Genomic DNA, 125,544 nt, shown 5'->3' on the forward strand with positions numbered 1-125,544 from the left:
CCAATTCCCAGGTCCCGTGGTGAGTCAAGTTGAGGACACTGAGGGAGGACTAGGGTACCGTGGACCACAATCAGAGGAGACCGCAGAGAAGCCCATCTCTGTTATCAGTCCAGGGTGACCCTGGGGTAGAATGAGTGAAACAGGCATGGTCTAACTTCCTGACATCCGGGTCTTGGAGAGACTGGGGCCCTGGGGCCCTGGTACAAGGGGCCGGGGCTTCAGTTGGGGAGAGGGGAGAATCCAAGATCCTGACTGGAGGCAAAGTGAGGTGCATGAAGGAAGACTGAGGGGTCCCTGCGTGAGGACTGATGGAACCTCACAGATCCCCGCCCCTGTAGTTGGCCCTGGGAGCCCTTGGGGTGAGAAGCACACACTAAGTCTGTCTGACTTCCTGACATGCGGTTATCAGAGAGACTGGAGACTTGGTGTGAGGAGCCGGGCCTCAGGTAGGGAGAGGACAGAGCCCAGGTCCTACCGGGAGTCAAGGTGAGGACACTGAGGGAGGAGGGGAGCCCGACCCCAGAACAGAGGGCACCCTGGTAGTCCCCGGGTGGGATGATCATGTGCAGAATTTCCTGACATCCGGGTCTCAGAGAGCCTGGGGACCTGGTGAAAGTAGTGGGGTTTCAACATGGCAGACGGGACAATCGTGGGTCCTGACTAGAGCTTAGGTTCCATGCGAGGAAGGACTGAGGCTGTTAGACCCCAAGGCAGGGAGGGATCCTTGCTCTTGCGGGGTAGGTGGGGTGGTGCTTGGAGGGCCCAGAGCGAGGTGAGCAGTTTATTATTAATTCGGGGCATTAAGGTGAGGTGTTCTGGTAGAGGGTGGAGGCTTCAGGTCTGCAGAGGCTGGATTCCCTGAACCCCGAGGGGGTACCGAGCAGACGCCTGCCCCTCTGTTCAGTGCTGGGAGGCCAGGTAGGATGTGAGGAGAGGTGAGGATGGAGCATCTCCCCGGCCTAGGACACGCCGGAGGCCCTAGGCAGGTGCGGCCACATAGGGGGCCCCTCAGCACTTTCTGTCCAGACTTGGCTCTTGTTCTGAGTTTCCCTGCAGGCACCCACAGGGGGAAAGTCCAGGCCATTCCAGTGGAAAAGTGAGCACTACACATTAGCCCCATTGGGACTACCCACCCCAGATCTGGGGGGACCTCACAGAGTCAGCCCCTCCTATCAGCACAGAAAGCCTAGGTCTGTGCCACAGTCTACCCTGAGGTGCCCCCTCCATTTGTCTCACAGGGGCTCCAGGAACGAGGAGGCAAAGTTGGAGGTCTGAGTCTGTGTCCTGACATCACAGGAGTGCCAGGAGTCAAGGTGAGGTGGGTGTCCTGAGTGTGCACAGGGGCTCCCCATCCCAGAACAGAGGGGACCTCAAAAGGCCCTAATCTCCCCACCTTGTCAGCCCCAGAACCTCGGGCTGTACTGGCTGCACCCTGAGCCAGAATTTCTCTTCCTCACTTGACAGGGGACTGACCACTGACGAGGAGCTCCCCTGTAACACGCAAGAGCAGCCCTCAAGGAAGACCAGTAAGTGGCCTCAGTCATAGCCACCCGTGGCACATTTCAAAACTGAGACCATTTACACTCTCTCTCTTTCCCAGGTCAGGGGTCTCCATTTTCCCCCTGCCACACCCCTAGTGGGCACAAGACCCCAGTCATCATGGTCCCAACGAATGAGCTCTGCACTTCTGAGGAAGACCTTCAGGGCCAAATCCAGGCCCAGGGCCCAGTGGAGGTGCAGCTCCTGGGGGCTGAGGCAGAGGATGCCTCAACCCCTCTGGCCTCCTTCCCTCCAGTCTCATCTTCCTCTGCAGCCGTGGTTGCGGAGATCTTGTTCAAGCAGGCTCTGTATGTGATGACGACTGAATTACTGGAATTCCTGCTCCTGAAGTATCGCACCAAGGAGCCAGTTTTCCAAGCTGAAATGCTGAATACGGTCCTCAGGGATAACCAGGCCAACTTCCCAGTGGTCTTTCGTAAAGCTACACAGTGCCTGCAGCTGGTCTTTGGCCTAGATGTGAAAGAGGTGGACCACAGAGAGCACATCTATGTCATGGTCCCCACCCTGGGCCTCACCCTCAATGAGATGCAGAGGGATGGGCAGAGCATGCCCAAGGCTGGCCTCCTACTGACGGCCCTGAGCAAGATTGTCCTAGCAGGGGGCCGGATCCGTGAGGAGAAGATCTGGGGAGTACTCAGCAGGATGGGGATATTTGCTGGGATAGAGCACTGCATCTATGGGGAGCCCAAGGAGCTGCTGACCCAAGTGTGGGTGCAGGCGGGGTACCTGCAGTACCGTCAGGTGCCTTACAGCCACCCTGCTCGTTACGAGTTCCTGTGGGGTCCCCGGGCCTATGCAGAGACCAGCAAGCAGCAAGTCAAGGACTATCTGCGCAGGGTCAATAGAAGGGGTCCCAGGTTCTTCCCACCCTAGTTTGCAGTCATGTGAGGGAGGAGGAAGAGGGGCCCTGAGCCAGAGCAGCAGCCAGGCTTCTTTCAGGCCCACATCCAGCAGCTTGTCCTGGGGATAGGAAGGGAGGCTGATCCTTCCCTCTGTGTTTGAAGAGGGAGCATTCAGCCTTCTCAGTCGTGACGGCCTGGGCCAGTTTGGGGCACTGGTGTGTAGCATCTTTGACTTCCTGTTCTCTACAATGCCATGGAGACTCACTTCTGTTTCCTTTAGAAAATTTTCAAATGTTATTGCTTTTAATAGGAGGCTTAATGAGCTTCAGTGTCTTAACTATGTCAGTAGCGTTGATCACAGTGTGTTTGTGCTTACCCAGTTCAAGAACAAGAGTTTTGCTGTTTTGTAAAAGTGATTGCAAACACTTTCACTTTATTTTGTGACCCTGAACAAGATTACATGAACTTGGAATATAACTACTTTGGAAATATGATATTACTTAGTAAGAATTAAGAAATAAAATGTATTTGAGGTGAGTTCCTCTATACTTCTTGTCTGTCATTTTATACAGCTAAACTATCTTTGTTCAATTGGATTTTTTCAAGTTATTATTTAAGAAAATACAAAAAGCCTGATCTGACTTAATAAGTGCCCCACTCTGGCTCATTTATTCCACAGACCTTCATGGAGCCTGTGCTCTGTGGAAGGCCCTGTGTTAGCAGTGGGAACACTAGGAGAAGCAGGACTCCCCAACACCTCGAGTGATGATCTAAGAGCTCCAGTCACATGAGGAAGGTGGAGAGACATCCCCTAGTTCCACAGAACAGGGCAACCAGGGGCAGGGTCCAGGAGGAGCACTTGAGTGTCAGTGCCTGAGCCAGGGTGGTTTGGGGCTTTGGGAAGCGGGATTCATTCTGTGGGAGGTGATTGTGATGAGGGTGGGTGGTGGCAGCATCCAGAGTTATACACAGTGTCTTATGAGTGAGAAGAATATCTGAAATGGGACATACACATTAGAAGATCCTCTTCTGTCCTAGATAAATTTCCTGGGGCTGGAAGGGAAGTTACACTACGGTCAGGAACAGTTAGACACCTGTTTATGCTGCTTGATCAAGGTACACCAAAATTTTTCAAAATGGGGAGGGGTGAGTCGACTTTGGTTTGCTGCACAATCTACTCAGTCTTGGAGAATATAATTGAAGACATCTTGTTAAGCACCCCCAAACTTTTGGTAGGATTTTAATGTAGTGTCTTCTTTGAAACTGGTGGTTGTGCACTTAATCTAAAGGATCAGCTTATCCAGGTGGTCAGGCCCTAAAGCCGTAGATGAGGAGGGGTTATGGAAACCACAGTGGCAAAATATGTACTGAACTTGAATTCACACACATCAGAATTCTCCTTGGAGGTGAAAAGTGCTGCTTTGTACATATGCTAGCTAGATTTTATAAAGAAAACTCCCGCTGTCCTTGTCCTCTCATTGCCGCTTGTCTGATACCTGCTCCTCATAAAGCTCATGGCTGTCGGGGAGCCTAAGGGCACCTGTGCAGGTACTTAGCCAAGTTCCATCGTGTGGAGGCAGCCGGGACTCCCGGTGGGGCAGACTGTGTCTGGCATCAAGGGGCAGGGGCACATCCTCAGCCCGCTGAGACTGTGGGCGGGCATCACTGCAGAGGGAAGGGCAGAAAGAGAACTGGAGGGAGCCAGGACGACCCCTCTCTGACATTCCCAAGAGCCTTAGAAACTAAATCAGATCTTGCATTTGGAAGTGCCGGCACAGAGGGATGACTAGAAACAGTTGGAGATTCAAGGCACCTTTGGCTTTCTCAAAAACTCCTCAATGCACGACGGGAATTGTCTTCATCACAAGCTATACCTACCTGCTGCTGTCTGTTGAGCACCGAATACACTGCAGAGCAGGGGAGAGACTCCAGGTCCTTGTTCACATCTCTTCTCCCTCTGCTTCCTGGAAGGTGTCTGCACGGAACATGGGATCCTAGGTAAACCTCCAACAGTTTGGGAATAAATGCATGATCAATTCACCAGTTCAAATACAAAGACAGAAAAAAAACTTTTCATACAAATAGCAATAGCACGTTGTTTGGGGGAAAAGCATCCCAATTGTGCTGATATCTGGGGTGCTGTGGGAAAGATATTCTGGATGAAAGTGGTGCCACATCCATGGGGCTGAGGTCCCAAGAAGCAGGAAAGGCTCCTGCCTGCCTGACTGATGGAAGCTCTGTCCAGGTGCCATCCATTCAGGGCCAAGGTGAGGACCTGGGCTCTTCCCAGTGGCACTGATCTCGTGAGTCAGCAGTGAGTGGTTCTGTGAAGCGGCATCTTAATTCCCTGCCCAGGAATTGAACCTGGGTAGCCTGGATGACAGTGAGGAATTCTAGCCAGGAGACTAGCAAGGGCTAGAGGCTGCAAGCATGCATTTATCACAGAGGCAGAAACTATAAATGCAGATACAAAATTTATCATTAGAAACATAGCACAAGTGGGAGATCACATAAAGAAATAGTTTAGTTGAGACAGAAGCAAGGCACTCCTGGAGAGAAAGAGTGTGGATGTCACACCTGGTGAGCAGGAGCACAGTCAAGAGGCAGTAAAGTCATTTATATAAGGCAGTCCTTCTGGAATATTGTCTTCCTTCAGGCCAATTATCTGGTTTCTTTTTCCACATGTGACCTAACCTGGGACACTCCCCTGTGTTCATACACACACCCCTCAGCCAAGATGGATCTCAAAGTGAAGGTTTCTGTGAGGAGCAAGACTCACTATGGTCTGGTATTATCCCTTGACTTTGGCCATACAAGGAGCCTTTTTTCACATGTCTGATGTCTCCCTTGTCCCAAAAGATGGGGGAGTAGAGATCCTTTTATCCTTACTCAAACAGGGTTTTATCCCTCTGTCCTTGCCATGACTGTTACCTTTAGGTATTTATAAGAGACAAACACTGGCTATTTACGCTGTCTCTATTGTTTTATTCATTTCAGAGAGCAAACAGGAGGCTGATTGTAAATGCCTCAACTGTACCCAAACTGTCCCTTGTCACAGGGAATACTAGCGTTTGTTAAGTATCCAGCCTGAAGCCCACTTCTTTGGGCCCCATGAAATGCAAACAGGAGGCCAGTTGAAAATGTCTAACTTGGAGTCCATTCATCCATACTCCTCTCCCTTACTGTGTGATGCACAAATACTTTCATCATAATAGTAGTGGTAAATGCCTACTAATTCTGTTCGTATATTTGCTGGGACAAGAAGATGATCTGACTTGCCAAAATAACCATTAGGGCACAGAAGCCTTGAGATATAGCTTTGTGATTGAGTCCAATACAAATACTTGGAAGTCATACTCCTTGAACTTCGGACAGGGCACAGGGATCCCCCCTGCCCATGACTTCAACCTCCAAAGGCTAAGTCTCTGTGTCTAACTTGCATTTCATTCTGTTGTTCACTTCTGGTGCCATTTCAGAAGACAATGGTCATAGTAATTTTCAGAAGGCAGACATCAAAAGGTAAGACCCTGCAGAGATCAACCTAATCAAGGTGAGGGCGTCAGGGTGCTGTATCCTCCCCACATTGATCCCATGAGTCGTCTCTCACAAAGAGCTGTCCCTCGGGAGGCAGCTCCTTCAGTGGAGGGTAATTCCTGAGAAGACTTTTGGTCTGAGTCCTCATCCACCAACACCGGTGGCCCTAGGCAAATGAGTGGGCTAGTGACAAAGAGGAGATCTGGGTGGCACCACAGCATCCACTATAATCCACCCCTCCCAACACTGACATACACTCCCTTCATCTGGAGAGTTCACCTCATCTGAGGACAGCTCCTTGAGGATTCTGGTTGGTCTCCTATCCTCCTAAAGAAGCTCAGAGAGAAAGACTGGACAAATGCTGGGCCCTCACAGTTGCAGCAGCTGCTGCACCACAACTGATGGTCACTCTCTCTTGCCTGAGATCCCTTCTAAATCCCCTGTTCTCTCAGCCAGGACCTCAGCCATTTCCAGTGGCTTTCCTGGTGAGGTAATAGACTTTGTTCCTCAGGGTTCTAAAGCTCTGGGCCCTATGCCCTTCTCTTGGACTTGTCAATTCACCACTGAAATAGGGCAGGAATACAAGACACATCACCTGGCTGTTAGAGATGTTTTCTTGCTGTTCTCCCTGTGCCAGGGTGGCCCACACACTCCTTAGGATCAAGGTCATCTCTGCCTGCCGGGATGGGGACAGTTCTCTGTGTGTGCTGGTCCCTAGCAGGAGGAGCCCAAAGTGCCCAGATGGGAACCATGGCTCATGGGTCAGTAGGACTGTTATCGTGTCTCCTGGGAGAAACTTCTGGCTTTGGGAATAGCCTGTCGTGTGTCACCACAGGCAAGAGGGTAACCAGTAGCCACATGAGGCTGGGTAGTGTGAACTCAAATGGGCTTAGTGTGTCCCAGGGCCTGGCCTTCTACCTTAACATAATGTGAAGTCAAAGGTAAATAGCTGCTGCTGCTAAGTCGCTTCAGTCGTGTCCGACTCTGTGCAATCCCATAGACGGCAGCCCACCAAGACTCCGCCGTCCCTGGGATTCTCCAGGTAAGAACACTGGAGTGGGTTGCCATTTCCTTCTCCAATGCATGAAAGTGAAAAGTGAAAGTGAAGTCACTCAGTTGTGTCCAACTCTTAGCGACCCCATGGACTGCAGCCTACCAGGCTCCTCCATCCACGGGATTTTCCAGGCAAGAGTACTGGAGTGGGGTGCCATTGCCTTCTCTGATGTAAATAGCTAGATGTGGCTAATGTGGACAGCCCTGTATGGAACTACAGAACTTACTCTTAAGAACTGGAAGCACAACTTCCCTTGTGGGTCACTGGGAGTGGTGGCAGGTGGGGTCATGAGTCCCTGGGAGTGGTCGTACGGGGAGTCAAAGATCTCTGGGAGTGGTTGTAGGTGCGGTCATAAGTTAGTGAAAGTGGTGATCAGTGGTGTCACTGTACCCTCTGGTTCAAGGACCATGCCTAACCTCGTGGGGAACTAAGGATGACAGATGTGGAGCATGTCCGGTCCCTAGAGGGTGACACCCGGGTGCCACGGGCTCTCATATCCCAGTGTGCTTTGTAGAGGCCATCCCACTGTTCCAGAAGACCAGCAGCTTCTGGATGGTGGGGGCTGAGATAGTGACTTTGGATCCCATGGCCACTTGCCCTCTGAGCCCCCAGTGTGCTGTTAGAGGATCTCTTGGTCTTGGAAGGTTTTGTGAAATACCCTGTGTCAGTCAGTTCTGTTTTCTATGAGCCCTCAAATAGTGGTGCCAGACAAGGTGCTGCAAGCAGGAAAGCAAAACCCACATCTAGAATGTGTACCTATCGATTTCAGTAAAGATGAACCTCTCCTCCTTCAAGGATGGAAGTGAGATGTTGTGATCAACTCACCATTAGTGGCTCAATGATCTTCTGGAAGGACGGTGCCACAGAGGGGTCAGCATGACTCTCTGTCCATGGTAGGGCAAACACCTGGTAGGTGCCATAGCTCATCTGGCCTGCTGGTGGCACCTGTGCTTCTGAGCCCAGATGCAGCATCATCCTTGGCCCCATGGCTCCTCCATGCATGAGAGCACTATGCAGCCCTCAGGGACCACTGACAGAGGCTGGGTGCTCTCAATTCTTCAGGCATTGGGTCTTTATCGATATTTCTTGCCTCTTGTATGCTGCATGCTTTTGTGAGTAGTAAGAGGCAATGCAAATATCTTCCCTTTTGGTATCCCTTCCTATAGGTTCGTTGATGTACCCCTTCTCCAAACCTACATGTGGCAATCTACCAAAATTTCTCATTCTAAGTACCTGACCGGCTGTCCAATCCATTTTCCATCATCTTTAAGCCCACATCTATTCTTGGCTTGGGCCACTTCCTTTATCCATATATAGTGGATCCCTAGAGGCACCATCTGAAGTTGCATCCACTGGGAGGGGATTTCTGCTCACCACTGTCTCTATGGCCATGTGTGGTGGAGGTGGTATTGCAGCAGGAGTTCATTTCCACCCGCAGCTGCAATTCAGCCAACCCACCCCTCGTCTACACTCAGCATTTCTACACCCCCAGCAGCTGGTCTGGAAAGAACTTCCTGGTCCATTAATCTCCAGGAATAAACTGCAGCAGAGGTGCTTGTGACACATTTGCAGGTCATATTGGGATTTATCTCACCTTCTTGTAATCTATGGCCCTGCTTGGGTGTGATCTCCTCAGAGACGCCACTTCTGTTTTGTGGTGGATTACTGTTGCAGTCCCCTCCCTCTGTGGGTCTGACAGAACCTAGCTCATGAGGACCACTGACTGCATACTGTATGCCGAGGAGGTGGCCACATGTTCCAGCAAAGATAACAAACCTGGCAAAGCAGTTGCTATCAGGGGAGTGGTGGGCCACAGTCCTCCTTGGGAGCCTATAGGTTTGAGTAGGGTCCAGACCACTGAGGAGGTATGGTGAGGACCACCTCCCTGCATCCTTTTGGTGTTAAGGGTGTCATTCATGTTCCTTATCTCCCAAACCAGAGGGAATCTTGGTTTGTATTTACTCTCATGGTCAAGGTGCAGGGAGTGCACTTGATTTTCCCTGCTCTGATAGCTTCTATACTAATGGCCTTGCCCAATGGGCCTTGTGCCCATCATCAAGCCCATCTGTTCTAATCACACATCTGGAGGTGGCAGGCAGGAGCTCTCTGGGTCAGATCTAGGCCAAAACTCCATATGTTCCTAGTGCACACATGCTCCCACTCCACTGGGGACATTGATGGAGTGAAGGCCTGAGTATCACTGTCCACAGCATCCCATTTCTAGATGTCCTTACAATGTTTGCGTCTTTCCTCTCTCGCCCGCTATCAGTCACCAAGGTAAACGATGAGGGTCTCTTTGTGGGACAGACAGGGAATGATGGCTGCATACATCTGTCAGGGTGTTGCAGAGTCTTTACTCATAAGGATCCCTCCTGCCCTTTGGTCAATGGATTATGTGTCTGACAATTGACTCAGGTCTGGGAACTGGGAAGACATCATGACTCTTTTGGAGCACTCTCCTGCATCCTCCTGCTCACTCATCTTTGTTGTCTATCAGACAGTAAGGAATCTGCCTGCAATGCAGGAGACCTGGGTTTGATCCCTCGGTGGGGAAGATCCTCTGGAGAAGGGAATGGCAACCCACTCCAGTATTCTTGCCTGGAGAATTCCATGGGCAGAGGAGCATGGCGGGCTTCAGTTCATGGGGTCACAAAGGGTCAGACACGACTGAGCTATGAACATTTTCACTCATACTAACTAAGTCACAGATTTGTGGATGGCTCATCTCTCTTGACCCTAAGAACACTGTGTCCTGTTAGCAAGTTCTATACCTCTCTGCAGATCAGAGCCTCTGGCTGCCACATCAGTTTTGCTGCTTTTACAATAATAGAGATCACATTCCTTTTGATATTTAAGTGCCACCTGCTGAATTGAAGGGGATGTGATAAAAAGCTTCCAGGTTTTTTTTTTTTTTTTGGAATTACAAGAAGCAGTGTCTCTGGAGTTGACACCTGCACATGAATAATGCCAGAATTTTCTGCCCACAGGGGTTGCTGTGGGCACTGTCCTCCTATGGCTTTCCAGGGTCTGACAAACCTAATGTCACTCGGGCACTAGTTGTGAACACACAGGAGGCAGCTTGGGAATTTCAACCAATCAACCCTGTCGTGACATTAAGAGGATGGCGACTCCTTATTAGGGAAGGGTGAGAGCAACTGGTGAAATTTAACTTTTACTCTTTACACTATTCCGAAGGAAACAGGAAAACTGGTATTACTGAGAGACAATGTGAACTTGCATAGCAAAAATTCTAGCGAACCCACCAAAAATAAATAAATAAATAAAACATATAAGAACCAGTTAATGAGTTCAGCCAGTACGCAGGATATGAGATCAATGTTTTAAAAAAAACAATTACATTTCTGTATAGGAGCAACGAATTGTCCCACAGTGAAATCAAGAGAACACTTCCATTCATCATAGCATCCAAAGGAAGGAAATACTTCAGAAGAAGACTAATAGACAAACAAAAGATGTGTGTGACTTCCACACTGAAAAGTATAAAACTTTGCTGAGTGGAGTTTACAAACATCTATAAGAGAGAGGGTCTCTCTGTTCATGAGTCAGGATGTACGATGCTGTCAGACAGTGGTTCCCGCCAGTGTGATGTGTGGATTCTCTTCAGTCCCTCTCCAAATGCCCAGAGACTTTTGTGTAAAAATGGAGAAGCTGATTCAAAAATCACTATGCAAAAGACCCAGAATAGATGCAAAATGTGGTGGGGGGTCGGGGGACGATGGACGACTTACTTGCCCTTCGTGATTTCAAAACCCAGCGTTATGATAGAGGCATCACGACAATACAGTTGTGTTGTAATTGTAGATGTAGAGCTCAATGGGACAGAATTGAGAGTTCATAAATAAGCTCATGTATTTATGGTTCATGGATTATTTTTCAAGGTGCTAAATCCACATGGAAAGGATAAATCCAGTTTTCAACAAATGGGGAATCCACCTGCAAAAAATGTGAGTTTACACCACTTCCTCAGAACATACACAAAAACTAATTCATCTGAGATAATGTTCATGACTTTACCTTTAGACGATATTTTCCCAAATAGAACACTAAAGCCCAATGCGTGAAAGGAAAAAAAAATCAATACAGTGTAATTAACCAAAAATTAAAACTGTTTTCACATATCTTTGCAATGGAATTCTGGTTAGGAATAAAAATAAAAGAATGACAAATTTTTGGTATAGCATGGATCAAGGAAATAAGTCATGTGACTCCTTTTCTATGCAGTTTCCAGGAAAGGCAAATCAGTAGAGATGGGAAGAAGAGCAATGACTGCATGGGAGTGGGCTGGGAAAGGAGCAGTTAAATTAAAAAAAAAAACAAAACTAGGAATGTTCAGGCCTTCTCACTGTTCTCTTTACATTCTTTCTTCTCAGGAAAGGGGGAAAAAAACAACAACTCATTCTTCTTGCTTTCATTTTCACTGCAACACTACCACCCAGCCTCATCACAATCATCTCCCACAGAAGGAACCCAGCTTCCCAAAGCCCCAAACCAACCTACCTCAGGCACTGAGTGCTCCTTCTGAAGCCCCACCACCTCACATTGTGCTGCCTTGTTGTGTGGGACTAGGGGACATCTTTTCACTTTCCTCATGTGATTGCAGCTCCTAGACCATCACTCTAGGTGTGGGGGTGTTCTGCTTCTCCTACTGTCCCCACTGCTAACACGGCCTTCCACAGAGCAGAGGCTCCATGAGACTCTGGGTGAGAACAAACCACTGAGCAAGGTACTTAATGACTCAGAGCGATTTTACCCTAATTTCTTTAATAACTAATGCAAATCCAACTAAACATAGATATTTTAGTTTTATAGATTAACAGATGACAAAAGGTTTTAGAATTAACTTTTATTTTTTATTCTCTATTTCCTTTTATTTATTCCCTATGCCCAGTGGTTTTGGGGAGCTTAGTTCCCCAACCATGGATTGAACCTGGGACCCAGCAGTGAAAGTGCTGAGTCCTAACCACTGCACTGTCAGAGAATTCCCAATTTCTCTATTTCTTGACTCCATCAATTTTATTGTTCTTTCCCGTTTCCAAGAAAATTCCTATTCCAATGAAATGTTAGCTTCTTCAGGGTCACAAAATAAAATAGGAGAGTTCCCAGGCTGTTTCACAAAAGAGCAAAACTCCTATCCTTAAACTAGGTAAGTATCATAAGTATCAATACATGTGTGATCATTGTCATTCACAAAGTTAGATATTGAAGTTTATTTAGCCTTCAGCTGAAAAAAAAAGCAACATATGAAAAATTCCTAAAGAAAACAGAGATGAATCTCCATGTCACTGTGGAAAGAAGCAATCCAAAGATGCCACGCATTGTGTACCCCAACTGGCCCATGCCCTCACTACTGAGAGGGCTGACTGCTCCCTCTTCAATCACAGAGGGAAGGATCAGCCTCCCTTCCTGCCCCCAGGACATGCTATTGGATGTGGGACTGGAAAGAGCCTGGCTGCTGCTCTGGCTCAGGGCCCCTCTTCCTCCTCCCTCTCAGCCTCTGCAGATGGGAGTGGGAAGGACCTGGAAGCCCCTTGATTGCTTTTGTGCAGATGGGAGTGGGAAGGACCTGGAAGCCCCTTGACTGCTTTTGAACAGATGCTCCAGGATGTGCCACTCGCTGATCTACGCATAGGCCTGGGGACCCCACAGGAACTTGTAGCAAGCAGGGTCACTGTGGGGCACCTACTGATATTCCAGGTACCCCTCCTGAACCCACTTGGGTCAGCACTCCCTGGGCTCCCCATAGATGTAGTGCTCCCTCCCAGCGTATACACCCTTGTTTTTCAGGGTTTCCCAGATCTCTTCCTCATGGGCACAGTGGCCCTCCAGGAGGATCATGCCTAGAACCACCACCAGGAGGCCGGCCTTGGGCACGCTGTGACCATAGCTCACTAGCATGTAGGTGTGCTTCGTGTGGTCCACCTCCCTGACATCCATGCTGAAAACCAGCTGCAGGCACTCTGGGGCTTGGCAGAAGGCCTCAGGGAAGTGGTGCCCCTCCTCTCTGAGGACTGTGTTCAGGATTTCATCCTTCGTGGTTGGCTCCTTGGTGTGATACTTGAGGAGCAGGAAGTGTACCAGCTCCACCACCAGCAGATGCAGTGGGTCTAGGTGCGTGGACTTGGCACCTTCTTGGTCCCACTGGGTGCTCTCGGCCCCTCCTAGTCTTGACTGCTGGAGGCCTCATCTTTGGATTGGCTCCATGGAGTGGCAGCCATGGCAGGGGGGAGAAAGGCACCTTGAGGGCTTGAGGTGGTGGGGGGATGGGTGCTTCAGCATTAGCCAGCTCCAGCTCCTCCAGGGTGCCGAGGAACAGGACAGAGGAGGAGGGGGAAACGTATGCAACCTCCTCCTCCTCCTCCTCCTCCTCCTCCACCTCCACTTCCTCCTCCTCCTCCCCCTGAATGAACTGTGCCTCCACTGGGCTGTCAGCCTCCCTTGGGTCCTGAAGGTTGGCCTCACTCTCCTCATGGAGCTCGCTCATCCCAGGCATGATGACTGGGATCAAACCACAGACAGAAGTGAGGCAGGGGGACAGATGGGGACCACGGGCCTGCGGGAGAGAGGGGGTTTGAGCTGCTTTGGCTGAGAAACCCACCCTGGTTGGTCTGACACAGGCCATTGACAGGTCTCCTCTTGAGGGGTGTTCTTGGGCCTCACAGGGACGCTCCTCCTGGGCAGGCTGTCTTCTGCTAACCCAAAGGAGGGCGTGAGGTGGCTCCCAAGGGCGCAGTCAGCACATCCCGAGATTCCAGGGCTGATGCACTAGGGGGAATTGGGCCTTGTGGGGTCCTGTCTGTTCTGGGATGGGGAGCCCCTGATGCACACTCAGGGAACCCACCTCACCTAGACTCCTGGCACTGCCTGGACCTCCTTTGCTCCGCAACCTGCAGACACAAGCTTCAGACCTGTGCTTTCATCTCTGGGTTCCTGGAGCCTCTGTGAGAGGAAACAAGGGGGCACCTTGGCTTGTAGACTGTGGCATGGCGCTGGGCCCCTCAGTGCTGACAGGAGGACTGGGCTGTACTCGGCGAGGTTCCCCCTGTCCTGAGGTGAGTGGTCCCCCCTGTGCTCACAAAGGGCCCTCCACTTCCTCCTGGCAGGGTCTGGGCCCTCCTGACTGTTGTCCAGAGGCAAAATTCTCAAGACACATTCCCTGTACTGAAAGGGAGAAAGAGAGGGGCCTTGAATACTGGTCATGCCTGCCCAAGGGCTAACAGGGCTCACAAGGGTTGACCAAACTCTATGGAGTCCTTCTCTGCTGGGATGATGGGCAGTCAGCTCAGTCTCCACCTTGACACCCTGGAAGGCCTAGGGCAGTGCCCTCTGTTGACTGTGACCCATCTCCTTAAGCAATGGCCTTAACATTCATGACAACGGAAGTGAGAGCACCAATGCACCCACCTCTTCTGGGCCACCCCAGGGTGACCAAAGGGGCAAGGCAGGCTGGGCTCCAAGTACTGTGTGTGAGGAGGGGTCTCCCCAGTGCTCCCCCGACCTCTGCGAGGGCCTGAGGTCAGACCCTCAGAGGAAGGCCCCCTGGCCTTGACCAACCATCTAGCTGAGGAGGTGGACCTCAGGGCTCTGATGGTTTCTAGGGCTGGCAGGAGGGATCTCTGTGGCCCCTTCTTTGTGGTGAGAGTTGGGGTTCCCCACTCCTCCACAGGGTCCTCACCTTGACTCCTGGTGACTCTGTGACTCCTTCTGCTACTGAGCAGACATGCTCCCCAGATGGCCGCCCTGGCGCAGTCCTCCCCCTCTGGGTCCGCCTCCACAGCAGGCACTCCTCTACCCCCACCATGCAGGGTCCCCGCTGTCATGGGGGAGGCTGCCTCCTCAGTCTGTCCTCAGGACCTTCGCTCTGATTGCCATGCAGCCTGATCTGACCCATGCTGACCGAATCCCCCCAAAGCCTTAGGCCTCCAGAGCCCCCCACCCCCCACCACTGAGCTCCCCCCAAAGCACCCTGACAGGAAGAGTGCATCACCCTGGTCTCCATGCTGGGCTCTCGTGGCGGTACAGTGGACCACCCTGCAGGTGGGTTCCCTTCTTTCTGAGCAGGGGACCCAGCAGTCCACCCAAATGACAGCCTCAGGCCTTTCCTGCCCAGACTTACCCTGGGGCCCCTCGAACTCAGCCCTATCCCCGCGAACCCTGAGGTGCTGCAGTTGGAAGGGGGATGTTTCCTAGGGACCTTCCTAGGTGACCTCCTCCGGGTCCTCCTTCGCTGTCTGATGGAGCCCGGGCCCCTCCCTCTGCCCACCTGCAGCCTCCTGACCCCCTGACCCAGACCTTCAGCTGGTCTAAATGGAGAGGCTGCCCTCGGGGGGCAGCACCTGGAGCCACACGCGCAGGCTCCAGGGTGACAGCAGAGATGGAGAGGGGGACGCTGGGTTCTGGGGTCCAGGGCCCGACTCACCCTCAGGGTCTCCACCTAACGTCCCTGCAGGTCCTGGGTGGCCCGTGTTCATGCAGATAGCCCAATCCTCACACCAGGACCCCAGCCTCTCTAAGACCCAGATGCAGAAGTTGGGACATACAACATTTGCTCCTCTCACCTGTGGGTCTCCCAGGCCTGGGGGCAGGGGCGGGCTTGTTGGGGTCGCCTCTGTTCTGGGACCTGGGGCCCCCTAAATCCTCCCTCAGCGTCTTCACTTTCACTTTTGGTCCCATGTAATCCTCCCCTCTGCCCACCTGAGTGCCCACCCCTATCCCAGGCTCCCAGTCTCTCTGGGACCCAGATGAGGAAGTCAGCACAGGCTGCTTATCTCACCCTGAGGCCTCCCACAGCTGAGGGCAGGGCCAGTTTCTCTGGGACACTCCACCCTCACCCACATTCTGGAGTCCAGGGTCCCCTCAGTGCACCCTCAGGGTCCTCACTTTCTCTCCCAGTAGTTCCTAGGCTTCTCATCTGCCCACCTGAGCCCCCACTCCCACCCCCATTGCACCAAGTCCCAGTCTGGCTGAGACCTAATGCGAATGTCAGGACACCCTGCCACGTGCTCATCCGCCTGGGGCCTCCCAGGCCTGACAGCAAGAGTGGACTTCTCTGGACACCCAACTTTCCTACTGCCCCACTTTTCAGGGCTCCAAGAGCCCTACACTCCTCCCTCTGCTCCTCATGTTGGCTCCCTTCAGGACCTGGGCTCCTCCCTCTGCCCACTTGAATTTTCTGCCCTGAGACCCAGGCCCTCCCCCTCCGGTCCCCATTCCAACAAGCCCACTCGGGGTCTCCTAGGGAGGACGCAGATCCTGTGGGGCTCTTAGTCCTCTCTCAGGCTCCTCCCCTGACCCCGCATAGGGCCAGCTTCCTCTCTGTCGGACTGGACCCTCCTCCCAGACCCAGGCCCGCACTTTCTCAGACCTCTGAGGCAGACAGAAGTCGGGTGACATCACATTGGGATCCATGGCTTAGGGACTCCCAGGGCTGAGCTGGGAGTGGAGCTGGATTCTCTGGACCCCCTGAGAAGATGCCCCCTCCCCAGAACCCACTCCTGAGGGTCCTCACTTGGGAGTCCTTGAGGAAATGCTGCTGCAATGGACTCCCTCCGGGTCAGGTCTGCGCCTCTGTCCAGCTGCACCCTGAGCACAGAGTGACTCTGCATCCCAGACTGGAAGCTGGGTGGGGGGGCGCAGCACCCCTGACTGCGGAGGAGGGTCCCAGAGGAAGCACACCTTCCAGTGTTGCCTCTCTGCCCGCAGCCAGACTTAGTTTGTTCTAAGATTCCTTCTCTGTATGGAAGAGGTTGAGCAGCAGGGTCTGGAGAGGTCTTTTGAATCAAGTTTTCTAACTTTTCATAGTTCAGAGCACTGATTTTCACTCTCTTGAGCCGCATTCAGAGTCAGAAATATATTTCACATCTTGCCAAATTTCAGGAAAGAACACTCACTCTTATGCAGCCTGGTTCACTCTGATGCTCAATGCTATTCTCTTATTTCTAGTCCAATCTTCATCTGCTATTTAAAGCGTACATTTCGGAAAGGCCAGTCCTCACCCTAAGGTGAGGTGATTTCAAGTGGTCATTAGCACAGACACTGCAGCCCTACTGGCTCAATCATCCCATTCTTTGTGCTGCCCTGATCTTACCCTGTGGCTTCTGGCATCTGTGGCCTGAGACACTGTCTCCCAATTTACACAATGAAACATGGGCGGAAGCTTAAACTTTCCTGTTACCCATCCTGTCACCTGCTTCTATGCAGGCTACAGCTATATAGATATAAATACAATTTATTTCTTTCACTCTCCCTTCTTAGTTTCTCAGGATTTCCTTTGGGAGCAGAAGACAGAAGCTCAAGATTGACTGTCCTTTTGGTAGATAAGTTTATAGCACTAATCCTGTAAATCTAGAAAAAAAATAAAAAGGAGAATTGGTATTGTTACAGAATTCTGTTTCCCATCATTGGATCTGCTCTACTGCTCTATTTATTTGGGAACACTTGAATTTGAGTCTACCAGTAAGCTTGTGTAATGCCTCCATAAAGATCTTGTCTACATATTTGTTAGGATTCTTTTTAGATAAATTTTGCAATTTTTTGCAGTTTTAAAATGAGACATTTTCTATTATATATTCTACATAGCTCTTGCTCTTGCAGGGCAAAGCACTTGATTTGGCTGTGGTAATATTCCATCCCCTATTTTTCTGAAGTCTCTTATTCATTTGACTATTCCAAGGGCTCATTCCTTTGAATTTACTGGATAGATGATCACATTGTAATATGAAACATTAATTTTTCAGTATGCATTTATATTGCAAAATATAAAGATATTATATTTATATAGCTCTGGTTTTCTGTTTCAGGGCAGCTTCAAAAATTAGATGGGATAGATAGCATACTTCTAGGACTTGTCCCTAGCAAGAATGCTTCTAACATTGCACTTTGCTGTATGTTTATATGTGTGTAAACATGTATACATATACATGATTTATGCATGCTGCATGTTTATATATGTGTGTGCACACACATATATGTGTATATACAGTTATGTTTTTATAGTTATTTTAAGTTGCTGATGTATTAAATTCAAATGCATTTTAACAACACTGCATTGTACTCTCTGCCCCATGTTTAATGGGTTGGACATCATAGGTCCTTTTGCTTTGTCTATCCCTCATCTACTTTTTGTGGATATAGATGATTTTCCTTTTATCATTTGTCCTTCCTCCATGCTTATATGTTGTTGATACTTTTGAACTCTCCTTCAAATCTGAACAATAGGCTTTCTGGGTAGAACACTTTTGAATGTCGTTTTTTTTTTTTTTTTTCCTTTCAGCATTTTAAAAGCAAGTTGCCCCTCCCTGTGGCCTGAGCATGTCTGCTAAGAAGTCAGTTGATAGCCTAATTGAATTTCTCTTGTAGGAAACTTACTGCATTTCTCTTGCTGCTGTAGTATTCCTTCTCTATCTTTTATTTTGGACATTTTAATTACAATGTATGTTGAGGTGATCCTCTGGCAGTTGATCCTGCTTGGAACTCTAGGTGCTTCCTGAAATTGGAGGTCTGTTTCCTTTCCCAGGATAGGTAACTTCTCGGGTATTTCATCTCCCGTTATATTATCCAACCATTCTCTCTCTCTCTTCTCTTTCTGGGACCTGCATAATGCAAAGGTGAGAGTGTGTGATGTTGTCTCAGAGGTCTCTTAAACTGTCCTCATTTTTAAAGTTTCTTTTTATCTATTCAGCTTGAGTGATTTCCACTACTCACTCTTCAAGTTTTCTGACCTGTTCCTCAGTATCATCTAATATACTCTTGATACTTATTAGTGTACCTTTAATTTCAGCTCTGGCATTCTTCAGCTCTGTTTGGTTCTTTGTTTTGTTTTCTCTTTCGTTAAACTTCTCAGTTCAGTTCAGTTCAGTCGATCAGTCATGTCCAACTATTTGCAGCCCCATGGACTGCAGCATGCCGGGCCTCCCAGTCCCTCACAAACTTCTGGGACATACTCAAACTCATGTCCATCGAGTCAGTGATGCCATCCAACCATCTCATCCTCTGAAGTCCCCTTCTTCTCCCACCTTCAACCTTTCCCAGCATCAGGGTCTTTTCCAGTGAGTCAGTTCTTTGATTTAGGTGGCCAAAGTTTTGGAATTTGAGCTTCAGCATCAGTCCTTCCAATGAATATTCAGGACAGATTTCTTTTAGGATAGACTGGTAGGATCTCCTTGTAGTCCAAGGGACTCTCAAGAGTCTTCTCCAACACCACAGTTCAAAAGCATCAATTCTTTGGCACTCAGCTTTCTTTATAGTCCAGCTCTCATATCCATACGTACTGCTGGAAGAACCTTGGCTTTGACTAGATCTTTGTTGGCAAAGTAATGTCTCTGCTTTGTACTATCCTGTCTGGGTTGATCATAGCTTTCCTTCCAAGGAGCAAGTGTCTTTTAATTTCATGGCTGCAGTCACAATCTGCAGTGATTTTGGAGCCCAGAAGAATACATCTGTCACTGTTTCCATCGTTTCCCCATGTATTTGCCATAAAGTGATGGGACCGGATGCCATGATCTTAATTTCTTGAATGTTGAGTTTTAAGCCAACATTTTCACGCTCCTCTTTCACCTATATCAAGAGGCTCTTTAGTTTTTCTTCACTTTCTGCCATAAGGGTGGTGGCATCTGCAAATCTGAGGTTATTGATATTTTTCCTGGCAATCTTGATTCAGGCTCGTGCTTCATCCAGTCCAGCATTTCTCATGATGTTCTCTGCATATAAATTAAATAAGCAGGCTGACAATATATAGCCTTAATGTACTCCTTTTCTGATTTGGAACCAGTCTGTGGTTCCATGTCCAGTTCTAACTGTTGCTTCTTGACCTGCATACAGATTTCTCAGGAGGCAGGCCAGATGGTCTGGCATTCCCATCTCTTGAAGAATTTTTCCACAGTTTTTTGTGACCCACATAGTCAAAGGCTTTAGTGTCATCAAAAAAGCAGAAGTAGATGTTTCTCTGGAATTCTCCTGCTTTGTCAATGAAGCAACAGATGTTGGCAATTTGATCTTTGGTTCTCTGCCTTTTCTAAATCCAGATTGAACATCTGGAAGTTCACGGTTCACATACTGTTGGAGCCTGGCTTGGAGAATTTTGAGCATTACTTTGCCAGCATGTGAGGTGAGTGCAATTGTGGTGTAGTTTGGACATTCTTTGGCATTGCCTTTCTTTGGGATTGGAATGAAAACTGACGTTTTCCAGTCTTGTGGCCACTTCTGAGTTTTCCAAATTTGCTGGCATATTGAGTGCAGCACTTTCACAGCACCATCTTTTAGGATTTGAAATAGCTCAACTGGAATTCCATCACCTCCACTAGCTTTGTTCATAGTGATGCTTTCTAAGGCCCACTTGACTTTGCATTCCAGGATGTCTGGCTCTAGGCGAGTGATCACACCATCCTGCTTATCTGGGTCTTGAAGGTCTTTTTTGTATAGTTCTTCTGTGTATTCCTGCCACCTCTTCTTAATCTCTTCTGCTTCCGTTAGGTCCATTCTGTTTCTGTCCTTTGTTGTGCCCATCTTTGCATGAAATGTTCCCTTGGTATCTCTAATTTTCTTGAAGTAATCTTTAGTCTTTCCCATTCTATTGTTTTCCTCTATTTCTTGGCGTTGATCGCTGAGGAAGGTTTTCTTATCCCTCCTTGCTATCCTCTGGAACTCTGCATTCAAATGGGCATATCTTTTCTTTCCTCCTTTGCCTTTCGCTTCTTTTCTCAGCTATTTGTAAGGCCTCCTCAGACAACCATTTTGCCTTTTTGCATTTCTTTTTCTTGGGGATGATCTTGATCACTGCTTCCTTTCACAAACCTCCATCCATAGTTCTTCAGGCACTCTGTCTATCAGAGCTAATCCCTTGAATCTATTTGACACTGCCACTGTATAATCACAAGGGATTTGATTTAGGTCATACCTGAATGGTCTGGAGGTTTTCCCTATTTTGATTTTGTAACTTCACACTATGTACATCTACTCTTCTCTCAAAATCTTTCAGCATCTTTATGATCATTACCTTGAACTCTATATTTGGTAAATTGTTTTCTCCATTTCACTTAGTTTTTCTCCTGGGGTTTGATCTCATTCCTTCAATTGGAACATATTTTTCTGTTCCCTCATTTTTCCTAATTGGCTCTTTTTATTTCTATATCTTTGGCAGGTTGGTTTTATTTCTTGATCTTGGAGTGATGGAAGGAGACAATCTATGTATCCCAGAAGTCCCCTGTCCTCTTGTCACCAGAGGTATATGTTCTAGTGTTGCCACCATGGGAACTGCATGGTTGCCTCTCTTGAGGCAGGCTGACTGGTGTGGGCAGCCTGGTAGGCATGGCTGACCCCTGGGCTGCTTGGTTGCCCGGCCTGCTGTTGTGTGGGGCTCATTCCTGACACAGCTGGTTTCAGGGTCCAGGGTGTCCTGAATCAAGTCTCCTCCTTCTTGTCTGGAAATCCAGCTCCTATGGGGTCCCGGGTCTGCTGCTGGCCTGCTAGTGGGTGGGCTTGGACCTGACATGGCAAGCTGTAGGGCTATAGTGGACCTGGAGCTGCTTCCTTTTCACTGTTGGCTGCAGCCCAATCCTGGCGACCCTGGCTACAGAGCATGTGATCCTGGAATGGGTGCCAGCCATCTGGTAGGCAGAGATGGTCCCAGGGTTTCTGACTGCCAGCCTTGGGTTTGCTGAAGTTGGTGGCAGCCCACTGGTGGATGGGGCAGGGCTTGGACCTCTGGCTGCAGAGCTGAGGGTCCCCGGGCTTGTGCGGGCACACTGGTGGGTGGAGCACCATCCTGGGCACCCTGGTGTCAGGGCCAGATCCTGTGTAGGTGGGGGACTCTGAGGGTCCTAATGCAAATGGCCTGTTGGTGGGTGGGGCTGTGGCCATGCTCACCTATCTGCTTAGTCTGAATCTTCCCAGTACTGATGCCAACAAGCTGCCTCGTGGGGCTGAGATGTCTTGCTAATAAGTAAGAGGGAGGACTTCAAAATGGCACTTGCCAGCACCCATGTCCTTTGGAAGAACGAGTGCCCTCAAGTGGCTTCCACCAGTAGCTCTGCCCCAGGATGAGCTCCATTTCCTACTGCTTCTCCAGGAGCTCTCAGAGATGAGCAGGTGGGTCTCACGCAGGCTCTTTCAAATTACTGCATCCACATAGAGTCTTGGAGTGCATGAGGTTTTCTGTATGTACTTGAAGAGTGGAGTCTCTAAGTGTTAAAGCTGTCTGGCTCTCTTAAGAGTAAGACCCACTTCCCTTCAAACCCAAATGTTTTGTGGGCACACCGTCCCAGTGCATGACCTACAGGCTAGGTGCCCAACCTGGGGCTCGGACCCCTCACTTCCTGGGAAGAACATCTGCAGTGGTGATTATTGTACCATTTGTGCATTGCCCACCCAGGGTACGGCTCTTGACTATACCATGAGTCTGCCCAGCTTACCCATCCTGATGTGGTTGCCTTTCTGTACTATATATATATATAAATGTGTGTGTGTATATAAATATATAATCCTATACATATTAAATTATATATATATTTCATATATAAAATTATATTACTTTCATCACAGACTACTGCTGAATCCTCAGTGTCATACTGTTCCTCAAGAAGACCATTGAGCTTCTAATGGATCACAATTTCTCACTTCCATCCTTGAAGGAGGAGAGGTCTATTTTTGCTGAAATTGATAGGTACACATTCTAGATGTGGGTTTCGCTTTCCTGCTTGCAGCACCTTGTCTGATGCCACTATTTGAGGTTTCACAGAATGCAGAACTGAGTGACACAGAATATTTCACAAAACCATCCAGGACCAAGAGACCCTCTAATAGGACGCCGGAGGCTCAGAGGGCAAGTGGCCATGGGATCCAAAGTCACTATCTCAGCCACCACCATCCAGAAGCTGCTGGTCTTCTAGAGCAGGGAAACAGCCTCTACAAAGCACATGTGGGGTGCACACTGGGATATGAGAGCCCGTCATGCTGGGGTGTCACCCTACAGGGACCAGACATGCTCCACATCTGCCATCCTTAGTGCCTCCACGAGGTAAGATACATGGTCCTTGAACTAGAGAGTAGAGTGACCCCACTGATCACCACTCCCACTGACCCATGACCCCACCTACAACCACTCCCAGTGACCCATAGGGAACTTCTACTTCCGGTCTCCCAAGAGTAGGTTCTAAAATTCCACAGCAGGGTTGTCCACATTAGCCACATCTAGCTATTTACCTTTGACTTCACATTATGTTAAGGTAGAAGGCCAGGCCCTGGGACACACTAAGCCCATTTCAGTTCACAATACCCAGGCTCATGTGGCTACTGGTTACCCTCTTGCCAGTGGTGACACACGACAGGCTGCTCCCAAAGCCAGAAGATTCCCCCTTCTGGGGGATAACAGTAGGACGATAACAGTCCTACTGACCCATGAGCCATGGTTCCCATCTGGGCACTTTGGGCTCCTCCTGCTAGCGGACCAGCACACACAAAGAACTGTTCCCATCCTGGCAGACAGAGCTGACCTTGATCCTAAGGAGTGTGCGGGTTACTCTGGCACAGGGGGAACAGTGAGAAAACATCTCTAACAGCCAGGTGATGTGTCTTGGGTTCCTGCTCCATTTTATTGGTGAGTTGACAAGTCCAAGAGCAAGGGCCTGAGAAGGGCATCAGGCCCAGGGCTTCAGAACCCTGAGGGCCAAAGTCTGTATTACCTCACCAGGAAAGCCCCTGGAAATGGCCAAGTTCTTGGCTGAGAGTACAGGGGATTTAGAACGGAGCTTGGGCAAGACAGAGTGACCATCATTCATGGTGCAGCAGCTGCTGCAACTGTGAGGGCCCAGCATTTGTCCAGTCTTTCTCTCTGAGCTTCTTTAGGAGAAGAGGAGACCAACCAGAATCCTCAAGGAGCTGTCCTCAGATGAGGCGAACTCTCCAGATGAAGGGAGTGTATGTCAGTGTTGGGAGGGGTGGATTATAGTGGATGCTGTGGTGCCACCCAGATCTCCTCTTTGTCACTAACCCACTCATTTGCCCAGGGCCACTGGTGTTGGTGGATGAGGACTCAGACCAAAAGTCTTCTCAGGAATTACCCTCCACTGAAGGGGCTGCCTCCCTGGGGGCAGCTCTTTGTGAGAGACTACTCACAGGATCAATGTGGAAATGATACAGTGGCCTGACGCCCTCACCTTGATTAGGTTGATCTCTGCAGGGTCTTCCCTTTTGAAGTCTGCCTTCTGAAAATTACTATGACCATTGTCCTCTGAAATGGCACCAGAAGTGAACAACAGAACAAAATGCAAGTTAGACACAGAGACTTAGCCTTTGGATGTTGAAGTCATGGGCAGGGGGGATCCCTGTGCCCTGTCCAAAGTTCAAGGAGTATGACTTCCGAGTATTTGTGTTGGACTCAATCACAAAGCTATATCTCAAGTCTTCTGTGCCCTGATGGTTATTTTGGCAAGTCAGATCACTTTCTTGACCCAGTGAATAAACGGAACAGAACTAGTAAGCATTTACCACTGCTATTATGATTAGAATATTTGTGTATCACACAGTAATGCAGAGGAGTATGAACAAGCACTACACTCTGTATTTCAATGCCAGGGTTCCCTTACCGCTCCAGTGAGGAAATGCCCATGACCCACACGTGGATGAACAACACGGTGTGATGAAGCCAGCTATTTGCAATCCTCATTTGAGACTGGGGATGATGGGGTCTGGGGAGCAGGCTGGTGACTGCACCTGTCATCTGCTACAGCCTTTCATCTGCTCCAACTGCCTGTTTGTGGACACTGAGTTCCTCTCTGGCTCTGTGGGTGGCTGACACACCATCCTGACAACCCTCTTCTGGCTAAACCTCAGAAAGGACAGCTTTCTACCACCCAGCCTCGCTGATCATTTTCATCAAAGATTGGGAATTAAGGAATTATTTTAATAGTTATTCATAATCATAACCTTTTGTCATTATTCACGTCGCACAGGGCTGTTATTTACTAGCTGTCATGACACTCACCAAAAGTGACCTCAACTGTCCATTTTTCTGAATCACAACAATTGTGACAGAGGACTATTATCTGGGGACCTTCATGTACGACTTGTAGGGGAATGCCAACACTGCACCCATCTTGGGCTGGGAGGTTGTCTGGACAGGGACAGGAAGAGTAGAGCCCCGAGATGCAGAGAGTGAGGCCAGGTTGGAGACAGTAGGGGCAAGGGGTCCACAGTAGGGGTGATGGGAGCTCTGGGCTGGAAGCCAGGGACAGGGTGCCACCATCCTACAGGTCCACTTGGGCTGCTGCCTCGAACACACTGTCAGGAGGACCGAAAAGCTCTGAGACAGTGGAAGGGTGCTGCTCTGAGAGCTAAAGTGATCAGGTGGCAGGAAGGAATTCCTGGACTTTGCTTCCTGAAGGGTGGCCTCTTGTATGAAGTCCACCACCCCTGCTCACATCGGGGGAGGTGCAGAGTGTGACATTTCATGAAAAAGGAACAAATACACAGGACTCCAGCTCCACCTGGTGTGCAAACAGAGTGGTTTGTTTCATGACTCTGCTGGTGCAAGAAGGAAACCGAGATTCCGGAGGCTGCTTCAGTATAAATGGCCTTCATAGTCTTGTGTACCCCCAGCTTCTTTTTCACCATCCCCAGAGTCTCTTGAGCCAGTTCCCCATCTACGTGTCTCCTCTTCTCCTGGCCTGGCCCTGCCATGTGGGGAAGGGAAGGGGAGAGAAGAATGGATCCCAGAAGGAGGGCAAAGGGCTAGGACTGTGTGGTCCTCATGTGGTTCTGGCTTGAAGCTTAGCTCCAGACTCTTAGGCTGTATCCTGATAGCTTATGGTGAACGATGTTGGATTTGTGATCTCCAAAGATTTAGCTTCGGGACCAGGGACCAGGTTTGATCACTCAAGAGCTTTTGTGTAGTGGAGTTTTCTTAAAGTAAGAAAAGGGACAGAGAAAGCTTCTGACATAGACATCAGAAGGGGGACGGAGAGTCCGCCATTGCTGGTGTTAGCAAGGGAGTTATATACTTTTTAATAATTGGTTATTACAGTTAATCAAAAGAATGTCTCAAGGTTGTAAAAATTTTACCAGACCCACTCCCATAATATACATTGTAAAATATCAGGATTAGTCAGAAAGTTTTCTGGAAGGAGAAGCTGTCCTCAAGCAGGCTACACTATTGCTATATAATCCCTAGTACAGAGTTTAAGCTGAGTTGTTTGTTATGTAATCATCAGTTTGAGGCTTAAAGGAAAAAAACATTTTATGTGACTAAGACTAAGAAATGTAGAGGGGAAAAAATTGGCCTTTCCTCCTCCTTGAGAATTCCAGACCCCATCTCCTCCTTGAGAACCCCAAACCCCTTTCTCCTCCTCAGGGAACCTGGACTTGTTATCAACCTGCCTAGGAATTGACTCTCTCAATCCCTGCCCCTTGCTCCCAGGGCTCTCCACCATCCTCAGTCCCTCTGGCTGTACCACCCCCAGGATACCATCTGCAGTGCCCAGAATCCAAAATTCTCTTTCTTCTTCCACCCTGTCTACATCACTACTGTCCTAGAGGGCTCTAGGACGACAGTAGTCCTTGAAAAAACATCCACCTTCTGACTGTGCCACTGGGAGGATCCCAGGTCCTCACCCTTGGCCCTGAATGGATGGTGCCTGGACAGAGTTTCCATCAGTCAGTCAGGCAGGAGCCTTTCCTGCTTCTGGGGAGCTCAGTCCCATGGTTATGGCACCACCTGCCTCCAAAATACATTTCCACCCCACCCCAGGCAAAGTGCAAATGGTATGCTTTTTCCCCAAACAACGTGCTATTGTTATTTAGATAAAACCTTTGTCTGTATTTAAAACACTGAATTTGCTGTCATTCAGTCACATCCCATTCGTTGCCATCCTATGGACTGCAGCACGCCAGGCTTCCCAGTCCTTCACTTTCTCCCGGAATTTGCCCAAATTCATGTCCACTGAGTCTATGATGCCATTCAACCATCCCTTCCTTTGTCACCCTTCTTCTCCTGCCCTTAATCTTTCCCAGCATGAGGGTCTTTTCCAGTGAGTCAGCTCTTCACATCATGTGGACAACATATTGGAGCTGCAGCTTCAGCATCAGTCCTTCCAATGAATTAATTACATTGAATTAATCACATCTCTATTTCCAAATTGTGGTAGGATTTCATAAAGGCCCCATGTTTCCTGCAGGCAGCTTCCAGGAAGCAGAGGGAGAAGAGATGTGAACAAGGACCTGGAGTCTCTCCCCTGCCCTGCAGTGTACTCGGTGCTCGACAGACAGCAGCTGGTTGGTATAGGTTGTGATGAAGACAATTCCCGTTGTGTGTTGAGGAGTTTCTGAGAAAGCCCAACGTGCGTTGATTCTTCAACTGTTTCTAGTCGCCACTATGTATCATCAGCACTTTCAAATGCAAGATCTGATTTAGCTTCCAAGGCTCTTGTGAATGGCAGGGAGGGGTCCCCCCAGCTCCCTCCAGTGCTCTTTCTGCCCTTCCCTCTGCAGTGATGCCCGGCCACAATCTCAGCGGGCTGAGGATGTGCCCCTGCCTCCTGATGCCAGGACACAGTCTCCCCCTGGGAGTCCCCAGGAGTTCTGGCTGCCTCCACACGATAGAACTTGCCTGAGCAACTGCACAGGTGCCCTTAGGCTCCCCGACAGTCATGAGCTTCATGAGGGGCAGGTATCAGACAAGCAAGAGTGGGAGGACAAGGACAGTGGGAGTTTTCTTTATAAAATTAAGACAGGATATGCACCTCCTTTCACCTCCAAGGATGATTCTGAGGTGTATGAATTCAAGTTCAGTGCAGGTTTTGCCACTGTGGTTTCCATGACCCCTCCTTATCTATGGCTTTATGGTCTGACCACCTAGAAAAGCTGATCCATCAGTTGAAGTGCCCAGCCTCCAGTTGCAAAGATGGTACTCCATTAAAACCAGACAAAAGTTTAAGGGTGCTTATTAAGACTTTTTCAACTATATTCCCCAAGACTGAGTAGATTGTGCAGCAAATAAAAGTCCACTCACCCCTCCCCATTTTGAAAGTTTTGGTGTACTTAGATCAGGCAGCATAAGCAAGTGTCTAACTGTTTTTGACCAAAGTGTCCCTTCCTTTCCTGCCCCAGGAAATTTATCTAGGACAGAAGAGGATCTTCTAATGTGTATGCCCCATTTCAGATATTCTTCTCACTCATAAGACACTGTGTATAATTCTGGCTGCTGTCACCACCCACCCTCATTACAATCACTTTCCACAGAAGGAACCCAGCTTCCCAAAGCCCCAAACCACCCTGGCTCAGGCACCGACATTCAAGTGCTCTTTGGAGACCCAACACGCCCCCCCCTCCATTTTGCCTTTTCCTGTAGGACTAGGGGACATCTCTCCACCTTCCTCATGTGACTGCAGCTCTTAGATCATCACTCTAGGTGTGGGGGTGTCCTGCTTATCCTAGTGTCCCCACTGCTAACACAGGGCCTTCCACAGAGCAGAGGCTCCATGAAGTAATAAATGTGGAATAAATGAGCCAGTGAGCAGGGAACTTATTAAGTTGGATCAGATTTTTTTTTTTTTACTTTCTTAAATAATAACCCCAAAAGTCCAACTGAATGGGGATAGCTTAACTGTATAAAATGACAGACGAGAAATATAAGAAGCAAGAACTCACCTCAGTTACATTTTAAGTCGTAATTCCTCCCCCAGTGATATTACTGTTAAGTATTTTCACATTTCCAAAATAGTTCTATTCCAATTCCATTTCATCTTTTTCAGGGTCGCAAAACAAAATGGAAGAGTTCCCAATCACTTTAAAACAAGAGCAAAACTCTTGTTCTTGAACTGTGTAAGCACACACACACTGTGATCAGCATCATTCACAAAGCTAAGACACTGAAGTTTATTTAGCCTTCTATTAAAACATCCAAAGTTTGAAAAATTCCTAAAGAAAAGAGAGATGAATCTGCATGTCATCATAGAGAAGAGGAACACAAAGATGCTTCACACTGGTTCCCCCAACTGGCCTGGGCCCTCACTTCTGAGAAGGCCGACTGCTTCCTCTTCAATCACAGAGGGAAGGATCACCTGGCTGCTGCTCTGGCTCAGGCCCCCTCATCCTCCTCCCCCTCAGCCTCTGCAGACAGGAGTCAGAAGGCCCTCAAAGCCTTTTGTTTGACCCTGAGCAGAAATGCCCTGACTTGCCACTTGCTGGTTTCCACATAGGCCCGAGGACCCCACAGGAACTCGAAGTGAGCTGGGTCATTGTCAGGCACCTGCTGGCATTCCAGGTACCCCTCCCCACCGACATTGGGTCAGCAGCTTCCTGGACTCCCCAAAGATGCAGTGCTCACTCCAGACATCCCCCCCTCCCCATCCTGCTAAGTGCTCCCCAGACCTCCTCCTCGGGGTCAGGTCCCCTGCTAGAAGGATCAGGCTCAAGTCCATCACCAGGAGGCCAGCCTTGGGCATGCCCTGCCCATCCCTCTGCATCTCATTGAGGGTGAGGCCCAGGGTGGGGACTAGGAAGTAGATGTGCTCCCTGGGGTCTACCTCTTTCACATACACCCAAAAGACCAGCGGCAGGCACTGTGTGGCTTTACGTAAGACCACCGGGAAGTGGGCCTGGTTATCCCTGAGGACCATATTCAGCATTTTGGCCTGGGAGATTGGCTCTTTGATGCCATCTTTGAGCAGCAGAAACCCCATTAGGTTAGCTGTCATCACATTCAGAGCCTCCTTGAGCAAGGACTCTGCATGGGTGACAGCAGAGGAAGAGGACACTGGGCAGGAGGAGGCCAGAGGGGTTGAGGCCTCCTCTGCCTCAGCCCCCATGCACCATGCCTCCCCTGGGCCCTGGGCCTGGTTTTGGCCCTGAAGGTCTTCCTTGGGCTTGCTGAGTTCACTCATCTCAACCATGAGCATGATGATGGATTGAACTGTAGACAGGAGTGATGCAGGGGGACAGATGGGGACCACGGGCCTGGTGGAGGGGCGGGTGGTAAATGGTCAGTTGAGAGACATGCCCTGGCCTGCTCTGACTCAGGCCACTTACAGATCCCCTCCTGAGGGCTGCTCTTGGGCCTCACAAGGGCGCTCCTCCTTGGTCGACTTTCCCCTGTCAAGTGAGGAAGTGAGATGGTGCCCAAGGGTGCAGCCAGGATAGCCAGTATTTCATGGGATGAAGGGGGAAGTGATCTGTGGCATGTTGGGTCCGATGTATTCTGGGATGGGGAGCCCTTGGTGCATGCTAAGGGTGCCCGCCTCACCTTGACTCCTCACACTGCCTGGACCTTGTACTCTGTGACCTCAGGACACATTCTCAGACCTAGGTCTTCATCTCTAGGTTCCTAGAGTCCTTGTGAGAGGTAAGAAAGGCTCATATCCAGTGTCAACTGTAGTAGGGCCCTAGGCCTTCTGTGCTGGAAGGTGGGGTGAACTCTGTGAGGTCCCCCCAGTTCTGGGGTGTGTGGTCTTCTTGGGCCTCACTTGTAGTGCTCACTTTTCCCCTGGCAATTCAGGAAGAGATGGCAAAAATACACAGAAGAACTGTACAAAAAAGATCTTAATGACCTGGATATCAACAGTGGTGGAGTCACTCACTTAGAGCCAGACATCCTAGAGTGTCTGTGCAGAGGAACCAGAGATCAAAGTGCTAACATTCGTTCGAGCATAAAGAAAGTAAGGGATTTTCAGAGGGACATCTACCTCTGTTGCATCGACTACTCTAAAGCCATTGACTGTGTGAAGTGAAAGTCACCCAGTCATGTCCCATGCTTTGCGAACCCATGGACTATAGAGTCCATGGAATTCTCCAGGTCAGAATACTGGAGTGGGTAGCTTTTCCCTTCTTCAGGGGATCTTCCCAACCCAGGAATCGAACTGGGGTCTCCTGCATCTGCAGGCAGATTCTTTAACAGCTGAGCTACCAGGGAATCCCATATGTGTAAATAATAACAAACTGTGGAAAATCCTTAAGGAGATAGGAATCTCAGACCATCTTACCTGTCTCCTGAGAAACCTGTATGCATGTCAAGAAGTAACAATTAGAACCTTATAATGAACAACTGACTGATTCAAAATTGAGAAATGAGTACCACAAGGCTGTATATGTTCACCCTGTTCATTTACCGTATATGCAGAGAATCATCATATGACATTCCAGGCTGGATGAGTTACAGGCTGGATTCAGGATTACCAGGAGAAATACCAACAACCTCAGTTTTGCAGATGATACCACTCTAATGGCAGAAAGTGAAGAGGAACTAAAGAGCCTCTTGAGGAAGGTGAAAGAGGACAGTGAAAAAGCAGGCTCAAAATTCAAAATTCAAAAAAAACTAACAAACAAACAAACTAATATCATAGCAACCGGTCCCATCACTTCAAGCAATAAAGGTGAAAAGGTAGAAGCATGACAAATTTCCTCTTCTTGAACTCTAAAAGCACTGGGATGGTGACTGCAGCCATGAAATTAGAAGGCGACTGCTTCTTGGAAGGAAAGTTATGACAAACCTAGACAGTGTATTAAAAAGCAAAGGCATCAATTTGCTGAAAATGGCCCATATAATCAAAGCTATGGCCTTTCCAGTAGTCAGGTATAGGTGTGAGTGTTGGACCATAAAGAAGACAGAGTGCCAAGGAATTGATGCCTTAAAACTGAGGGGATGGAGAAGATTCTTGAGAGTGTCTTGGACTGCAAGGAGATCAAACCAGTCAATCCTAAAAGCAATCAACTCTAAATACTCATTGGAAAGACTGACGCTGAAGCTGAAGCTCCAATAATTTGGCCACCTGATGCCAAGAGCTGACTCATTGGAAAAGACCTTGATGCTGGGAAAGATTGAAGGTGGAAGGAGAAGAGGGCAACAGAGGATGAGATGGTTGGATGGCATCATTAAGTCAATGGACATGCACTTGGGCAAACTCCAGGAGATGCTGAGGGACAGGGAGGCTGGGCGTGCTGCAGCCCACAGGGTCACAAAGAGTCAAACTTGTCCTGGTGATGAAACAACAACAGCAGCAACAAGTTTTCTTAAGATGTTGAAATGCCTTTGAAATCTTCCATTGTCATTTGGCTAAGTGAATAACTATTGTTTAAATCAACCAGTCAGGTCTATGGGGCATCCAAGATAGCTGCTTGGCTTTTCCTAGCCCCCTGACAAACCTCATTTTTATTTGATGGTATAAAGCCTTCTCTGATTTTGAGGTTAGTGCCCTCCCAATGAAGAAAAAAAGGTTTGTTTCACTAGATATTAAATTCTAGCTTTGCTAATCAAGGTCTGTGTTTATCAAGGCTCACTTCCCAGTTAGTTCCTTGCTGTTGTGTTACATTGCTAAAAAGTTAAATTGAGCTATTGCTAGTTTTAAAAATCAATCCAAGTATTGGGTTTGTGTCAGTTATCTGTGTCTAGCACTTCTGGGTTACTTTGGTGGGTTTCCCCTCTCCAAGGATTTAATTGTTGACTCTTGGGAAATCTATCTCAAATGAAAAACAAATATAGTCATGTTCAGGCCACTATTGATATTATGAGATAAGATCCCCTCACCTTATCAGTTAATAATGCCAGCTCTGACCTTGGCCATAAATATGAATTTTCCTCTATTACTCAGGGTCAATCAGAGCAACAAACAAAATTTCAACCAAGGAATAAAACCTCTCACAACTATGGGATGGATTTATGTAGTTAACATCAGGCTATGGTAATTCAAACTCTCTTCTATGCTGGGAACTAAATCATGCTAAGGATAATCAGTCTAGCAACACTAGAAAAGAGGCTGGGTGCCTTATGGACAATGCCAATATATAGTTTCCCTAAGAAATAAGGATTGGTACAGAACAGTCTAAGTCAGATGACTTAGGTATATACTGGGCTACAACTAATGGAAGTTCTTGACTTAAGTTCATACTTATGACCTTACTATTGAAAATTGAAAGTGTTAGTTGCTCAGTCATGTCTGGCTCTTTCCGTCCCCATGGACTATAGCCCACCAGGCTCCTTTGTCCGTGGAATTCTCCAGGCAAGAATACTGGAGTGGGTAGCCATTCCCTTCTCCAGGGGATCTTCCCAACCCAGGGATTGAACCCAGGCCTCATGCATTGCAGGCAGATTCTTCACCATCTGAGCCACAAGAGAGGCCCATGACCTTACTATTACTGTTAGCTACATTGTTTTTCTGTATTGACAGTTTAAAAAATTGTTGTCCCTTACATTACCAAATGTGTGACTGAACCAGTGATAAAATGATAGTATACGTTTTCACATGAAATCAATGATTGCAAAGGTGTAACTCTAGATATGGGGTGAAAAAACAAAAGGGAATATTATTGTGGACCAAGAGGCTAGTAAGTACAGGTTGTCCAGTGAATTTTAAATACTGTTTTGTACTGTTTCAAATTTTGGATACTGTTTTGAACTGTGCCTAATTCAGTAACAACACACTGAGTGGTATGTTAACAAAATTTTCACAAGACCTGGGAATGAGCATTCCTAGCACCACGGGGCAAAATGGTCATGTAATGCCCCCAAACCATGGTCAGATTCATGACCCTGAAGGGATTCTTGCCATCTATCTTCAAAACCCCCTGAAAGGAATTCAGTGTGGAAATTAGGAATGAGGCACTCTATGCTCTGGAAAAACTGGCAGAAGAGCCCTTCAGATAGTTAGACACCTTCAGGAGGAGATTTTTATGAGCCCTGATTCTTGCATCTACTCATACCTAGAGAAATACTAACATCATTGATGGTGACAGTCACTTAGGCTATTAAGGGAAAATTATAACCAAAGTCAAAATAGAGTTACTGTTGTTCAGTGGCTCAGTCGTCTGACTCTTTGTGACCCCCATGGACTGCAGCATGTCAGGCTTCCCTGTCCTTCATGCTCTCCTGGAGTTGGCTCAAACTCATGTCCATTGAGTTGATGATGCCATCCAACCATCTCATCCCTTTGCCCCCATTTTCCTCCTGCCTTCAGTCTTTCCAAGCATCAAGGTCTTTTCCAATGAGCAGGCTCTTTGAATCAGGTGGCCAAAGTATCAGCTTCAGCATCAGTTTTTCTAATGAATATTCAGGGTTGATTTCCTTTAGGATTGACTGGTTTGATTTCATTGCAACCAGGGAACTCTCAAGAATCTTCTCCAGCACCACAGTTCAAAAGCATCAATTCATCGGTGCTCAGCCTTCTTTATGGTCCAACTCTCATAGCTGCAGACTTCCGTGGTGGCTCAGATGGTGAAGCGTCTGCCTACAACACCAGAGACACAGGTTCGATCCCTGAGTTGGGAAGATCCCCTGGAGGAGGAAATGGCAACCCACTCCAGTACTCTTGCCTGGGAAATGCCATGGACAGAGGAGCCTGGCGGGCTACAGTCCATAGGAAAGCAAAGAGTTGGACATGGCTGAGTGACGTCACTTCACTTCACTTCTAGAATCTGTACATGATGACTGGGAAAACCATATCTTTGACTAGAAGGACCTTTGTCAGGAAACTGATATCTCTCCTTTTTAATATGCTGCCTAAATTTGTCATAGCTTTCTTTCAAGGAGCAAGCGTCTTTTAATTTCATGGCTGCAGTCACGGTCCACAGTGATTTTGGAGTCCAAGAAAACAAAGTCTGTCACTGCTTACATTGTTTCCCCATCTATTTGCCATGAAGTGATGGGACTGGATGCCATGATCTTAGTTTTTTGTTTTTTTTTTTATTAGTTGGAGGCTAATTACTTTAAAATAGTAGTGGTTTTTGCCATACATTGACATGAATCAGCCATGTATTTACATGTATCCCCCATCCCGATCCCCCCTCCCACCTCTCCACCCGACCCCTTTGGGTCTTCCCAGTGCACCAGCCCCGAGCACTTGTCTCATGCATCCCACCTAGGCTGGTGATCTATTTCACCCTTGATAATATACATGTTTTGATGCTGTTCTCTCACAACATCCCACCCTCACCTTCTCCCACAGAGTCCAAAAGTCTGATCTGTACATCCGTGTCTCTTTTTCCGTTTTGCATATAGGGTTATCATTACCATCTTTCTAAATTCCATATATATGTGTTAGTATACTGTAATGGTCTTTATCTTTCTGGCTTACTTCACTCTGTATAATGGGCTCTAGTTTCATCCATCTCATTAGAACTGATTCAAATGAATTCATTTTAATGGCTGAGTAGTATTCCATGGTGTATATGTACCACAGCTTCTTTATCCATTCGTCTGCTGATGGGCATCTAGGTTGCTTCCATGTCCTGGCTATTATAAACAGTGCTGCGATGAACATTGGGGTGCACGTGTCTCTTTCAGATCTAGTTTCCTTGGTGTGTATGCCCAGACGTGGGATTGCTGGGTCATATGGCAGTTCTATTTCCAGTTTTTTAAGAAATCTCCACACTGCTTTCCATAGTGGCTGTACTAGTTTGCATTCCCACCAACAGTGTAAAAGAGTTCCCTTTTCTCCACACCCCCTCCAGTATTTATTGCTTGTAGATGTTCGGATAGCAGCCATTTTGACTGGCGTGTAATGGTACCTCATTGTGGGTTTGATTTGCATTTCTCTGATAATGAGTGATGTTGAGCATCTTTTCAAGTGTTTGTTAGCTCTCTGTATGTCTTCTTTGGAGAAAGGTCTGTTTAGTTCTTTGGCCCATCTTTTGATTGGGTCATTTAGTTTTCTGGAATTGAGCTGCAGGAGTTGCTTGTATATTTTTGAGCTTAATCCTTTGTCTGTTTCTTCATTTGCTATTATTTTCTCCCAATCTGAACTATAAACACTGATGAAAGAAATCAAAGAGGACACAAACAGATGGAGAAATATACCGTGTTTGTGGATTGGAAGAATCAATATTGTCAAAATGACTATACTACCCAATGCAATCTATAGATTCAATGCAATCCCTATCAAGCTACCAATGGTATTTTTCACAGAACTAGAACAAATAATTTCACAGTTTGTATGGAAATACATAAAACCTCGAATAGCCAAAGTAATCTTGAGAAAGAAGAATGGAACTGGAGGAATCAACCTGCCTGACTTCAGACTATACTACAAAGCCACAGTCATCAAGAGAGTATGGTACTGGCACAAAGACAGAAATATAGATCAATGGAACAGAATAGAAAGCCCAGAGATAAATCCACGAACCTATGGACACCTTATCTTCAACAAAGGGGGCAAGAATATACAATGGAAAAAAGACAACCTCATTAACAAGGGGTGCTGGGATAACTGGTCAACCACTTGTAAAACAATGAAACTAGAACACTTTCTAACATCATACACAAGAATAAACTCAAATTGGATTAAAGATCTAAATGTAAGGCCAGAAACTATAAAACCCCTAGAGGAGAACATAGGCAAAACACTCTCTGACATAAATCACAGCAGGATCCTCTGTCATTTTCATATCTGAGGTTATTGATATTTCGCCCAGCAATCTTGATTCCAGCCTGAGTTTTAACCAGCCCAGCACTTTGTGTGATGTACTCTGCATATTTTAAACAAGCAGGGTGACAATATACAGCCTTGATGTACTCCTTTCCCAATTTGGAACCAGTTCATTGTTCCACGTCTGGTTTTAACTGTTGCTTTTTGATCTGCATAAAGGTTTCCCAAGAGGCAAGTTTGGTGGTCTGGTATTCTCATCTCTTTCAGAATTTTCCACAGTTCGTTGTGATCCACACAGTCAAAGGCTTTAGTGTAGTCAATGAAACAGAAGTAGATGTTTTTCGGGAACTCCCTTGCTTTTTCTAGGCCCCAACAGAGGTTGGCAATTTGATCTCTGGTTCCTCTGCCTTTTCTAAATCCAGCTTGTACATCTGGAAGTTCTCAGTTCACATACTGTTGAAGCTGAGGTTGGACAATTTTGGGCATGATCTTGCTAGCATATGAAATGAGTGCAATTGTGTGGCTGTTTGAATATTCTTTAGCATTGCCCTTCTATGGGAGTGGAATGAAAACTGACCTTTTCCAGTCTGGTGGCCACTGCTGAGTTTTCCCAACTTGCTGGCATATTGAGTGCAACACTTTCATGGCACCATCTATTAGGATTTGAAATAGTTCTGCTGGAATTCCATCACCTCCACTAGCTTTGTTCATAGTAAAGCTTCCTAAGGCCCACTTAACCTCACACCCCAGAACATCTGACTCTAGGTGAGTGAGCACACCATCATGGTTATCTGGGTCATAAAGACCTTTTTTGTACAGTTCTTTTGTGTATTCTTGCCACCTCTTCTTAATCTCTTCTGCTTCTGTTAGGTCCATACATTTTCTGTCCTTTATTGTGCCCATCTTTGCATGAATTGTTCCCTTGGTATCTCTAATTTTCTTGAAGAGATCTCTAGTCTTTCCCATTCTATTGCTTTCCTCTATTTCTTTGCACTGTTCCCTTAAGAAAGTCTTCTTATTTCTCCTTGCTCTTCTTTGGAATTCTGCATCCAGATGGGTATATCTTTCCTTTTCTCCTTTGCCTTTCTCGTCTCTTCTTTTCTCAGCTATTTGTAAGGACTCCTCAGATACCTGTTTGCCTTCTTGCGTTTATTTCTCTTGGGGGTGGTTTTGGTCACTGTCTCCTGTACAGTGTTGCAAATCTCTGATGGTAGTTCTTCAGGCAATCTGTCTATCAGATCTAATCCCTTGAGTCTATTTGTCACTTCCACTGTATATTCATTAGGGATTAGATTTGGGTCATACTTGAATGGTCTAGTGGTTTTCCCTACTTTCTTCAACTTAAGTCTGAATTTTGCAATAAGGAGTTCATGATCTCAGCCACAGTCAGCTCCCGGTCTTGTTTTTGCTGACTGTATAGAGCTTCTCCATCTTTGGCTGGAAAGAATGTAATCAATCTGATTTTAGTATTGACCATCTGGTGATGTCCATGTGCAGAGTCATGTCTTGTTTTGTTGGAACAGGGTGTTTGCTATGACCCATGCATTCTCTTGGCAAAACTGTGTTAGCCTTTTCCTTGCTTTATTTTAGATTCCAAGGCCAAACTTCCCTGTTACTCCAGGTATCTCTTGACTTCCTACTTTTGCATTCCAATCCCCTATGATGAAAAGGGCATTTTTTTTTTTTTTTGGTGTTAGTTCTAAAATTCCCTGGTGGCTTAGAGGGTAAAGCTCCTGCCTACAAAGCAGGAGACCCAGGTTCAATCCCTGGGTCGGGAAGATCTCCTGGAGAAGGAAATGGCAACCCACTCCAGTATTCTTGCCTGGAAAATCCCATGGATGGAAGAGCCTGGTAGGCTACAGTCCATGGGGTCGCAAAGAGTCGGACACGACTGAGCGACTTCACTTTCACTTTTAATTTTTCTAGAAGGTCTTGGAGGTCTCCATAGAACTGTTCAGCTTCGGCTTCTTTGGCATCAGTGGCTGGGGCACCGACTTGGATTACTGTGATAGCAAATGGTTTGCCTTGGAAATGAACCAAGATCATTAAGTCACTTTTGAGACTGCACCCAAGTACTGCATTTCAGACTCTAATGGCACCTATAAAGGCTGCTCCACTTCTTCTAAGAGATACTTGCCCACTTTAATAGATATCGTGGTCATCTGAACTAAGGTCGCCCATTCCCATCCACTTTAATTCACTGATACATAAAATGTTGATGTTCACTCTAGACATCTCCTGTTTGACCACTTCCAATTTACCTTGATTCATGGACCTAACATTCCAGGTTCCTATACAATAGTATTCCTATACAATAATATTACAGCATCAAACTTTACTTTCACCACCAGACATAGCCACACTGCCTGGTGTTTCTGCTTTGGCTCAGCCTCTTCATTCTTTCTGGAGCTATTTCTCCACTCTTTTCCAGAAGCATATTGGGCACCTACCAACCTGGGAAGTTCATCTTTCAGTGTCATACCTTTTTGCCTTTTCATACTGTTCATGGGGTTCTCAGGGCATGAATGCTGAAGTGATTTTCCATTCCCTTCTCCACTGGACCACATTTTGTCAGAACTCTCCACCATGACTCATTCATCTTGGGTGACACTACATGGCATGGCTCGTGCTTTCATTAAGTCACACAAAGCTGTGATCCATGTGATCAATTAGCTTAGTTTTGCATGATTGTGGTTTTCATTCTATCTGCCCTCTGATGGATGAGGATAAGAGGCATGTGCAAGCTTCCTGGTGGATGGGACTGGCCATGGGGAAAACTGGGTCTTGCTCTGGTGGGCAAGGACATGCTCAGTAAATCTTTAATCCAATTTTTTGCTGATGAGTGGGGCTGTGTTCCTGCCCTGTATTTTGACCTGGGACCGAATTATGATTGGGATAATGGCAACCTCCTTCAAGAGGACTTGTGCCAGCATGCTGTGCCTCCCAGGACTCTGCTGTAAGTGGCCCTAACCCCACAGCATGTTATTGTTGACCCAGGCTTCCACTGGAGATTCCCGAACACTCACAGGCAAGTCTGGCTCAGTCTCTTGTGGGACCACTGCTCCTTTCTCCTGGGTCCTGGTGCACACAAGGTTTTGATTCTGCCCTCTGAGAGTCTCTGTTTCCCCAGTCCTGTGGAAGTTCTGTAATCAGATCTCACTGATCTTCAAAGTCAGGTTCCCTGGAGATTCTCAATACCTTTGTCAGATTCCCAAGTTGGGAAGTCTATTGTGGGGCTTAGAGCTTTCTCAGGAGTGCCAGAACTTCTTCGAGGTAATTGCTCTCCAGTTTGTGGATCGCCCACCTGGCAGCCCTATAGTGGGGTTAATGGCAACCTCCTCCAAGAGGACTTCTGGTACAAACAAAATAAAGCAGCTATGGAAATACCTAGGTGATGCTATGGTGTGATTTCAGACAAGTCCTTGTTTTGTTAAGAACGTGAGTTTTCTGAGCTGTGCCAGACTCAAAATGCCATCAGCCATTCAGCAGCAATCATATTTTTAAAGGTCTTTTGTTGTAACTGTTGTATGTTTAGACAATGAAATTTCTCTGGACCATATGTTGGGGAAAAAAAAAAACATGTGTAGTGACCAATAACCACATGAAAGGTTAAAGTCTACTTAGATAAACCTAGATAATTAAATGAAGCTGAAGCTCCAATACTTTGGTCACCTGATGCAAAGAGCCAACTCAGTAGAAAAGCCCCTGAAGTTGGGAAAGATTAAAGGCAGGAGGAGAAGGGGATGACTGTAAAGTACAGTTCGGGCGAGGCAAAAAATGAAAGACGACCTCAACAGAAGTAGGTTACCTTTATTCAGGCAAGGAGGGACGACCGTCGGCCTAATGACCAGGCTGAGCACGGAGAGGGATCAGGGAGCCTTCATACTTATAGGGAGGTTTGTGGAAACGATAAGAGAAACGTTAATCAGGCAGGATATTTTGAGTATTCTTTTGTTGAGATGACATTTGTGGTTGGGCAGGGGGTGATAAGTCTTCTGGGCAGGTGTAGGGGGTGGAAGGTTTCTGGACAGGGGTTGATAAGTCCCAGATAGATGCAACCGGCCTGGAGCATCAGGGTGGAACTAAAGTTCTGTTTTGTTTTCTCCGAAGTTAAATGATTCAGCAAGGGGCCTTTGAGACTGTTGTGTTCTTTTCTAGGCCCAAAAGACTCCAATGACAGAGAATGAGATGGTTGGATGGCATCACCAACTCAATGGACATGAGTTTGAGCAAACTTTAGGAGATAGTGAAGGACACGGAAATCTGGTATGCTGCAGTTCATAGGATCAGAAGGAGCTGGACATGGCTGAACAACAACAGACAACGAGCCAGGCTACCTGGCTACAAGTGTTAAATCTAAATTAGGATTCAGGCTTAATTTCAGGCTTAGCTTTTTCTATCTTGTCTGTTAATGTCCAGGTTGCCATTCCTCCAACTACTTCTGAGTCCAAATAGCTCCATTCCTTTGAACAGGATGACCCAAACACTGACCCTACCTGGACCAGAACCAAAATTGTCATCAAATATAACTTGGTTCTTACTCTTTCATTGACCCCCATTTACAATAACTCTTTAACTGATCTATGGCCTCTGTTTTTCTTTAAAAAAAAAAAATCTGCTAAGTTTTGTCTCCTCCAGATGACAACATACTTACATCAAGAAAATGATTATGTGGAGCGAAAACCCATGCGCCCCAGAGAGATTACAGCCACTCCTTTGAACAGATCATGTGGGAATAACCAGAAAAGTCACCTTAGGGCCCCTTTATAAAACAAGGCAAGAGCTCCATGACCCCAACTAGGTAGCATCTACGAGTCCTGTGTCAGCACTAAAGGAGTTATGGAAGACTGACAATCTACCCCTCAGAACCCCAATAAAGATTTGTGAGGTTCATCTCTCAAGGAAAATTTGAAGTAGGAGATAGATGGGCCCCTGGGCTGAACAGCTGGTGATTGTGGAGGAAAACTGAACTTCGTTCCTCAGCCAGACAGGAATGACAATGACAATGATTTCCCTCATCCATCAATAAGGAGGAGATAAACTGACAGGCAGGGATTTGTTGCAATGAAACAACATTGTTCCTGAGAACAAAGAAGATAAAGAGAACAGTGAGCAGGCCTGAACATTCCTCGTTTCTTTTTACTTTAACTGCTCTGAACTCTGCATGTCTGTAACTGTTTGCTTTTCTGCCCCCTAATTCTACAGGAGCTACACTTCTCACCTATTTTTCTTCGATTCTATGCTAAATACACCTTGTATCTGGTGATTACCCTTACAACACCCTTCCCCTTGTTGTTACATATCAGAAAGTAGGCCACTGAGTCACTGAACTGCCAGGCTCAATGGATGGGTTACTGAGCCAGTCTATGACTGACTTTGAAGCAATGCAAGAGAAAGGAATCAAAATCCTAACACCCTCTTCCTCATCACTGACTCCTGACTGGGGCCCTCAGATTATATCAGCCCCTAGATTCCTCATAGACAGGGGGCTCTTTCTGAGGCATGAGACTACTTTGTTCCCCTCTCTGCTGGCTGAGAATTAAAGCCACCTTTCTACTGTCTGCCCACTCTATCTTTGTATTTTTTGTTTACCTTCGGTGGGCAGAGAAGGCCAAGAGTTTGGCCAGCAACATGATGGAACTTGCCTGAACACCTGCACAGGTGCCCTTGGGCTCACTAATGGCCGTGACCTTCATGAGGGGCAGGTATCAGACAAGAGACAGTGGGAGGACAAGGAGAGTGGGAGACTTCTTCATAAAATCTGGCTAAGATATGCACAATGCACCACCCTTCACCTTCAAGGAGGATTCTGAGCTGTGTGAATTCAGATTCAGAGCAATTTTTATGGCCTTGGGGTCTCACCACCTAGGAGAGCCACTCCATCAGTTTAAGAGTCCAACTGCCAGTTTCAAAAAAGTTCCCCATTAAAATCCTACAGGAAGACTGAGAGTGGTTGAAGAGGAAAAGTTAAATTTTTACATGACCTCCTTCTCCTTCTGCCTAGGTAACTCAGCTTGGCCCTTGCAAAGTCTAGATCACGTAGGTCACATAGTCTCAGAAAGTGGGGACATGCAACACTAGGAAGTGGAGTTTATTTCACTCACCTTTGTCCTGCTCTTTGCGATCGCCCAGCCCCTGCAAACCTGGTTAATCATGCCTGTCCAGGTCAGGCATCCCCATCACTGTTCCCGGCCATGCAAAACCCCTTAGTTTAAACCAGCCTATTAACAGCTAGTGTTGCCCACTACAGTCTGTCTATAAAAACTCTGTAATCCCTTTGTTTGGGGCTCAGAGCTTGGAGTGTTAAATCCTCTGGGCCTGCTGGCATAATAAACCTGAGTTCTCCTACTCTCTGAGCTTGGTGCTTGGTTTCTCGAGTACTGGTTTCTGTAACATTTCTGGAGGCTCCAGTGAGATTCCAACCATGCTGGCCCCTTGAGCCACCAGAAGGTTGGCTCGGCTGTGCTGGAGCAAAGGAATCCCAAGATGATAGAGGAGGCATGCCACCTGACAGTATTCCGGGTTCTCCTTTGGAGAGGTGTTCCGACTCTCCAGACGGCCGAGCCCCAACTGAACTCATTGGAGGGACAGACCAACTCACCAGGAATGATCACAGGATAAGATAAGGCCCTGGGGCCGGTCCCCAAGCAGGAACCTACCCCAATGGCTAGAAGAGGAGACCAATCACCTCCTTGGGCTCCCAGGAAGGGATCATCAGATAGGGAGACCTGGGGACTTGGGAGGAAGGGAAGCATTGTGGTAGCCTCTGAATGATTGTGAGTGTGTGATTGCTGATTGAAAAGAAACTTGAAAGAAACTTCTGGAAACTACAAAACCAATTCTTTTTGCATGTGCAATTAAAAACAACTAGCTTGTTAAAAGACCTGCCCAGGGAAAAGCTTGAAGTTAACCCTTTCCATGTCCTTGAAATATACAGTCAGCTTTGCCTGAGACCTCAACCTTGGGCAAATTAGAACTTCAAACGGAAGGGAAAAAAAAGGGGGGGTGTCCAAGAGATATTTTAAATCTCAAACAGAAAACTCTAAGATCTCTCTCAGTCTGTCTGTCTGGATTTATGTATGTCTCAGTGTATGTCTTTTTTCTGATAATATTGTTGAAGTTGTAAATGAGCTCTAATTTAATTGCCCTGGAGAAAAATAAGTGTTTAAAAACCAAAGAATTCTAAATACAAAAAAAAAAAAAAGAAAAGAAAAAATCGAAAAAAATTTCAGATTCATGTGAACTGTGAAATATTCCATATTAAATATCTAGTATCAATGTTTGTTTGCTAATCTAATAAGAAAGTAGGATGTGTGTTTTAAATAAAGAAGATATAAAAAATAAAATTACATTTTTATAAAGGGAAAAGAAAGTAGGTCTGACTTGCAGGTGGCTATTACAGAAAGTGATTAAAAGGTTTGTGGAAGGTGGACCCTGTAAAAATATTTTGTGCATGGTTAGGACTAAGTTTAAAATAAATTTAATTGAGGTTTACCTAAATGAGTTTAAAGTAAGCTGGTGCAAAGACTTAAATTTGGGCTTTCTCTCTGTTAAGAAGACATACTTTCTTCAGATGTTGAACTGCTTTTAATAACAGATTTAAGTTCCTTTCCCTCTTAATTGATCTGTTCTATATTAACCTTTGAAATCTTTTGTTAACTTTGGCTAAGTAAATAATTATTATTTCACAGTAAGTTACATGATCCTGCCTGACTATGATAAACCTTTAGATATTTATCGGCAAAACTTCCTAAATAACTTGACTTTTAGCTAACTTTGAGATGCTTCAGAGGGTCCCTGAGACACCCCAAAGAGTTATTAAGCTACCTGGGTTCACTGGACATGTTAAATTACATGGGAAGTACTGTTAAAGGGGTGAAAAAATTCTTTACAGGTTGTACTGTATGGCTGATATTACTAATATAGATATATTAAAATTATGTGAAATTCATATAGATCTGATATGCCCTGATAAAATATGGTCAATTATAATTCTAGTTATCATATTAAAGTGTTATGAACAGGTTTCTTTGTCAATTGCAATAGAATCAGATTTTAAACATGCCTTCTATGATTTTACTCTCATGCCTTTAGATGAATACAGCTAGTTCAAGATTTATGGAAAATACTTTCTAAGATTAAACAGATAAACACATTTTGTTATTAACAGTAAGCTGGTATCAGACTGTAATTTGATCTTCTCTCTGTTTAGAGAACAAAGTTTTCTTAAAATGCAGCTCTCAAAAACAGACTATAAATTTCTTTGCCTTTAAGTGATTTTCATTGGTTTTTAAAATGTTTTTGTTACTTTGGTAACATAAATAAACATTATTTAAGATTATGGTACATGTAGAAAAAGCTTATTCTGCTTCAACAAAAAATAACCCTTTAAGGTTAGACTTTTACTATCTTGATGTCCTGAAAACATGGTGACAGTCTGCTCTTACATCAGGAAATTAAAAATAAACAACAGCTAAACATCAAAGATCCAGGGCTATGGGAAATCCAAGATAGCCCCTTAGCTTTTCCCGGCTCCTGATAGACCTCATTTTTATTTGATGGGTTAAAGCCTTACCTGCATACAGTGTTAATGTCCTCACAGTGAGTTCACCAAAAAGAAAGAAGAAAGAAAAGAAAAAAATCATGTTTCATTAAATATTAAGTTCTAGTTTTGTTAATTAAGGTCTGTGCTACTAAGACTCGCTTCTGAGAGTTCCTTGTTATGTTATATTGGTAAAAGGTTTAATTAAATTATTAAAAAAGACATTCTTAAGATTGTTTCTAAAGCTTACCTCAGCAACCAGTCTTTGGGTAAAGGTCAGATGCTCCATGATGTATAACCAGGAGATTAACACTTGGCTATAATCATTTAACTGAGACAGGTGACCTGGGGTATACCGGGCTATACCCAATGAAAGTTCTTGACTTAAATTCTTGCTTGTGACCTTACTAATAATTGCTAGCTGTATTATTTTCTATGTAGCTTCTTTCAGAAGATTATTTCTTATGTTACCAAATGTGTCACAGAGCCTGTGATAAAATGATGATGTGCAGTTCCATATGAGATCAATAATTGTAATAATTTAATTTTAATTATGGGAAGAAACAACAAGAGGGAACATTCTTCTGGACCAAGAGGCTAGTAAGACATGTATGTTCAGAGACTTTTGCTACTTACAAGGCCTGGTCTAGTGACAACACATTGAGTGGGCTGTCAATGGAATCTTTGTTAGACCTGGGAATGAGCCTTCCCAGCACCGTGGGACACAATGACCATGAAATGCCCCCCAAGCATGGTCAAATATGACTATGAAGTCAAATATGACTATAACAAACTTAAGAGTGTATTTTTTTAATAATTTAATTAAAGCTTTTAGCAATATAACATAACAAGGAACTATCTCAGAAGTGAGTCTTAGTAGCACAAACCTTAATTAACAAAACTAGAACTTAATATTTAATGAAACATGATTTTGTTCTTTTTTTTTTTTTTTTTTGGGAGAAATCATTTTGAGGGCATTAACACTGTACGCAGGTAAGCCTTTAACCCATCAAATAAAAATGACTATCACCTGGAAGTTGGCCCTTGCCAGCTGCCTCTACAAAGATTAAATCATGACCACTATAAGATGCTGATCTTCAACACTCCCTTCAAAGACGTTAAGGGTGGAGACAAAAAAATAAGGCACTCTGAGCTCTGGGAAAAACCCAGAGAAACAGGCCTTCAGATAGTCAGATGTTTTCAGGCAAACATTTTTATGAGTCCAAATTCTTGCATCTTCTCACACCTAGAGAAACACTAATGTCATGAACCAATGTCTGGACCTGGTTCTCCTAGTTGTGCCTTGGCAGCTTTTCTACTTCTATTAATCTTTGGGCCACATATCTTTAACTTTCTTGTTAAGTTTGCTTCTCCAAGTAGAAGTACGACAAGAATATTCCCCGGCCAATGCCCAGACAACATTAGAACAAGCTGCCTTAGTCTGTGGACTCACATCGCCCTCTGTAAATGCATCCCGAGGACCCAGGCTATTCCCTTTGAGATCTTATACGGGAGATCACCCCCAGTGATTAAAAAGCTCAAGGGAGACCACCAACTAGCTGACCTGGAGGTGTAGGCCCTGGGAAATTCTTCCACCATATCACCCAAAAACCCTGAGAAAGGACACCCATTCCACTGGGCAACTGGGTTCATCCCTATCAGCCAGGAGATGAGGTATGGGTTAAAGACTGGAAAAAGGAACCACTTCAGCCAGTTTGGACAGGCCCTCACACGGTCATCCTGCCAACCCCTACTACTGTTAAAGTTATAGGTTTCATTCCTTGGATCCACCACACCAGAGTCAAGAAAGCAGCGGCTTCCTATAATGAGGACACCTGGAAAGCAATTCAGGACCCCAAAAACATCCTCAAGGTCTGTTTACAAAAACAACGACCCTCACCTATGAAGGATGCTGAGACTTGCTCCAGCCACACTCCGGCAGCTGGCTTGTCAACACACGACAGAAGCTTGAGGATCTGGCTATCAAAATATCAGTGGATTTTCATTGTCAAGCCTGAACTCTATCCCTGATTGCTATTATTTCTGTGCTCTTCACAACAGGACTAGTTTCAGTCACACCCCAGGACTGGTGTTTGGGTCAGAAGCTGCAGTTAACTGTCTTGTTATCTCACTGTAATGGGAAACCTCATTCTTATTAGAAGTCTCTTATGATCAATTCTCCCTACTAACTAAACTGCTCCACAGTATAACTGACCTCCCTTCACGATAGGCTCAGCTGTTAGAGCCGTGACAACCCAAAGATGGGGAGAAACCCTTTTGCTAGTCTTCAGTTACCTGTTATGTGCAGGCTGCTTTGCAGCCTTTTGGTGTCCCTTGCTGTAACAGATGGTAATGCCCCCATCAAGGCCTTTTCTTTGTTTGTGGGACAGATGCTTACTTATGTCTACCTGTCAATTAGATGGGTATCTGCACCTTAGCTTTCCTCACTCCCCAGATGAATATTGTCCCTAACAACCAGACTCTCACCATACCTCTGGCAGCACATACATAGTCAAAAAGAGCCATCCAGTTTATACCCCTGCTAGCTGGTCTGGGAATCATGGCTGGGATAAGTATGGGGATAGGAAGAATTGCTTCATCAACCACCTTTCACCATACACTATCCAAAGACTTCACAGATGACGTTGAGAGAGTGGCCAAATCTTTAGTGACCTTACCGGACCAACTAGACTCCCTGGCTGGGGTGGTTTTGCAAAATAGGAGAGGTCTAGACCTACTGACAGCTGAAAAGGTAGGACTCTGCCTCTTCTTGAATGAAGAATGCTACTTTTATATAAACCAGTCAGAAATAGTCAGGAACATGGCCCAACAGCTAAGGGAACAAATCATAAAAGGAGAGAAAAGCTAGCTAATTCCTGGGGTAATTGGAGCAATATCTGGAGTTGGCCATCATGGCTTCTCCCTTTAACAGGTCCTCACTTCATGCTCTTTGCAGCGCTCTTGTTTGGCCCGTGTATTCTCAATGCTATTACCCAGTTCATAACCTCTCGGATTGAATCCACAAAGTTACAAATGGTAATGGTTCAATACAGCCCCATAAACCATGGGGAGCTCTGAATGTCCTACCAAAAACATGGGATGATGCTTTCTACAACGAGGGATAGAAGCATCAAGAAGGGGGAATGAAGAGGAAAAGTTAAATTTTTACAGCACCTCCTTCTCCTTCTGCCTCTGTAACTCAGCTTGCCCCTTGCAAAGTCTAGATCACATAGGTCCCATAGCGGCAGAAAGTGAAGACTTGCAATGCTAGGAACTGCAGTTTATCTCACTCACCCTTGTCCTGCTCTTTGCAATCGCCCAGCCCCTGCAAACCTGCTTAATCATGTCTGTCCAGGTCAGGCATCCCCCTCCCCATCTTGACCACTCTTCCCATGCATGAGAAACCCCTTTGTTTAAACCAGCCTATTAGCATCCTGTGTTGCCCACTACAGTCTGTCTCTAAAAACTCTGCAGTCCCTTTGTTCGAGGCTCAGAGCTTGGAGTGTTAACTCCTCTGGGTCCGCTGGCGTAATAAACATGACTTCTCCAACTGTCCACGTGTCACGCTAGGTTTCCCGAGTACTGGTTTCTACAACATTGTAACTAAATATCTTCAGCTATAAAACCTGAGACTGAGAAGATTGTGTGCCAACGCAAATTCACTCATGTCTCATTTGGAAACTTTTGAGAGTATTTACACTCAGGCAGAAAAACCAGGCGTCTACTTGATCCTGATCAAAGTGCACTTTGTCTTTTGGACCCAGGAGATTCATCTCCAAATGAAGAGGAACTTCTGCTTCTTCTTCTTTTTTTTTTCATTTATTTTTATTAGTTGGAGGCTAATTACTTTACAATATTGTCGTGGGTTTTGTCATACATTGACATGTATCAGCCATGGATTTACATGTATTCCCCATCCCGATCCCCCCTCCCACCTCCCTCTCTACCCACTCCCTCTGGGTCTTCTGAGTGCACCAGGCCCGAGCACTTTTCTCATGCATCCAACCTGGGCTGGTGATCTGTTTCACCATAGATAATATACATGTTTCGATGCTGTTCTCTTGAAACATCCCACCCTCGCCTTCTCCCACAGAGTCCAAAAGTCTGTTCTGTACATCTGTGTTTCTTTTTTTGTTTTGCGTATAGGGTTATCATTACCATCTTTCTAATTTCCATATATATGTGTTAGTATACTGTAATGTTCTTTATCTTTCTGGCTTACTTCCCTCTGTATAATTGGCTCCAGTTTCATCCATCTCATTAGAACTGATTCAAATGAATTCTTCTTAATGGCTGAGTAATATTCCATGGTGTAAATGTACCACAGCTTCCTTATCCATTCGTCTGCTGATGGGCATCTAGGTTGCTTCCATGCCCTGGCTATATAAACCGTGCTGCAATGAACATTGGGGTGCATGTGTCTCTTTTAGATCTGGTTTCCTCGGTGTGTATGCCCAGGAATGGGATTGCTAGGTCATGGCAGTTCTATTTCCAGTTTTTTAAGGAATCGCCACACTGTTCTCCATAGCGGCTGTACTAGTTTGCATTCCCACCAACAGTGTAAGAGGGTTCCCTTTTCTCCACACCCTCTCCAGCATTTATTGCTTGTAGACTTTTGGATAGCAGCCATCCTGACTGGTGTGTAATGGTACCTCATTGTGGTTTTGATTTGCATTTCTCTGATAATGAGTGATGTTGAGCATCTTTTCTTGTGTTTGTTAGCCATCTGTATGTCTTCTTTGGAGAAATGTCTGTTTAGTTCTTTGGCCCATTTTTTGATTGGGTCATTTATTTTTCTGGAATTGAGCTGCAGGAGTTGCTTGTATATTTTTGAGATGAATCCTTTGTTGTTTCATTTGCTATTATTTTCTCCCAATCTGAGGGCTGTCTTTTCACCTTGCTTATTGTTTCCTTTGTAGTGCAAAAGCTTTTAAGTTTCATTAGGTCCCATTTGTTCATTTTTGCTTTTATTTCCAATATTCTGGGAGGTGGGTCATAGAGGATCCTGCTGTGATTTATGTCGGAGAGTGTTTTGCCTATGTTCTCCTCTAGGAGTTTTATAGTTTCTGGTCTTACATTTAGATCTTTAATCCATTTTGAGTTTATTTTTGTGTATGGTGTTAGAAAGTGTTCTAGTTTCATTCTTTTACAAGTGGTTGACCAGTTTTCCCAGCACCACTTGTTAAAGAGGTTGTCTTTTTTCCATTGTATATACTTGCCTCCTTTGTCGAAGGTCAGATGTCCATAGGTTCATGGATTTATCTCAAACTCTTCCAGAAAATTGCAGAAGAAGGTAAACTTCCAAACTCATTCTATGAGGCCACCATCACTCTAATTCCAAAACCAGACAAAGATGCCACAAAAAAGAAAACTACAGGCCAATATCACTGATGAACATAGATGCAAAAATCCTTAACAAAATTCTAGCAAACAGAATCCAACAACATATTCAAAAAATCATACAACATGACCAAGTGGGCTTTAACCCAGGAATGCAAGGATTCTTTAATATCCACAAATCAATCAATGTAATGCACCACATTAACAAATTGAAAGATAAAAACCATATGATCATCTCAATAGATGCAGAGAAAGCCTTTGACAAAATTCAACACCCATTTATGATTAAAACTCTCCAGAAAGCAGGAATAGAAGAAACATACCTCAACATAATAAATGCTATATATGAAGAGGAACTTCTAATGTATATGTCCTATTTCAAATTTTCTTCTCACCCATAAGACATCGTAGAGAGGTCCGGTTGCTGCCACCACCCAGTCTCATCACGATCACCTCCCACAGAAGGAACCCAGCTTCCCAAAGCCCCAAACCACCCTGGCTCAGGCACCGACACTCGGGGGCTCCTCCTGGAACCCCACCGCCCCGCCACATGTAGCCTTGTTCTGTGGGACCAGGGGACGTCTCTCCACCTTCCTCATGTGACTGCAGCTCTGAGATCCTCACTCCAGGTGTGGGGGTACCCTGCTTTTCCCACTGCTAACACGGCCTGTCACAGAAATCAGGCTCCGTGAAGTTCTGTGGAATAAATGAAGCAGGGAGCAGGGCCTTATTTAGTCAGATTAGTTTTCTCCTACTTTCTTAAATAATAACCTGGGAAAATTCAAATAAACTGAGATAGCTTAACAGTATAAAGTGACAGACAAAAAGTATAAGAAGCAAGACTTTGCTATAATCACATTTTATTTTCTAATTCTTTCACCAAGTACATTACTGCTAAGTAAGTTCACATTTCCAAAATAGTTATAATTCCATTCTCATGTTACCATGTTCAAGGTCACAAAATAAATGGCAGAGTTCCCAAACTCTTTTAAAAACCAGCAAGTTCTTAAACTGGGCAAGCACAAATACACGTGTGATCAATGTCATTCACAAAGTTAGATACTGAAGTTTATTAAGCCTTACGCTGAAATACACATTTGAAAAATTCTTAAAGAAAACAGAGATCAATCTGCATGTCATCACAGAGAGCAGGAACCTAAAAATGCTATACCTGGTTCACGAAGTTGCCCAGGCCATCACTCCTCTTCAATCACAGAGTGACGGATCTGCCTGGCTGCTGCTCTGGCTCAGGGTCCCCCTACCTCCTCCCTCACATCCTCTGCAGAAGGGAGTGGGAAGGACCTAAAAGCCCTTTGGCTGACCCTGAGCAGATACTCCGTGAATTTCTCCTTGCTGGTCTCCGCAAAGGCCCGGGGACCCCACAGGAACTCGTAGCGAGCAGGGGCGCTATCAGGCACCTGCCGATACTCCAGGTACCCCTCCTGCACCCACACTTGGGTCAGCAGCTCCCTGGGCTCCCCAAAAATGGAGTGCTCCCTCCCAACGTACAGCCCCATCTTGGTGAGTGCTCCCCAGATCTCCTCCTCAGGGCCGCGATCCCTATTCTGGAGGATCAGGCTGAGGACCACCACCAGGAGGCCAGCCTTGGGCAGGCCCTGCCCACCTCTCTGCATTGCATCACAGGTGAGGCCCAGGCAGGGAACCATGATGTAGACGTGCTTCCTGGGGTCTACCTCCTTCACATCCACGCCAAAGACCAGCAGAACGCACTCAACTGCTTGGCAGAAGACCACCGGGTAGTGCTCCTGGTTATCCCTGAGGATTGCATTCAGCAATTCGGCATCGGAGGTTGGCTGCTTGGTTTGATACTTGTGGAGCAGGAACTTCACCATGTTAGCCACCATTTTATTCAGACCTTCCTGGGGCAAGGCCTCCTCAGCAGCAGACGAGGATACTGGTGGGGAGGAGGCTGAGGGGGGTGCAGCCTCCCCCCGCTCAGCGCCCAAGAGCTGTGCCTCCTCTGGGCCCTGTGCCTCGCCTGGGTCCTGAAGGTCTTCCTTGGGCTTGCTCAGCTCACTCATCTCGACCACAAGCACGATGCCTGGGATCAAACCACAGACAGGAGTGAGGCAGGGGACATTGTGGACCATGGGCCTCAGCTAAGAAATACACCCTGGGTGGTCGACACAGGCCACTAACAGGTCTTCTCTTGAGAGGTGCTCTCAGCCTCACAGGGGCCCGCCTCCTGGTTGGTCTGACCCCTGGCTACCCTAAGGAGGAGGACAGTGGCTCCCCTGCGTGTAGCCAGCACAGCCAGAGGTTCTTGGGCTGACACAGTGGGGGGATTAGGGCCTTGTGGGGATCCCTCTGTTTTGGGATGGGAAACCCCTGGTGCTCATTCAGGGCACCCTCCTCACCTTGACTCCTGGTACTGCCTGGACCTCCTCTGCTCTCAGACCTCTGCCTTTGCCTCCTGGTTCCTGGAGCCCCTGTGAAAAAAATGGAGCGGGCCCCTCGGGGGTAGATTCTGCACAGCCCTGGACTCTGAGGTCCCCCCCACTTGCTGTGGGGGAAGTGGTCCCCTTGTCGCTCCTTTGTAGTGCCCACCTTTCCCCCGCCACGGCTTGGACCATGCCCTTTGGGGGCCTGCAGAGTAACTCGGAACAAGACCTGAGTCTGAAGAGAAAGCGCTAAGGGGCCCCACATATGGTCGCACCTGCCTAGGGCCTCCCGCGGGTCCTACATAGGCTGGGGAGATGCTCGGTCCTCACCTCACATCCAGCCTAGACTCCCAGCACTGACCACAAGAGTGGGTTCGGCTCTGTCCATGGAGTCCACCTTCTGTGGATCTGAAGCCTCCACCATCCGCCTGAACACCTTATCTCCCGAGGCCCCTAAGCCAGAGGTCGACAAACTGCTCATCCTGTTCAACCCGCTCTGGGACCTCTAAGACCCCATCAAAGGCAAGGATCCCTCTCTGTGTTGGGGTCTAACTGCCTCAGTCCTTCCCCGGCTGGAGCCTAGATGCCAGGCAGGACCTGGAATTGGCCCGTCCTCCATTTTGAGGCCCCGCCGCCCTCACTCAGTCCCCAGTCTCTCTGAGACCTGATGTTAGGAAATGCAGCACAAGGTCGTCCTGCCTGGGGAATACCAGGGTCCCCTCTGTTCTGGGGTCCGGCTCCCCTTACTCCTCCCTCAGGGTCCTCACCGACTCCCGGTAGGACTGGGGCTCTGTCCTCCCCCAGTTTGAGGCCCGGCTCCTCACACCAGGTCCCCCGTCTCGCTGAGACCCGGATGTCAGAAAGTCAGGACAGGTGTAGTGTGCTTTTCTCACCCCAGGGTCTCCCAGGGCTGATGACAGGGGCTGGGAACTGTGGGGTTCCATCAGTCCTCCCTGGGGGTCCCCTCAATCTTCCCTCAGGGCCTTACCTTGTCTTCGGGTAGAACTTCAGATTCTCTCCTCTCCCCACCTGAGGCCCCGCCCCTTATACCAGGTTCCCAGTCTCTCTGAGACCCGGATGTCAGGAAGTCAGACCATGCCTGTGGTTCTCATCCTACCTCAGGGTCGCCAAGGACCGACAACAGAGACAGCTTTCTTTGAGGCCAAGGGTCCCTTAGTCCCCCCTCAGGGACCTCAACTTCTTACCCCACAAGACCTGGAATTCTCCTCTCTGCCCACCTGAGGCCCCACCGCCTATAGCAGATCCCAGTCTCTCTGAGACCTGGTTGTCAGGAAATGCGGCATGTGCTCATTCCACCCTATGTGCTCCCTGAGTCCACTCTGTGATGGGGTCCAGGATCCCCTCAGTCCTTCCTCAGGGTCCTCACTCAGACTTCTTCAGAACCTAAGATCTTCCGCTTCTCCTTCTAAGGCCCGCTCCTTATATTAGGTACCCAACCTGTCAGAGACAGGGATGCCGAAGTTAGGGACATGCTGCCAAGTGCTCATGCCACCATAAGGGATGCCTAGGGATGACAGCAGGGGTGGGATCCATGGGGTCCTTGTGTCCTCCTCAGGGTCCTTGTGTCCTCCTCAGGGTCCTCATCTTGAGCTCTGCAAGGTACAGGATGTCCCTGAGTTGACCCAAGCCTGGACCCTCACACCAAAGCCCTCATTGCCCTGAGACCACAGCTTCCAGAGCTGCTGGTCTCCTGGAGCAGCGGAATGGCTTCTATGAAGCACATGTGAGGTGCACACTGGGATATGAGAGCCCGTGGTGCTGGGGTTTCACCCTCCAGGGACTGCACAAACTCCACATCTGTCATCATTAGTTCCCCCACCAAGTAAGATACATGGCCCTGGAACCAGAGGGTACAGTGACCCCACCTACCACCACTCCCAGTGACCCACAGGGGAAGTTGTGCTTCTGGTCCCCCGTGTAGGTTCTGCAGTTCCTCAGCGGGGCTATCTAGCCGTTAGCCACTTCTAGCTATTTACATTTGACTTCACATTATGTTAAGGCAGAAGGCCAGGCCCTGGGACACACTAAGTACATTGGAGTTCACACTACCCAGCCTCATGTGGCTACTGGTCACTCTATTAATGGTGGTGACAGGACATGCTCTTCCCAAAGGAAGATGGTTCCCCCAGGAGATAACATAACAGTCCTACTGACCTTTGAGCCATGATTCCCACCTGGTACTTGGCGCTCCTCTCTGCAGAGGTTCAGGCACCAGTTTCCCATCCACATGTCTCCTTTTCTCCTGACCCAGCCCTGCCATGTGATGAAGGGAAAGGGAGAGAAGGATGGACCCCAGAAGGAGGGCAGAGGGAGAAGACTGTGTGGTCTTCATGTGATTCTGGCTTGAAGCTCGGCTCCAGACTCCTAGGCTGCATCCCTGCCCCTTGCTCCCAGGGCTCTCCACCCTCCTCAGTCCCTCTGGCTGTACCACCCCCAGGATACCATCTGCAGTACCCAGAATCCAAAATGCTCCTTCCTCTTCCACCCTGTCTGCATCACAACTGTCCTGGAGGGCTCTAGGAGGAGAGTAGTTCCCCTAAAAACACCTACCTTCTGACTGTGCCACTGGGAAGAGCCCAGGTCCTCACCCTTGATCCTGAATGGACAGCACCTGGACAGATCTTCCATCAGTCAGGCAGGCAGGAGCATATCCTGCTTCTTGGGAGCTCAGGTCCATGGATGTGGCACCACCTGCATCCAAAATACCTTTCCATCCCACCCCAGGCATCAAGACACATGGGATGCTTTTTCCCTAAAGGACATGCTATTGTTATTTAGATGAACTGTTTTTTTTCTTTGTATTAAAATCGGTGAATTAATCTTGTATTTATTTCCAACTTGTTGTAGGTTTACATAAGGATCCCCTGTTCCCTGCAGGCAGCTTCCAGGAAGCACATGGAGAAGAGATGTGAACAAGGACCTGGAATCTCTCCCCTGACCTGCAGTGTACTCGGTGCTGGTGCTCAACAGACAGCAGGCGGTAGCTAAAGCTTGTGATGAAGACAATTCCCTTTACGTGTTGAGGAGTTTCTGAGGAAGCCAAAGATGCCTTGAATCTTCAACTGTTTCTAGTCACTACTCTCTACTGGCACTTTCTATCTTTTTTTTTTTTTTCTACTGGCACTTTCCAATGCAAGATCTAATTTAGTTTCCAAGGCTCTTGGGAATGTCAGGGAGGGGGTCCCCCTCCCCCCACTCCCTCCAGTTCTCTTTCTGCCCTACCCTCTGCAGCGATGCCCGGCCACAGTCTCAGCAGAGTGAATATGTGGCCCTACCTCCTAATGCCAGGGAGTGTAGCCTGGGAGACTCGGCTGCCTCCACAGGATAGAACATGTCTGAGCACATGCACAGGTGCCTGTAGGCTCCCCAAAAGCCATGACCTTCATGAGGGGCAGGTATCAGACAAGTGACAGTGGGAGAAAAAGGGCAGTGGGAGTTTTCTTTACAAAATCCAGCAAGGATAAACACAATGCACCACTCTTCACCTTCAAGAAGGATTCTGCTGCTGCTGCTGCTGCTAAGTCGCTTCAGTCATGTCCGACTCTGTGCGACCCCATAGACAGCAGCCCACCAGGCTCCCCTGTCCCTGGGATTTTCCAGGCAAGAACACTGGAGTGAGTTTCCATTTCCTTCTACAATGCATGAAAGTGAAGCTGCTCAGTCCTATCTGACTCTCCGAGACCCCATGAACTGTAGCCTACTAGGCTCCTCCATCCATGGGATTTTCCATGGAAGAGTACTAGAGTGGGGTGCCATTGCCTTCTCTAGGAGGATTCTGAGGTGTGTGAGTTCAAATTCAGTGCAGTTTTTATTGTTGTAGCCACGCATTCTGGGAAACAAACTCCCTCAGTAGGACAATGCAGATAGTGGAGTGCAGCTTATTACACCAGTGGGCCCAAGACAGAGTCTCCTCTTAGCCAGGGACCCTGACCAGTTTTTGTGAAAACCTTATATACCCTAAGTGTATAAGGTTCCTTGAAACTAGTATGAACAAAGGAAAAAGAAAGATCCAAACAAAGTTAACCCGTGATCATATGCCTTAGGCCCAGGTAGTTAACAGTGGACAATTATCAATAAGCCTGTGGTCATACCCCAGTAAACATAATAGAATGTATGATTCTATTTTGTTACACAGATAATTAAGGTATTCTTTTAGGGGATGGAGAGCCCTGAGACTCTTCCTTCCGGGGTCCTGGTTTTCCAGTTGCTATGTCGTCTCCACAGATACTGGGCCTATAGCTCAAAGTCCACAGTCCGGCCCAAGATGGAGTCCTACTTTCAAGATAGAGCCTGTTCTGATTCCTCCTTCACTATGGCTTTGGGGTCTGACCACCTAGGAAAGCTGACCCATCAGTTGAAGTGCCCAATTGCCAGTTTCAAAGAAGAACCCCATTAAAATCTTACCAGAAGACTGAGGGTGGTAATTGAAATGTCTTCAGCTATACTCCCTGATACTGAGTAGACTGTGTGCCAAACCAAATTCACTCATTTCCCATTTGGAAACTTTCAAGTGTATTTAGACTCAGGCAGAAAACCCAGGTGTCTACCTGTTCTGACCAAATTGCACTTTGTTTTTGAGACCCAGGAGATTTATTGGAGAGAAGATGAACTTCTAACATGCATGCCTGATTCCAGACTTTCCTCTCACTCATAAGACACTGTCTACAGTCTGGTTGTTGACACCACTCAGGTTCATTACCATCATCTCCCACAGAAGGAGCCCAGCTTCCCAAAGCCTCAAACTGCCCTGGCTCAGGCGCCAACACTCGAGTGCTCCTCCTGGATCCCCACCGCTGTGCCCCATATTGCCTGTTCTGTGGGACAATGTTATGTCTCTCCACCTTCCTCCTGTGACTGTGGCTCCTAGAACATAGCTCTAGGTGTGGGGGTGTCCTGCTTCTCCTAGTGTCCCCACTGCTAAAACAGGGCCTTCCACAGAGCAGAGGCTCCACGAAATTCTGTGGAATAAATGAGACAGTGAGAAGGGTTCTTATTAATCTCATCAATTTTCTCCTACTTTCTTAAATAATAACCTGGCAAAATCCAAGTAAACAGATGTGGTGGATTAGCTGTAGAAAAGGACAATCAAATCCTATAAGAAGCGAGAATTCACTAAAATCGTTTTTTATTTTCCAATTCTTCCACCAACTATATACTGCTAAGTAAGTTCACATATCAAAATAATTGTAATTCCAATTCCATGCGATCTTGCTCAGGGTCACAAAATAAAATGCAAAAGTTTCCAATCTCTTTTACAAAACAGCAAAACTCTGGTGCTTTAACTGATTAAGTACAAATACATGTGTGATCAGTGTCATTCACAAAGTTAGATACTGAAGTTTATTAAGGCTTAAGCTGAAAAAACACATTTGAAAAATTCCTAAAAAAAAAAAAAAACAGAGATGAATTTCCATGTCATCACAGAGAAAAGGAACACAAAGATGCTACACCCCGGGTTCCCCCAAGTGGCCCAGGCCATCACTACTGAGAAGGCTGACTGCTCCCTCTTCAATCACAGAGGGGAGGATCAGCTTGGCTGCTTCTCTGGGTCAGGGCTCCTCTTCCTCCTCCCTCACAGCCTCTGCAGATGGGGGTGGGAAGGCCCTGGAAAACCACTGGTTGACTCTCCGCAGGTACTCCATGACTTCCTACTTGCTGGTCTCCGGACAGGCCTGGGGACCCCACAGAAACTCGAAGCGAGCAGGGTCTTTGTCAGACACCTGCCGGTACTCCAGGTACCCCTCCTGCACCCACACTTGGGTCAGCAGCTCCCTGGGCTCCCCTAAGACACAGTGCTGTCTCCTGACAAACATCCCCATTTGCTGAGTGCTCCACAGACATCCTCCTTAGTGGCGCAGTCTCCATTCCACATGATCAGGCTGAGGACCAGCACCAGGAGGCCTGCCTTGGGCATGCTCTGCCCACTGCTCAGCATCGCATCGCAGGTGAGGCCCAGGGTGGGGACCATGATGTAGATGTGCTCCCTGGGGTCCACCTCCTTCACCACCACACCACAGACCAGCTGCAGGCACTCCGAGGCTTGGCTGAAGACTGCTGAGAAGTGCTCCTGGTTATCCCTGAGGACCTTCTTCAGCATTTCTGCCTGGGAGGTCAGCTCCTTGGCCTGATACTTGAAGAGTAGGAACTTCATCAGGTTAGCCACCATCCCATTCAAAGCTTCCTGGGGCAAGGCCTCTGCAAGGGCGGAGCAGGAGTCTTGGGGGGAGAAGGCCGAGGCGGATGCAGCCTCCCCTGCCTCAGCCCCAAAGAGCTGCGCCTCCTCTGGGCCCTGGGCCTCGCCTGGGTCCTGAAGGTCTTCCTCGGGCTTGCTCAGTTCAGTCATCCTGACCACGAGTGCAATGCCTGGGATCAAACCACAGCCAGGAGTGAGGCAGGGGAACAGATGGGGACCACGCATCTGGGGGAGAAAGTGGGTGTCAGCAGCCTCAGCTGAGCAATGCACCCTGGGAGTTCTGACACAGGCCACTTACAGGTCTCCCCTTGAGGTGTGCTCTCAGACCTCACAGGGGAATGCCTCTGGGGCGGGCAGTCCCCTGGCTACCTGAAGGAGGAAGTAGGGTGGCTCCCCAGGGTGCAGTCAGCACAGTCCGAGATTTCCAGGGCTAACAAGGTGTGGGAATTAGGCCCTTGTGGGGTCCCCTCTGTTCTGGGATGGGGAGCCCCTGGTGCACACTCAGGCAACCCTCCTCACCTTGACTCCTAGCACTGCCTAAACCTCCTCTGCTCTCTGACTGATCACCATCCTTTCTTCTCAAGCGAATTCCACATCTGTACCAACCAAGTTTGGGGGTGTGCAAGGCTTTCTCTAACACAAGCAGGATGAGAAGATGCCAAGAAAGCTCTTGGAGCCACACCTTCTACCTCTGTGTGTCAGCCACACTGAGACGCAGGGGGATTCAAGTCACAGCAGCACTTAGACTTCTCTTTGGATTTGCTCTGGAAGTTTTTCAGACACAAGACATTCTCTGGTTGTCACTGAATTTTTCAAGTATGGGTTTGATTCTCTTTCCTCACAGAGCTGGTCTGGCCCAAAGCCTTGGGTGGGAGGGAGAAGCTGCTCTCTGGCTTCTGGGCAGGTCTCCTCTAACATCCCAGAACACAGGCACTGGGACCCTCTGGGTGGAATCTCGGTTGAAAGAGTGGGACAATAAGGCCTGTTTGGGGAGGTCACGTACTCATTCTTTTCCCCTCTCAAGATATTTTCCCAACCCTTCCCAGGATGCTCAGTGGAAAGCACTTCCAAAAAATTCTCAAAGTTCACCACCAACTTGTCAATAAGGCCATTGGGTGAAGAACATGGTTTTAGAATCCTGTCTTCTTCTCTGTTCACAGAGTTGTCAAACTTCTTCAGATTTAGCTTTCCCTGGGAAAGTGAGAGAGACACGCCCCCCAATGGTCATTTGGGGGCCACACATGATGTAGCCAAAAGCTACTGGGCTTGGGACACCCAAAGCCCACCTCTGCACTAGTCTGCCACATCCCTCTCAGAGACCAGAAGTGGGGCCCTTCCATGCGACCTTGGCAAGAGTGGCCCATTTCCTGAGAAGAACACACTATATTCAAATAATTTCTTCTTCTAGGGAGCCCAAAGCTATTTTTCATATAATCATGGGCTCACAAAATTCCAGTGGAAATGGAAGCATCAAATTAAAACTCTTACAGATGGAAAAATCACAGTCATAAGGACAAATGACTTTCCCAACATCACCAGAAAAATCAAAGATGGCTTCCTGGCAGGGGCAGGGTCTGACATCTTTGCATTTCCAGAGCCTAGTTCAATGCCTGGCATATATTGAGTGATTAATAAGTGGGTACTGCAGATAATTCAAAAAACATTTTAGACATCAAACAATACTTCCTATGAATTAATTTACTCTGTTAATAACTTTTGATCAGTAGGAAATTAAATAGGATAATACATGAATGATGAGAGAAGAAAATAGAAATAACAAGAATTTAATTAAATAAATAATAAAATAATTTTAATGCCCACATTAAAAAAGTCTTCTGAGTTGAAATGAGGGCTGATACTAAAAATTCCTGCATCAAGGGATACTGAAAATAGTCCTTCAATAATAAGGATTTAAAGGTTATACTTGATATATTACTCAGCCGTTAAAAAGAATTCATTTGAATCAGTTCTAATGAGATGGATGAAGCTGGAGCCCATTATACAGAGTGAAGTAAGCCAGAAAGATAAAGATCATTACAGCATACTAACACATATATATGGAATTTAGAAAGATGGTAATGATAACTCTATATGCAAAACAGAAAAAGAGACACAGATGTACAGAACAGACTTTTGGACTCTGTGGGAGAAGGCAAGGGTGGGATGTTTCGAGAGAACAGCATGTATATTATCTATAGGGAAACAGATCACCAGCCCAGGTGGGATGCATGAGACAAGTGCTCGGCCCTGGTGCACTGGGAAGTCCCAGAGGAATAGGGTGGAGAGGTAGGTGGGAGGAGGGATCGGGATGGGGAATACATGTAAATCCATGGCTGATTCATGTCAGTGTATGACAAAGCCCACTGCAATGTTGTGAAGTAATTAGCCTCCAACTAACAAAAATAAATGAAAAATAAATAAAAAAAAATAAAATAAAGTAACTGAAAAAAAAAAAAAAGGTTATACTTGATTGGGCTTATTTCTACTTAACCAGGAAATTAAACATTAAAAATTTCAGAACAGTTTTCACTTTCAAAATGTATGTGAAAGGACACTTTCTATTATGAATAACTCAGGAGAATACCCATTGCCAACTTCTCCAACCTGAGAAAAACAATTTGATGCAGCCTGCCCTAGCCTTCGGACAGAAATGCACATAAGCAGTCCCCAGGTGGTCTCTGGATTAATTTGCTCTTGGCTGCTGTTTCAATGGCCTCCAACCTTATAGCTGGGCTCTCCTGCTTTCTAATTGGACAGTCGGGTCCTTAAAGGTAAGGCCAGTGTCTTTCTTCTGTGGCATCCCTTATAGGACCAGTTCTATGCCCAGCAAACAACCAGGTTCTATGAGCCTGGTGAAGCACTTTCCTCTTGTCCAAAGATTGAGGTCAAAGTTGTTCCAGGAAGGCTGATTCCACTTGTCGTGCCAGCCATTCCCTGGGATGTTTAAACCTCGAGTTCCCCTTATGTGAACCCTATGTAAATCTCAGCCCAGGACTGCTCCCCACCTGCATCATCCTGTCCACCTCCCATAACCAGCCTGCTCACAGTCTCCTTAATAGAAACAGGAGTGTTTACCTTGAAATCATCCCCACAACACATGGCTATACTGCTTTCAGCAGGGCTGGGAACATCAGTCCAACATAGGTGCTTCAGTTTGCTAATAAGAGAGAAGATTTTAAAACAGGAAGTAAGAAGCATTTTCCTTGTACTGCATGGCCAAGCCAAAAGAATGCTAACCCGCCTTCCAGTGGAGGAGACGCAAACCCAGGTTCAAGTTGGGGAGATCCCCTGGGGAAGGAAATGGCAGCCCACTCCAATATTCTTGCCTGGAAACTTCCATGGACAGAGGAGTCTGGTGGGCTACAGTCCATGGGTCACAAAGAATCAGACACGACTGAGCATGCAAACACACATGGGGAATTGTACGGCTCCCTATTGAATAATGGCAAACTCACAGCCTCCTGATGGAAACTGAGAAAGCAAAGTACTTTGTGGGGAGGCGGGGGGGCGGGGGTTGAAACTGCAAGTCATTTGTGCAACGTAATGGAGGGAGTCCTTTCTCCAGAAAGCTACTCTTTCCCACTCTCCTGCCACTGCATCTCCACCCCCTGGTCCTGGTGCCGGAAATCACACTATCACAGAGCCATTTGTTTTAGATTTATTCCCCAGGAAAGGTAACACTCTAAGTCTTATAAGATACTCATATTTTAGAGCAGTGATTCTCAAAGTGTGGTTCCCAACCAGCATCATCATCACCACCTGGAAGCTTTTAGATATGCAAAATTTACAAGAATTTGTGCTGAAGATTCAGTTACAATCCATGGGAACTGAGGTTGACTTAGTTTGACCATAACTAAGCACAGCTTGGGCTTCCCAGGTGGTGTCAGTGGTAAAGAACCCACCTGCCAATGCAGGAGACATTAGAGACATGGGTTCAATTCCTGGGCTGGGAAGATCCCCTGGAGGTGGGCATGGCAACCCACTCCAGTATTCTTGCCTGGAGAATTCCACAGACAGAGGAGTCTGGCAGGCTATGGTCCCTAGTTATGGACTCTAGGGTTGCAAACAGTCAGACACGACTGAAGTGACTTAGCATACATGCACACACAAGTGCAGCTTGGCAGAGAAGACTCACAACTGTGCAGTTCTGGAGAGAGAGGTCTACCAGGGAGGGAGCCCGTGACCCTCAGGGTAGAATGAGGCTCCCTGGGGAGAGAAAGGACAAGACCCTGAAAACAGGCTTCCTCCCCTACAGTGGCCAGAGCAGACAGGACAAATGGCCTTCAGCCAGCCCTCCAACACTGTGTAATTAGCAAGGACCAGTCTATGCTGGGCATGCGCTGGCCAGAGCTCCAACTCCATGGGTACCCTGCTCCCTACTCTACCTAGAAGAGAAGCTGGCCACCTGGAGACCCTTTGCTGCTGCCAGTGGTCCCCACTAGACACTGAGAGAGAGGATCTTCTCCCCAGCTCTAGGCTCAATTGCAGAACATAGTAGATAAAGCCTGTAAAGCAGCTGACACCTCCCTGGCTTCAAAAAGTCCTAGGCCTGGGGCATGGGGCTGTGGGGGGTCGAGGTCTTCTGCTCCAGTTAGAATTCTAATGTGCCACAGTGTAAGGCACATGATAAACTCAGTAGCTAGATAAAAAAAAAAAAATTGAATGAACATGCCTAAATAGCAGAGCACCGTCTTCCACCCATGGTGCCTTCCACTCCCTTTCCACCCCTCATTTTGAGGGCCCGCATTGTTGTCTCCAAACCCACTTGGGTTTTTTGATGCCACATGCCACAGTCAGGAGGATGAGAATAAGAAGGCCCCCTCCAACCAGAGAAGTTACAAGAAAAATCTCAAAGACATCTTTGGGAAAAGGAGAACAAAATCAGTAGTAGGCTGAGCTCCTTACTTTCTTGACAAAAATCAAAGAGTAATATTCCCTTCCAGTAGTTTTAGCAACATATTCATTGTCAATTTTCTTCAGTTTAATTCAAACTCATTCAATTTCTCCTCTCCCTGAATAATACTGACAGAAATTATGTTCCCCAGGTTCACCCTCCAGTTTCATTCAATTAATAAACATTTCTGAGCACTTATAATTTGCCAAACACTATTCTGAGTAATAAAATAAACAGCAAGAAACACAAGAATCCCTACTCTCATGGAGTTTACATTCTGGTACAAGAATTCAGACAATAAATAATGTAAGATTATTTCAGATAAAATGGGTATTTTTAAAATTATTTTATTATTAGAGAATAACTAGGGTAAAGTAGGATAGGAGCACCTTTAGATAGGGTAGCAAAGGAAGGCTCTTGGGAGAAGTGAAATTTGAGCTAATGTGAATAATGAGAAGGAACGAGCCATGTTCATTCTGGGGAAAGCCTTCCAGACAGAAAAAAGAGCAGATGCAAGAGCATAAATGGGAACATAATTGGGAAGTGGTGGGAGGTGAGATCAGGAAGGGACAGATGAGGAAGTGTCCTGAAATCTGGGAAGGAGTTTAGGTTTTATTTAAAATACAACAGAAGCCATTGGTGGCTTTTAAGCAAGGAGTCTAGGATTTTAAACTCTGGCTGTTGTGTGGAAAACAGATGGTAGAGGATCAAAGATAGAAGCAGGGAGATCTATAAGAACCAAGGGTAAAAAACTTCTAGGCTCCAAGGTAGACTTTTGCCTTCAAGTTGACCCCTAGAGAAATTCCACCAGATAACGCAATTTGTGTCTAGTGTTGTAAAAAGATGACATGATTTTTAAAGAGCAATATCAAAAAAGAAGTCCCTAAAGACAATGTTTCAGTCAATAAAAAAGAACGTGTTTTCTGTGTAGAAACACATACTATACCCACATCTTCTAGAACCATAAACTGCTTTTCTTCTCTTGGAAACATGATGATAAACAAGGGACTTCCAAGAATACTTAGACTGTTTCTAGCTTTTATTGAAATTTTGCAATATCCCTTCACTTTTAAGTTTCATTTTTAAGAACAGTGTTAGTATATCCTTACAATCAAATCTCTGTCATTCAAAGAGTTGGAAAAATTAACCTGTTTCTCCCATCTTCCTTCCTTCTTTCTCCTTCATCTCCCTTCTCAGCCCATCTTCTTTCCCCTCTTGAATAGCCCCCACGAGCATCAGATGAATCACATTATATTTTACATTATTGTTTTATTTATTAAATTTTTCTTGCTCCCATTTTAAATATAAAATCTGATTACTAGAACATATTATGCACTTTTTTACTCAAAAGACTCCACAAATGATGACATTAAGTGGGTCAGTGGTGCAAGGTTTTTCCTTGTTTGACACACAGGGATTGACAACTGTGAACTGGGGACAATCTTGAGGTGGGGCTGGTTTGAAGTGTCAGTGAAGTTGGCATTAACTTGATCCCTCCTCTCTATGAAGATTTGGGGCTACCCGTGAGGAAGAAGCAAAACGAACCATCTTTCCAAATTCAGCTCTCAATCTTCCTGCTCTCCCTCCCATCACTCATATGCTTTCCTGGAAGGCCAGTGAGTCAGACAACAAATGGTTCTTCTTACTTTGCCCTTTCTTTTGGCTTCCCCCTGGCCCTGGCAAACACCATCTGTGACTGGCCTAAAGGAAATGTCAAGGAGACATTCCCAGGGACTAAAAGAGTACTCACTAATTGACGATGTCTTGAAGTTTATCCCGGGGCCATTAGCTCCCCCAGCATGGCCATGACCCGAACAGTGTAAGAGTTCTTTTGTGTCAGGGACTCCAGGTCATACTGCAGGATGCTGGAGCTGACTGTCTTGGCTAAAGGAAAAATACAGAAGTCAAACACCACAGCCAAACCCAAGTGAAAATTGTGCTTTATTGGAGTTCAAATAAGAGCACTGGAACCTGTGCTTCCAAGCTTGGCCATCTAATACTCCTATCTCTCTATCCGTTAAAATTAGCTTATTAAGATGGATCAAATACCTAAATATAAGGGTTAAAACTATAAAACGCTTAGAAAACCACATAGGGTAGATCTATATGGCCTTGAATATGACAATGACTTCTTAAATATGACACCAGCACAGAAGCAGCAGAAAGATTAAACTGGGCTTCATCAAAATTAAAAGTTTTTGTGCATCAAAAGACACTATCAAGAGAGTGAAAAACTCACAGAATGGGAAAAAATACTTGCAAATCATACATTTGATAAGGAATTTGTATCCAGAATGCTTTAAAAAATAAAACCCTAACAACTCAACAACTGAAGGACAAACAGCCCGATTTAAACACGAGCAAAGAGACTGAGAAGACTTTCTCTAAAGAAGATATACAAATGGCCAACAAACACATATAAAAGATGCTCTGCATCATTAGTTACTATGGAAGTGCAAATCAAAAGCACATTGATATGGCTGATTCATGTTGATACATGACAGTAACCAACACAATGCTGTAAAGCAATTATCCTTCAATTAAAAATAAATACATTTTAAAAAAAACCACATTGAGATAGCATTTTATACCCACTAGGACAGCCACGCTTTTTAAAAATGAAAAATAACAAGTGTTGATAAGGATGTAGAGAAATTAGAAATCTAATTTATTGCTAGTGGAAATGCAAATTGGTATAACTGCTATGGAAAACAGTTTGGTGGCCCCTCAGCAAGTTAACTTAGAATTCCCAAATGACCCAGCAATTCTAATCCTAGTATATACCCCCCAAAGAATTAAAAGCAGAGATTCAAACAGATATTTATACACCAATGTTCATAGCAGCATTAATCACAGTGGCTAAAATGTTTTATCAACTGATGAATGGATTAAAAAAATGTTTCTTGATATAATAAAATATTATTTAGCTATAAAAAGGAATGAGGTTCTAATACATGCTACAACATGGATGAATTTTGAACACATTATGCTAAGTGAAAGAAGCCAGGCCAAGAAAAAAAAGTCACATATTGTAGGATTCTGTTCATATGAAATATCCAGAATAGGGAAACCCATAGAAACAGAAAGGAGTTTTGTGGTTGCCACGGACTCTGGGGCAAGGGTAAGGAAGTGACTGATTCATGGGTACACGGTTCCTGTTTGGAGTGGAATTAAGTAGTATTATGGTTACAACATTACAGATGTTTAATACTTAATGCCACTAAATTGTACACTTTTACATGTTTGAAGTGGTAAAATTTACATTATATGTACATTATATGTATTTTACCATAACCAAAAAAAAAAAAAAATTAGCCTAAACAGAAACCCAGGCCTAGCCCACAATTGAGGATGTCAGGCAATATTGTAGATGCAAGAAAAAGGCAGTGGACGGTAGAAGCCATTGTAAAGGGTCCTGCACTGAAGCAAGTGCCACCAAACAGGGTCTGTCCCCTCTAGCCTTTAATCTAGGCATGTCCCACTCTGGAGTAAAGATCAAGAGCTCCATGGAGGCCCACTGTTCACAGCCTGATGGGCACAAATTATATCAATTTCTCTGGTCCCTACAGGACTCTCAGGTACAGTCATTTCAATCTCATTTGACTCTTAAAAACTCAAGAGATGGACACCCTTGACACTGTTTTCAGAGAATCTCAAGGAAGTTAAGTGATTCCTGCAAAATGGCAGGGCACCCACCATAGGAGCTACCCCGATAGCAGGTCTATCCACAGCATCCATCTGGGGCTCAGGGTTCTTTGAGCTAGACTATAAGCTCTAATATAAGCTCACTTACAGAATTCCTTTCCGTCTTCAACTTGGTAAAATATGGTGTAATTGATGAAACCATTTCTCTGATGCTTGGGAATCTCCTTCCATGTAATTGTGACTGTCCTCACACCAGTGTTCTCTGCCTTCATCACGGGACCTGCTGATGGAACTTTATAGGACAGGGAGACAAATGAACACCAAATCACACCCCAGCAGGTCTTTCCCCTATGAAGTCTCTGCCCAGTCCTCAAACTGTAATCAGTGCTGGGGGTGGGAGGTGGGGCAGAGTAGGGAAACGATGAATCAACTTGTCTTGAAAAGCTGTTGTCTGAAATCATGCCTGTCAAACAGGAAGAGAAGCAGAGACAAGGACCAAAGAAAGAGTACTTCCTCATAGACCTCTCACTAATTTGGCACCCAGCTTTTTCATCCAGACGTGTAATAGCTATTATCAAACAGTTGAAGATTATGCTTCCATGAGCTATCATTGAGTGACAGGATATATTTGCTAAGGTTGAATCTGGAAGATGTTAACTTCCAAAAAGGCAGAAGTTACAGTCTGAGTGGTTCACCAATAAAACCTTTGCTTATTGCTATACAATCAAATACAATTTTTTAGCATCTCCAAGTTACAGTTAACGCTTAGGGTCCCTAGCTTGGTCTTTTCTGATTATAGAGCTGTTAGCACTGTTTCTTTGTGACTTTTGGCAAGTTGGTTCACCTCTCTGAGCCTTGCTTTTGTGAGATGAGGGACTTGGACTTGATGATCTCTAATGTCCACCGCAGCTTTAAAATTCATTGACTCCATACTCTGACCACAACTGTGTCAACTTCTACAAACTGTAATAAGTATACATAGCTTACTACAAGCTAAATGTGCAGCACGGATGAGCACTAAAACAACTGTGAACAAGCTACAGGCCTTCACAGCCTTGAGTAAATGTTGGACAGGCCCCAGAGTTTCCTTTGCCCAATGGCACCTTGTCCATACATACCACCTTCTTTGACATAAGCCTGGATGGAATATGGCTCGCCCACTCGGTTTTGCAACATTGGATACACAGAGATATTATAGCACCAGAAGGGTTTCAGTTCATCTGCAGAAAAGGGGGAGGTAGAGAGGGAGGGGGGCAGAGGGAGGGAAAGAGAGAGAAGGAGTGAGGGAGGGAGAAAGAAGCGTTAGGTGCAGAGCATGGCATAGAAGAAGGAATGCCAGACTAAGACTTATGACCTGTGACTTACAGAAGATACTTTATTTCTCAATCATCTCCACATCTGAAAAATAAGGAAGTTAACTTGGATGGTCTCTAATATTTATGTTGGTTCTAACATTTTGAAGTTAATTAATTTTAAAATTAATTAAATTTTAAAAGGAACCAAACCTGCACCACTCTGACAAAATGGCTGAGCCACCCAGGAAAGGAGAAGTAAGAGATCCAGGCTCTCCTTCATCACTGATTTTGTTACATCATTTGGGGAGCACTACAGAATAAACTTAATTCTTCTTTCAATAGCATATCACCTTAGAGAACACAGCTACCATACATTCTAGCTCTTCTGTCTGTCTGCATCCCTACATAAGTATAATTCTTCATATAGATGCTACTAAGTATTAAAAAATGGCTGGAGTGATAGGACTGGGAGAGTAAAGCCTCACTTATGTGTCTTATATGGAGCAGGGACTTTCTTGAAAAGAAGGCTATTCTCTGTATCAGTCACTTGGGGAAGGGCCCTAGAACCTAAACATGTAGCCAGAACTGAAGGAGGCATCCTGAATTGGACAGATGGGATACAAACTCTGGTGTTTCCACACAATCGCATGATTTCCACATTGTATCCACATGATCCTGGTATCTGGGAAGAGCTCTCTGATGGTGGGTGTCCACCACCAAAGATGGTGCTTTCCGCCTGGAAGGACATCAGCTGCCTAATCCGATACTCACGGCTTCTTATTCCTGCATTTCTGGGAAATGCCAAGAAGCACACGTCACTAAGCTTGCCCTAGCCTGTCAAATTCTATTACTCATAATTTACAGGTTTGAAGACAAAATTAAGGACTTTAAAACTGGTGAAAACAATCGTGAATCCTACACAGCAAGAACCTGTGGGGTCCGCACTGGCTACCTTGCTGGATTGTCCAGTTCCTGGTATGAGACACAGACTCCCAGGAAATGGCCAAGGGCTTTGAGTCCATCTGTGACCCACTCCACCATCCATGTATCGACCTCCAGAGCAGAGCTTTGCCACTACACCACCAGCTGGTCCTGAGTGAGGCAGGTGTGCATGGCCTCAATGCACTGGAACACTGAAAGGAGAGGAAAAGACTGCTTCACAACACCGAACTCATCCTCCAAACGCACCAACCATATTTACATCTATTCACTGCCCAAAGTGTAAAGAAGGTCAAAGTTCAGGATCTCCACTGCCACCTTCCACTAGGATGCTGTTTTCAATGTTTTTATTGTATCCCTTTTCCTTACTCTTAATATTTGATGAAGTGCCTTTTGTTATCTTCCCCAAATTTGCCTGTTGCCAGCAGAGAACCTTACTAGACCATTGACGCCTAAGAAGAATTACCGGGCATCTCTGGGGTCTGTGCAAATCAAAAGGAAAGTAAGCCTGAGACAAAGAATGGATCTCTAAAGGTAGAATTTCAGGCATCTATAACTTTGTGACTGGGAAGCTGGAATCTGGTGACCCTAAAATCACACCAGGGTGATGGTTTCTAATTTCAACTACCTAAACTGGTGCTATGCAACCTGGCTATGCAGTCCCATCTTCAGGTAGGAAGAACTGTGTCTGCTGCAGAAGGATATAGACACACCCAACTAAAGCACCTAGATGTGGACCAATAAGTAAATGACTGCATTCCCTGAAGACCTAGCAAAAAGACAGGTGGGGAAACAGTCCACAGTGTTCTTTAGTGGAAAAGTTGAACATGTGGCTTCAAGTCTAGTACCTGGGATCTAATCAGAATCAGAGTTCCCTTAATGAAAATGTTCTGAATATGCAGAAGAGAGGACTACTGGAGATGTGCGGAGAGAAGGAGGAGAAGGAGGGCATGAAGGAGTGGGGCTCAAAAGACCACAGCATGTGGCTTTCCCCTCTTCTACTCCTCACCACCTACAACATCCCTGATCCTATAGAATTGGAATCCACAGGAAGTATGTTTAAAGTAACATCAAAGATGGTTCTGGATGAGGACAGAAGAGGAGGTGGAGTCCCTCAAAAAAGCCAAAATGCCTCTGGAAGTTGGAAAGCTAGGCAAGTATAGAGATTTGGCATAAGAGGCCAGGCGGTACTAAATTCTGCTATGCCTATACAACAAATACATTCAGTTCAGTTCAGTTCAGTCACTCAGTCGTGTCTGACTCTTTGCGACCCTGTGAATCACAGCATGCCAGGCCTCCTTGTCCATCACCAACTCCCGGAGACTAAATACATTACTATGGGTAAAATAGATAATTAATGAGAACCTACTCTATGGCAAAAGGAACTCTATTCAGTGCTCCGTGGTGACCTAAATGGGAAAGTGAAAATTGCTTAGTCGTGTCCAACTCTTTGCGACCCCATGGACCGAAGTCCATGGAATTCTCCACACCAGAATACTAGAGTGGGTAGCCTATCCCTTCTCCAGGGGATCTTCCCGACCCAGGAATTAAACCAGGGTCTCCTGCATTGCAGGCAGGTTCTTTACCAACTGAGCTATCAGGGAAGCCAAAAAATGGGAAGGGAATCTAAAAATGAGGGGATATGTGTATATGTATAACTGATTCACTTTGCTGTATGGCAGAAACTAACACAACACTGTAAAGCAACTGTGTGTGTGTTAGTCATTAAGTCGTGTCCAACTCTTTGCAACTCCATGGACTGTAGCCCACCAGGCTCCTCTGTTCATGGGCTTTCCCAGGCAGCAATACTTGAATGGGTAGACACTTCCTTCTCCAGGGGAATCTTTCTGACCCACGGATCGAACCCGGGTCTCCTGCATTGCATTCAGATTCTTTACCGTCTGAGCCACCAAGGAAGCTCCCCACTCCTAAAGCAACTAGACTCCAATAAAAATTAATTTAAAATTAAAAATAAATAAAATAAAAGGAAAACAGAACAACAACAAACCCCAGAGGGCTGTGTACATATTTAGCAGCCTCTGTTCTTGAAGCTCACAATAGAAGGGAAAGGAGTCCTTTCCCTGTACTAGACCTTTATGAGAGACTCTAGCGTCTGGTCTAGAAGCAAGGCCAGAGAATCTGTCAACTTGAAAGGGCAGCTCTGAGGAAGGGCAACTGACACATGGAGAAATCGTGAAGCTGGAGTAGGGCAAGGAGCACAGAGCCAGGAAATCAATCCCACCTGAGCCCTAGCGTTCCAGCTCTCTCCTCCCTGCCCTTCCCTGCTCACAGCCTCTAAGCATCCTTAGTCACTGTTGCAATCAGGCTTAAAGTCATTATTGGAGCATTTGCAAACTTATTCAGCCTCTTGAAGCAGGTAACATTACTGTTCCCTGATCCCCTCAGTCGGTAAAGAATCTGCCTGCAATGCAGGAGACCCAGGTTCGATTCTTGGGTTGGGAAGAGCCCCTGGAGAAGGAAATGGCAACCCACTCCAGTATTCTTGCCTGGAGAATCCGATGGGCAGAGGAGCCTGCAGGCTATAGTCCATGGGGTCACAAGAGTCGGACACGACTTAGAGACTAAACTGCCAACCGATCCCCTCTGATGCCTTTTTGCTGTCTTTATATGTCACCTGCTTGGGATAACTTTGAACTGTAACAATCTTCAGAGTTCCTGTGCAGGGTCAGGCTGGAACCACCCTCCCCAGGACTGTCAACTCAGATCGAACCATTCTGGGTTGAATTGTGTGCCCGCAGAAGATATTCTTGGTATTGCAAAATGTAACCTCATCTGGAAAGCAGGAATAAGTAGTTAAAATAAGATGAGAGTCCTTAGCCCAATATGACTGGTCTCCTTAAAAGTGGAATTTGAATGCAGAGACAGATACACACAGGAAGCTGGTCATGTGAGGAATGAGTCGGATTAGAATTAGACTGCTACAAGCCAAGGAAAGCCTGGGGCTTCCAGAAGCTGGGGTAAAAAGGAAGGATCCTCCCTTAGAAGTTTCTGAGGGAGCACGGTCTTGCCAGTGCCTCATTTTCAGACTTTTCAGACTTTTCAGCCCGCAGAAAAATGAGGCAGTTGAGTTTCTGTTGTTTGAAGTCACCGAGTCTATGGTGCTTTGTTGGGAAGATCTGGGAAAATCAATCAACATCTTTGGCTCAGCCTCCTCTTCCTCCTCTTCCCTGGCCTTCCTTCCTTTTCTGATTAATAAACCACTTGCACGAACATCCCAACTTGAAGATGGAAGTGAGTGTTGGTTGTTAACCCCACACTCTTTCTCTTTAGCAGTATTGGAACTCTGAGGAGCAGAAATCAGGTCTAAAGAGTTAAGAAACAAGCACAGATTCTGGACCACAGAGGGTGTGGAATCAAGCCATGAGTCAGCCTAGCAAGATGAAAGGGCCTGGGCAGCATTAAGTGTTGCTGAAAGAAGTTTCCAAGTCATTGTTCTACTGAATGTTGACTAATTGCCTCTATCACTCAACAATCACTTTTTCAGCAACTTCTCCAAACACAATACACCCCCAGATGTGGTAGGAAATAGATTCCTCTTGAGAAAAGAGGAAAGGCACTAAGACTGCAAATGCTGTTAATTTCTTATGATTTGCATGAAGTCAGTCACTCTGGGCCCATCAAATATCATTCTCAGATGCTAGTAGTGCTTCATCTTTGCCCACCATCTTAGCCCAACCTGAACCCTCCCTCAACTCAGGACCAACCTCCTCCTCGGACAATTGGCCATGTTTTGCCATGTCCTGCCTCAGACCACTCCACAGCTGTCTGCTGGCTAAGGTCTCTTAGAAGCAGAGCTTCTTGTCTTGGGGCCAAAAAGAACCTGAAGGTGTTTCTGTTCCAATTCTTTATTTGAAAGATAGGAAAACAGAGGTCCACAGAGGAAAAGAATCATTCAGTGTCACACAGCAGCTGTGATCAGATTTCTAAGTCACTTTACTAAGTCCAAGGTTCTGGATAAAATACATTGGACAAGTTTGGAATCATGTAGACCTGTGCTTAAAGTCCACCTGAGAGATCTTTGAGCAAATTACTAAGCTTTCCTGAATCACAGCTTCATCAGCTCAAAAGTAAACCTGATAGCACCTATCCCATGGGTCATGTGAGGCTAAAATTAGATTGAATCATATCATTTTAGCACAATGTCTGACATATCCTAATGGACAATATTGGATAATTATACTTAATGACTGTTAAACTTACAATTATTATTATAACTATTCTCCAGGCGACTCTAGTAAACAAAATTCTGTAAAACATCACATTCTTAAATGTCTTGGACTGGGAACTGCAAAGAGGTCTGTAAAGGGTCAAATAGTAAATATTTTAGGTTTTGCAGGCCTCCTCTGTGGCAACTACTCAACACTGCCACTGCTGCACATTGTTGCAGGAGACTCAGGAGACAAGGGTTAGATCCCTGGGTCAGGAAGATCCCCTGGAGAAGGAAATGGCAACTCATCCCAGTATTCTTGCATGGGCAATCCCATGGATAAAGAAACTTGGTGGGCTACAGCCCATGGGGTCGCAAAAGAGTCAGACATGACTTATCAACTGAACAACAGCAATAAGATCTATAGAGAAAATAAAGCCAGGAAGAGGAAATAGATTGCCTGCAATTCCTTGAATAACACTCAAAGAAGCTATTTTATTCCAAAACAGGATATAAGTTTGCATGAGAGTAGTAATATTTTTCAAATTACTTAATTAAAGGTGTAATGAGCCATTATTGGCAAGAATAAGCATTAGAGCCAACTCATTAGAAAAGACCCTGGTGCTGGGAAAGACTGAAGGCAAAAGAAGAGGGGGGCAGAGGGTGAGATGATTAGATAGCATCACCAACTCAATGAACAAGAATCCAAACAAACTCCAGGGAGATAGTGAAGGACAGGGAAGCCTATGGCATGGGGCAGTCCATGGGGTTGCAAAGAGTCAGACACTACTTAGCAATTGAACAACAACAACAATTAACATTAGAACTATCCCTAACTAGATAGTCAAATGGAAGGGAGAAAAAGAAGGAAACAGGAGAGTGAACAAATCAAGACCAGGATGGGGTCAGAACTGTGAAGGGAAGATTTCGAAAGACATCTTTTAGCCACTGAGGATAAACATGGCAGATCTGACAGTTTTAATGCTCAATCCAGCTTATATTCACTCAGAATAAAACAAAGACTTGCTGCACATAGAACTTCTAGGCTCATGACTGTGTATCCTATGATTTATGAAATCTCTGATTTTCAACAGAGGCTTTATTCCAAAAGAACGTTATTTCAAGAAGCTCATTAATTGAAGATTATGATCACCCCACCATAACCTAAAATGTCCTTACTTCATTTTCATTTCGATGCTAAAAAAACAGCAACCAATGAGAGGATAGGGACAACTCCTTGGCAAATCAGATGGGGTAAGGCATCTAACTAAGATGTTTATGTCATACTTACACTTTTCATCAATAGCTGGAATCCTCAAGGTGGCCTCTGGAGATTTCCCAAGAGAACTATAAGAATACACATGTACCCAGTAGGTCTGGTTTCCCAGGTACAGTTCAGGCTGCTGGTTAGTAGTGTTCATTGTCTCTGTGAGGTTAGTGTTGTTTTCTGGAAAATACCATATGTTGTAACCAAGTACTTTCTCCAGGACTGGGGTTCCTTTTGCCTTCTGAACACAAAGGAAACAAAATTTACTGCTAACAGCAAGGAAAGAAAGTCACTGAGACAGTAATCAGTGATGGGAATCAGGGATGGGAAGTAATATTAATTATTAGGTGCTAAACTATAATCATATGATGATCCCTCTGGGATGAGTAACATACACTGTGCCATGTTAACCCTCCAAATGCCAGGAGAGGTGATTTCTAAATGGTCTCTTGGTATCAACCCTTGACATAAATCTAATTCCACAAAGATAAACTAGCATGATGCCCAAACCAATGCAAGCAAACCACTCCTTATTCCTTTAGGCAGCATCTTGCTCTCTGTCTTCAATGGGAGAGATTGTTGTTCACTTGCTCAGTCGTGTCCGACTCTTTGCAACCTCATGGACTGCAACACGCCAGGCTTCCTTGTCCTCCACTATTTCCTGGACTTTGCTCAAACTCAAATTCATTGAGTCGATGATGCCATTCAACCAACTTGTCCTCTGTTACCCACTTCTCTTCCTGCCTTCAATCTTTCCCAGCACCAGGGTCTTATCCAGTGAGTCAGTTCTTCACATCTGGTGGCCAAAGTATTGGAGCTTCAGCTTCAGCATCAATCCTTCCAATGAATATTCAAGGTTGATTTTCTTTAGGATTGACTGGTTTGATCTTCTTGCTGTCCAAGGGACTCTCAAGAGTCTTCCCCAGCACCACAGTTCAAAGACATAAATTTTTTGGTGCTCAGCTTCTTTTATTGTCCATCTCTCACATCCATACACAACTAATGGAAAAAACATAACTTTGACTACATGGACATTTGTAGGCAAGGTAATGTGTCTGCTTTTTAATACACCGTCTAGGTTTGTCATAGCTTTTCTTCCAAGGAGCAAGCGTCTTTGAATTTCATGGCTGCAGTTACCATCCACAGTGGGCTCTTTGGAGCCCAAGAAAATAAATTCTCTGTTTCCATTGCTTCCCCATCTATTTGCCATGAAGTGATGGGAGATGCCATGATCTTAGTTTTCTGAGTGTTGAGCTTTAAGCCAACTTTTTCACTCTCTTCTTTCACTTTCATCAAGAGGCTCTTTAGTTCCTCTTCACTTTCTGCCATAAGGGTGTTGTCATCTGTGTATCTGAGTTTATTGATGTTTCTCCTGGCAATCTTTATTCCCGTTTGTGCTTCATCCAGCCTGTCATTTCACATGATGTGCTCTGCATATAAGTTAAATAAGCAGGGTGACAATACACAGCCTTGACATACTCCTTTCCCAATTTGGAACCAGTCTGTTGTTCCATGTCCAGTTCTAACTGTTGCTTCTTGACCTTCATACAGGTTTCTCAGGAGGCAGGTAAGGTGGTCTAATATTCCCATCTCGTGAAGAACTTTCCATCGTTTGTTGTTGTCCACACAGTCAAAGGCTTTAGTGTAGTCTATGAAGCAGATACAGATATTTTTCTGGAATTCTTTTGCTTTTTCTATGATCCAATGGATATTGGTAATGGACAGAGAAGCATAAACTTAAAAGCTGAGGCATTTCCTCTGAGCCAATCCCAAGTCTGTTCTGGCCCTGGATGATTTCTTTCATGGAAACCTTCAGGGGTTGGAGAGTGCCCTGTCCTTTTATCTCCATACCACCCTCTCCAAGGAGAGAGCTAGCTTCCCCAACCAGACATTCCAGCTAAGAGGACTAGAACATTCAAGGTTACCCTATCAGACCAAATCCTTGGTGAGAAATGAAGGTGACCCCAGGGGCTCCAGGCCAACCTCTTTTTTTCAGCCTTGAACCTGAGCCTGTTAATCATATGCTTTGCTAGAGATCAGCATGCTGAGTATTTCTCAGGAATTAGAGGGCTTCCTTGTTTTTCTCTTTCTGTTACTGATAACACACAGAGATGAGCAGAATGACTGAACATAAGGTCAGAAGGACTTCAGAAGTCACTTTGTCCCACTGCCTTTCTGGTTTGAGAATTTCCTTTAAACCTCCCATGACATTAAAAAGTCCATTAAAAATCTTCCTAATGACTGGGAGGCATTTATCTTTCATGATAACTCATTCTCTTTTTATAATAAAATAATAGTTTTATTGAGATATAATTCACATACCAGAAAATTCACTTTTTTGGAGTGTGCAACTCACTGGCTTTTAGGATAGTCAAGAGTTGTGCAATCATCACCACAATCTGATTTTAGTTCATTCTTTTTTAAGCAGCTCTGATTCTTAAAAAACTCTATTGAAGCAAAAGGAAGACCAGTCCCCAGGTGAGGGGGAGAAGAAGAAGGGCATTCAAGTCCATCTCACCTACTTCACAGGTTGGCCTACTTGATCTATCTGGGTCTGGCCACACACAGGATGTGCTCTTGTTTATTTTCCTTCTCAGAAATATGTTGACAGAGTAATTCCTTTCCACACTTGATGACTGAGAAAGAACTCACAACATCTGGGATCAATTCTTGAAGATTTCCCAACACCACTGGCTGTGTTCTCCCTTGCATGCTGCCACTGAGGGTGTCCTTCTGTCCTCGGGGTGGGGAGAGGAGAAAGGTAGAAGGATGCTCCAACCCTGAAGTAACTGGAATTGGGATGTCATTTGGAAAAAGCAGGGTGATTTCTCCATAGTATGAGATAACCCAATGAATATTTCCTGAGGAATTTGGAGACACACCAAAGAATTGGGGCATCTCACTGCTCTTCTCCCACTCTTCTTTCCCCCAACTCCTCTCTCCTACTTTCTGGCTGGTTTTTCCCCTCTGTTTGCCCTTTCCTTCCCCACTGATTCCCTCTTCCCCTCCTTTTCTGTCCTTTTTCCTACAGTCACCTCTCATCCCCTCTCTCGTATCCTCTGTATTAACCACCCGGATCCTCCTTTGTTCCTCATTCCGAGGCCTCCATCCTACAAAGGACCATTGGGCCCCTGTTCTATCCTTGCACCCCACTACCCCAGTGCTCTGGGGGGCACTTGTGCAATGACCTCAGGACACACTGGTAAGCTCACCCCCAAGGCAGTGCTCTTCTCCAGTGTGCGGGTGGGGACTATATAATTTTACATTGCCTTAGAGTGAGGACCAGCCAGCGACAGTTTTCTCCAGAAGGTCAAGGAGCCTCCTGCACTTCCACTTGCACTTACACTTTGTACCTGTCCCAGGTGTTAACATTTCCAAGTGTTAACATTTCAGATCAAAGAAGAAGGCTCAGGGTCTGCATTGCCCATTCAGGACTTCTACAAAATGACATCCAGGGCTTTTCTGAGGTAGGAAACCATTGTGAGATTTGGGGCATCAAAGGAAAGGAAGGAAATTAAGGAGGTAAAATGCCCATAATCACGGTTCTTAGAGGTATAAGAGACCAAGGCTTTTACACAGAATTGTAAATAAATAACCCAGAGAGAGGTCACCTTCCACAACAACTGCACCGGCCTTTTTCCATCCACTTTGTCTGATCTCAGGACTCTCCATAGATTCAGGCCATGTGGAGCTGTAAAGAATAGGAGTGAGGTGTTCAGCAGAGACAGAAGGGAGTTGTAGCAGGAGATGGTGAAATTAGTGAGGCTGTCTGTCTAGAAAATGCAGTTGGGGAGGATTTGCTAGAGGGGGCCAGCAGGAGTAAGGTGGAGAGTGGAAGACTTCATTGCAATGACGTCTTCATCCTGTGGTTGAAGGACTAGAATCAACCAAAAGTCAAAAATAACAAGGGATCTATAAAATTAATATCCTATATATAAATCACTCTCCCCCTGCAATGAAAATGTTGGGATTTTCTTGTATTAGAACACTGCTATAATGTGGTGAAAAGCTTTGTATTTTGTGGAAAAAATAATCATGATTATGAAAGCCACAATCATGTAGGGCAAAAATAAAGAGAAAATAAAAAATTAAAACTGCTCTTGGATCTGATGACTTAAGGTAAGCTAAAAGAAAACTGCAATAGATCCCACTGTAATATAATTTATTATTCAAATCTGGATTGGAATATGACATCTCATGTCCTCATCATTCACATACATGAAAGCTAGGAATAACATAGATAACTGCTAAGGAGAGGTTATATATAATTCATGCCATATCTGGGCTTCCCTGGTGGCTCAGAGGTTAAAGTGTCTGCCTGCAATGTGGGAGACCCAGGTTCAATCCCTGGGTTGGGAAGATGCCCTGGAGAAGGAAATGGCAACCCACTCCAGTATTCTTGCCTGGAGAATCCCGTGGACGGAGGAGCCTGGTGGGCTACAGTCCTCGGGGTCGCAAAAAGTCAGACACGACTGAGTGACTTCACTTTCACTATGCCATATCTACTCCCCAAAAAGAAGAAACCACACACTTACAATGTTATAAAGCACAACAAAGAATCAAAGAAGAAAGAAGCAGAGAAATAATCTTTCCTAAGCCCCTCTCTGAGCTCTAAATTTAATGCTGATCTTCCAGGCAGGAAGAGTGAAAAAGAATAAAATTTAGTTGTGTATTCCTTATGTGCTGATAAAAAGAACACATAGAAATCATTGTGAAGAGGCAAGTTTTTTCAGGCTATGGGCATTAAATTCATAAATGGAATTACCTTGTAGATCCAGTCAAAAAAGATAAAAGATAACCTAAAAGCTGATGTCTGCAATCACAGTTGAACAAAAGTACATAAATATGGCAAGTGTACACTTCTCATGGTTGTCTTCTATGAAATACAAGGTCATAATGTGAAAGCTAGGTTCATGCATTTCTCCCGTGAAAAACAACATACCTGAAGACAGCATAGTTCAAGTGTGTTACCTTCTGATGATCTAACCATTCAGGGATAAAACTTAAAAAAAAAGAGAGGAGAGAGAGGAATTTCTATTACACTTGACCTCCAGACTGTATCTCCCAAATATCTTGTCTCAAGGAGTTTTGGCACAAAGTGGGCCACTGGTAATTTATAGTTGAAGCTTCTGACATGCACCTGAAATTTCAAATGCTGAGCTACTGATTAAAGAATGACACATACACTTTAGTCAAGAGAGGAAAGCAGGGTTCGAAAGAACTGTTCAGGAGGCTATTGGCCTGTAATTGAGGAAATGTCTCTAACTGAAGCTGAAGTTTATGAACACTAAATCTTTTCTTGAGGAATTCACATGGATGAAAAGAATGTAATTCAGTCTGCAAAAAATGGGATCTGCTACTCAGGACAAGATCTAAACTACTTTAGTACTGAGAGACTATTTTTAGGGATTTGTTTGTTTTTAATTCAGGTAATTGAGTGTTTAATGTGAAATTACATACTGAACCCTAATTAAAGACAACTTCATAATGTAGAAAAGGGCAATTAAATCAATGACCTGTCTTGTCATCAATGAAGGGTGACATTTCTACAACTATGCTTGCAGAAGTCAAAGTGTGGTTAACACAGTCTAATTGCTAGGTTCCAAGTGTCCCGATGAGACCTATTGTAATTCCATGTAAGTGCCATATAAGGAAATTGGAACATTTAAACTTTATATATGACTCAATCTTCATTCCATTGAAATGTTGTCTTACAAGCTCTGCCAGGAGTTTTCCCAAAGGTCTTTACCAAATCAAGAGACTGGACAGTCAGGACTCAACTTTCTCAGACAGAGAACAAGTTTCAGCCTGTCAACAGGTTACAGCCTGAGATGTCAGCAAAGACAGTGTTCCTCCCAGAAGACAGTCTTCTCAGCACAAAGCTACAAAGTCATGAGACCTTCATAGGTGACCCACAGAACTGGAAAGACTCTCAATCCATCTCTTACTTGCAGAGTCTCTCTGTTCCAGTTACATGGAAGTCAGACTCTGGGATAATAATATGGAGAATAAGAAAGAAAAAACCTAAAGGCAAAGTTTTCATTACAAACCAGTTCCAAATACTCATGTGAAGCATAGAGAGAAACAAAAAAAAAGAACCAATATCCTTAGTATAATCAATACAATGGTTATGTGTGTTTTCTCTGTGTTCAAAAATTCATAAATCCTGAGTGGAGGGGACAGTCCCACCCAAAAATATATTGCAAATACTATATCACCTAAATTATTCCTATGTCAAAAAAAAGTAGATTTGTATTATATGACTGTTCTCAAATGATTATTGATTTTAATTCCAAGGTTAGGAAACATAATATTTAATAACAGTAAAAAAATATTAAGGCTAATAAAGGTATTGTGTTGTGAAAAAATAAACAAATAAACTGATCATTAAATAATCAATCATTCCAGTCACTGATTAGAAAGAGTAAAATTCTACTTAGATTTACCCCATAGGCAGCCACTTGGTTCTAGTAGATGGTAAACAGTGCTGACGAATGAATTTAATCAGGTATTTTCTTCTTTCACTGTGGTCACTATTTCCTGCAGATGTGTTCCAAAGAGAAACAGTCTTTCTGATGTAGACTTCCTACAGACGCGACTTTTAGTAAAACAAATGGCTAGCATTTAAATCTTCTACAATTACATGTGCATGCTCAATTGTGTCCAACTCTTTGCAACCCCATGGACTGTAGCCCATCAGGCTCTTCTGTCTATGGAATTTTTCATGCGAGAATACTGGAGTGGGTTTCCATTTCCTCCTGCAGGAGATCTTCCCAACCTAGGGATTGAAACTGCATCTCCTGCATTCATAGGTGGATTCTTTACCACTTGAGCCATCTGAAAAACCCTCATCTACAATTATTACAGTCAATTTTCCAAGATCATAAATTGATCATGAATAAATTAATAATCCAGCTTAACCAAATGGGGAAAAGCGACAATTCTGTATTTGTGAAAGAATAATACTAAGCTTTTACAAATTTGCCAAAATATTTACATATTGGTGGTGGTGGTTTAGCCGCTAAGTCATATCCAACTCTTGCGACCCTGTGGACTGTAGCCCTCTAGGTTCCTTTGTCCATGGGATTCTCCAGGCAAGGAATATTGCAGTGGGTTGCCATTTCCTTCTCCAATTACATATTGGAGTTTACATATTCCAAGGCATCAACTGTTTGGACAGACGTAGTAAGAATTTGCTGCTCTGTTGCTCCAGGTACAATCTGGAAATACCCACAGTCACCACCAATCAGCACTTTAGACACATTCTGCTGCCTTTGCTGAAGACTAACACTAAGAATCACTCACTTTTAGCAAGTGTCACATACTAAGCATTTTACCTGAATCATCTCATCTAACCTCCACAGCCTATAATTAGGTACATCAATATTACTATTTCCTCTTCTGAGGTGCTAAGAAGTGAGAAAATTGCCCAATATAACTTTTAAGTAATGGCGCCAGGACTTGAACATTATTATATGTTTCCTGTGGCTGTTCAATCACTAAGTCATGCCCGACTCTTTGCAATCCAAAGGGTTGCATCACTCCAGGCCTCCTTGTCCCTCACTGTCTCCCGAGGTGTGCCCAAGTTCATGCCCATCGAGTTGGTGATGTGATCCAGCCATCTCATCCCCTGCTGCCCTCTTCTTCTTTTGCCTTAAATCTTCCCCAGTATCAGGGTCTTTTCTCATGAATCGGCTGTTTCACGTAGTATGCGTGTTTCATGTAGTATATATTTATATGCTTAAATGTGAGTAAATAATCCTGATAATCAATATATTGAAATGCAAAAGGGAAGAGTACTTCATATTCAACTTAAAACAGAAATTTTCAAATTAGAAAAGGTTTGAGGTAGTGTGTATAAAACAGCTGGCATTTCTTTGTGAAACAGGGAAATACTTTATGAATTAGAAGAGGATAAATTAGGATTTGCCAGGGGTAGGTACATTTTCATTAGTTTCTTCTGGGATTCTGAAAAAATTAAGAAAGGCAAAAATTGTCCAGTGGTAATGTTGACAGATGTTCATTTTATTTAACTAGCACAGGGCACAGAGGACACTAGCATCTAATGTTTTGGTAGTCAATCTTAGCCAAGCAAGCTGAAGTAACAAATCAGTTGAAATGGTAAATCTCATTTCTAGTGGTGAAACAAGTGTATGAAATTGACATTAGCAAGTGGTTGGACTGTGATGAACTTAAGACAGTGAACCATAATGATGTTAGGTCTCTAAAAAGAATGACAGCTACAGGGAGGAGAACTGTACAAAACAAGATCAAACCCAGGGTAGAACTCACTCTCCCAGATTGCCTGCTGAAAGGTATAGCAGAGGGAGAGGACAACTTACACAAGGATATTGCTTGCATTTCGTTCTAATATTTTAAAAGATAGGGGTCAGTCAAGCCACAGACAGCAATAACTGAGCACTCCAACAGATTATAACCATTGGGTCATTTTATATTGTACAATTTAAGTGCTATTTGGTATTTGTAAACTAGTATATTTGTTTTGAAAGTGAAAGTGAAGTTACTCAGTTATGTCCGAATCTTTGCAACCCCATGAACTGTAGCCTACCAGGCTCCTCTGTCCATGGGATTTTCCAGGCAAGAGTACTAGAGTGGGTTGCCATTTCCTTCTCCAGGGGATCTTCCCGACCCAGGGATTGAACCTAGGTCTCCCGCGTTGTAGGCAGACGCTTTACCGTCTGAGGATTATTTAAGATGATGTCTATAGAGTGTTCCCAAATACTGCATATAATTTTAATCAAAAATTCACATTAGGTCCACAACTTGACTAGTTTTGTTTTAATCATGCATGTATTTTTATTTATTTAAAATTTATATAGCACTTACCATTTGTAAGGCACTGTTCTAAGCATATAAACACATAGGGATTAGAAATTTTGTATTACTTTTTCCTGTATTCTTACAGTTGAGCATGGAAGCCTGGATGCCTGAATGCCATAGATGAACAGAATCTTAGAGTAAGAAGGGACTTCAGAGGCCATCCAGCCCAATCCTCTATGTGTGTCACATGAATCTTTGTTGTAACTACATCCACCAATGAGTAGTCCAGACTAAGCATGAACATCTCCAGTGGGAGATACAAAATTCAGAAGGCACCTGATTATTCCCAGACATATGATCATATGGGCAAACATGCCAAATATCTGTTAACACTAACTTGGGTCTCACGGGAAACTCAACCAGGATCCAGGGGAATACACTTTTGCCATATAGACCAGGGAGCACAGGAGCTGACCCCACATGTTGCATAAGATCAGTGAGGGACTTGTTGTAAGACTGATTAAAAAGGGCCTGAAATCATGCCCACGGTGGGGTGAGGGGAAATTCATGGTCTAGAACTTACATGTCTCATAAACAAAGTTAAAGCCTCAGAAGGTTAAAATGATCAGCATTTTTCTATTTCTCTTACATATTTCAGAAGATGTGTGGCCTTTGATAAGTATTCATTTAATTAGTCATTCATTCATTGTATTAGGTTGAAAAATGAACCCCCAAAATCTAAGTACAAATCTCTTATCACCTATAAACGTTACCTTTTATGGCCAAAGGGACTTTGTACATGTGATTGGGTTAGGATCTTGAGATGGGGAGATTATCTTGGATTATCCCAGTGGGCCCTAAATGTTATCACAATGGTCATTACCAGAAGGAAGCAGACAGATTTGACATGGAAGAGGAGAAAAAGGTAATGTGATGACAGAAGCAGAGACTGGAGTAATATGCTTTGTTTATAGGAAGGGGCCACAAACCAAAGAATACAGACAGCTACTAGAAGATAGAAAAGACAAGAAAATATGTTCTCCCTTCAAAATCTCCAACTGTGCCAGCACTTTGACTTTAGTCCAATGAAACTGATTTTGGACATTTGAATTCTAGAACTAGAAAAGAAAAAAAAATTGTGGGCTTCCCAGGTGGCACAGTGGCAAAGAAGCCACCTGCCAATGCAGGAGACACAAGAGAGGGGAGTTCGGTCTCTGGGTTAGGAAGATCCTCTGGAGTAGGAAATGGTAACCTGCTCCAGTATTCTCACCTGGAAAATTACATGGACAGAGGAGTCTGTCGCGCTATAGTCCATGGGGTCACAAAGAGTCAGATATGACTGAGCAACTGAGCACACACACACCCCCACAATTTGTTACAGTGGCCACAGGAAACGAACACATTCATCAAACACTTACTGAACGTCTACTGGGGTCAGGCTCTGGGCAAGGCGCTTGATTTATAGAGCATGGTAACATGCTGAGTGACAATGAACAAATTAACATCTCAGCTATCTCACTTGCAAACGGAGGTGATTCTACATATTTTATAGGGCTCTTAGGAGAATTAATAACACTGATAGGAAATCTGTCAACTACCAAATATTGATTATGGGCTAAACACAATTATTTCTTTTAATCTTTAAAATAATACTAAAAAGTAGGTACTACTATTAACTCAATTTTATAAATTATAGTCCATTATGGAAAAGGGGAAACATTAGTAAGGAGACTGACTCTTAGAGGGTGGGTATCTTGCCCAAAGTTACTCCACAGCCAGGCTGGATTTTATATCAAGCCCACAGATTAGGTTGGCCAAAAAGTTCATTCCAGTTTTTCTGTAAGATGTTATAGAAAAACTCAAAGGAACATTTTGGCGAACCCAATAGTGTTCTTAATTACCATTCCTGACTCATGGTAACCATTCAATCAAGGTGCAATCCTCTTCTCCTTCCTTCCTTCACTATAATTAAAGATGTGACCTTTTTTCTCATTAGTTACACCTTTATTTTTTAGCAGTAGCTCAGGGTTTGCAACATCAATCTTTAATTTATCATAGGACATCTTTAAATAATCTTACACTACTTCAAGCACAGTATAAGAACTTTATACAAGTATTCAAGATATGGTCCTTTGCCTTCAAGGCAGAAAGCTGCTAATGTCACTAACATCATCAGGGGAAGGCCAGCTTATCCTGTAGGCTCAGGCATGTGCCATGCATGCCCTGTGGAGGTGCACTGTACAGACTCTCTGGCTCTGGGATTGTGGGATTCCATCATTCCCAAGTATGGCAAAGTACTTGACAAAATCCACAAGGGCTCAGTTCAGTTTGCCCTAAACCAGAGCAGACAAAAAAGAAACCACAATGGACCAACTTGCCTTCTTCCATAGTTATTCCCATTTTTTCGTGACTCCAGCCACTCCAGAACCTTGACTTGTGAGCCACACATTGCAGAGCCACAACGTACTCTGTAAAAGCCTGCAGCCCTGTGAGGTTATATGCTTCTTCTTCATTCACACAGCTTTTGGTGAAGTTGACTTCCATCTAAAAGACAAAGACAGCCTTAAGCTGGATGGGAGACCACATGTTATCTTTCCATGTTTCTTCTTTAATTCCCAACGCTCTCTTACCTTTCTGAACCAGTAGCATTATATTTCAAATTTTTTAATTTTCACAAATAAACTTCTACACATGCTTGGAGACTGTTAGCATCAAATAGAGGGGTTACCCCAAGAACCACCACCCATCCCCTTTCTTCTTTCTAAGCTTGTGAGGTAGATATTCCTGCCTCTGGGCTGGATGTGAGTGAATCCTTCTGTCCTGGAAGATGCAGGGCGGATGGAGTCCTGGCACCCAATACAGGCCTCAGTTTAATTTCTGGAGATGACAACAATACCTAGAGATAAGATCTCAAGGAACAGTATGTAAAAGACACCTTGACAACATTAAGTTCAAACTCATGTCATGAGCAAAACCCAGACAAGTTAAGTGATTATGGACTACCTCAGCAGTTATAATCAGCAGAACTAGGATCAGAGCACAGATCCCCTCACGCCCAGACTCTTTCCTTTTATTCAAACTTCCCAGTTCAAATGATTGGTCTTTGGGTGATCAGTCAAGTTGCTAAAGATCTCAGTATCCTAGATACATAAATTCATTTTGACACTCTCTCAGTGTGCAGAACAGGGAGAGGCAAATATACCACCTCCCCTTTCTAGACCTCGGTTTCCTTGTTAGTAAATGAGCGTGTTGCTTTCTATAAAGTCCCTCTGGACTTAACTCTCCACAAGAAAGTAGAAATTCAGCTATGTCTTACTGAGCAGGATCATTGTTGCTGCAACATGAACTTTTAGCTGTAGGTTTATATAAATTTATATTGAGCTTATTAATGAAAATAAACTCTATTTACAGACATGACTACTTTGTGAGGATGCACACTAGCCCATAGAATCTGGCAAGAATAGGAAGTCCTGATATCACTTATGTGTACAACAACAACTGTGAAAATCGGTACACAATTATAGGTGTTGGGCCTAAAGGAAATTGGGGCAAAATCAGGATGCGTCTATATGGCCAACAGCTGAGCATCCCAGCTGCAGATGGACGGTTCTGAACTCCCAGTCTAGTGAGATGGCATCAGAGCAAGGAAGCAGCATCCAGGCCTGAGGGCAATTTTGCTGCTGAACCCCAGGTTCCCTGAGCACCTTCCTGCAAAAGCCCCTGGAGACATTGCAGTGGTAGAACAGGGCTGTTGGGAACATATCTTGGGACAATTCATCATCTCTGGGGAAGTAGCCTTCCCAACCGACCTCAGTTATGGGGCTCAGTTAAAACCAGATTAAGACCTTTGAGAGAAGGTCAACCACATGGTACTCTCCATGCATAAATCAAAATAAAAACAGTATTAATCCATAAAACACTTGTAAGGAAATCTAATGACATTCTATTTTACTTTCCATGCTTTTTAAAATATATAATATTCTTCTTCTATTTTTAATTTCTCAAAATTTTCCTCCTGTTTTGCTAGTACCCTCAGCATATGCTTGGTCTCTTGCTGGGTCTCCTCACAATCAGAAAGCTCTCTTTACTGTACCTGTGCAAACCTGTTCTTCCCAGACCCAGCCTCAGGGCAGTAAAAAAATGCAGTTAAAGTTCCAAAGAGTGCTCCTCTAAGGCTTCTTTACTGTGGCTTTTTTCCAGACTATATGGCTTTGGTCCTCACTGGATCCAAGACCAATTGATCCTCCATATACAGGCTTAAATCTAAAAATCCCCGAACTCAGAACAAGCAATGGACTCCTACCGAAACACTAATTAACCACCAGTTTTGTTTCTAGCAACCTATATTTTGTGTCACGTCCTAGCTTATCCCAAGTGTTTATATCTTAAGAGATGAGTCAGAAGTTTTGGAACAAAGCCTAAATCAAGTTCTTAAAACAGTCTTGAAATCCTTTGGTAGAGTGTTCACATGGTTCCCTTTTATAAAAGTAGAAACCCTTTCCACTACGGCCATGGGAAGGTGGTTTGGAGGCTAAAGTATGGTCAAATGAATGACTGAACTTGGCGTCACAAAACCTGAGCTCAACTCTGTAACTTACAAATCTTGGACAGATGACCAAAGTGCTCTACATTGCAATTTGCTACTGCTACTGCTAAGTCACTTCAGTCATGTCCGACTCTGTGCGACCCCATAGATAGCAGCCCACCAGGCTCCCCCATCCCTGGGATTTTCCAGGCAAGAATACTGGAGTGGGTTGCCATCTCCTTCTCCAATGCATTGCCATTTACTAATCTGTAATAACAATGGGGCTTCCCTGGTGGTTCAGTGGTAAAGAATTCACCTGCAAATGCAGGAGATGTGGGTTTGATTCCTGTGTCAGGAAGATCCCCAGAAGAAGGAAATAGCAACTCATTCCAGTATTCTTGCCTGGGAAATCCCAAGGAGGAGGAGCCTGGTGGTCTACAGTCCGTGGGGTCACAAAGAGTCGGACACAACTTACTGACTAAACAACAACAACAAGAAGAATAGTGATATCTTATTTATAGGAGGGGTTTCCCAGGTGGCTCAGTGGTAAAGAATCAACCTTCCAATGGAGGAGACACAGTTTCAATCCCTGGGTTGGGAAGATCTCCTGGAGATGGAATTGGTAAACCATGCTAGTATTCTTGCTTATGTTTTCCCAGTAGTCACATATGGATGTGAGAGCTGGACCATAAAGAAGGCTGAGCACCGAAGAGTTGATGCTTTCAAACTGTGGTGCTGAAGAAGACTCTTGAGAGTTCCTTGGATAGCAAGGAGATCAAACCAGTCAATCTGAAAGAAAATCAACCCTGAACATTCATTGGAAGGACTGACACTGAAGCTGAAGCTCCAGTACTTTGGCCACCTGATGTGAAAAGCCTACTCATTGGAAAAAACCCTGATGCTGGGAAAGACTGAGGACAGGAAGAGAAGGGGTGACAGAGGATGAGATGGTTGGATGGCATCATCAACTCAATGGACATGTGTTTGAGCAAACTCTGGGAGATAGTGAAGAACCAGGAACCCTGGCGTGCTGCAGTCCCGTGGGGTTGGAGAGAGTCGGACATGACTGAGCGAATGAACAACAACATTCTTGCCTGGGAAATCCCATGGAAAGAGAAGCCAAGCAGACTATGGTCCATGGTCTTGCAAAGAGTCAGACACAACTTATTAACTAAAAAACAACAATTTATATGATATTTGCAAGGATTAAGTAGCTTGCAGTATAAAAAAGCACTCTGCAACCCATATATTGTGTGCATGGGTGCTCAGTCACTCAGTCATATTTGACTCTTTGCAATCCCATGGACTGTAGCCCATCAAACTCCTCTGTCCATGGGATTATCACAGCAAGAATATTGGAGTGGGTTGCCATTACCTCCTCCAGGGGATCTTTCCAACCCAGGAATTGAAAACAAGTCTCCTGCAGTTCCTGCACTGGCAAGCAGGATTCTTTACCACTGAGCCACCTGGGAAGCAAACCCATATATTAGCATCTCACAAATATGAGTCTTGTTATATGAACATATTGGGATTTTGGAATTGCTTTTTATGTGGTGTAGTTTAATTAAACATTTATTGAGCACATGTGGCAGGCAATGAGAATACTAAGATGAAAATCAAGGTCTCTGTGTTTGAGGAACTTATCATCAAATATGGGGAGAGATGAGTTTAAGTGACTATGTTAAGTGCAATGACAGAGGAAGAGTACCTATCTCAGACTCCCAGAAGAAAATATGTCAGATCAGAGTTCTGAGAGATGAGTGGCTCTAGCAAGGTTTAGGCCAAGAGGAGAGGTACAAAGCAGAGAGCTGTTCTAGGCAGAAGCAGAGAGTAATGAAATGACGTGACACAAGGGAAACTAGCAATTCAGAACTACTAGAGAAGCAAGAGCAAGATGGAAGATGAGTTTGGAGGGCTTGATAGGGGCCAGGCCTTGGAGGGTTAAGAATTTAGATCTTTTTCCATTGACAATGGGATGAGAACCATCCAGAGAAGACTGGATTGGTTTAGTTGGATTTAGAACTGATTAGACTTGGTTGTGTTTGAGAACTGAAAGGAGAGAGATTCTGGTTGTACATTCCACTCTCCTTCCCACGTTCTCCAGGTTAGCAGGAGGAAGGACCTCGGAAGGAAGGAGGCAAAGTGAGTACAGATGCAGGTAAGTTTTTCAAAGAGGTGGGGTACAGGATGCTAGGGATTGAAGTAGTTTGCATGTGCTGCCCTCACTTAGTATTGTAAGTGGTTTAGTAATTTTCCAGAGGAATATAGCTCCTGGCTTCTTTTTCTTGTTGGATTTTGTAAAGTAGTCACAGGACTCTGGGATCAGACAAAAGAAACCAAGGGTTGCTAGACAGTAGATCACACAGAAGTTCCTCAGATTCACTGAGCCCATGTTATGTGGTATGAAGATGAGCTTACGTTGTGCTGGGGAGTCCCCTACTTAGGGGTTCCTTTCTGGATTCCAGAAACTACCCATCAGTGAGTCTTATGTTCATATAGTCAGTTCTAGGAGAATGGATCCAGAGTTGGTACAGAAAAGAAGCTGAGAGGAAGAGTGAACTCATTATTTCTCTTGACTTGAATATAAGACAAGTGAAACTTAACCAGTTTTCTTTTCTGCAAGAGTTCTAGTCTAGTGGAGGATGCACTAGATATAGTACCATGGCTTCAATAAAGGAAAAAGTCTAGTGATGGCCTCATGGCCAAGATGAAAAAAGTAGGCTAATGATTGTGGTGGTCTTCTGTATTCAAAGAAGCTTGAGTAAATGAGCTTCTTTTAGCACAAAGGAGAGGCTGATGTCTTTGGGTGGGCTCCAGTGTAGTCATTCTTTGATCAATGATTAGATGAAGGTATAAAAATGTTATCAAATCTGAAGATATTAAAAAATTAGAAAGTAAAAATTAACTAGAAGGTTTATAGAAAAGTTAGAAAGTAGAAAATTAACTACAAGCTTTGGGTAATAGAGTAAAGATTCTCAATAGGCCAAAATGATGGATAAGACCAACCTGAAGAAATTCAATAGGAATAAATGAAACATCAGCATTTTAGGTTAAAAAGGGATAAGTTATAAGACAGTGGGAATATTCTTACTAGAAAATCTTTTGTGTGTTGGGGGGGAAATCTTAAAGATTTAAATGATTTAATTGGCTGGAAGCTAAGAGTCAATAATGTAAGTTGGTTAGAAATAGAAAGTTGATATAATATCAGACTGCATTATGGAAATAGGATAATTATTTCGGAATTTTGAGGTAAGAAAATATTTCTCAAGATGCAAGAGACAATAAATATAAAGGGAAACCTTGATAAAATTTGACAGTATTCATGTTAAGAAGTTCTGTTCCTCTAAAGTTACCATTAAGAAAGTGAAAAGGCAAGCTGCTTAGTGAGAGATGTTTACAAGACACATAAAAAATAAAGACTCATAAACAGAATATGTAAGTAACTCCTATGAGTCAATTAAAAAATCAGATCTTCCAAAAGAAAAAAAGTGTGCAAAAGGCTTAAATCAATACTTCAAAAAGAAGGATTCCACGTGGCCAATAAATACATGAAAAGACATACAATCTCATTAAAAGTCAGGTAAATGCAAATTAAAGCCATGATTCCATTGTGTACATGCAACAGAAGACTACATTGGAATAAAAATGTATAAACACCAGCACTGTAAAACATGAATGGATCTTAAAAACACAATATTGAGAGAGAGGAGTCAAACATAAAGAAAATACAAAGCATATGGATTCCATTTATATACCATCTCAAACGACATTGTTTAGGGATGCAGGCCTACATGGTAATACCATAATGAAAAGCAAAGAAGCAATTACCAAGAAAATTAGGATAATCATTAGTTCTAAAGGCAGGAGGAGAGTATTATCAGAAAAAGGTAGGCAGGGGGCTATCTCATGCTATTTTTTATATCAGTGGTTTTTACATGCACACTGACTTAATAATAATTTGTTAAATGCAATATTTATATTTTGTTCACTTTTCTAAATATGTGTTATAGATCACAAAGTTTAGAACAATTTAAAAGGAAATTCCCAAGCTATAGACTCTCAAGAACCAGTGTAGCTAGACACAAAACAGAATGAAATGCAAAAATAAATTTATCACTTTTTTGTATGCCCCTATGTTCAGAATGCAAGATGCATATAGTAAAACACTTTTCCAATCTAAAAGGCCCAAATGGGAAACTGGGGAGAAAAGTATTCACTATTGTCTATCTTTTATTTTAAATGTAGAAAATAGTAAAAAAATTGATTCCAGATCAACAAACATCAATAATTCTCTGAGAAACATTATAATGGCATAACTTACCCAGTGGGTACTATGTACTGCTCTGAATCGAAGTGTATAATTTAAAGTAGATGACTTAGGTGCCAACACAGGCTGTGTCCATTTTATTTGAACCATTTTTTTGAGGCCCAAAACTGGTTTCACACTGGAAATCTTAGGAGGCTCGATTTTAGCTGAAAATAAAAATCATACAGTTCTTGTATTTGCACAAAGACCAGAAAGTGCTAATAACATCCACCCAGAATTGAAAAGGAAATGATAGTGCATATTTCGTGATTTAGTGTATGCACAAGGCTTTAGGAAAGCAGGACAAAAAGAATGTTGCCACCTCCCACTCCTTCAAAAGAGAATGTCCAGTGAAGAAAGGCTATATTTCTGAGATTTTTTTTTTTTTTAACAAATCAGCCTTTTACTGACTGGTTGAGATCTTTTGTCAAACAGAAGGGAGGTAAAAGGAAACTCCATGACCAGAGAATGGGTTGCTCCTCTTGTCTATTCTCCCCATCTCTCTTTCTTTGACCTTCAGGATGAAGAAGTGTCCAGTAGAAAGCACCTCTCATCTCCCCTGAACACTACAAACATTCTCACCCTAAATCTCTCCTTGAAAAAGTGTGGGGGGGTTATAAAAGTAACATAGGCTCATTTCAAAAATTATTTATTTGAATCCATTTATTTGGTTGTGCCAGGTCTAAGTTGCAGAGTTGCAGCTTGAGAACTCATAGTTGTAGCTTGTAGGATCTAGTTCCCTGTCCAGGGATCGAACCCACGCTCCCTGCATTGGAAGGCGGAGTCTTGACCACTGGACCATCAGGGAAGTCCTCCCCAAATTTTTTAAATATAGAAAATCTACAAAGAAAAATGTAGTCAACCATAATTCTATCAACCGGCATGCATGCTAAGTCCCTTCAGTCATGTCGGATTCTCTGTGATCCCATGGACTCTAGCCCGCCAGGCTCCTCTGTCCTTGGGATTCCCCAGGCAAGATTACTGCAGTGGGTTGCCATGTCCTTCTTGCCATCAACCAGAGAACATCCTTATTAGCATTTTGGTGTATTTCCAGGCTTTTTCCTATACAAGAATTTGTATTTTTTTTTTGAAAATGATGTTATGCTAAATAAATCTTTTGTCTTTTTGAAAAACATTATGAAACCAGCAAACATCCCTTTGCATTAAAATTTTTCAAAACATGATTTCAAAGCTTCATAATATTCTCTTATAGAGGAACAGAATTTGACACTTTCTCTATTAGTGTACATAGTGTTTCCAATTTCTTGTTTTAAAGCTCCCCTGAGAACAGAAGCTGAGTCTCCATCACAAGGCCTTGGATTAACACTTGGCACTTAGCATTTGTTAAGTGAACAAGTAAGTGGATGACAGTTGTATCTTTGTCTGCATCTCTCATGGCTTCCTTAGATCCCCTAGGACAGAAGGATTAAATTAAAAGGTATAAACATTTTGGGTCTTCCCAGGTGGTTCAGTGGTAAAGAACCCACCTGCCAGTGCAGGAGATGTGGGTTTGATCCTTGGGTTGGGAGATCCCTTGCAGAAGGAAAGGGCAACCCACTCCAGTATTCTTGCCTGGAGGATCCCACGGACAGAGAAGCCTGGAGGGTTAGAGTCCATGGGGTTGCAAAAGAGTTGGACATGACTTAGTGACTAAACAACAAAAAACAACAGCATAAACATTTTTAGGGCTACTTCCCACAAAATGTCATTTTGCTTTCCAAAATAGCTACAGTAATAGCTGCAGTGTATATATATATAGCACAATTTCTTTATTCATGATTCTGTTGGGCATTTAGGCTGTTTCTATATCTTGGCTATTATGAATAATATTGCAATGAACATGGAAATGCAAGTATTTCTTTAAGATCCTAATAAGATCCTATGTAGATAATACCAGAATTGGAATTGCTAGTAGTTGTATTTTTAATTTGGGAGTTGTAGTTTTTAATTTGGTAGTTATATTTTTAACATGGTAGTGGTATTTTTAATTTTTTTTTAACTTTCATACTGTTTTCCATTAATTTACATTATTGCTAAAGTAATATATGTTAATTTTAAGAAAGTAAAGATAATAATAAAATAGAAGTTTGTGTTTAAGAAGTGAAAAGCCTTGCCCCTTTCAGGCCCATCATCAAGAGGTAGAGCCAATGTTAGCAGTGTGATGTAAGCCTTCCAAAGGGAGTTCCTAAAAATGTTTTTAAAAGAAACCCAAGTCAAAACATTTCACAAAAAGAAAATCTGAGGCCCAGATACCTAAACTGCTGAGATGTACCAGAGGTTTAAAGACGAATTACCACTGATCTTTCAGTTCAGTTCAGATCAGTCACTCAGTAGTGCCCGACTCTTTGCGATCCCATGAACCGCGGCACGCCAGGCGTCCCTGCCCATCACCAACTCCCGGAGTTTGCCCAAACTGATGGCCACTGAGTCGGTGATGCCATCCAGCCATCTTAGCCTCTGTCGTCCCCTTCTCCTCCTGCCCTCAATCTTTCCCAGCATCAGGGTCTTCAAATGAATCAGTTCTTCTCATCAGGTGGCCAAAGTATTGGAGTTTCAGCTTCAACATCAGTCCTTCCAATGAACACCCAGCATTGATCTCCTTTAGGATGGACTGGTTGGATCTCCTTGCAGCCCAAGAGACTCTCAAGAGTCTTCTCCAACACGACAGTTTAAAAGCATCAGTTCTTCTGCACTCAGCTTTCTTTATAGTCCAACTCTCACATCCATACATGACTACTGGAAAAACCACAGCCTTGACTAGATGGATCTTTGTTGGCAAGGTAATGGCTCTGCTTTTTAATATGCTGTCTAGGCTGGTCATAACTTTCCTCCCAAGGAGCAAGTGTCTTTTGATTTCATGACTGCAATCACCATCTGCAGTGATTTTGGAGCCCCAAAATAAAGTCAGCCACTGTTTCCACTGTTTGCCCATCTATTTGCCATGAAGTGATGGGACCAGATGCCATGATCTTAGTTTTCTGGATGTTGAGCTTTAAGCCAACTTTTTCACTCTGCTCTTTCGCTTTCATCAAGAGGCTCTTTAGTTCTTCTTCACTTTCTGCCATAAGGGTGGTGTCATCTGCATATCTGAGGTTATTGATATTTCTCCTGGCAATCTTGATTCCAGCTTGTGCTTCTTCCAGCCCAGCGTTTCTCATGATGTACTCTGCATATAAGTTAAATAAGCAGCGTAACAATATACAGCCTTGACATACTCATTTTCCTATTTGGAACCAGTCTGTTGTTCCATGTCCAGTTCTGACTGTTGCTTCCTGACCTGCATACAGGTTTCTCAAGAGGCAGGTCAGGTGGTCTGGTATTCCCATCTCTTTCAGCATTTTCCTCAGTTTATTGTGAGCCACACAGTCAAAGGCTTTGGCGTAGTCAATAAAGCAGAAATAGATGTTTTTCTGGAACTCTCTTGTTTTTTTGATGGTCCAGCAGATGTTGGCAATTTGATCTCTGCTTCCTCTGCCTTTTCTAAAACCAGCTTGAACATATGGAAGTTCATGGTTCACGTATTGCTGAAGCCTGGCTTGGAGAAATTTTGAGCATTACTTTACTAGCGTGTGAGATGAGGGCAATTGTGCGGTAGTTTGAACATTCTTCGGGATTGCCTTTCTTTGGGATTGGAATGAAAACTGACCTTTTCCAGTCCTGTGGCCACTGCTGAGTTTTCCAAATTTACTGGCATGTTGTGTGCAGCACTTTCACAGCATCATCTTCCAGGATTTGAAACAGCTCTATTGGAATTCCATCACCTCCACTAGCTTTGCTCATAGTGATGCTTCCTAAGGCCCACTTGATTTCACATTCCAGGATTTCTGGCTCTAGGTGAATGATAACACCGTCATGATTATCTGGGTCATGAAGATCTTTTTTGTACAGTTCTTCTGTGTATTCATGCCACCTCTTAATATCTTCTGCTTCTGTTAGGTCCATACCATTTCTGGCCTTTATTGTGCCCATCTTTGCATGAAATGTTCCCTGGGTATCTCTAATTTTATTGAAGAGATCTCTAGACTTTCCCATTCTATTGTTTTCCTCTATTTCTTTGCATTGATCACTGAGGAAGGCTTTCTTATCTCTCCTTGCTCTTCTTTGGAACTCTGCATTCAAATGGGTATATCTTTCCTTTTCTCCTTTGCTTTTCACTTCTCTTCTTTACACAGCTATTTGTAAGGCCTCCTCAGACAGCCATTTTGCTCTTTTGCATTTCTTTTTCTTGTGGATGGTCTTGATCCCTGTAACTTTTTCAAAAACAGGACCAGGAAACACTTTCCAACTCATTCTATGAGGCCAGTATTTCCATGATGCCAAAAACAGACAAATATTTCCCAAGAAAGAAAGCAACAGACCAATATCCCCTATGAAGATAGAAGAAAAAGTCCTCAACAAAAAAACTATCAGTCCAAATTCAGCAACATATAGAAAACATTATACACTTACAACCACGTGAGATTTATTTCAGGAATACAAAGTTTGTTAATTTTGCTTAAAAATTAACTCAGAAAGGATCATAGAACTAAATGTAAGGGCTAAAACTATAGTCTTTAAAAGAAAACAGTAGAAATCTTTGTGACCTCAGGTTTGGTACTAGTTTATTAGTTCTGACTCCTGAGCACAAGCAATAAAGAAAAAAATAGATAAATTATAATAAAATCATCAAGATTAAATTATGTTTTAGTTTCAAAGGACATCATTAAGAAATTGAAAACATAACCCACAGGAAGAAAGAAAATATGTGCAAAACGTATCTTATAAGGAGCTGATACCCAGAATATATAAAGAACTCGAACTTCCCTGGCAATCCAGTGATTAATACTCACTCTTCCACTGCAGGGAGCCTAGGTTGATCCCTAGTAGGGGAACTAAGATCTCACATGCTTCAGAGCACAGCTCCTTGCAAAAAGAACTCTTAAAATTGAACAATAAAAAGACAACATAATTGTAAAATCAGCAAATACATGGATTAACATTTTTCCAGAGAAGATGTACAAATGGCCAATTAGCACATGAAAAGATGCTCAATATCATTAATTATTTGGTAAGTGCAAATCAGAACAGTGAGGTATGATGTAATACCCATCGGGGAAGTTCCCTAATACCCACTAGGATGGTTATGATAAAAAAAAAAAAAGTGCAATAACTAGTGTTGGCGAGGATGTGGAGAAGCTAGTAACTTTATAAATTGCTGGTGGGAATGTGAAATGATACAGCCATTTTGGTAAAATTTGGTAGTTCCTCAAAAAGTTAAAGACTGAGTTATATGACACAGCAATTTCATTAGGTATATATCTTAGAGAATTGAAGCCTATATCCAAACAAAAATTTGTACACATATATTCATAATTGCAGCATTCATAACCAAAAAGTGGGAACAACTCAAATGTCTATCAACCAATGTATGGTTGCACATAATGTAATATGTCCCTACGATGGATTATTATTCAGCTATAAAAAGGAATAAATGCTACAAGATGGATTGAACCTTTAAAACATTATGCTGTGAAAGAAATAAGACACAAGGACTATACTATATCATTACATTTATATGAATTTTCAAAAATAACTAAATCCATAAAGACAGAAAAATAGATTAGTGACTGCCAGAGACCAAGGGGAAGGTGGAATTAAGGATTTCTGCTAATGGGCATGAAGTTTCTTTGAGGGGTGATGAAAAGTTTCTGGAACTAGATCCTGATGATATTTGTATAACTTTGTGAATATGATTTTTAAAAACTGGTGAATTGTCATTTTTGAACAGTGAATCTTTGGGGTGGGGAATGGGATGGAGGTTCAAGAGGGAGGGGACATATGTATACCTAAGGCTGATTCATGTTGAGGTATGGCAAAAACCAACACAACATTGTAAAGCAATTATCCTCCAATTAAAAATAAACAACAAAAAAGGTGAATCTTATCACATGTGAATTATATCTCACAAATGATGTTATTTTAAAATTAAATAGTAAAAATTACTCTTTGAAAAAGAATTTAAAAGGTAACAATCAGTGAGATACTTTTTAAAATAAGAGTTTTACTTTCTCCTACAGGAACAATAATGTTTTGAAGGAGAAACACTGTTTCTTCTAATATAATTTGTGGTACAAACTGCAAGAGAAAATCAAGGACCAGCAAAATGTTTCTTCTCATTCTTTTTTTTTTTTTTTGGTCAGTTTCCTCCTTCCTTCCTTTCATCTTCCCTCTGATCCTCCCTCTCTTTTCTTTCTTCAAAAGAGACAAATTTTCCATATATCCATAACATACACCTAGTATATGCTTGAGCTGTGAATCTACTTTTTAGTTCACAGAAATCTCTTTAAAAAAAAAAGAAGAGGGTATATTTTAATAAAAAAGCACATAAGAATATAAAGTGATACTTACTTATGGTATTTAAGTCCCAATATGTTAATATCAGATTTAATTATACCGTATGCATTTTGAGCCTCCACTTGAATAATGTAAATATCTGGTGGTGTTAATCTTGAATAAAAAGAGCATGAAGAACCATTTTTACTTGTAGAATTACAAGTATCATTTTCATGTAAATAACACCTTTGAAGGAAAAAATGATTCAGCATTAGTTTAGTACAGCAGTTTAGAAACATAAGCATATTTAATATATTAAGCATGTATTTGGTAGCTTCCTTCTGGGTCTCTCTTGAGAACTATATAGTCCAGAAATTGATGTTTATCTCTCCAGATTCCTTCCTTAGCTTCAAGGAGAGAGAAAAGTTACCATGGAGACCTCCCTGGGAATCCTGTAAGTCCATCAAAAGTTACAGTCATATAACATATTTCCTATTGGTAAAAAATAATGAATAGGCTCTTGAAAATCTCAGAGTCTAACCTTGAGAACTTATTCTTAAAGGAAAAAAATAGTCTGAGACAAGTGCTCGGGCCTGGTGCACTGGGAAGACCCAGAGGAATCGGGTGGAGAGGGAGGTGGGAGGGGGGATCAGGATGGGGAATATGTGTAACTCTATGGCTGATTTATATCAATGTATGACAAAACCCACTGAAATGTTGTGAAGTAATTAGCCTCCAACTAATAAAAAAAAAATTAACACACATAGAAAAAAGAAAAAGAATTTGTTAAATAAATTACAGTAGATACATAAATAGAATTTAAAATGATAGTTTTTACTACAACTATATTTAATGATATGGAAAGATGCCTGGTACTCTATTAATGGTGAAAAAAGCAAGATGCATATTATATAAATAATGACTACATTAATATGAACTTACATATTTACATAACTCTTCTTAAAGGTGTCTAGAAATGCCTTCATTAAAATGTTATACATGTAAATCCCTGGCTGATTCATATCAATGTATGACAAAACCCACTGAAATGTTGTGAAGTAATTAGCCTCCAACTAATAAAAAAAAAAAACTCCCTAAAAAAAAAAAAAAAAGAATGAATCCGGAAGTTCCAAATATTAGGGTCCTTGGTGGCTCCGAAGGCACTAAGGATCAGGCAAATATTGTGAACTATCATTGCACAGAACTTCTGGGTGGAAAGAACCCAGAAGACGGGTGTCCCGGTTATTTGAGGTCTTGGTGACTTGGGTTCTGTATAATCGAGGTTTAAGCCCTGACATCCTATTAAAACCAGATTTGTGTTAAAAAATGGGTCTTAAAGACATCCATTTCAATGTTTTCTTCTGAAAAATTGACCAAATTGTTGTGCCTCCTCTTCTTCTGGGTGTCACTGGCTGAGCACTGGGCTTTGGATAGGAGTCTGTGTTCTATAGGATCTGCAAAGCAAACTGGGCCAACCAGAAGAGAAAAATGGGAGGGTCTTCACTGGCCACAAGGCTCTTCCCTCATGGGCTCTCAAACCCCTTTGTGGCTGCTTGGGAAGGCAGGTCCTCCAATGGATGTCTCGGTGAATAAATGACTGTCCCTAAAGAAGCCATTGTAACTCAGGATGAGGGAAGGCTCCTCCGAGGATGGGAGACTGAAAAAAAAAAGAAAAAAAAATGTTAAACATTGTTACCTTTGGTGGTGGGATTTTGGGTGATTTTTTATATTCTTCATATTTTTCAGATTGATTTTTTTTGCCACTGGTGTACACTGTTTTCAGAAAACTCATTACAATTAGTTTCTTAGATAGATAACTTAAACCTTATCAAGCTATAACTTAATGAAAACAACTACACATATTGTAGGAATCAAGGAGGTGGCTATTGCTATAGTCCTCTAGGGACTATGTGGGAGATGAAACAGGCTGAGACCAGAAGAGGGGGCCCACTTTGTAAGGACTTGTAAAGGCAGGGGTGAGGGAGCAGAGCCTGAACATACAGAAATAGAGAATCATGGAATTTTGAAAGCAGAAAGGATCTCAGGGTTTTCCATGGTTATCATAGAGTACAAAAATGGCCAACAGGGTAATGTAGTGTAATGGTTATACAAGCATCCTCCCCTCCTTCTTAGCTTTAGATCCTACCAGTATGGTTGCAAATAACCAAGATATCACCCCAGCCACTGGATGCAAATAATGGTTATCTAGAAGCTATAATTGAGAAAACATATTACTTACTGTCTAAGCAACTTGAGTCAGGAGTTAAAGTGGGAACCTCTGCCTCCTCCCCTTACTCTCCCTGATGGCAAAAAAGCTCCCATACTCACAAAGTTCTCCTGACTGTGTAGATATAAAATAGCTTCTTTCTCTGGACTCCAGGTGCAAGTAAAATTTTTCCTATAGTAGAAGACACAAGAAATGTTCTCAGGCTTAGTTGGCAGGTCCAGAAAACTACACAAACACAGTAAATTTAGTGCATGATAAATACTGCCAGCATTGAAGAATTTGATGAAAACAGATTAATCAAAAGCTGAACTTCTTGGTAAGTTACTAGCTATAACAGGTTCTCCTTATCAGGGCCATGGAAGGAATCTAACTCCATCTCTGCAGTTAGTCCCTTTAAACAGCTAGATTTCTACTTAGAAAACACTTCTTTTATTTTTATTCAAGGAAGTTCCTACCAGATAAGAAGTAAAAAGTCCATCACTTGTAGCAAGTAAAATATTGGAGCAGGGGAGTAAAGGTAAGATGGAGCAAAGAACTCAGATATCAGCCTTCTTGGGTGCAACAGTACAAATATGCATGAGTCTAAAGTACCAAGGTCATTTGGGCTGGTGGCCTATTTCACCAGGCATAGTAAGTCTAGTCGGAGCCTCGTGTACCACTTAAGCACCAACTCCAAGATGATATGCAAGTCCTAGCACTGCAGAGGGTGGGTTGGGGAAGATCTTCACGTAAGCTCTGAACAGGTGAGAGTAGCAAGCAGGGATTCAGAAGTCCCCAGTATCTCAGGGTGAGGAACTGGGGGTGGGTATAGATGTGTGGGGTTGGTCCAGGCCTGGGATTCAGAAGAGATCAGGCACGTTCAGGGTGTTATGGCTGTAGATCAGGCCTGGGATTCAGATGAAGAGGCTTCTGTGCACAGGGGGATGTCAAGACCACAGGCAAACAGCTGGGGCATGAACTTCAGGAGTGGGTTTGGCAATGATACCCCAAAGCCCACGCAAAGTTGGCTGCCCAGCAGCAGATAACAGAGAAGGGATAAGACCCCAGCAGACCGCCCAGAGGAAAACAGAGGGAAACAAAGACGTGCTCACACAGGTTTAGGAGACAAGGACTCTGAAGTTACGTAAACCCTCTCATATACCTAGACACCACCCCAGGCAGGAGTAGGGGGACAGGCAGAAGCTCTGGAACTGCACACAGTTACCCCAGAGAGACTGAATCAGCTGAAAAACACTATAAATCAGGAGAAACTGAGACAATGCTTACAAATATAAGTGCTGCCCATATTGTTCCCTTCCTCAGGCTTGCCTGGCTTTCCAGGCGAGCAGGGACTTTTTGAATACTGATTAGCTTAATCATAGAAAATAAGGATGCTATAAAATATGTCTGCATATCTGACTAATGTATACATTTCAACTCTTCCAGAGGTAACACCTTCTAATAGGAAGTCAGTAATAAACGGTTTCAGAATGGGTTGTATTCACTGCTTAGATTTGGGACTTTTAGGATTTGTATATTCATTCATGGGCTTCCCTGGTGGTTCAGATGGTTATGAATCTGCCTGCAATGTGGGAGACTGTGGTCTAAGAAATGAGAATTGTCCACATAGGTAAAGCGGCCCCTGGAAGTGCCAAACAAGAGTGAAGGAGAGCAAGGGGCCTTCATGTCATGTCCACATTTCCAGCTTTTTCCTGAGAAGCTTTCCTCTGAGTCCTGCAGATGAGCCTGATCCTGACAACAATTGCCAAGGTCCAGCCCCAGCAGGACCAGGAATACCCAAGGGATGAGTGGCGTCGGCGAGGAAGAAGACAGACAGACACACAGACACAGACGGTTGCATAGAAGAGGTAGCTTTTAAAAAAATTTTTTTTTAGGACAGCTCAGTTTTTATAGAATGAATATTACCTCACCCTTAAGTCACCACATATTACATCAGATATTGGTTTGTGCTTCCGTCAATATTTTTCCCATGTTTTTCCCCTATGCATTCATCTAGAACGTTTCTGGTTACAGGGTTTATACTTAAATGTCCCGTACATAGTCTTCTTGCCTCAATGGCCTAACATTCTCACTCTAACAAAAACAATGTTCCACAAACCTCAGGTATAGTGTAAATTCTTTGGACAATAAAACAACACATGGGAAGGGTCACAGTAACATGTTTGACATTTCTGAGAACAGTACCACGAGAAAAACCTGATATTTTTCTTTACCTGAAACCACAAAATCTCAGTTTACAATGATTAACTATTAAACAGCAAAAACACCTCTAAAGCAGCAAAACATCTCTATTAATAGTGAGATAATGGCAGTGAAGCTGGTTAATATAAATCTTCTATTAAAATCCTATATACCCCATTTTCTAATTTTACAAAAATACCTATAATATCCCGTGTTGTTTAAAGAAAGGGAAACAATGAACAAATAGCAGCAAGGAAATAGCAATGATGAAAACCCTTTCAACCAAGGGGCAAGTAAACTAAAGCAGTATATCTACTTTTTTTTTTTTTAATGTAGATTCCATCTTTCTTTTTTCCATTTATTTCTATTAGCTGGAGGCCAACCACCCCACAACATTTTAGTGGTTTTCATCACACATTGACGTGAATCAGCCATGGATTAACATCAACCAAGGAGCAAGTAAACTAAAGCAGTGTATCTACTTCTAAATCTAAATACCTCTACACTTTTCTATTCTAGAACATTATAATCTTTTAAGCAATCAGCCAGACGATACCAGTGGCCTTTTCTTCTTTGACTTAATGTTTATGGTCGTGTCCTGAGCCAGAGCAATCATGAGCATTTCCAAAAAGGCTTGGATTTTTCCAGTGAGGCCTTATTACTATACATTATTCTTTCTAAAAATTAATAGAAAGCCCAACAACAGTAAGACAGAAGGAAGAAAGGGACATACTGGGCCCCTGGGACAACCTCGAGGGGAAGAGCTGCCTTGCAGGTTCCTTTCTCGTCCCGGCGGCTCTGGAGGGGACATATTGGGCCCCCGGGGCAGCCCCATGTGAGGAAGAGCTGCCTTGCAGGTTCCTCTCTCGTCCCATGACCTTGTCACGGACTGGGCCCATCCCGGCGGCTCCGGACAAACAATTAAGTCAATGACTTTCTATCTGTGCTACTTGCATGCTGAAAACCATGAAAAAGCTGGTGATCTCCAAGTCCAACTGCTTAAAGGACCAAAGTTCACTGACCTGAACCAAAGAATACTACATGTTAAGTGGAGATCAGAAGGTAAACCGATTAGCCCAGTAATTCCTCAGAGAGCCCATATAGCTTGAAAACCCTCCCTCAGGAATCCTCAGGACAGCAAGCAGAATATTAACAGATACACACTTCACAACTGTCAGTGGGACAGGCAAAATTCTACAAGAGGGTGAGCCAAGGGTTAGCCAACAATGTCCCCAGGGGAATGGCTTTCACACTGACTGACTCACTCTCTGGCTCAGAGATTTTGGCTGTATGTGTTTGTATGTACATGTGGGTCTGTCTTCAGTCCTCTGGCCAAGTTCCTTACAAATAGTCATCCAAAACTAGCCTGCCCTCCACCTCCATTTTGCTCATACCAGCACATGAACTCTCAGCAGGATTTCAAAGTTGATCATTGGCTGGAAAACAAAGAAATAAGATGCCTTTCCCTGTCTCCTCAGAATAGTCTTTAGTTTTGTACTATTCTCATTATGGCCCCCTACGGTCACATTTGATTTCCACCTTCATTCTCAGTCTGTCTTGCACAGGCTGATTCCAAAGACAGCCACCAAAAAAACCAGTGTAGAAACAGATGGGCAGAGGAGCCTCGGACACGACTGAGGTGACTTAACATAGCACAGCACAGGAATAGATCCTTGTGAATCTAAATATATCCCCATCGAACCATGGTGAACTCTGGTCTTTACTATTCTTCCTTGAATATCCCTCTTTAGCTCTTTCAGAAGCTTTGATTAATATCAATAAAAACCGTAAGTCAGAGGGGAATCCAACCTCTGGTTACCAGAACCATCAGTGTCATCAGAAATCAGAAGAGGAAGTAGTTGTAAAAATGATTTTCCTCTTCCCCTGAGCTTTTTTGAAGGAGCTACATTTGTTTTACTCTCCCTGTTTGGTACATGGCAGGACAGAGATATTCTTGTCGAGGCCACTTGATATTGGTATAGAGAAGGAAGAAATTCTGTTTCCTTTTCCTAGGTTCTCCAGCCAGCACCCTGTAAAATCAGACTGACAAAAGACAGGTTAATAAGAGAAAACATTATATTAATGCATGCAGTGAAATTACACAGGCAAAAACTCAATAAAGAGTAACTTAAAGAGGTGGTGAGAACTTGGGCTGAAACAGCATCTTAAGACAAAACCAATAAATCTGTAGAGAACTGACAGGGCAAAGGAAAACGAACTTAGGCTTTCAAGGGTGGCAAACTGTGAAAAGGTAAATGTATGTGAGACACTAATGGAGTAGGGTTTACATGTGCAGATCCATCCTGGCACTGATTTTCTGTCTTCCTCATGGTCATCAAACTCCTCCAGGAGAGGAGATGTATAGCAGTCCTCACTTTTCAGAAGTGTCTTCTTTTAAACAAATAAAAGAAGTTCCACAAAGACTTTGCTTCTGCATCTCTTGATTCTCATTTGACTCTGAATCAAAATAAATCCTTATGCCAAAGTGGTATATTTGGGGTTGGCATAGTCTGATCCCCTATGTTGGTGTTACAGAAGAGATTTATGATAAATAAAATGAATGCCCAGGAACATTTCCAGTGCTCATCCGTATTTCCCCTTCCCGGACATACGGGAAGATTTTATTTCCTTGCTTCCTTGGGCATAGCAACATGACTTCTTTGGCCCCTGACATGAGAGGAGACTAAAGCACTGGTACATTATTATCCTTTCTCTCCTCCCTCTGCCCTGCACACCCTGCAAATCCATGTTGAGATGATGAGTCTTAGGCTGGTACAGCCTCCATCAGTCTAGGTCCCTACTTACCGGTGATGGACATACAGACTTTGTTGTCTTAAGCACTAAGATTTTAGGCTTGTTTATTTTCACGGCATAAACAACTTTCCCTGCCTCATGTGAAAAATGGCTTGCCTGAAAATCCAAGATTTTAGGACTTGGGGGAGGAATTCATTTAAGAGTAATCTTCCCTCTTCTTCTCTTTGTCCTATGTCCTTTTTCTCTATGTCCTCATGACATTCTAACTCTGCATATGATCTCAGGGCATTGTAGATTTGTTTTATCACAAATGAGGGTGTCAAGGGGAACTGGAATAAAAAGGAAAACCAGATCAGCAAACAGTTTCATTTTTGCTTTCTTTCTTTACTTAAGAGTTATTACTTACAGCCTCAGTTATCTGGTGTGGATCCCACATATCTGAACTGCCCTAACTTATGTAACTGCAAGTGAGTAGCAAGGCTTATACATCTGTTGTCCTGCCTATTTGTTGGCACCTAGTGTGCCTATTTTAAGTCTTATTCAACTTACCTCTAATTAGAATATAAACTCTTCATCAAAAGACTGTCACAAACATTATATAATTGTGATAGAGCAATGAAGGGCATTTTACCTCTGTTCTATTTTTCAAAAAACCCCAAGAATACTCACAGTACTCTTCAAGACTGCCACAGTCATGAGAAAAAAGGGAAGACTAAAGAGCTGTCATCCACCAGAAGAGACTAAGGAGACATGACAATTCAGTGCAATATGCTACCCTGAATTGGATCCCAGAATAGAAAGAGAACATTAAGGAAAAACTGGTGAAATCAAATAAAGTCTGGAATGTACTTAATAATCATGTGTTAATATCAGTTTCTTTGTTTCAGCAAGCATACGATGCTATTAGAAAATATTAGCAATAAGGGAAACTGGATGAAGGGTATATAAGAATTCTCTGTACTATCTTCACAATTTTTGTGTACATTTAAAACTACAACAGAAAAAAAAAAAAACTACAACAGAATGTTTATTTTTTACACATGGACAACTGAAGGCTACATTTGCCCCTCACACACATGAATCCTTCCACTTGTTAAGAAAAAGCATATAAACATGTTGCTACATTTCTAGAAATAACTATTTCCTCTATTTTTAGAAATAAGCAGAAATATTCAGAATTTTCCTCTAAGAAGGACCAGGAGAATGTTCTGCTCTTGCTTATCAGCGAATTTCCTACATGCAAAAAGAACATTTTTCAAAATTAAAAAGATCTTCTCAATCTCCCTTCTTCCCCTCTATGTCCATATATCTTTGGTGTCTTTGCAAAGATACATTTTGTTGTGAGCAATGCCTTGAAATAAAAGAAGGGCAAGGCTGAGACCGAGGGAAAAATTGTCTAGAAGGGAAGTAGTGTGGAAACTGGAGTCAGTTATACAGCAAATGGTATTAATGAAAGGTAGTAAGAGAAGACTGAGATACAAGACCGAGATACAAGTTGAGGGGAACGGTGTCATGATGCTTATAAGCAGAACTTTAAATTGGACAATTGGAAGCAATTGGGGATTTCTGAGATGGCTGAAAGGGACAGAGACACACAGCCTTACCTGCCTGTATTGTCTACAAAGCTCTGGAGTGTCCACAAGTATAAGCCCACGGACCTGCAAGGTGGGCCAGGCATGCCAGAGGTCTAGGAGACATTCTCATTATCTCTGGATCACAACTGCTTTCTGGGTGACCTCTGATTATGATAAGTTATGGCCTGAATTGTGTCCCTCCCCACAAATCTCATATGTTGAAGCCCTACCCTCTCTCTGCTCTGCATTTGGAAACAGGGCATATAAGGACGTATTAACTAAAATGGGGCCATTACAGGGTGTCCTAATTCAATCTGACTGGTGTCCTTATAAGAGGACATTAAGATACACAGAGGGATGACCACGTGAAGAGGCAGCAAGATGATGGTCATCCACAAGTCAAGGAGAGAGGTGTCAGAGAAAATCAACTCTGCAGACAGCTTGACCTTGGACTTCCAGTCTCCAAAACTGTGAGAAAATAAACTTCTGTTGTTTAGGCTATCCAGTCTGTGGTATTTTCTTATGTAGCAGCCTGACCAGATGAATAATTATACTACATGCCTTTTCTACATTTCTAGTGTTCAGTCACCATTTCTTTTAATCTGGTCTTATCTTTTTTAACATAATATGTGATCTAAGTAATACATCTTAGATCTACAAGGTATTATATGGCCTTTAGGCCCATAGTTTTGAGTTGGACCATTGTAGAAACATGTTGATTCATTTCCCTTTATACCCTTGAAATTTATGGCAAATAGTGTGAAAACGTATATATGTTTTTATGTGTGTATCCTATAGGAACCAATGCACACTTAACACAGGAATCACCAAGATAATCACTTACTATTACTCTAAAACAGTGAATCTTGACTTTCAAAGGGCCATATCTCCCTTTGAAAATATGATAGATCATCTTGCCAAACTTGTACATGCATAAGTGTATATCAACAGGCACATAAAACCCCACACTAATTCAGGGAGTTCATAAATCCCCCATTGTTCATCCATGAATGCCCATGTCCAGGTGCCCCTTTGTTCTCAAGTTAACAACTCTTATCCAAAAAAGGCAAAAAGAATCACATAATCCATAAAAGGGCACAGGCTGACCTACCTGCCAGGCCAAATTTGCAAAGTAGAGGGAGCATCCACAGTGTCCAGGCCCACATTGTTCCCAAATAATACAGGGAGGCTGAAAAGAGAACAGAAAATATCGTCAGTCAAGAGTTAGTTTGCTTCCTGTCTCTCCTCAACAGTTCTGTTTCTAGTGACAAACAGATTCTGGGAATTTTGAGGAAAGGTATTTTGTTTTATATATTTTGTATTACATTCTATTTTGTTATATTTATTTGGTTAGCATCACATAGATCCCTCTGTGATTATTCCATTACCCCAGTCAATTATTTTGTCCAGTTAATTCTACTATATAATACAAAAAGTACACCAGCCAGCAAGAATACACTCCAGAAAGACAGTACTGTCCTCCAGTCTCTGCCTCAGTTCCTGACCACTCTAGGTAAACAAGGCATCTCGTCATTTCCCAAAAGCACCATGCAGCTTCACATTTCCATGCTTTGTCCATGTGGTTCCTTCTGTCTAGAATGTCCTTTCTTCCCTATTCCTGACAACGTGATCTATCTTTCCAGACTCAGCTCAAAGCTAGCCTTCTCCAAGCACCTTCCCTGAGCTCCCAGATGGACTCGGCCCGCCAGTCAGCCTTTGTGCCCCACCCGCCCTCCATGCCTTCCGTACTGTGCACGCAGCACCAGAATGGTGTTTAGTAGATTACCTGCTGGCTTCTGTACAAATAGGGAGCTTCTGAAGAGTGGAGCTTCTCTCTCTATGAAGCCTGAGTGTTGAAGGCAGTGCCTGGGACCTGGTAGACATTCACTATTGTTTGCAGAATAATTAGGATAAAAAGGCTGCTGGCGCCTCACATCATCCCAGATGAGATGGTGAGATAGTCTAAGGATTAAAGCAAATGTAAAGGCAATATCTCCCTTTCAGAAAGAAATAAATGATGCTACATTTTCAGCTGACATATCATTATGGGGGGAAAAGGAGAGTTTTCAGAAAAAATAAATCATTTTAGGAAAAGTTGAATGCAGCATTTCTGGATGAAAACCATAGGGATAACGTTTTCTCACACACAAACCAGTTGAAACACCTAACTGAAAGTGCCTAAGGCAAAATAAAGCAGAGTGAGAACTTGGATCCATAGTCATAGAAATACCACTATGAAACAACAAAAAAATGGTTACATAACAGCAATAGTTAATGCCTGTTACTCAAGAGCTGTGGCTAACCTCTCCAAAAACAACCATTTTGATTTAAATGAGTATAAAACTTAGGAAGTTTTTAAATTTTTCAATGAAGAATAAATGTTATTTGAAAATTAATTATAACAGCAATAGATTTTTTTTTGGCCTTGAATAGAATTTTTCTTTCTTTTTTTTTTTTTTTGCCTTGAAGCATGTGGGATCTTAGTCCTCTGACCAGAGATAGAAACCATGCCTTCTGCAATGGAAGCTCAGAGTCCTAACCACTGAAACACCAGGGAATTCCCAGTAATAGCACTTTTTAACATCCAACTATTCACAATGTTGTCTTAATTTTCTCCAGTTCTTAGCCAAAAAGCATGCCTTTACAAGTTCTAAAAGCATACTGGCAAGTGAGGGAGGCCCAGTCATGAAGAAACTATTCAAGACATGATGCTGACAGTCTCGATGATTGAATAAATAAGCAATTATAAATGCTAAAGCTCAAATTGTTATTCCAACACAGGCTTTTGCATTTTAAAATCTTATCAATATTAAATATTGAATATATTGAACTTAAATATTTTAATTAATTGTAATTATTGCTTTTTTGCTTTACAGTGAGAATACTCACTCATTATTTGTGAATTTTTAAAGCCTTAACAGAAAACAGCAGTACTAACAGTACTAAATTATACCCAGAGACAAAGCTGTAGAAGAAAAAAGGGTTGAGGACCACTGATCTACTTGCAGCAACAGAAGCACGGATAGTAATAGCAAATATCACCTGATAAGTGCTGTAATTACAATAGTGCGAGAAGAGCACAGAATGTCCAAAGAGAGGGAAGAGCTGATGACTGGGGAAGTCAATAAGCTTTGCTAGAATGACAATGCCCTAACACCTGTTTGTCCTCCAGGGCGTTTTCCACTTCTCACACACCAGAGAACTACCACTCATGACTGCTTATCAGTAGTAAAAGTAAACAAATGTGAGGTACCTCCCAGGAACTTAGAAATAAGTTCAACTGAGAGTTCAACTAGCAAAATGTGTGCACAGAAGTGATCCTAGTTAACTGTGGGAGTAAATCAAGAATGTATTTGTAAAATGGCATTTGAAAAACTTGAGTTCACTCCGAACTTCTTCCAAGGAAGCCTGGGTGTACACTCAAGAGAGTTAGATCTGGAAAATTAACACTGTCATTTAGTTGCAGGAATTTATTCAACTAAATGTATCCTAAATGGACAGAGACTATGGGAATAGAAAGGAGAGGTCACAGAAAAAAAAGTTGGCAGTGTTCATTGGTGGTCATTGGGCTTCCCTGATGGCTCAGGGGTAAAGAATCTGCCAGCAACACAGGAGATGCAGTTTCGACCCCTGGGTCAGGAAGATCCCCTGGAAGAGGAAATGGCAACCCACTCCACTCTTCCTGCCTGGAGAATCCCATGGACAGAGGAGCCTGGCAGGCTGAGTCCGTGGGGCCACAAAGAGTTGGACACAACTGAGTGACTCAATATCCATAGGAGGAAATTATGAAGTTTTCCATTGCTGCAGTGACATACAGTTGACCTTGAGCGATGCCAAAGATAGGAGCACAGGCTCTCCACACAGTCAGAAATCCACTCACATAACTTCTGTCCATACACCCAGTTCCTCCCCATCTGAGGTTCTACAACCTTGGATTCAACCAATCATGAACAGTGTAGTACGACAGTATTTACTATTGAAAACAAGACACACAGTTAAAATCCATGTTGTTCAAGGGTCAGCTGTACTCTATAACAGGACAATCATTAGACTTCACCACAGCCTTGATGAAAGATACCTCAAAACCCAAAATTTCCATGACTGCTCTGATTCTGTGAAGCCATTTCTGATTATTGATAATTTAGCAAAAGTCCCGATCCTGAACAAAGGATGTAAGTCTTCTAGTAATTAGAAAAGTCTACCCTCCTTTGTTTAAACCTACCAGTCTCATGAAGTCTTATATGCGGTAATCAGCCTCCCCAAATCTCAGCAATTCTGGGTGCAGCAAGACTGTGGGCTACAGAAAATTCACAAAGATTATCCTGAGCTCTTAAGGAGAACCATTAAACCATTACCTTCGTTGCCTGACTCTTCAGCGCTAACTTTTAAAATGCAGCAGCTTTGAATACCTGTCTCCACTAAGGAGGCACTTCCTAGGAAATACACACCTTCTCATTAGTGGTGCCTGATTTGAATACAACAGGAGCTCTGGAATTCTCAAACAACACTGTGAATATTCCATACTGAACCAAAAGACTCAGAACATAAAGTGATGCCACTTGAGTAATTTTTAGTGTCTTATCTTTAAAGTAGTAGCTACTGTTAGGAGTACAATGACTGGAAGTGAAACCAACCAATCATTGCTGGCTTCAGCAGTGGCTGGAGACAAGAAAACAAAGGAAGAGACTCTGCTCTTGCCAGCTGATGTGAAACTATCCCTTCCTCTCCATATTCAATCTCTTATCACCCAACCAGAAGCAATAGCATGGCTGTTTTCCGCTCTAGCAATCTCCCATTACACACACACAAACACCTCCACCACCCCACACGCAGGCTGTTCTTTGGAGCTTCAGTTCCCACTCAAGGCTGTGTCCTGGAGGCTGTTTTACCTGATTTCGCCTGCACACAAATATATCACTATATGACCCTGCTTTCATTCATTCATTCATACATTTCCTCAGTTAATGTGTGCTGATACCCATGCTGTGCCACAAACTGTGCAGAGCATGGGATTGAGTTTTTAAAGGATGGACAAAGAAGTAAATTCTAGGGATAGTAACATACTTTTAGGTTGAATTATACAAAAATGCTATTTTCATAAGTCTAAAACAGTCACATATTGACAATTTCAGCCTAGTAAACTAACCGTATCTTCTTTTTGGGTGAGGAAATGCTTATGTACCTTATCAAGAGGAGATTAAGAGCTGTCAGCATGGTGACTAATATGTTAATATTAGTTAATAATACTGTGCTGTATATTTGAAAGTTGCTATGGCAGTAGACCTTAAAAACTCTCATCAGAAGAGAAAAGTTTTGTAACCATGTATGGGCTTCCCTTGTGGCTCAGCTGGTAAAGAATCCACCTGCAATGTAGGAAACCGGGGTTCGATCCCTAGGTTGGGAAGATGCCCTGGAGAAGGGAACAGCTACCCACTCCAGTATTCTGGCCTGGAGAATTCCGTCCGTGGTGTGTCGAAGAGTCGGACACAACTGAGCAACTTTCACTTTCATGGCAGTAGACCTTAAAGGCTCTCATCACGAGAGAAAAGTTTTGTAACTATGTATGGTGGTATGTGTGCATGCTAAGTCGCTTCAGTCGTGGCCGACTCTTTGCGACCCTGTGGACTGGGGCCTGCCAGGCTCCTCTATCCATGGGGATTCTCCAGGCAAGAATATTGGGTTGCCGCACCCTCCTCCAGGGGATCTTCCCAACCTAGGGATCGAACCCACATCCCTTACATCTCCTGCACTGGCTGGCATGTTTTTTACCATTAGTGCCACCATACATGTTACTTTAAATAGACTTAATGTGGTGATCATGTCACACTGCATACAGATATTCAATCATTATGTTGTATACTTGAAACTAATAAGTTAATTATATCTCAATTACTTTTAAAAAGAGTTATCAGGAAACTGCATTCAGTTTCAGAGTATAAACCCATTTGAGGTTCACGCTGCTTTCACACAATGAATACTTTGAGACAGCTAGCAGGAGGATTGGCAAAAACACAAGTATGATGCGACATTACTACAAAGTCTACAAAGTCCTAATTGCATTACATAAGTTACACCTGTCCTTCCTAAAATCCCTGCAGAGTTGGTATTATTACCCCTGCTTTACAGATATGGAAGTTGTGGCTCACAGTATCACTTCATCAGTCCAAAACTCTCATAGTTTGTAAGTGACTTCAGTTTCATTTTCAGTTCAGTCACTCAGTCGTATGCGACTCTTTGCGACCCCGTGGCTGGATTCAAACTTACGCTTCTCTTATTCTAAAGCCTAGATTCTCTCCATCAAAATCAAGCAGAAGTTATTATTGGTTTACTCTCCCTCAGTCCTCCTGCCACAAAATGCCATTACACACAGGGATTTTCTTCTGAATCTCCTAGGTCTAATTTTCTACAGCCTCAAGTTCCCAGAAAGATAAACCTTTAACGTTCCTATGTTTTCCCCAGCCCCTGATCGCTGTCCTCCACCATCTCCCACCCTAGCACCAGCATTTTAAAAAAGATATACTGCCAGAAGATTAGATTCCTTGTCACCATCAATAACCAGTCTAACTACAGAGTAAGTCATGCAGCGAGTTCTGACCGATAACTTTATTGAAGAAAGCAGAAATAAACCCTCATATAATAGAAGAAGGGACCAGATCTGCAGGTGTTTGCGTTATCAGCTTCTGTGGCCTGATACTCACCTTCCTGTGTGGGGTGGTATCCCACAGAGGTTCTGCTGTTTAAAAAGATCCACATCAAAGGTGCCCTGTCTTCCACAGCACAAGTGAGAGCAAGGAGAGTGGTTTGTAATTTATCAACACAGTTATGCAAGTGTTTCCTCTCTGGTCCAAGGGCTTTTCCTTTGCTTTTAAGCCCAGCTCAAGCCAGGGTGGCACTTACCCACTTATGCTGGGAAATGGAGTGCATTATTGTAACTTTAAAAAAATCTGCTTCTGTGAGACCACTCAACTTTACAGAAAAAAGTGCTATCTGAAAGTGCCATAAACAACTACAAGGAATGACTAAATTTAAAATGTTCTATACAGGAAGTCCTTACAAATGCAGGTGGTAATGGGTGAAATGCTAAGAGTATGTTTAGTTTCAGAAATATATCATCATGCAATGATCTTTAAATGAAGAAAGAGATGGAGAGAAAATAATGGTAGCTAACTTGCAAAAAGAGATTTATAATTCCTAAGCATGTGTTGGGTTGGCCAAAAAGTTCATTTGGGTTTTTCATCCAGTGTTGCGGAAAAACCAACGTTGCGACCAACCCAATATTAAGTATACTAAACTGGGGGGCTGGAAGCCAGCTAAATTACTAATTAAGTGACTTAATATAATAATTAAATATATATGGAGACCTTACTACATGTCAGTCATAGTACTACAAACTTGAAATTATCTCAGTCTTCACAACAATTCTATGACATCAGTTATATTTTTCTCCTCATCTTATAGATGAGGATACAGAGGCCAGAAAAAGACACTTGTCCAAATCAAGTAGTAGAGCTAGGAACTGAACCAAGACAGCCTGACTCTCAGTAGCCTATAAATCAAAGGTTAAATCTGATGGTTTCTGGGATCACTTTAGGCATTATAATTTTATCTTTTTGTAACTGACAAAATCATAAAGTCTATGGAACTGTCTACTGAAAAAATGATGCAAAAGGAAAGAAACCTAAGCTTTAAAACAAGATATGCGCTCCAGCTGAATATGGTTTTTTATTTAGTAATTTTTTAAACTTCGTATTTATTCGTTTATGGCTGTGCTGGCTCTTTGCTGCTGCATGGGCGTTCTCCAGTTGTGACGAGAAGGGGCTAGTCCTTCTTGCAGGGTGCAGTCTTCTCACTGCAGTGGCTTCTCTTACTGCAGAGCAAAGGCACTTGGGCTTCAGTAGTTGAAGCATGCAGGCTAAGGAGTTGCAGCTTATGGGCTTCGTTGCTCTGAGGTATGTGGAATCTTTCTGGACCATGGATCAAACCCATGTCCCTTACATTGGCAGTGTTCCAACCACTGTGCCACCAGGGACGTCCCCATATATGTCTTAATTTAAATTTATTTCCCATCTTCCTTAGTCAATGTTCTACTAAGTAGGAAAGTTTAGCAGAAGTAAGGAGGAGAAAGTTTGTTTGTTTTTTTAACATAGTAAACTATGAGGTACTAAAAAAATACCATTATAATGTACTATCTAGGACAGGTACATTTTTGCATAAAAATAGCAGCTCTTTAATTTATTCAACAATTACTTAGTAAACTTATTATACATATAACACGTGACTAATGATGTTATACAATAAAATTCTGGCTCCATGGTTGATTGGATATATACTTTTCTCTCTGCTCTATCAGATAACTCCATGAAAATGACGGTAAAGGCAGAGGAAAGCTACAAAGTCACACAAAACAAAACAAATGGGAGAAGAGACAGCAAAACATGGCAATAAGAGAGGTCAAAAAGTTTTGGAGTATGAGAAGTGAGTCAAGCAGCAGCAGGATGAAGAAACATGAGAAAGTTGAAACCTAAAAACACCTAAAAGGGAGGCCACCAAGAAGCAAGATCTGCGCCATGAATCTCATAATTTCAGAAGATGAGATACTACGGGGGCACAATCTATCCTCATTCCCCATAGATTCATATTTGCAAATTCACCAACTCTCTAAAATTCACTGTGTCCCCAGAATCAGTCCTTGAGCTGTGCCATGGTCATTCACAGACATAAGCAGTGGCAAGAAGCATACATTCCATGCTGAGGTTGAATAAGTAACACTGCTCTTGTACTGTACAAACTTTCTTTTCATGATCTGTTCAGTGCCACAGTTTTCACATTTTTGCGTGCTTTTTGATGGTGATTTCGCCATTTAAAATGGCCCTCAAGCATAGTGCTGAAGAGCTGTCTAGTGGTCCTAAGGAGAAGCTCATGATGTGCTTGACAGGACATACGTGTGTTAGACAACCTTTGTTCAGGTGTGAGTTATACTGCTGTTGGCTGTGACTTCAAGGTTGATGCACCAACAATATACATTGAACAGCTGCTGCTGCTGCTGCTAAGTCACTTCAATCGTGTCCGAATCTGTGCGACCCCATTGACGGCAGCCCACCAGGCTCCGCCGTCCCTGGGATTCTCCAGGCAAGAACACGGGAGTGGGCGGCCATTTCCTTCTCCAATGCATGAAAGTGAAAAGTGAAAGGGAAGTCGCTCAGTCCTGTCCAACTCTTCGTGACCCCATGGACTGCAGCCTACCAGGCTCCTCTGCCCATGGGATTTTCCAGGCAAGAGTACTGGAGTGGGTTGCCATTGTCTTCTCCGATACATTGAACTAGGTGCCTTTAAATGGAAACACATATACAACAAGTTTATGTGCTGAGTATCTGACACGAATGTCGTGACCAGAGGTTCACAGGAACTCAACCCTGTGTTTCCACGAGGGAGAAGTGTTCAGTATTCACTAACTCCGAGTCCACAGTGCCTTTATAAAACATGATTACCACAAATAACACATGCAATAGAGAAGATAAATGTCAACTGAAGGAAGAAGGCAACTTGGACTTTTAGAGACCATTGAAGCTATGGCAGCAGGAGTTTACTGATAGGGGCTAAAGTCGATCTGAGCATATGACAGAAAGCATGGGACAGAGCACGATAGGAGACAGTGCTGGCTAGAATGGCAAATCAATACACTTGAAGAAAGTAACATTGAGGTTGGAGGAGGAGAGATGAAACCCATGCATTCCAGCCTTTCAACTCAACTCCACAAACATAAGTCAGTGTCAGATCTTATGCTTGAGCTTGTGGAAACAAAGTTGAGGAAAGCAGAGGTCTCAACTAGGAAAAACTCACAACTTAGGTAGGAAAACAGACTCATAAACAAAGGTGCTGTGTGCTGTGCTGTGCTAAGTCGCTTCAGTCGTGTTTGGCTCTGTGCGACCCTGTGGACTGGAGCCCACCAGGCTCCTCTGTCCATGTGATTCTCCAGGCAAGAATAAACAAGGCACTATAGAACAAAGTGGCAAGTGCTGTTAAATGTGTGTATAAAGTGCTACAGGAAACGGGAAAGAGGAGCCATTAATTGTGCCCTAAGGCAAATGGATCCCAGAAAGTAAGAGAAAGGAACATTTTAGCAGTACATTGAAAGTAAATGGAAAAATTATGAAAATAACATGTTTCTGGTAGAGATGTGTAATAGCCTGACATGGCAACTGGCTAAAGCCTTACTGATTCTTATCAATTCTGTTTTTCATTTCTTCAAAAAACAGTTCATGCCTTCATCAATCTTTTCTATTGGTTTTTTCTCTAGGGGGGCTCTATTTCATTTCCTGATTGATCTTTACTATTTCCTTCCTTCCACTGACTTCAGGCTTTGTTCTTCTTTTTCTAATTCCTATAGATAGTACGTTAGGTTGCTTGAGACTTTTCATGTCTCCTGAGGTTCCCTGCATTGCTAGAAGCTTCTCTTCTGGACCTGTTTTTTGCTGTGTCCCATAGATTTTGGGCTTCTCTGGTGACTCAGGTGGTCAAGAATCTGCCTGCAATGCAAGAGACCTGGGTTAGGTCCCTGGGTTGGGAAGATCCCTTCAGAAGTGAATGGTTACCCACTCCAGTATTCCTGCTTGGAGAGAGGAGGACAGAGGAGGCTGGTGGGCTACAGTCCATGTGGGGTTACAAAGAGTGGGATGTGACTGAGGGACTAACACATTTGCTTTCATAGATTTTGGAAAGTTGTATTTTTGTCTCGAAGTATTTTCTGATTTCCTTTTTTATTTCTTTGTTGTCTCACTGGTTTTTTAGTAGCTTATTGTTTACTCTCTCTGTGTTTGGTTTTTTTCCCCATTTTTCTTAATGTAGTTGTTTTCTAGTTTTATACTACTGTGGTCAGAAAATAATGCCTGAAATAATTTCTATGCTCTTAAATTTGTTGAAACTTGTGGCCTTGCATAGGATCTACCCTAGAGAATGTTCTATGTACACTTGAAAAGAATGTGCATTCTGCTGGTTTTGGATGGAATGTCCTATACATATCTATTCAGCACAACTGTTCTAATGTATCATTTACTACTACTGTGTCCTTATTTTCTGTCTGGATGATCTGTCCGCCAGTGTAAATGGGGGTGTTAGAGTCACCTATTATCAATGTCAACTTCTCCCTTTATGTCTGTTAATATATATTTAGATGCTCCTATATAAGGTGCACACACGTTAACAGATGTCATATCCTCTTATTGTATTGATCCTTTTATTATTATATAATGGCCTTGTCTTTTGTTACAGGCTTCGTTTTAAAGCCTATTTTGTTTTATATGAATATTGCTACCCCAGCTTTCTTACTATTTTTATTTTCAGGAAATATTCTTTTCCATCACCTCACTTTCTTTCCATGTGTGCCTTTAGCTCTGAAGTGAGTCTCCTGCAAGCAGTATATACAGGGGTCTTATTTTTTATCCAATTAGACACTCTTTGTCTTTTGCTTGGACCATTTGGTCTACTGACATTTAAATACACTTATTGCCACTTTGTTACTTGTTTTCTGGTTGTTTTTGCAGTTCTTCTGTTTTCTTCTTCCTTTAGACTCTTCTCTCGTGGTTTGATTGCTTCAGCGGTATGCTTGTCTTTTTCTCTCTAGTTTTTGCATATCTATTGTAGGTCTATGAAATGTAGTTACCATGGGATTCACATATGTTGGCCTATATCTATTGTTTTAAACTGGTAGTCATTAAGTTCATACACATTCTAAAAGATTTACATTTTTTTACTCCTCTCCCCTGCAGTTTTGTATTTCTGATGTCATATTTTACATCTTCATGTTTATCCCTTAACTATTTATTATAGTTATGGTTGATTTTAGAATTTCTTTTTGTCTTTTAATCTTTACACAAGCTTACTTAAGTGGTTGATTCACAATCTTTACTATATATTTGCCTTTACTAATTGGATTTTTTCCTTGCCTATAAGTTCTTCTTCTTGCAGCCTTTTCTTTCCACCTATAGAAAATCCTTTAACATTTCTTTCAGGGTTGGTGTAGTATTGATGAATTCTTTTCACTTTTACTTGTCTGAGAAGTTCTTTATTTCTCCTCCAACTCTGAATTATAATCTTGCTGGGCAGATTATCCTAAATTGTAGGTTTTCCCCCTTTCAATACCTTAAATAAACCATGCCACTTCATTCTGGCTTGCAAAGTTTCTGCAGAAGAATCAGCTGATGACCTTATGGGAATTCCCTTTTATATGAGTCTGTTCTGACTGCCTTTAAAATTCTAAATTTTGTTCTTTTAATTATATCTTGGAATGGGTCTGAGTTCATAAATTTTAGGGAACTCACTGTGCCTCTCATACCTAGATATCTGTTTCCTTCTTCAGATTCAGACATTTTTAAGCCACAATTTAATCAAATTACATTTTCAACACATCTCTCTCTCTCTTCTTCTGGGACACCTATAATGTGAATATTAGTATACCTGCTGTTTTCCAACAGGTACCCTAAATTGTTCCCTTTCTTTTTCTTTTTCCTGTTCTGATTGAGGGATTTCCCTTATGCTGTCTTCCAGATCACTTGTGTTGTTTCCTTGTATGTGTGTGTTTGTTGTTCAGTCGTGCCTGACTCTATGCGACCCCATGGACTGTAGCCCTCCAGGCTCCTCTGTCTGTGGAATTCTCCAGGCAAGAATACTGGAGTGGGTAGCCATTTCCTTCCCCAGGGATCTTCCTGACCCAGGGATCGAACCTGAGTCTCCTGCACTGCAGGTGGACTCTTCACCACCGGAGCCACCTTCTTCCTGTTCCGAATGCGCAATTTCCCTTATTCTGTCTTCTGTATCACTGTGTTCTTCTGTATCCTTAGTCTGCTGTTTATTCCTTCAAGTATGTTTTTCATTTGTTACTGTATTCTCCAGTCCTGACTGGTTCTTTTATTCATTTTCTAGTTCCTTATTAAAACTGTGTTCATCGATTCTTTTCCTTAGTTCAGTTAGCATTCTTATTACTAATGCTCTGGATTCTTTATCTGGTGCTTGTGTGCTTGCCATGGACTGAGGCATGCACTGGGGTGGTTGAGGGAAACCAAACGAAGTTCTAGGCAGGTTCAATCTGCATCCTCTGCCTTGTTTCAGCAGGCTGGGCTCTCTGCGCTATACAGGAACTTCTCACTATTTGATAGTGTATACATGTCAGCACTACTTTCTCAGTTCATCCCACCCTTACCTTCCCCGTGTCCACAAGTCCATTCTCTAGACCTGTGTCTCCATTCCTTCCCTGCAAATAGGTTCATCAGTGCCTTTTTTCTAGATTGAATTTTCTAGATGAATTAATAAATGAGATTTGTTTTTCTCTTTCTGTCTTCACTCTAATTTCACCCACATCACTACAACTGGCCCAAATTCATTCCTTTTTAGGGCTGAGTATGCTGGTACTTTCTTGATTTTTATCCCAAAGCATCAATTAAATCACAACTGTTATCTGGATGACATCAATTATAAAATACATCCTGATATCAAAGATATTATAATGTTGGGAAATGTCCACCCTGGAACAGATAAGGGTAGTTTGAGGTCCTGAGTACAGATTTCATACATAAGGAGTCCATGTCCCAGCCAAAAATCACTGATTTTTTAGGCCTGACCATAAGCAATTACAAAGACTTCCCTTGGTGGGCTTCATAACAAAGGTGTCCTCCCCATATCAGATTTGATACAAAATCAACACACAATGCATTACCATCTCTGAAAGTTGTTGCAGACAAGGATTCAGGTCCCCCTGGATGGCGGTGCTGTTAAACATATCTGCATTTCTCCCCAGGCACCTCTATCTGGAAGTTTTCTTATGGGAAAAAACTAGAAGACAATTTTCTAGACCCTGACTCAGTAGTTTCCAAGTCCTAGCCTTTCCTTCTTCCTTTTCCCAACCTCTGGGTCCGTACGTCTGCAAGTGCCTTTTGTTCAGGGCTCCCTAAACAGTGAGACAACTCCCATCATCTGTGCTGATCCGTCCAACCCTCAACAAGTAGGCCATTCCACAGAAGAAGTGGATCAGAGTGAGCCTTTGAGTTCAGACCCTTGCCTATACAAACGCCGTAAGCGGTTAAAAACGTGACTCACTTTCATCTTGACCTGTTTAATGCAGTACTCCAGCACTTGGCAGTTAGCTCTCCAGCTCAGCTGAACTGTTCTCACTACTCAAGTCAAGAAGGATGCAGTAAAGCAATTTGAACTCAAAGCATGGGAACAGTCAGAGGTTCTTAAGAAGTCTGTCAGTCAGGATTTCCATTTGTCATTTTTCTGCGTACTCAAGCACAAGTTGAGCAACTGTTACTTGTTAAATACTGAGAGGACTGAGTTGAGATGGCTAGACATGACATGAGTCAAATGAGAAACAATTCACAACACTGTAGATATATATTTGGACAACAAAAGATTTGAGTCTATGAGTTCCGGGATGGGAGGAAGCACTGTGAACTACAGTAAACAAGACAGACTTTGCAAAAGAAGTGTGACTTGAGTAGAGCACTGAACTAGTAAAGTCTGGGTAATTAGTGGGAAAAACATAAGAACATTAATATATAAAACTCTCATTCTCAAAGAATATAGTTCTTTTTGCAGGTTTTTTTTTTCAAAAACCTTTTTGTTGTTGTTGTTGTTGTTAAATTACATGTGTACGCCTCTGTAACACAACAAACTAGTTTCCTCTGCAGAGCAACATGAAATAGGATGTATGATTATTTTTCAGAATTTGAACCTTAATTGTTTTAACTTTATTTTCCTTTAGTTTCTATTCCCCAAATTCAAACCAATGAATTGCAGAAAAATCAACTTTGAACATTTTCCTCCATAGTTGTTTAGCTAATCCACTATGTGGTGATTAATATGCAATTTGACAAGAGTTGCCAGCCACTTGAGTGGAAAAAGACATCTTCCAAAAATGTATAGCCATTATAGCCTAAATCACTGCATGTATAAATGCTGTATTTAATAATAATAAATGCTATATATAAATGCTATATTTATATATAATATATAATTAAAATATATAATGCTATATAATATATAAAATAAATAATATATATTTAAAAACAAATACACATAATATATAATGAATATATAAATAAAAATAAATCCTATATTTATATATAGTAAGCATACTCTAAATGCTTATTAAGAATAATTAAATTTTTGAGACAAAATCTTGGCTTTGGAAGCCTGGCTTCCTCCCAGCTATTCAATTAAATTATTTATTAAACCTCACTCTCAACTCTTACCAACTTCAGAATAGGATGACATTATTTTCAAACCACAAATATTTCTTGAGCACTTTCTCAGTTCCAGGCAGAAGTCCCTGCCTTCCTAGAGCTTACAGTCTGAATTTAGTCTAGACTTTAGAATTGCACTGTTGCTAAAAGAGTCTTAGCCACTAAGCACATGTGGCTACTGAGCACTTGAAACACAGCTAGTTCAACTGAGAAACTGAATTTTCTAAACTTTATTTTACTTAATCTAAAGCTTGAGACTTGATTTGGCTATTGGGAAACTTCAGTGTATCTGAAACAACTTGAGTATGTGAATCTATATTGGGTATTCAATCATAATTTACTATATTCAGTATAGTTTATAAAATCTAAATACTAAATATTTCCAATGAAAACAGCTTCCAAATTGAGATATGAGGGAATTATAAAATATATATTGGATTTCAAAGATTCAGTACAAAAATGTAAAATACCTTAATTTTATACTGATTATATACTGAAATGATATTTGGGATATATTGATCACATATGTCTCTCCCATTCCAGCAAGGCAGCGGTAGAGGATCCACCTGCAAATGCAGGAGACTCAAGGGACGCGGGTTTGATCGCTGGGTTAGGAAGACCCCCTGAAGCAGAAAATGGCACCCCACTCCAGTATTCTTGCCTGGAAAATCCCATGGACGGAAGAACCTGGTGGGCTACAGTCCATGGGGTCACAGAGTCAGACACGACAGAACAACTGAGCATACACACAGCAGCTGGAGATGGGCTAGACTGGAGCAGCAAACAGACTTTTGAGCCAGAATATCTGGGTTCAAAGCCCCACTCTGCCACTTGCTAGCCTCCCTTACAGTTAGATGTGATTAAGTTCTCAACAGTGGAATAGGAAGAGAGATCTATATGCCATTTCTTTGCCTAATTCATAAACATCTTCCTATTGTCCACTGCTGCCCTCCCCTAGCCCCACTCTTTCCCTTTTCCTGGCTTGATGAAGAGAAGCATAAAGTCCTTGGAAACCATGTACCAAAGATAGAAGAGGCACATGACAGAAGAAGCTTGGAGTCTTAAATAACCATTTGAAAGGCGGCCTACCTTGCAGGAATACCCTCCTTGGACAGTTAGGTGAGCAAAAACCTACCTCCATCTTGTTAAGTCACTGAAGTTCTGGGGATTTCTTAAAAGCAGCTAGTGTCATCCTAGTGGATAAAATCAGTGACTCAAAAGACTAACAGTAAACCATTTCACAACTCTTGGTGTCATCATGAAGCAGTAAGATAACATCCTATCCCTTGATTCCATCTCTTCTCCACCCCCTTGTATGACTCCCAGGTGTATTGTTGCCAAGACTGTGATTGGTAGACATGTAAACAGATGAAGAAACAATGAAATAAATGACCAACAGACACATGAAAAGGTGCTCGACATCACTAACCATCAGGTAAACATAAATTAAAACCACAGTAAATGGCTAAAATTTTAAAGCTGGCAATAATAAATAATGGTGAGGATGTGAAACAAATGCAACAATCTTCCTACAATGCTGGTAGCTATAATAATAATAATTCAACTACTTTGGAAAACTCTTTGGCTGTTACTAAGAAAGCTAAACACATACCTACCCTATGACCCAGCAATTTCACTCCTAGGTACACACCTGTGAGAACTGAGAGCTGTGTTCACCAAAGACTTACAGAATATGCTTAGGAGCTTTATTTACAATAGTAAAAAACGGGGAACAACTCAAATGCCCATCAACAAATTAGAAAAACAATTTATAGTATATTCATATGACAGAACACCACACAGTAAAAGAGAACTGATACACACAACATGGAGAAATCTCACCAATACTATGTTGAAAAAAACAACAAAAAAGAGAGTTGATGATCCATTTATATAGAGTTCAGGAACAAACATAATTTATGATTATAAAAATCAGAATAGTGGTTACCTCTGGGCAAAAGAGTTGAGTGCAAAGGGGCAAAAGGGTAATAGAAATGTTACCCATTTTGATTCATGCAATGGTTTTAAGTATATATAAATAAAAATTTAAGCCATACACTAAGTGTTTGTGCATTTTAAAATATGTAAATCATATTTCCAATAAAATGATTAAAAAGTTAACTTGCCCCAAAGCACACAAATACAAGATGTTGGGCTCAGGTTCAAACTTAGGTTAATCTTAGTCTTCTGACTTGAGTAGGGTTCACTTTTCCACCCAATCCATAGAGAAATGAGAAAACTCCAAGAAGACTGTTGTTACTTAGCTTAAATACATCAGTAGCATCACTATTGCTACATAATTTATCCATAATATCTATATGATGATAAACTGTACTGATTTTTCAACAGTACGTGAAACTTGAAGTTCCAGATGTTCAAGCTGGATTTAGAAAAGGCAGAGGAACCAGAGATCAAATTGTCAACATCCATTGGATTATCAAAAAGCCAAGAGAGTTTCAGAAAAACAACTACTTCTGCTTTACTGACTATGCCAAAGTCTTTGACTGTGTGTACCACAACAAACTGTGGAAAATTCTTAAAGAAATAGGAATACCAGACCACCTGACCTACCTCCTGAGAAATCTTTATGCAGGT

At 43.5% G+C, this 125,544-nt stretch overlaps 1 protein-coding gene, 1 non-coding gene and 2 pseudogenes across 2 annotated transcripts; 2 read left to right on the top strand and 2 right to left on the bottom strand.

Moving 5' to 3' along the window:
• The first annotated feature begins 631 nt into the window (after positions 1-631).
• LOC133052649 (melanoma-associated antigen 10-like) lies at positions 632-2,433 on the top strand. Its single transcript, XM_061137558.1, has 3 exons — positions 632-649; positions 1,239-1,318; positions 1,638-2,433. Exons 1-3 carry the CDS (start codon positions 632-634, stop codon positions 2,431-2,433), a joined length of 894 nt encoding a protein of 297 aa, XP_060993541.1.
• Positions 2,434-29,119: 26,686 nt separating this feature from the next.
• On the bottom strand, positions 29,120-29,894 carry LOC133052650 (melanoma-associated antigen 10-like; annotated as a pseudogene).
• An 8,159-nt stretch (positions 29,895-38,053) lies between these two features.
• TRNAC-ACA (transfer RNA cysteine (anticodon ACA)) lies at positions 38,054-38,125 on the top strand. Its single transcript has one exon. It is a non-coding gene; the product is annotated as a tRNA-Cys (tRNA).
• A 21,461-nt stretch (positions 38,126-59,586) lies between these two features.
• LOC133052393 (interleukin-31 receptor subunit alpha-like) lies at positions 59,587-108,882 on the bottom strand (annotated as a pseudogene).
• Between the last annotated feature and the right edge of the window lie 16,662 nt (positions 108,883-125,544).

The sequence above is a fragment of the Dama dama genome, chromosome X, assembly GCF_033118175.1.
Source record: "Dama dama isolate Ldn47 chromosome X, ASM3311817v1, whole genome shotgun sequence".
Lineage (NCBI taxonomy): Eukaryota > Metazoa > Chordata > Mammalia > Artiodactyla > Cervidae > Dama > Dama dama.

Bases quoted from the DNA above. Each gene is read 5' to 3' on its own strand.
- LOC133052649 (XM_061137558.1), top strand. The intron at 1,319-1,637 runs GTGGGTGTCCTG...CCACACCCCTAG, and splicing joins GTGCCAGGAGTCAAGGTGAG to TGGGCACAAGACCCCAGTCA.